Source organism: Coffea eugenioides, chromosome 9 (genome assembly GCF_003713205.1).
Source record: "Coffea eugenioides isolate CCC68of chromosome 9, Ceug_1.0, whole genome shotgun sequence".
In the NCBI taxonomy this organism is placed as follows: domain Eukaryota; kingdom Viridiplantae; phylum Streptophyta; class Magnoliopsida; order Gentianales; family Rubiaceae; genus Coffea; species Coffea eugenioides.
In genome coordinates, this window is record NC_040043.1 from 14993257 (window position 1) to 15137435 (window position 144179).

General features: G+C 36.6%; 8 protein-coding genes, 1 long non-coding RNA gene and 2 pseudogenes across 11 annotated transcripts; 5 read left to right on the forward strand and 6 right to left on the reverse strand.

Annotated features, from left to right (window-relative positions):
* Positions 1-18580: 18580 nt before the first annotated feature.
* LOC113783019 (berberine bridge enzyme-like 15) lies at positions 18581-20589 on the reverse strand. Its single transcript, XM_027329025.1, has one exon. It carries the CDS (start codon positions 20511-20513, stop codon positions 18861-18863), a length of 1653 nt encoding a protein of 550 aa, XP_027184826.1. The 5' UTR covers positions 20514-20589; the 3' UTR covers positions 18581-18860.
* Positions 20590-30343: 9754 nt separating this feature from the next.
* Positions 30344-32255, reverse strand: LOC113783448 (berberine bridge enzyme-like 15). The gene has a single exon (XM_027329588.1). The coding sequence runs from the start codon at positions 32241-32243 to the stop codon at positions 30594-30596; it is 1650 nt and encodes a 549-aa protein (XP_027185389.1). The 5' UTR covers positions 32244-32255; the 3' UTR covers positions 30344-30593.
* Positions 32256-37881: 5626 nt separating this feature from the next.
* LOC113782287 (CASP-like protein 1B2) lies at positions 37882-39326 on the forward strand. The gene is made up of 3 exons (XM_027328180.1): positions 37882-38126; positions 38743-38866; positions 39084-39326. The coding sequence occupies exons 1-3, from the start codon at positions 37882-37884 to the stop codon at positions 39324-39326; spliced, it is 612 nt and encodes a 203-aa protein (XP_027183981.1).
* Positions 39327-40596: 1270 nt separating this feature from the next.
* Positions 40597-49858, reverse strand: LOC113783072 (subtilisin-like protease SBT2.2). Its single transcript, XM_027329096.1, has 10 exons — positions 49162-49858; positions 48371-48524; positions 47765-48162; positions 46893-46988; positions 45153-45225; positions 44490-44772; positions 42930-43255; positions 42504-42774; positions 42082-42363; positions 40597-41135 (listed from the first exon to the last, which is right to left on the reverse strand). The coding sequence occupies exons 1-10, from the start codon at positions 49395-49397 to the stop codon at positions 40699-40701; spliced, it is 2556 nt and encodes an 851-aa protein (XP_027184897.1). The 5' UTR covers positions 49398-49858; the 3' UTR covers positions 40597-40698.
* Positions 49859-57335: 7477 nt separating this feature from the next.
* On the forward strand, positions 57336-64295 carry LOC113781923 (probable ribose-5-phosphate isomerase 4, chloroplastic). 3 transcript variants are annotated; one of them, XM_027327793.1, is made up of 9 exons: positions 57336-57619; positions 58436-58563; positions 59593-59662; positions 60045-60149; positions 60437-60532; positions 60629-60685; positions 61586-61703; positions 61798-61864; positions 63939-64295. In XM_027327793.1, the coding sequence occupies exons 1-9, from the start codon at positions 57455-57457 to the stop codon at positions 64015-64017; spliced, it is 885 nt and encodes a 294-aa protein (XP_027183594.1). In that variant the 5' UTR covers positions 57336-57454; the 3' UTR covers positions 64018-64295. The 3 variants fall into 3 exon arrangements, with proteins under 3 accessions (XP_027183594.1, XP_027183595.1, XP_027183596.1); XM_027327794.1 differs by having other exon boundaries at positions 59593-59623; XM_027327795.1 differs by lacking the exon at positions 60045-60149.
* Positions 64296-71929: 7634 nt separating this feature from the next.
* LOC113782288 lies at positions 71930-74325 on the forward strand (annotated as a pseudogene).
* A 1641-nt stretch (positions 74326-75966) lies between these two features.
* On the reverse strand, positions 75967-77305 carry LOC113782289 (cytochrome b561 and DOMON domain-containing protein At4g17280-like). The gene is made up of 2 exons (XM_027328181.1): positions 76688-77305; positions 75967-76509 (listed from the first exon to the last, which is right to left on the reverse strand). Exons 1-2 carry the CDS (start codon positions 77303-77305, stop codon positions 75967-75969), a joined length of 1161 nt encoding a protein of 386 aa, XP_027183982.1.
* Positions 77306-91423: 14118 nt separating this feature from the next.
* On the reverse strand, positions 91424-92763 carry LOC113782290 (annotated as a pseudogene).
* A 26184-nt stretch (positions 92764-118947) lies between these two features.
* LOC113781974 lies at positions 118948-119963 on the forward strand. Its single transcript, XR_003469790.1, has 4 exons — positions 118948-118980; positions 119113-119205; positions 119289-119368; positions 119947-119963. It is a non-coding gene; the product is annotated as an uncharacterized LOC113781974 (long non-coding RNA).
* A 2201-nt stretch (positions 119964-122164) lies between these two features.
* On the reverse strand, positions 122165-123613 carry LOC113782292. The gene is made up of 3 exons (XM_027328182.1): positions 122942-123613; positions 122758-122853; positions 122165-122668 (listed from the first exon to the last, which is right to left on the reverse strand). Exons 1-3 carry the CDS (start codon positions 123611-123613, stop codon positions 122165-122167), a joined length of 1272 nt encoding a protein of 423 aa, XP_027183983.1.
* A 13979-nt stretch (positions 123614-137592) lies between these two features.
* LOC113783760 (dammarenediol II synthase-like) lies at positions 137593-142148 on the forward strand. Its single transcript, XM_027329975.1, has 13 exons — positions 137593-137793; positions 138041-138229; positions 138915-139004; positions 139093-139287; positions 139665-139916; positions 140027-140215; positions 140296-140652; positions 140742-140947; positions 141045-141188; positions 141307-141484; positions 141617-141697; positions 141823-141906; positions 142029-142148. The coding sequence occupies exons 1-13, from the start codon at positions 137593-137595 to the stop codon at positions 142146-142148; spliced, it is 2286 nt and encodes a 761-aa protein (XP_027185776.1).
* The last annotated feature ends 2031 nt before the right edge of the window (positions 142149-144179 follow it).

Genomic DNA, 144179 nt, shown 5'->3' on the forward strand with positions numbered 1-144179 from the left:
AATTTTAATTACTTGGTGGGTACATTGTTTGTGGATGCTTATGGGTAAATTTTAGTTGTGATTACATTGGTTGACAATATGAATAACATGTAATGAGATGGTAAAGATATCTTTACAATAATAAAGTCTGTGTAGATAGTTTTAACTTTGTGTTAACTTTATGCGTTTCCAAATTTACCCTTATTTTTATTATCCATTAATCCTTATTTCTGTTTCAACTGATACATAAATGCGACCCAATTAAAACTGTCTCCCTCCAATTCTCATGTTCTTCCTAATCAACGGTTTTTTACTTTCCAAACCATCTTCTAAAAGTCTCCATTCAATTAACCTTTTCTCCCAAATTTTAATGCAGCTTCATATGGTACATTGTACATATTTCTGTATGATACGCTTTTGATTATATATTATATAAAATAATTATATTCACTTGCACAATTTATGTGATGCTTTTAATTAAAAATATTTTTCGACAAGTTACGCACGCATCGAGTATGTCTCGATAGCTAGTAATTAAATAATTGCGAGGATAAAGTTAAAAAGTTTACATCAGAAGTTGTAGACTTACAATGTACCATTTGAAGCTTTGTCCATTTCAAATTGTGCATCGTGTCTTGAAAATTTTCTTTGTTTGTTGGCATATTTTTTTTCCAAAGATAGACAGATAATTAGATTAGAAACACTCAGGGAGTTAACGGAAAGACTGGCCTAAGCAATCTAAGGGGACCCGCCAAACTTTCATGCCCAACCAATTGGTAACTGGTCAAGAAGCTTGGAGACCTTAAATCCAGATAAATACCCCACAATCTTCGATGTGAGATGGTAACCCAACCCTCCCCCGGCGAGCACACCCTCAGCCAATTGGTTTTTTTTTTTTTTTTCAATAAAGTGGGTATCCGGGATTCACCCCGACTAATCCCCTGCACCCGAGACCCCGCCCCCCCAAGAGCCTCAAAGCGGTAGTGAGCAAGATTCGACCACACGACCCAGGCCCCAACTGGGGTTATCCCGAAGCCAGCCGATCTGTGCCCACTGCCCAGGGTAACAGGCAATTTGTTTGTTGGCATGTCGTGGTTCGAAATCTTCACTGTCTATCGCGTGCGATGATGACCACAACTCATGCGACCCCCCACCCCCCAGCACACCCTCAGCCAATTGGTAACAGGCAATTTGTTTGTTGGCATGTCGTGGTTCGAAATCTTCACTATCTATCGCGTGCGATGTTGACCACAACTCATGCGAAAGAATGGAGTTAAACAATCTTTTGTCGACAGATCATGTGGAGGCAACTGTGTCAAATCACCGACTAAAATCCCCATAAATATGTAGAAATGAAAGGTTTGCCCTCATTACACGTCAATGGAATCTTATGGGCATTTTACACTTGTCTATTTGTACCTGTATCCACATAAATCAACAATACTTAAAAATAAAGAAACAACATCTTGTATCAACAAAGAGACTTAATTTATATTTATTCTTCCTCTCCATCTATTCTCATGTGCTCCCATACATAAACCCATTTGAAAAGTTTCTTTAATTTCTTTCACTACACATTGAAATTCATAAAAATTGCTCATTCTTTAATTCATCTCAACAAATAAATCTATAGAAAATTGATTAGGGTCGTAAGGGGAGCAGAAGAAAAATCTTTTATTAGAAATTTGACATATAGATGCTCAATTATAGATTGATTATGTGCACACATATTTTTCAGCACCTTGGAATGAAGTAAAATTTCCTTCTCAAAAAATTTTCCTATATATATGTATACATATATATATATATATATAAGGAACATGTGGATTTATTTTTTATTTGCTTTTCAGTCCACAAATGCAAAATACCCTGGATTTATTTTTTATTTGCTTTTCAGTCCACAAATGCAAAATACCCTCCTCTTGGGATATATATATATATATATATATTGATTTTTGATCATGTTCACAACTGTTTTTATATCTTATCTTACAACAATATTGCGCGAATGTGCCACACAAATTTTTTAGCATGACCATTATAATTCTTTATAGTTTCATGTAAAGTAAAAAACTAACCAACATTACCAAATTAGCTTAAATGCCTGTTATCTTACATATTAGATACTTTTCAACAATGCTTGAAAATCAACCAACTTAAGGGGGGACTCACTAAACTCCACTGCCCAGGCAATTGCTGACTGGAAGGGGAGCTCAGTGGACCTTAAGAGGGGGATCTCTCACACTCTCAAATTGATGTGGGAAAGGGGAGAGGGAAACACTCAGACTGACGCTAGCTATTAACCCTCGCCATAATTCTTGTTTCTTTTCAATAATGCTTGAAAATCAACCAACTTAAGGGGGGGACCCACTAAACTCCACTGTCCAGGTAATTGCTGACTGGAAGGGGAGCTCAGTGGACCTTATTACATATTAGATACTTGTACATGCATTTTGTGGTTTAATAGTGGCACCTTCGGACATATATTTGTAGAACATTTTAATTCATAGTTGTTAACTTTATCCATTTCAAAATTGACAGGTTATCAGCCTGTGCAATAATAAAAACCTGCTCAACTAAAGTTAATTTTTGTAAATAGTGGCAAGTAGGGTCGAATCCACAGGGATTGGGTGTAACTGTTTCTTTTCAAATTCACAGTAACAAAGGGGGTATTTTTGTACAGAAGGTGACAATCAAAGAAATTCAAATAAAAATATAAAAATAAATAACTAACTAGAAATTAAATGACAATTCACTAAATTTAGAGTAACAATAATTGAAGGTCTAAAACAATTAAAACAAGAAAATAATTAAAAATAAAATAAAATAGGCAACTAAAAATCAAATGGCAATTCGCTAAAATCAAGGTAATAATAATTAAAGATCTAGCCAAGGAATAACATCAGCAATGGTTCACCTAATTGATCATCGATGCACAAGCAATTCCAATTATTTATTAATAAATAGGTTATAACTGTCAAACAATCGATGACAGTCAACCCCTCCTTACTGTGTCGGTGATTAAGGTACGCCTGTTAATCACTGCTCTAATTGAGAAATAATCCTAGGTACGCCCATAAGATTTAATTCTCCAATTGCCTTATGTATTAGAGGAGCCCTATTCTAACCAAATAACGCACTACCAGGGTTATTTCAGATTAGCCCGCGTATCCCCCTGACACAAACCCACTCGTGACAGTTGTCACTAATTCGAGGCAATTAAACAATTACGGATTTAAATGCCCTAATTGACAGTAGATCACCTAATTAACTAATTATCTAGATCTAAGACAATCAATTAATTAAATAACTATAAGCATAGCAATCAAGGAATATGCGAATACCAATAAATAAAAGAAAAAGATTAAATTAAATCGATCTCATAATTTTAGACGACTCAAAGCATCCGTTGTTTCTTGACTAGAGTGAGGAAATTAGTTCATATTCGGTGAACAAAATCCACAGAAAATTGAAGCAAGAGTCGCGGCCATTGTCACAAAAATTGGGAAAATGGGCGAATTCAATTCGTTCGAAGGCATAAAGAAAAGCAAAGTTACTAAGGTTGATTTAATGTCTTCCCTTCATCATCTCATCCTACGAAGGAAGGAAAAGATGCTGAAAGACAAAACGGGAAAAAGTCAAAAGCTAAAAGAATCCCTTAATTCCTCCTCACATACGAGGGAAAATTCTCACTACTCCAGCTAAGAAGGAAAAGTCAAAACAACGTAGCAACCCCCAAAGTAATCCTTCTCTCTACCCAGCTTCCTGACAGGTGCCGCACCTGTGCAATAATAAATACCTGTTTAAATAAAATATAATTTCTATAGATAGTGATAAGCATGGTCGAATCCACAGGGACTGGGGATAATTTATTTCTTTTAGAGTCCGAAGTATGGGGGGATTTTTGGAGAATATAAAATAACTAATTAACTAACTAATAGAAATAAATAGAAATTAATCAATAACCAATATGACTCTAGCCAAAGGTACAACTTTTCAGACACGGTCCATGCAACTGATCATCGACGCAAAGATAACTCAATTACTCATTAATAGATTGGTTATAGTTGCCTTACACGCAATGAACAACCAGCATTTCCTTAATTTCTCGATAGTTAAGGTACGACCGTTAACTATTTCTCTAACCAAGAAATAACCCTAGGTACGACCATAGGATTTAATTACTTGACTGCATTAATAATTAGAAAAGCCCAACCCTAACCAACAAACACGCTACGAGGGTTTGTTTAAGTTAGATCATACGTTTCCCTAACATGAAACCAATCACGCTAGTCGCCACTGGTATTAATCGATAGAACAATTACGGATTCAATCAATTAATATGACAGTAGATTATTAGGTTAATTCGAATATCGGGCCCTTGACATTCAAATAACAAAACAATCATAAGCAATTAAATCAGGAAACGTACAAATACCAATAAATAAATAAAATAATTAGATCTCACAGATGTTCGGAACCGAGTTCTCAAATTGACCTTCGACTAGAAAAAATGAATTAGTTCATCTTCATGGAGGAAATACCATGCAAAACTGCAGAAGTAATTATTCTAAAACAAAGCTATGTTTTCGTCCTCCCCCTAGAAGAAAACGGCAAAGTTATATATAAAGTAATGAATACGAAGGAACTAGTTAGAAGCAAAAACAAAACGAAACTCTCCTATTCTAAAATAAAAACTACTTCTTGTCTCGTGCTCCCCACGAATAAAGAACAAGCCACAAAGACTAATGCCTTTCTTCTCCTCTGTACGTTTGTTTCCTTAAAGCCAAAAGAAATGACTCAATGCTATCTATCTAGTGGTCCCCACCGAATTGAGAGTCCAAAGGCCAAAGAATTGGAGCTCTGCGAAGTCCTTGATTTTAGTTTCCTCTTCATAAGAAAACTTCTAATCAGCAAAAGAGATGCAATCCGTCTGTGGCACCTTGTGGGCCCGGGTTTGTGAAGCTCTTTGGAGTCTCCCACGTGTGGAGCAATTTTCCTCAACAGGTCCTCCTTTTTAGTATATTTCAGTTCAACTTCCCTGTAGATAGGTCCAAATACCAAATATAAGTATATATTAACAATTTAAACAATATTTGGCAAGGACAAAGGGGAAAATTAACAATAAAATTACTAATAATTAACACCCTATCAATTCCCCCCACACCTAAATCATGCTTGCCCTCAAGCATGAGAACAACAATTGAACACCAAAATTTGACCATGGCTGTTACTCCAACTACCGTATTGCCAAGACACCAAGAAAATCATATATCAAGCGACACAGGTCAAGATCTACGAAAAATCACCCTGGTTAGCATCTAAACTACCAACTCCTCCAATTTAAAGCAAACTAATCTAAGAAAAAGGAATGGTTGCTCACATTTATCAGCAAACGGTCCAATTATTAATCAAAATCTCGACATTAAGATCCCAAATAGGCAAGCTGACTTTCTTTTTTTTTTTCTCTTTTTTTTCAAATACTAACACAAACTTTACTTGTTTTTTTTTCTCTTTCTTTTTTTTTTTTGGGAATAGCAAAAGACTTAGTCTCTAGCATTTAGAGCCTTTTGACGCGAACTCCAACATTTGTCAGATAAAGGAGCCCGGTTACTCAGCTCCTATCGCTATATGACCACGTACTCATAGAAATCACTACCTTTTGACGCGAGAAACGACACTTTAGGTGAAAATCTCCGATTACTCGGTAGTAGCAACTAGCGGAGCACAGTCAATTCTTATTTATAACCATATAGCACAATAACTAAAAATAACACAAAAATAACAGCAGTCAACCCCAAATTTCCAAACATGGAGAACTAAAATTAATAATTGAACCAATTCACATGAAAAATGCCAACAATCATTCCCTATGCCTAGAAGAGTTAACTAAAAATTAGAAAAATTAAGCAATTATTGATATTCACCAAAGAGATGTTCCTGAACTCAACTACATTAACTTGATACCCTTTTATTACTAAAACTTGGCAATATCAGAATCAGAGATAAAAATCCAACATCAAACTTGGTATTCAAATGGGAACTGACCACTAGAAAAAACAAAAAGAAAAGGAAATAAACGAAAGATGGACAAAAACAAACTAAAAAAAATAAAGAAAAACAAAAAACTCTAGAAACTAAAAACAAAATTACTAGCACCACAATGATTCCCCTCCACACCTAATTCACACATTGCCCTCAATGTGATAATGTAAAAGTAGAAGGAAGGAGAGGGGCAACGGTACTTCCCTGAAGTCATCAAAACAGGGGCAGTTCAGGTGAAAATTGTGGATCAAGACCTGCATGGTGACGTCAATGTGGGTTATCCGAGTCTCTAGTCTCTTAACTCACATCTGGAGCTGATGTCATTCGTGGTTTCACCATGAACTCTAAATATCACTCTAAGTAACAAGAGACTACAATTGCCAATAAATAATGGAAGCCGAAAATTCAAAGCAATAACAATTTTTAAAGCCATCCCAATTAGCAAAATGCACAATTCAATCTCCCACAGATTAAACTAGATCCCAACACTTATAGCAAATGCAATCTATAAGTACTTATGGACCCCATGTAGTCAAATTCAGAATTAAGGCCGTCCAAAGTGCAACAACTGCTCCAAATACCCCAAGCAAGTCAATTAAAGGCAACCGACTTCAACAAGCAAATGCAAACGGCACATTCATATCCCAATTCAACAAATAAACGCAGGAAAGTAGCCACAATACTAGAGCACAGCTCCCAATAATGCAACAGAACAGCAACTCGAACAAACTAGGAACTGTGCTAGTGTCTTAATAAATCAACAACTTTTAGCAATTAGACACAATCGGACCCAATATCGTAACAACTGTCTCCAATTGGACAGTCAATTACCCACTTCAACCTGCTAAAATTAGCAATTGACCCAAGAAAATGGCAACTCCAGCAACAACAGTTCAGAAGTTAGACAGAAACAACTCAACCACAAATGCCCAGTAGTCGATTAGGCAACCAATAACACAGGAGTAACAAATATTATGTAAACTACCCTCACCAGTACCACTGTTGCATGCACAAGGAAAATTGAAATCAAATGGCCAACCCACGACATGTGATAAAGCCAAACACACCAATCAGTACCACTGAATGGCAGAGAGTAACACGGGACCCAATTGACAAGTAACTCCCAAATTACCCCCAACAATTTCCAAACAAATAAACTGGCACAAAAGTCATCAAATTTTATCCCCCAGATGCAGTAGAAATCTCAAGTAGTCAAAACTCAAATAATATTCAACAATATAATCAATACCAGAGAGCACCCCCAAATGGGGTAGCAAATAAATTGAATTCCACCCAAAATTAACCCCATAAAATGCCCAAATCACCTCCTGCTTGTATCCATCAAGACACCCAAGAAACAAAAACGCAAATTCCAGCAATTTAAGGACCAGAGAAATACTAATTAAGGTGGAAATTGGAATACCTCCATCTGCTAATTTTGGGCAGGTGGTGACGCGTGGCAAGGAGGTGGCGGCGATGGAGCTGCTGGAGGTTGGCGTGAGGTGAGGCGGAGCTGATGATGGCCGCGGGAGAGAGAGGGAAGTGAGGTGGGGGTGGCGCGTCTGTGGGCAGCGACGCGCGCAAAAGGAGAGAGAGCTGGTGGTAGCTGCGTGCGGTGGTCAGCTGCTGGTGGAGCTGGCGTGCTCTGGAGCGGAGCTCGCGGCAGGGAGAGAGTGAGAGTGAGCTGGTGGCAGGCTGATAGAGAGACGCAGCGGTCACCGCTGGCGGCGCGCGACTTGAGGAGCGGCGCAGACCAGTGACGGAGAGAGAGTGAGATGGAGGGAGACGCGACTTGGCGGCGGTGGAAGGAGGTTCGGTCGAAAGGAGAAGGGGAAATGGGAAAGCAAGGTAGGGGAGAAGAAGAAGAAGAAAAAAGAAAGGAAGAAACAAAAAAATAGTTTTTGGGGTTTTTTTTTCAATGTTTTTTCTTCAAAAAAAATTTTTCGAATTTAAATTTTCAAAATTTGACTATTTGAAGAGAAAGAAAAAAAAATTTTTTAATTCATTTTTGGGTCGTCAAACACCGCGTGGGCACGTCAAGATTGTAAAACGTCCACTGCCCTTGAGTCACTTTCCGCACTTTAACGCGTGCTCTGCTCGCGTGGGCACGCCAATATTGCATTTTCTGCCAATGTCGCGAGATGTTGAGATTTGATCAACATGGAGTGGGCACGCCATGTTTAACAAACGTCCACTGACCATAAGACTTGAATTTAGACGCTTAACACGTGCCCTGCTCGCGTGGGCACGCCAAGATTACCTATTCTGGTCATAGTGAGGAAACATCAAGAGTGATTAGTACCCAAGTGAGAAACGACATATTTAAGAAATTGAACACAAAAATAACAAAATCAACAATTGGGTTGCCTCCCAAAAAGCGCATTTCTTTAATGTCTTTGACTAGACATTGTCATGTTTGTTCAGGGAGGATAAAATCTTGTGGCGCGTTTCAGTGCTTCATCCTCTATGTAATCCTGATAGCTCTCGTAAATAGAATAATTCTTGAGCACACGAGGTATGGTCTTCCATGGACTAGTAGATGGCGTCAAATAATCAAGCAGTGATCTCAATTCTTCATCCACTCCTCCATCAAGAGCACTCAACGGTTCAAGATATTTGACCATAGCCACTCTTAACTTATTTCTGCCATGAGACTCGAAAACTTCCGGTATAACAAAATCAATCTCAATAACAGAAATCATAGAGTAAGAGTTAAGAAAATGCGGGTTAGGGAATGGAGGTGGTGTCACCACATTTGATGATTCTTCACTGGATTCTTTCACTTGAATGGGTTGCGGTTGGGGTTTCATTTCTTCCTTTTCGGCTTCTTTTTCAACTGCATCTGTAGATCTCTCATTTTGACACTCTTGCATCTCCTCATCACTAGTCAAGCAAATTGCACTCTCATTTTCTTCAAAATCAACAATGGTTTTCGAGGGCAATTCTTCAATTTGAGAAGCCAATCGATTTATTCTGGATGTCAATAGACATATTTAATCTGCCAGATTACTCATTGCATCCTTCATCATCCCATTTCTCATTTGTGTCTCCTGTTGGAATTGATATGTATTAGTAGCTATTGATTCAACTATTTCTTCAAGAGACATACCTGACATAGATGATGATTCTTGAGACTCATACTGCTGAAAATGATCATTCTTTCTCTAATAGAGTTTAGTGCCTCTGAATATGCAAACTTATCAAAAATGCAAGTCTCATTGCCTTCCCTGGAAACAAAATCCAGTCTATCACCAAAATACGGGATGTTAGCAGTCATAAACTATAAAAGAAAAAAAAAGCAGAAAAATAGATTAGAAAAAAAAATAAAAACAGGATGAACTCAAAAAGAAACAAATAACTTGCGCCAGTCCCCGACAACGGCGCCAAAAATTGACAGGTGTCGAACCTGTGCAATAATAAATATCTGCTTAAATAAAATATAATTTCTGTAGATAGTGATAAGTAGGGTCGAATCCACAGGGATTGGAGATAATTTATTTCTTTTAGAGTCCGAAGTATGGGGGGGTTTTTGGAGAATATAAAATAACTTATTAACTAACTAATAAAACAACTAATAGAAATAAATAGAAATTAACCAATATGACTCTAACCAAAGGTACAACTTTTCAGACACGGTCCATGCAACTGATCATCGACGCAAAGATAACTCAATTACTCATTAATAGATTGGTTATAGTTGCCTTACACGCAATGAACAACCAGCATTTCCTTAATTTCTCGATAGTTAAGGTACGACCGTTAACTATTTCTCTAACCAAGAAATAACCCTAGGTACGACCATAGGATTTAATTACTTGACTGCATTAATAATTAGAAAAGCCCAACCCTAACCAACAAACACGCTACGAGGGTTTGTTTAAGTTAGATCATACGTTTCCCTAACATGAAACCAATCACGCTAGTCGCCACTGGTATTAATCGATAGAACAATTACGGATTCAATCAATTAATATGACAGTAGATTATTAGGTTAATTCGAATATCGGGCCCTTGACATTCAAATAACAAAACAATCATAAGCAATTAAATCAGGAAACGTACAAATACCAATAAATAAATAAAATAATTAGATCTCACAGATGTTCGGAACCGAGTTCTCAAATTGACCTTCGACTAGAAAAAATGAATTAGTTCATCTTCATGGAGGAAATACCATGCAAAACTGCAGAAGTAATTATTCTAAAACAAAGCTATGTTTTCGTCCTCCCCCTAGAAGAAAACGGCAAAGTTATATATAAAGTAATGAATACGAAGGAACTAGTTAGAAGCAAAAACAAAACGAAACTCTCCTATTCTAAAATAAAAACTACTTCTTGTCTCGTGCTCCCCACGAATAAAGAACAAGCCACAAAGACTAATGCCTTTCTTCTCCTCTGTACGTTTGTTTCCTTAAAGCCAAAAGAAATGACTCAATGCTATCTATCTAGTGGTCCCCACCGAATTGAGAGTCCAAAGGCCAAAGAATTGGAGTTCTGCGAAGTCCTTGATTTTAGTTTCCTCTTCATAAGAAAACTTCTAATCAGCAAAAGAGATGCAATCCGTCTGTGGCACCTTGTGGGCCCGGGTTTGTGAAGCTCTTTGGAGTCTCCCACGTGTGGAGCAATTTTCCTCAACAGGTCCTCCTTTTTAGTATATTTCAGTTCAACTTCCCTGTAGATAGGTCCAAATACCAAATATAAGTATATATTAACAATTTAAACAATATTTGGCAAGGACAAAGGGGAAAATTAACAATAAAATTACTAATAATTAACACCCTATCAATTCCCCCCACACCTAAATCATGCTTGCCCTCAAGCATGAGAACAACAATTGAACACCAAAATTTGACCATGGCTGTTACTCCAACTACCGTATTGCCAAGACACCAAGAAAATCATATATCAAGCGACACAGGTCAAGATCTACGAAAAATCACCCTGGTTAGCATCTAAACTACCAACTCCTCCAATTTAAAGCAAACTAATCTAAGAAAAAGGAATGGTTGCTCACATTTATCAGCAAACGGTCCAATTATTAATCAAAATCTCGACATTAAGATCCCAAATAGGCAAGCTGACTTTCTTTTTTTTTTCTCTTTTTTTCAAATACTAACACAAACTTTACTTGTTTTTTTTTCTCTTTCTTTTTTTTTTTTGGGAATAGCAAAAGACTTAGTCTCTAGCATTTAGAGCCTTTTGACGCGAACTCCAACATTTGTCAGATAAAGGAGCCCGGTTACTCAGCTCCTATCGCTATATGACCACTTACTCATAGAAATCACTACCTTTTGACGCGAGAATCGACACTTTAGGTGAAAATCCCCGATTACTCGGTAGTAGCAACTAGCGGAGCACAGTCAATTCTTATTTATAACCATATAGCACAATAACTAAAAATAACACAAAAATAACAGCAGTCAACCCCAAATTTCCAAACATGGAGAACTAAAATTAATAATTGAACCAATTCACATGAAAAATGCCAACAATCATTCCCTATGCCTAGAAGAGTTAACTAAAAATTAGAAAAATTAAGCAATTATTGATATTCACCAAAGAGATGTTCCTGAACTCAACTACATTAACTTGATACCCTTTTATTACTAAAACTTGGCAATATCAGAATCAGAGATAAAAATCCAACATCAAACTTGGTATTCAAATGGGAACTGACCACTAGAAAAAACAAAAAGAAAAGGAAATAAACGAAAGATGGACAAAAACAAACTAAAAAAAATAAAGAAAAACAAAAAACTCTAGAAACTAAAAACAAAATTACTAGCACCACAATGATTCCCCTCCACACCTAATTCACACATTGCCCTCAATGTGATAATGTAAAAGTAGAAGGAAGGAGAGGGGCAACGGTACTTCCCTGAAGTCATCAAAACAGGGGCAGTTCAGGTGAAAATTGTGGATCAAGACCTGCATGGTGACGTCAATGTGGGTTATCCGAGTCTCTAGTCTCTTAACTCACATCTGGAGCTGATGTCATTCGTGGTTTCACCATGAACTCTAAATATCACTCTAAGTAACAAGAGACTACAATTGCCAATAAATAATGGAAGCCGAAAATTCAAAGCAATAACAATTTTTAAAGCCATCCCAATTAGCAAAATGCACAATTCAATCTCCCACAGATTAAACTAGATCCCAACACTTATAGCAAATGCAATCTATAAGTACTTATGGACCCCATGTAGTCAAATTCAGAATTAAGGCCGTCCAAAGTGCAACAACTGCTCCAAATACCCCAAGCAAGTCAATTAAAGGCAACCGACTTCAACAAGCAAATGCAAACGGCACATTCATATCCCAATTCAACAAATAAACGCAGGAAAGTAGCCACAATACTAGAGCACAGCTCCCAATAATGCAACAGAACAGCAACTCGAACAAACTAGGAACTGTGCTAGTGTCTTAATAAATCAACAACTTTTAGCAATTAGACACAATCGGACCCAATATCGTAACAACTGTCTCCAATTGGACAGTCAATTACCCACTTCAACCTGCTAAAATTAGCAATTGACCCAAGAAAATGGCAACTCCAGCAACAACAGTTCAGAAGTTAGACAGAAACAACTCAACCACAAATGCCCAGTAGTCGATTAGGCAACCAATAACACAGGAGTAACAAATATTATGTAAACTACCCTCACCAGTACCACTGGTGCATGCACAAGGAAAATTGAAATCAAATGGCCAACCCACGACATGTGATAAAGCCAAACACACCAATCAGTACCACTGAATGGCAGAGAGTAACACGGGACCCAATTGACAAGTAACTCCCAAATTACCCCCAACAATTTCCAAACAAATAAACTGGCACAAAAGTCATCAAATTTTATCCCCCAGATGCAGTAGAAATCTCAAGTAGTCAAAACTCAAATAATATTCAACAATATAATCAATACCAGAGAGCACCCCCAAATGGGGTAGCAAATAAATTGAATTCCACCCAAAATTAACCCCATAAAATGCCCAAATCACCTCCTGCTTGCATCCATCAAGACACCCAAGAAACAAAAACGCAAATTCCAGCAATTTAAGGACCAGAGAAATACTAATTAAGGTGGAAATTGGAATACCTCCATCTGCTAATTTTGGGCAGGTGGTGACGCGTGGCAAGGAGGTGGCGGCGATGGAGCTGCTGGAGGTTGGCGTGAGGTGAGGCGGAGCTGATGATGGCCGCGGGAGAGAGAGGGAAGTGAGGTGGGGGTGGCGCGTCTGTGGGCAGCGACGCGCGCAAAAGGAGAGAGAGCTGGTGGTAGCTGCGTGCGGTGGTCAGCTGCTGGTGGAGCTGGCGTGCTCTGGAGCGGAGCTCGCGGCAGGGAGAGAGTGAGAGTGAGCTGGTGGCAGGCTGATAGAGAGACGCAGCGGTCACCGCTGGCGGCGCGCGACTTGAGGAGCGGCGCAGACCAGTGACGGAGAGAGAGTGAGATGGAGGGAGACGCGACTTGGCGGCGGTGGAAGGAGGTTCGGTCGAAAGGAGAAGGGGAAATGGGAAAGCAAGGTAGGGGAGAAGAAGAAGAAGAAAAAAGAAAGGAAGAAACAAAAAAATAGTTTTTGGGGTTTTTTTTTCAATGTTTTTTCTTCAAAAAATTTTTTTCGAATTTAAATTTTCAAAATTTGACTATTTGAAGAGAAAGAAAAAAAAAATTTTAATTCATTTTTGGGTCGTCAAACACCGCGTGGGCACGTCAAGATTGTAAAACGTCCACTGCCCTTGAGTCACTTTCCGCACTTTAACGCGTGCTCTGCTCGCGTGGGCACGCCAATATTGCATTTTCTGCCAATGTCGCGAGATGTTGAGATTTGATCAACATGGAGTGGGCACGCCATGTTTAACAAACGTCCACTGACCATAAGACTTGAATTTAGACGCTTAACACGTGCCCTGCTCGCGTGGGCACGCCAAGATTACCTATTCTGGTCATAGTGAGGAAACATCAAGAGTGATTAGTACCCAAGTGAGAAACGACATATTTAAGAAATTGAACACAAAAATAACAAAATCAACAATTGGGTTGCCTCCCAAAAAGCGCATTTCTTTAATGTCTTTGACTAGACATTGTCATGTTTGTTCAGGGAGGATAAAATCTTGTGGCGCGTTTCAGTGCTTCATCCTCTATGTAATCCTGATAGCTCTCGTAAATAGAATAATTCTTGAGCACACGAGGTATGGTCTTCCATGGACTAGTAGATGGCGTCAAATAATCAAGCAGTGATCTCAATTCTTCATCCACTCCTCCATCAAGAGCACTCAACGGTTCAAGATATTTGACCATAGCCACTCTTAACTTATTTCTGCCATGAGACTCGAAAACTTCCGGTATAACAAAATCAATCTCAATAACAGAAATCATAGAGTAAGAGTTAAGAAAATGCGGGTTAGGGAATGGAGGTGGTGTCACCACATTTGATGATTCTTCACTGGATTCTTTCACTTGAATGGGTTGCGGTTGGGGTTTCATTTCTTCCTTTTCGGCTTCTTTTTCAACTGCATCTGTAGATCTCTCATTTTGACACTCTTGCATCTTCTCATCACTAGTCAAGCAAATTGCACTCTCATTTTCTTCAAAATCAACAATGGTTTTCGAGGGCAATTCTTCAATTTGAGAAGCCAATCGATTTATTCTGGATGTCAATAGACATATTTAATCTGCCAGATTACTCATTGCATCCTTCATCATCCCATTTCTCATTTGTGTCTCCTGTTGGAATTGATATGTATTAGTAGCTATTGATTCAACTATTTCTTCAAGAGACATACCTGACATAGATGATGATTCTTGAGACTCATACTGCTGAAAATGATCATTCTTTCTCTAATAGAGTTTAGTGCCTCTGAATATGCAAACTTATCAAAAATGCAAGTCTCATTGCCTTCCCTGGAAACAAAATCCAGTCTATCACCAAAATACGGGATGTTAGCAGTCATAAACTATAAAAGAAAAAAAAAGCAGAAAAATAGATTAGAAAAAAAAATAAAAACAGGATGAACTCAAAAAGAAACAAATAACTTGCGCCAGTCCCCGACAACGGCGCCAAAAATTGACAGGTGTCGAACCTGTGCAATAATAAATACCTGCTTAAATAAAATATAATTTCTGTAGATAGTGATAAGTAGGGTCGAATCCACAGGGATTGGAGATAATTTATTTCTTTTAGAGTCCGAAGTATGGGGGGGTTTTTGGAGAATATAAAATAACTTATTAACTAACTAATAAAACAACTAATAGAAATAAATAGAAATTAATCAATAACCAATATGACTCTAACCAAAGGTACAACTTTTCAGACACGGTCCATGCAACTGATCATCGACGCAAAGATAACTCAATTACTCATTAATAGATTGGTTATAGTTGCCTTACACGCAATGAACAACCAGCATTTCCTTAATTTCTCGATAGTTAAGGTACGACCGTTAACTATTTCTCTAACCAAGAAATAACCCTAGGTACGACCATAGGATTTAATTACTTGACTGCATTAATAATTAGAAAAGCCCAACCCTAACCAACAAACACGCTACGAGGGTTTGTTTAAGTTAGATCATACGTTTCCCTAACATGAAACCAATCACGCTAGTCGCCACTGGTATTAATCGATAGAACAATTACGGATTCAATCAATTAATATGACAGTAGATTATTAGGTTAATTCGAATATCGGGCCCTTGACATTCAAATAACAAAACAATCATAAGCAATTAAATCAGGAAACGTACAAATACCAATAAATAAATAAAATAATTAGATCTCACAGATGTTCGGAACCGAGTTCTCAAATTGACCTTCGACTAGAAAAAATGAATTAGTTCATCTTCATGGAGGAAATACCATGCAAAACTGCAGAAGTAATTATTCTAAAACAAAGCTATGTTTTCGTCCTCCCCCTAGAAGAAAACGGCAAAGTTATATATAAAGTAATGAATACGAAGGAACTAGTTAGAAGCAAAAACAAAACGAAACTCTCCTATTCTAAAATAAAAACTACTTCTTGTCTCGTGCTCCCCACGAATAAAGAACAAGCCACAAAGACTAATGCCTTTCTTCTCCTCTGTACGTTTGTTTCCTTAAAGCCAAAAGAAATGACTCAATGCTATCTATCTAGTGGTCCCCACCGAATTGAGAGTCCAAAGGCCAAAGAATTGGAGCTCTGCGAAGTCCTTGATTTTAGTTTCCTCTTCATAAGAAAACTTCTAATCAGCAAAAGAGATGCAATCCGTCTGTGGCACCTTGTGGGCCCGGGTTTGTGAAGCTCTTTGGAGTCTCCCACGTGTGGAGCAATTTTCCTCAACAGGTCCTCCTTTTTAGTATATTTCAGTTCAACTTCCCTGTAGATAGGTCCAAATACCAAATATAAGTATATATTAACAATTTAAACAATATTTGGCAAGGACAAAGGGGAAAATTAACAATAAAATTACTAACAATTAACACCCTATCACTTCCGTTCTTTTTTCTTTCTTCGGCCAAATTACCCAAAAAGGGCTTGCATCTCCTTGTTCCAAAAATGCCCCTGCATGCCTTCTATTTGAATTCTTTCCCGATGACTGTCAAATTGGCATTGGTTGTGGTATTTTCGATCTACTCCCTAAAATAAATGCAAATTACGAAAAATGAGTAGAATCTAATAATTAATCCACATCAGATCAGGTAATAGGGGAAATTAATAATAAAATAAATAATAAAATTGCAACCTATCAAAAATGTGCATTGCGTTTTGAAAATTCGTAGTTCACCTATTGAAGGTCGTTCACCTTGTTTAACCAATCGATTTAAAATCCCAGGACTAGCAATCTCATGTTGATTTGTGATCTGTAAGAACTATTGTAAGTCATTAGAAAATAAGACAGTAGCATACCTTGACCTTGTAATGAAGTAACATTTCCTTGTGAATTTTTTCCTATCACAAAAAAAGGGTGTATTTATTTTAATTTGTTTCTTTGGTATGTGTTGAGAAAATCTTTTGTGGTGTGCTCCTTTTTTTTAGCTAATAAAACATCATAGTTTCATTAAAATTCGTACTAATGATAGAAATTACATCATTAACCATACATAAATATCAAAGAATCGATTTGAGAAGAATGGATACTACATATCCGAATAACAAATAAAAATTAAGATAAAATAATTGTTGTCCCAAGAACATCTGTGCATGTTTCTAATCGCTAGATCTACTAATTAATTATTTCAAGTTCAGATATTATCGTGAAATGTGTCCAATAGACCCAAGAAATTCTATATCTAATAATTGAAACCTAAAAAAACTTGGATCTAATAGTAAAAAGGTGAAAGAAAAACTACCTATAACTCTCACTAAGAAACCTAGTAGACAAGAAAAGTCTAAGAACTATGAAATCCTAAAAGAGAAGAAACTCTCACTAAAAAAAATTATAAGAGAGACTCATTCACACAAAAAAGAAAAAAATACGGAAGACAAGCTCCCACCATGGAGAAAGATTAAGAAAAAAATCTGATATCTCTCCCATGGGAGGGTTGGAGGATGTTTTAGTTAGAGAGTTTTTTAAGAGAGAAGAAAGACAGTTTTTCATAGGGAGATTATACAGTAACAAGTGAAACTACTTGGAGCCATTTTTTATTTGCCTAGAAAAATAGGTGTTTCACATTCAAGCATAAATAGTTGTCTAGAAAAGGAGTGCCAAATTCTCTAGAAGGCATAACCTACTGTTCTTATTCTATCACCTAGTATAATTTGGATTGAATAAATAAAATACAGTTTACTAAAAAGGTAAAACCTTATTGCAAGCTCAAAAGATACGAGGTTAATCGTGTGCAATTTTGACCATAATACGCACAAAGGAATGGTGGAACGGGTGGATTTATTTTAATTAATTTTGGTTAAATTATATAAAATCCCCTTGTAATTTTATCTATTACCACATAACTCCCTTAATGTTTCAAAATATTCACTTCACCCCCCATAGTTTTATGTAAAGTGAAAACTTGACGAAAAATTGTCTAAGTAATGTCATTAATTGAATTACCAATAGTACTCTTACTTAAATGTTAAATCAATCGACGGTTTAATTATCTTGTATAAAAGCATAGGGGATTACATGGATAAAAGAAAAAATTATTGAGGGTAAAATGGATATTTATACAAATTATAAGGGGATTACATGGAGATTAAAATTTTATCATACGTGTTTTTAGAGCATTTTTTATATAAATGCGTGACTGATTGTGCATTCCATCTGTTTTCCACTTTACATAAAAGCATAAAGGAGTTATGTGGCTATTTTGAAAATTTAGGGGGCTCATATGACATTATGTAAAATCATAGGGGGTTATAAGTTATTTATCCTTAATTTTTTGGTACGTGCTGAAAAATGTTTTTTGGTGTGCTCCTGAAACTATGGCAAATTGCATATGACAATGTTGATGCATAAGCTATCAATTGGAAGAAATTTGATCAAAATGATGAACAGTACCAAGATAATCAACATTTATACACTATTGAACAATGATGTGGAACGACACGCTTCCGCTGCCGCATCAAACTAGGAGGAAAAACCATTGAAGCCATCCAGCAGAATAGGAAGATGAATTGCAATTTGATTTTAGATATTCTTAAAGAGAAAAACAGGAAAGCATTCAATACTCCTATGCCCTGAGAAAGTAAATGAGAATACTCAAGATGCAATGCATCGTGTTGTCTGTCGGGTACTGGAACTCGGAAGTTTTGAAACAATGAAAAACAGAAAACAAGGAAACAGAATAAAAAAGAAAAGTTCATCAGATCTTCGTTGTCAAAGTCATCTCCTTTCTTGTTCTAGTAATCAAATGTAGCCATGGTTCAGTTTATCATCTTCTTCTCATCTCCTTCAGAGAAGGAATGAAGCGTTGGAATGCTCTGTTCGTGACTGAAGAAATTATCAGGATCAACTTTTGTCTTCACCTGTACGAGTCTTTTGAAGTTGTCTTTAAAGTATTGACTGCCCCAAACACTTGCTTTCAGATAACTTGTCTTACCATTGAACTTATCCACTCCCAAATCAAGATCCCTGTAATTCACATAAGCTTCTCTGGGGCACTTAGAAACATAAGGAGCTACGAAGTCATATAATTTTCTGATCCAACCAATGTGTTTATTTGTAGTTTTCTTGTCTCCACTTTGCCATGATGTCAGCCACTGGATCATAAATTTTCTCCCTTTTCTGTGAGGAAAAGGAGTTGCAGATTCTGGAATTTTTCCCATCATTCCACCATAAGCATTCCAAATTGAGAACGGAGAATCTTCTTGCAGAAACATTTTCCATATTCCTTCCATTGCATATTCTGGGATGGGCTCTTTCACAAAGTCTGACTTGGCTTTGAAGTAAGTCTTGTCAGAGAGTGGCTTCCCCTGAAGCAAAAATTCTGGCTTTATAGTTCCTGGGTAGCCGGCAACGTAAAGAACTGATTCAATCCAGCTCATTTCAAGACAATCTTTTTGTGTTAATCCCAACTCAGGAAAGCCTTTCTTCATGACTTTTAGCAGTCTGTCTGCCCTTCCAAGAAACAAAGCCTGGTAGGCAGTTTGTATTGTCTTCTTTCCTTTCTGACCAGTTGAATTCGCAGCACTTATGAGAACTCTGATGAAGAGATCTTCATCAAGAGTGTCAGCAACTTGTTGCCACCTGTATAGAAGTTTAGTTGCTCCTTGTTCCAAAGTTCTTGGAACAGTAAAAACTGTCACAGTTGCCGGTACCGGAACCAACTTTAGTTTCCAAGCAAGGAGGATTCCGAAGCTTCCTCCTCCGCCTCCTCGAATTGCCCAGAAAAGATCCTCTCCCATGGATGCACGATCAAGAATCCTCCCTGTTGCATCAACTATTCGAGCATCCACCACATTATCTGCTCCAAGCCCGTATTTTCGCATCATCGGACCATATGCCCCTCCTGTTATGTGACCGCCAATTCCCAAGCTTGTACAAAGACCAGCTGGGAAACCACGGGTTCTGCTTTTCTGCGAAATTCTATAATAAACTTCGCCAATTGTCGCGCCTACTTGGACCCAGGCGCTGTTTTCCTCCATACTAATGTTGATGGATCGAAGTTTGGCAAGGTCAATCATCATAAACGGGGACTTTGTCGCAGAAGTATAAGAAACGCCTTCATAATCATGGCCTCCACTGCGGACTCTGAGCAGAATGTTGAGCTCTTTCGCGCAAATAACTGCTGCTTGAACATGGGATTCTGTCAATGGTGTGAAAATAAGCTCAGGCTTAGGCCTAGATGGCGCCAAACACCTCAGGTTCATCGCAGTAGATTCCAGAACAGAGGCAAAGGAAGCATTATCTGGGGTATGAAATGCACCAGAAGAAGGTATGGAAAGATCAGTATGAAGATTTACACACTGGTAGAATTCATCCTCAATCGAATGATATAAAGCAGCAGCCGATAATGAAGCTGATGATAACAGAACTGTGAATAATGGGAGGAGCATGAGTGAGATTGAAGATGGCATTTCCTTGGTTGAGTTCTTGTTTTTGCCTTAATTTCTGTGCAGGCTAGCAAGTCATAGGTTGATTGAATATATATACACTAACAAGTAATGTGGTTTTGGCGAAGTTTGAAAAAAACTTCAACTCGGAAGTTAGTGCTATAAATCATTTCAAACTGAAGAATAATTCAATAAAAGCTGCTTCCACCTAGAATTAAAGCACTATACGGTCAAGCTGCACGTTCTTTAGAATTCATTTGCTTTTGTAAGTTCTGCAATTCTTTTCCGTCTAAAGTTTTGGCGGCAGGGGCGGAGGGGCAGTTGCTCCTAAAGTTTTAAGCATTTTATTTACGAATTAATTTTGTATATACTAACCAATAGTGATGCATATTGCATACTATATATTCAAGAATTGAAATTTAAATTTATGCCTCAAGCATGTTCAAGTGTCCATGAAATACCCCTAGACATTCTTTGGAAGCGTTGGTGTATTGACTTATTGAGCGCATGCTTGCTTCTTAGACGAAGTTATATAGGTCTCAGGACGGAAAACTTTCATAGATATTTGTTGTTTGAAAAATCTTATATTAATCGGCAATACGATTTAAGCGACAGAAATAAGCTAAGAGATCATTCATATAAAAAAATATCATGTTTATATTTATATCGTTTTTCAAAGTGAACTCTAGTTGTTGAGTTTCGAAGGGTAGTAAGTCGGGATGGTTACTTTCATACCTATTTGTAGTTCCGATTGGTTGTTGCGTTTCCAAGGGGCAATGAGTGGGGATTGAATCTTTTGTATCTATTTGTTGTTTTGATGGGTTGTTGAGTTTCCAATGGGTAATAAGTCAAGTTCCGTTTCCAACTTTCACAACTCCCGAGCCAGAGGCCTCTTGACCTCCTTTTCTCCCGAATTCCTAACCAAAATCTTCTTCTAGACAAAAGTTCCACTCCACTTTGTAGCATGTCACTCTCGTTCCGTCTTTCGCTTTAGTTCTTTTCAGACATGTTTTCCCCGCTGTGTCATTTTGCTGGATTCTTTTGTAATTACCTTTGAGGTGTGAATTTGTGTGTTATGCATGGTTCTAGACTATTTTCCAATTTTTCCCTAATTTTGTTGCATTTATTTGTATTATTATTATTAAAGTCTTTATAGTTTCTAGTATATTTTGAATATTAAAAAAATGAAAATTCGCAGGGCTTATACCCCATGCCTGAAGGCTTTCACCTCGTCGGAGCACGTGTATATATAGTTAGTGTATACAAAATTAATTGATATCTCTATTTTAGTTTATTAAATTTTGTTGTTATAAAAAATTTGCCCCAAATTTTATATCAAATCCTTAGCCTCCCAAAATTTGGAGTTAGCAACTTTGCTAATTTAGTGCTTTGATTTCTCATAATCATTTTGTGCATTAAAATTTTGGATTAATATTATATACACTGTCTATGTATCTGCTATCACCATTAGATAGATATATGACACATGTGCAAAATTTGAATTTAAAATTTAAAATTTACTCATCTGTCATCCATCCAACCGTGATAGTGTATATAAAATTTACTCTAAAATTTTTAGAAGTCTTTAATAGCTGTCATTTCAGGTATGTTATATATTACGGTACTAATTTAATGCATGTATGACCTTCATGTTTGCATGACAATAAATTTCTACTTAGTACTTGTTCAAGTACAAAATTAACTTTGCTCGTTGTTAACTTTAGGAAATCTAAACGGTACAGATGAATTCAACAAAAATGAAAAATGGGTACCAAATAAAAGAGTTGATGGGAGTAGAGTTAATGGCACAAAAGATGGATGGCTTCATTGACATCCCTAGATGTCAATTAGAAGGGAGACAAATAACTTTACACAGCATTTCTTTTTAGTGAGGCCATATTTTTATTTTTAGTCATACAGGAATCTGAGAGTTCTAACTTTTACTTTTTGGATTCTCAAATATCTTGTAAATTAGCAGGGATATCACAAGTATCTGAGAGTTAGTGCATTTTTTTCAGGGATAATTACACAAACCTCCCTTGATATTTTTAACAATTTCACTGAGCTTTCTCAAGGTTTAAAAAATTATAATTACCTGCCTTGTACACATAAAATGACAATACTAACCTTAACATTTTAATAAAACTCCCTTGTTGGGAGTGCATATACAAAAAAATGGGATGTATACTTATTTTTTCTTTTCCTTTTCTCTTCTTACTCCTTTTTATATTTTTGCTGGTGAAACCATAGAAAACTATAAACACCGACCCTAAATGTTAAATTAGTGACTTTTTTTAACAACTTTGAATGCAATCCAATTTTTATTTGTCGATTTTTTAATCGAAAGGAACACTAACCCAAAAAGAAATGGTCAAAACTACTACCAAATTACGGTAAATCTAGCAATCTAAAAATTCACAAACTCTAAAAGCAATATGACCATACTTTCTTCTCCAATTTAGAAAAATATGCATCCCCTGTAAAATACCATTAAAAGCATTCTATCATAATACAGAACTATTGTCATACTTATTCATCAAAAAATAAATATGTTATTAAAAACTTGATATTCTTTCCTTATATTTGTGTTGATAATTGTTTTGAAAAGTAATTAAACTTTATAAGCTGAGGGTATTTTGGGGTATCATTTAAATTTTTGACAATCAAGGGGGGTAGGAGTAATTTTTGAAAATTTTGAAAGAGCTCAGTGAAATTATTAAAAGTATCAGGGGAGATTTAAGAAATTATCCCTTTTTCTTGTGGCCCTCCTCTAAAGTTGCAAGCCGGGTTCTGCCAGTTGTGACATTGCCGCACTGCTACTGCTCCATACATGACCGTTACAATTAAAGGGAAAATGCTTCTTTAAGGTAATCCAATACTATAAGGGTGGGCCTTTAAGGTAAATCAAAGCTACTTAGAAAGCTATGGATTAGTTACATAGCCGATGAGACTTCAGTTTAATAACTAAAGTTGGGATTGTAAAATTTAAAGGTTTTGATTTCAAATTCTCTTTTCCCCTCTCCGCTTTTCAAATTTCATTATTCCCTTGTTAGAGATAAAAAATTTAAAACTTATGTTTACCTTCCATAAAGTTTGGCCAAACTACAAATCTACCCTATAGTTTGACTGAATTGCAATCAAACCCTTTGAGCGGTAGAACGTTTATCACGTGCCCCTTTCACGTTAATTGCCATTAGAAATGATGTTTGCATCAGCAAAATAGGTTTTCTAAAAGCCCCAAATTACCATTTTTCAAATTGAGTTAATTTCATTTATCTCTCTTGAGGTTTGTCCAAACTCCAAATTATAAAATGAACCCTATAACTTGTCCAAAGATGTCCAATATCTTAAATAGCCAAACATCTATCAAATTTCCACTAGTTAGTTGAACTAATTGCAACAAAACATTTTCAATAGAATTCTGAAAAAACCATTAATTGCCAATCCTTTTTTTTTTTCTGACCAATCTTTAGTTCCCCTATACTCTACAGCTTACAATTAGTGTAATAAACAACTAGTTATATGTTATCAACTTTTTTAGCCATCATTGTCATATACTTGATCTTATAAACTCTTTTTCATGTCAAAATGCAAACAATCAAAGTCCATATTTTAAAAAATATAAAACTAATTTTCAAGCCACATCCAAGCATTAAATCTTATGAGTTTTGTATAAAGATGCCTACTTGGGGATCAAAATTCTTCACGAATGAGAGTCAAAATTCAATGCCATGGGTAAAAGATCATATAATCTAGCTAAATTTTGTTATCCTACAACAAATTATATAACTAAATAATGATGGATGATTGCTGATTTTTTTTTAATAGTAGTGATGAAATAAGTCGTAGGGAAAAAAAAAAAAAGTGGAGAGAAGAAGAAGTTTTCTTTTCTTTAGTAGCTAGCAATTGGTCATTTTCTTTTAATTTTGGTTTCATTGTTTTTAAAGTCAAATTCAGGGATTTCATATAGATAGTTGGCTGTTCACAGGGCTAAATTTGTATTTTGGTCAAAGCCCATGGTTCCTTCTGTACTTTGAACAACTCTCAAAGAGAGGTAAACGCAGTTTTTCTAGATGAAATTTTTGTCATTTCATTTCTTCCATTAGTTTGGTTTGGAAGTCTTGACACAAAAGTGGGCAATTGTGATTTAGTCAAATTATAGGATTCATTTGGCAATTTAGTCAAACCTCAAGGAAGGTACACGTAATTAGTCCAAAAACTCAACCATAACCACAAACAAGAAGCCTAATCCTCCTCAGTCCTCGCCCTTTTTCCACAATCAATTGAGTCCCCTCATCTCTCTTTGAATTTCACTACATAAGAAAACAGGCTTTTACCACAAATTTTTTTTCCACACTATTCCAAATTTGTACCTAAAAGGGAATTTTTGACAGGTGCAGCATAAAAAATCTTTTACCGCTTTTTTTTCCCCAAAGCAAATCACCATGAAAATGATGAAGATATTCACCACAATTTGCTAATTAATGTGATAAATTGTTAACTTTTATTATAATTTGTCCAATATGTGACGAAAAGAAAATTCTTTTGCTGCAGATTTCATAGTTTTACGTAGTTTTCCTTTGGAGTAATAACATGTATGACCATTACCCTATTAATCAACTTTTGTTTTGGTCAAATTTTATCCAATGATCAGTTATCATCCCAAAAAAAGGAAAAAAAAAACTGTACTTGGTCTCGAAAGTAGTTTATAAACTAATATGGAACCAAATCCATGACGTACTTGGACAATGCGGTAACTTTCTCATTGTAATTTGTAACATTAGGTTTTATTATAATGCAAAAACACACTTTTAGTGCTCAAAGTTTAGGGTTGGACCTATATATTATTTGACCAAAATTGCTCCCTAATGTTTAGTAAAATCTAAGAAAATTTGTTTATATGGCACACAAAATACACAAAAGTTCCATAAAAGTCATAGAGAAATAACCAACAAAAAATCATACACAGCTAAGAACGCTAAAAAGGCAGTATAAAAAATCCAATTTATTACCCGAGGTAAAGCGTATATTTTGCATGTGCTCTATTTATTTATTTTTATGTATTCCTAGATAAAATAAATTAAACATTATAATTCATACAAGCACTTTCATATAGATCTATGTAAAAATTATCAACCGGCATATTTATTAATTTTCTTTAATTGGTCAAATGTGATTACGTTGCACTTAATCTGTATTTGTTAGAGTTTTCAATTTGTTTAATTTTCCTAGAGTTTTCCCATAATTTTTATAGCATTTTGTACTTTTATACTATATTAATAAGTTTTCTTATATTTTACAAAGAAGTGGGAACCAATTTGGTCAATCAGTATACTTTAAAGACTACATTTGTTGATATCAGAAAAACAGGGACTAATTTAGTCGGCATCAAATATTTAAAGGACTAATTGTAAATAAATTCTTGTGCTGGGTGACTTATAACCTTAGAGGCACATCCCAAGCATCCTTTTTTATTATTGTAAGGGTTGCCTAATAATTTCGACCCAAATTTTGTTATGGCGTGTGGTGCACAAACAGCTATTTGACGTGCATTTTGATACTTCTCAATTTAATTTTACTTTTCTTTGCCCATACACGAATCATTTTGGTGAGGTTTTATTAACAAAAGAATGGTAGAACTTTTACCATCAATATACATTGAGAATAACCTCCTATCATCTCCTACAAGGTGAACAAGTCAATCACTATACAAAACAAGTCAGCTTCGTTAAATTCACGAAACATTTATGGTTCTAATTTTGGCAAAACTAGGCCTACATAGACATAGTGGCTAGGTCTAACTTGGGTAGACCTAGTAGTTCAAGTTTTATAACATTTTTTATATTTAAATTGATAAGATGGCGTGACAAATTTTGAACCATTAAATTACTAGATCTATCCAAATGTTTGCTTTTAATTTTAACCTGCTCTTTGTTTTTTTTTTTTTTTTCCCTTTCTTTTTTCCCCCTTACCCACTTCTTGGGACATCTACGTTCATCCTTGATCATTTTGATACCTGTTTTAGTATCTAATCTTACATCAATATTGTGCCAACGGAAAATCATCATTTTAGTCCGTAAAGTTTTTTACTAATGTCAATTTTATCCCTCAAAATTTTTTTACATGGAATTAGTCCTTCAAATAAAATTCTTATAGCAATTAAGGCCTTTATGGTGGCTCCGCCTCAAGCATCTTTCTCTCCAGCGGGATGAGCAACCAGTTGGGGGTATTTCAAGAAGTTCATGCGATGCTCATTTCCTTCTGATTTTATTTCCCTAAAACACCATTGAAACCACAAATCACGGCTAAAACAGGATTTGCAATCATCCTTTCTTTATCATCATCGCTGCCCGTTTGTACGAGAACTTGCTGCTCCTCTTCTTCATCTATTAGATTCTCTCCACTGCCTGAGGCGCCTTCTCTTCTTTTTTTTTTTCTACTAATTTAATTCTAGGCATCTCTTTTTTTTTTTTTTGCTAATTTAATTACAGGTATTTCGTTTAATTATTGCTCTTGATTATTTTTTTCAATCAAACAAAGCAATGGCTTTTTATCTTTTCCCATAACATTCATTATAATACATAACCAAATTATCAAGCAATCATACTAGTAATAATCACAATTGGCGGCTGTGTTGGACAATTTATGTCAATCAATGTGAAACATAATGGACAACTACAATGACTTCACTAAATTTGTTGGAATTTTGGTTACTTTTTCAAGTATCAATAACTTCGTTTTCACTGTATTTTTTTTATTGAAACCTAAGACAACGGGATTTCATCTGCTAATCTGTTCATCCTTATCATGTATATCTAATTCATTGCCATCAATTAGCTTCAAAATTGACTAAACAGCACAAGCAACCAGTGTGTCAATTATCAAATCTTGTCTTTACATTTCACCTAGACCAAATATTGCATAAGGGCTGCCAAGAGAGGAAGGCATATCGCACTGCCAAAGGGAAGGCATATCACAGTCCGAGACGGTGGATGACAAGGCGATGCTAAACCTATAGGCTTAGAAACCGAGTCATTGTAATTTTTGTTTACCATATAAAATATTTCATAAAAATATCAGATAGGCATCAAACTTGAAACCCAATTCAATACAAGCCTTGAGTTCTTCAAGGTATTTGTTAGTGGCACATTCTTGCTCCAGCAGTTGCGGTGAAGACCATGGTTTCCCTTCCGCCATTGCAAAGCCTCATCATGGTAGATGTTTGGAGATCAATATCTTTGTTTGTATGAAGACGAAGTGGGTGGCAGCACTGGCTGAAACTGTGGAGACTCTACTATGGAGTTCGATGGAAGACGGAGGTGGTGAGACATGATGGAGGAAGAATTTGTCTCTCCTCTTGCCAAACCCCAAAGGCAGGGTTGGGAGAAAGAGAATTTGGCGACGAACTCGATGCCTCCGGCTCTTGGTTGGTCTCTTGATATGGACAAATTGTTTCCATTTCTTTCCCGATGGAGGAAGATACCAATTTTTTAATATTTAATTTGGTTTAGCTAATCAATACTAGCATCTCACTATGCTTTATTTTTTTTGCTCATTTTGTTACATAAAATGTTTAGGTGGTACCACTGTAAAGGTGCTTAATTGGTATAAGCATTTTATTTTAAGGACTAATTCCATGTTAAAAAACTTGAAGGACTAAATTGACATTAGTAAAAAAGTTTAAGGAGTAAAATGATAATTTTTCCATCCGCCAAATATGCTGTACAAAACAAAATGTTTGGTAGAACACCATTCATGACTAATTGGAGACTTGAAGTAGAGCTCTTGTTTTCATCTTAAGAAGCCTTTCTTAAGATTGCTGCCCAGCCCAACTAAGATTTGTCAGATGTATTTCATCTCAGTTTGGGTGGAGGATTATAGGCAGCAGCTTGCATAAATCAAAAAGCCCAAATGTTTAGAAATTTCTTAACACACATATAGACAACATCAACATGGCATACTCACAGGCTGATTCTCAACGGTTTTACTTTAACCACTAGAGCAAAAAATTTTTGAAAAATAAAGAGACAGTTTTTAGTTTTGGCAGATTCAGCTTTTCTTTAATAGGGAGTGAAATGTTGCAAGATATCTAGGGTTTAGTTTTGACACACCTACTTGATCTCCGTCCTTTTTCTCTTTTTTATGAACCAACCAGGGTCATTTAGCTATTTTAGTAAATGAAGAAGCATAACTAGTATTATATGTATAGAAGAGAGGTGGCAAGTTCTATTCATTTAGATTAAGGGATTTGATGAAGGATTTGAAATCTTCTCAAATTCGTTGAATTGTTTAGAATATTTAAGAGGTATTTAAATTTGTAAATCATAAATTATTATAGTGTTTAAAACTAGAGTAATTTGGTTGAATGTCAAATCTTTCATCAAATCCTTCAATCCAATGAAGGTATAACCTATACTATTTTATTTTATCACCTAGTGTAATATGGAGTGAATAAAAAAGATATTTATTGACAAGGTATAAAACCTTATTGCAAGCTCAAAAACTATGAGATTAACCCAATTTAAGACCCTGTTTGATAACCCAATTCATCACTTAAACTTAATGGAATTAGATGTTAACATATTCAAACCATTTAATAACCAAAAATTAAACATTTGAATTAATTAAGTTGCAATGAATTTTCTAGGCAAAACTGATCTCAACATTAAGTGATAAGCTATTCACTTATCACTGAATGTGATATATACTCAAATGTATTAGATTTAATATTTAACAATTCAATAATTTAATGGATTCAGACTTCAAATTTCAGATTTCAAATTTCAAATTTCAAATATTAGTTTTCAGATTTTAGTTTTATCAAGCGCACCCTAAGTCATAGTTGTAAACTTTATCCATTTCAAAGTGAGCATCGTGTTTTGAAAATTTTCTTTATTAGCTGATGATTTGTGATGATTCAAAATCTTAACTATTTATACCACCTGCAATGTTGAATATAACACATAAAAAGAAATGGTACTCAAGCGTTAGTTCAACTGGTAAGTCTCATTCATCTAACTTAACTAATCGAGTTAGAATCCTGCTACTAGTGATCTTCTATTAATTAGTAGGTGATCTGCAACCACATGGGATCCTTAGTGTCACTTTTCGAGTGACAATGCAGTGCTATTTCTATATTTATGCCAAGTATACTATTTAATTTATCATGTGCCGTTTATTTAAGTTTCTTCTACTCTCACATGAAAAATGGGATTGACACTGGGTTTGGCACTGGATAATGGTACAAAGGACCCCTAGTAATGTGCAACAATAATTGTAAGTCATTAGAAAAAAAGCCTGGAGCCTAATACCTTGAAATGAAGTATATATTTCCTTTAAAATTTTTTAATAGAAACAAAAGGAACTAGTGCATTTATTTTAATTTGTTTTTCAATAGGTGCTGAATAATGTTTTGTGATGTGCTCCTGAAACTCTGGCAAATTGCATATAAAATTCTTGATACTTAAGGTATCAATTTTTTTCTTGTACGCTTCATACTTTTATTGATAAGCTGTTGAGTTTACACAAAAACTGGGGGCTCCCCATACCAATTTACATCACAGATTGAACGGTAATCCAACTCTGTTGCTAAACTATATTATTTACAGATGAATGGGATCAAATGCAGCAGGAAACTCCTAATTCCAAGCATAGATCCAGATTCGCTGAAGCCTAGGTATAGGTCTCCATCCTAGCACAATGCTGCGAATCTCTCTAATTACTTATTGCTGACAGCAGAGGTATCAATTGGTAATTCTTTGTATGATTTCACATGATAAAGAGTACCAAGATAGTCAACATGTATTTATTATTAAACGAGGAGAAAAAAAATTCATTGAAGCGATGCATCAGAATAACAAGATTAACTGCGACTTAGCTCCAGAAATTAACAAATAGAAGCACCTGAAACATTCAATCCTCCTATGCACTGAGAAAATACACAAGTACTCAAGATGCAATGCATCGTGTCAGTCGTGTACAGGAACTCGAAATTTAGAAACGATGAAAAACGGAAAACAAGAAAACAGAACAGTAAAAATTCATCAGATCTTCGTTGTCAAAGTCATCTCCTTTCTTGTTCTAGTAATCAAATGTAGCTATGGTTCAGTTTATCATCTTCTTCTCATCTTCTTCAGACAAGGAATGAAGCGTTGGAATGCTCTGCTCATGCCTGAAGAAATTATCAGGATCAACTTTTGTCTTCACCTGCACGAGTCTTTTGAAGTTGTCTTTGAAGTAGTTAGAGCCCCAGAAACATGCTTTCAGATAATTTACGTTTCCGCTAAGCTTATCCACTCCCAAATCAAGATCCCTGTAATTCACATAAGCTTCTCTGGGGAATTTAGAAACATAAGGAGCTACGGAGTCATATAATTTTCTGATCCAATCAATGTGCTTATCTGTAGTTTTCTTGTCTCCACTTTGCCATGCCGTCAGCCACTGGATCATGAATTTTCTTCCTTTTCTGTGAGGAAAAGGAATTTCAGATTCTGGAATTTTTCCCATCATTCCACCATAAGCATTCCAAATTGTGAACGGAGAATCTTCTTGTAGAAACCTTTTCCATATTCCTTCCAACGCAAATTTTGGGATGGGCTCTTTTACAAAATCTGACTTAGCTTTGAAATAAGTCTTGTTGAAGAATGACTTCCTCTGAAGCAAAAATTCAGGCTTTAAAGTTCGCGGGTAGCCAGCAATGTAAAGAACTGATTCAATCCAGCTCATTTCAACGCAATCTTTTTGTGTTAATCCTAATTCAGGAAAGCCTTTCTTCATTACTTTCAGGAGTCTGTTAGCCCTTCCAAGAAATAAGGCCTGATAGGCAGTTTGTATCGTTCTCTTTCCTTTCTGATCAGTAGAATTCACAGCACTTATGAGAACTCTGATGAAGAGGTCTTCATCAAGAGTGTCAGCAACTTGTTGCCACCTGTACAGAAGTTTAGTTGCTCCTTGTTCCAATGTCCATGGAACAGTGAAAACTGTGACAGTTAACGGTACTGGAACCAAACTTAGCTTCCAGGCTAGGAGGATTCCAAAGCTCCCTCCGCCGCCTCCCCTAATTGCCCAAAAGAAATCCTCTCCCATTGATGCACGATCAAGAATCCTCCCTGTTGCATCAACTATTCGAGCATCCACCACATTATCAGCTCCAAGCCCGTATTTTCGCATCATGGGACCATATGCCCCTCCTGTTATGTGCCCACCAATCCCCAAGCTTGTACAGAGGCCAGCAGGGAAACCATGAATTCTGCTTTTCTGCGAAATTCTGTAATAAACTTCGCCAATTGTAGCTCCTACTTGGGCCCAGGCGCTGTTTTCCTCTATACTAACATTGATGAATCGAAGTTTGGCAAGGTCAATCATTATGAAAGGGAATGGTGTGGCAGAAGTATACGATATGCCCTCATAATCATGGCCTCCACTGCGGACTCTGAGCTGAATATTAAGCTCTTTTGCACAGATAACTGCTGCTTGAACTTGGGATTCTGTCAATGGTGTGAAAATAAGCTCAGGTTTAGGCCTAGATGGCCCCAAGCACCTCAGATTCATCGCAGTAGATTGCAGAACAGAAGTAAATGAAGCATTTTCTGGGGTGAAAAATGCACTATGAAAAGGTATGGAAAGATCAGTATGGAGATTTACACACTGGTAGAATTTATCTTCAATTGAATGGTCTGAAGCAGCAGCCCATGAAGCTGATGATAACAGAAAAAGTAATAATGGGAGGAACATGAGTGAGATTGAAGACGGCATTTGGTTGATTTACTCCTTATTTTCTGCTCAAGTTAGCAAGTCCTAGGATGTGTATATACCTATATATGATTGAGTGAAGATGGTTTGCAAAGTTTGAAGAATACTTCAACTTGAAAGTTGGTGCTTAATTATTTAAGTTTGAAGAATAGTTTAACCCACAAAAAGGACGGCAGGTTCCATCCACAACCAAGGTATTATCGGATAAAATTGCACATTCTTTAGCCGTTTACTTTACAAAGCACTGCCTCAGTGGCACTGCACCCTCTATTAACCTTACAACTGTCACTGCCACTTCTGCTAGAAGATATATATATTCCATATTCCACTTTTACATTGCAAGAGAATGAGACAAGAGGAGGAGACAAATGAATGATTTCCCAATATCTGTTAATTCGAATTATGGCAAAACAAGATAGCACAATCATTTGAGGAGAAGGCAAGAAGGTTTTCATTTAGTGACTAAAGTTGAGATCCAAGAAATTAGAGATCTACCGTTCAAATCTCCTGCTCTCTTATCGTTTTTTAAGTTTCATCCTTCTCCTGCTAAAATTTTTTTTTTTTTTTTTTAAAAAAAAAACAAGCCAGTTGCATGTTTGCCTATTTCTCTTCTCCTCTTCACACGAAATGTGTAGAATTGTCAAATAAGGAAAGTAAATTTGTCAGTTGATAGAAAGGTGATGCATCATCTGTGAAGGGTGAATACCAAAAAAAAAAAGCTAAGCTTTCTTCTAGTATTTGTTAGTCTTGGCATTGTGAACACTGGAAAATTTTGACAGTTCTGTGCTGCACACGTATGATATCTTAAGAGTAGGAAAGTCGGTTTTTCTTGCCTTAAAAATGACTAAATTGAGGGTTCGTTTTCCGGGCATCCCAAGTGGAATAACCGTGTGAAGAAAGAGTCTTGTTTTAGGAAAGAGTACTCATTGAAACCTCTTTTGTTTTACACATATCCATAGGCATGATGAATTATAGGCAAAATTGTAAGAATTAAAGATACTTGATTGTTTTGGGCATCTTCTGTTCCTGGTTCTAACAAATTCTGAAGCCCATTTGGATGTTCTTTTTAGGTGCTTTCCAGTTAGTGGTGGAAAATTACTTAAAGAGGGGGCAAGATTAGTAAAGTAGTAAAAATGTTTACTTGAGGGGCACCCTTTGATTTATGCAAAAGGCTCTTTTGTCTCCCCATTTATTGGTGGGGGAGGGAAGTCGTTGAGTCAAGTCTAGTTTTTAGTTTAGAGATATATATAGTATGAGTGAAAGTTCAGTATTTTTGAGAGAATATAAAGAAATTTCTAAAACTCACTTGTCTTGCAATGATATTATTGTCACATAATTAAGCTGATCCATGTTACTTCATTCTTGAATTCCTAGCTAAGATGTAAAGTTTAAGTGATCAAATTGAACATCGATCCTGATCTTGATCAAATTCTACATTAATCTTGATTATCACCAAATCTAGAGATCACTTGTGCAACTAAAGAATTGGAGTAGGATTAGCATATATAGGGAAAAAAAAAAATCGAATCACTTTTTCAAATTATTATTCTTGTTCAATATTCATACTTTGCATGTCACTTTTTGCAGTTTTTTTTTTTTTTTGGTCTTTCTTCTCACAAACTAAGGAACAACAAATTGGAAAAGACCCAAGCAGAATTTTAATTTTAAAAAAAAAAAAAAAACCTCAACAGTAGATTAAGTGCAGCTCTTTTTTCAAATATTTCTCGTCAAATGTAACATCAAAAGTTGTTGGAATACAATAACAAATTGCCGAAGAATTTATAAAAATTCCCAAATCAAAAAAGTAAAAATAAAAATAAAAATAAAAGAAGAAGACAATGAAGAATTTGTTTGTTCATCAAACAATCTTAAAAGTGAAAGGAAGTGGTTCAGTTGCATATGAGGCCAAGATAAACCCCGCCAAAAATAATTTTCTATTTCTCTTTAATATGTCAAGATTATAAACTAATCATAGGAAACAAAAAATGTCAAAAAGAATGTAGTTTGGCCATTTATGTCTGCCTTTTTTTTTTTTGTTCCTTCAATTATGTCTGCTTTTAGTTTGGCTTTCCTATTCTTTTCTGCCGTAAAGGCAGTTTGGTCAGCGGTAGGTTCAACCACCAAATAAGTAAAATACAAAGAAAGAAAGTAAATTCTATGTATTTTCGTTGCTTTTTGTCTAAACAACTATTTAGTGGAAGAAATGTGGAATTTTCTTTTTGCTCCACAAGGTTGTTTAAAATATTCTTGATCGAACTACGAATCTTTTTATTTTTCTCTACCAGAAAGAGTTGATTTCCATTATTGCCAGAGAAATTTTGATCTTGTCGAGAATCTCTAACAAATTTGATTTGCTTACGAACCATGAAAACTACAACCACAAACAATACAAATCAAAATGATAACAATTTACTTGATTACAAAATTTTTTTGACAGAAACCATTTGGGGATTAATTTATTTTAGCACTTCTTTGCTGTGGTTAATTCTTTAGTACGTAGTTTGACCTGGATATATATTTACCTCATCGATATTCATATTTTATCATGTAGATAATTTCTTGAAGTGATGGATCCATTGAATCCTGAGTAGTAATATATTTCTGTGATTCACTTTATTTTGTTTGGTCGTTTTAATTTTTCTGCCTAAGCATAATCATCAAAATTACCTTATCCAGCAGTAGATTTTTATACTGTGCCTATTGTTTAAGTAAACTCCAAACAACCATTCTAACGAAACAATATTAGATACAACCTATTCATTTTCAAAATTTAATTAACTGCCAAAATACCCATTGACTTATTTTTGCCAAGCTTTACCATATATAAATGGTTTATTAATTAGATTTCAAAGTGGCCATTGGGGTGAAAAACTCTATATATAGGGTTAAGAATTAATGAAAACTGTCATTACTTATGAGATCTTATTTATCTTTGTGTAGACAACATGAATATATATAAATCTATCTGATGATTTATTTTATTCTTTATTTTTTCTTTTGGCTGCCATGGCTACCCTATTGTCTTTGGCAGTTGCAGAATTTGTTGTCTGTCTTGCTTTCTTTTACAGAGTTTATTGCCAAAATAACACCCTTGTTAAAAAATATTTCCAATGTGATTTACTTTCAAAATTTATTCCCATAATGATATTATTGTTGCCATCTAATTATCCTGATTACCATGCACGATAACAAGAAAAGAAAGTTCAAATCTAATTTATGGTATCCAACATGAACTAAAAATTTAAATTTTTTTTATTACAGAGGCACAAGAAGATTGCATAACTTTTATAATTTCTTTATAATTATTTAAAATAAATTCTACCATTATTGACCTTGCTATTATTGGGCTCTAATTTTTTTAAAATGTATCAAACATATTGCATATATATTTTTCAAAAAATAAATTTTAAAAATACAAAAGTTGCAACAAAAATTTCAACAAAAATTGTAAGCAATTAAAAAACTTCAAAACTATCATATTTATTTATGTTATCATTCCTACTCCTTAAAAAGACACAAGAATAATTTTCATTTGCCTTGAGATTATCAACTCGAGAAGCATATTTTTTAGATGCTGTTAATATAAATATTGATTTCTTAGAATTACAAGTGTGTTTGGATTGAAGATTATTTCACTTTATTTACACCTTATTTACATACACTGACTTGTTTGTATCATCAACACATTTTCCAATCACCTTTTTATCTCACATACATCATATCAAAAAAAGTGCTACAGTAAAAATATCTCAAATATATGTTTGACAAGGGAAAGATAATGAAGCAAAAAAATGCGGGAAGATTTAGAAAGAAAATTGGAGAAGATATTAGATGGAAAAAAGAAATGGAATGTGTTTTTATCTCCATGTTGACACATATGCTGCCTAAGTGGCAAAAGAAGGATTATAAAGGTAATAAATTATAAAAATAGGTTACTTTGGGTATATGTTGTGGAAGAAGAGTTATTTTGACAATAAACTCTTCTTTTACAAGTTGTTTTATACCTAAAAACCAGTTGTCTAAAAAGTACAGGAAATGAATTTGTGATTTCTATGGCTGAGAAATAGATAATAGAAATCCATATTCTATTCTATAAATTTTGTTTGTAAAACAAATTCTATTTTCACGCTTCCACATCACAATTTCACTTTGGAATCTATGAATTTTGTTCATGAAACAAATCTATGCTATCACATCACAATTTCACTTTGGAATCTATCTCTAAGATTGTCTCCCTATACCCACAAGTAGCTTTAAGATAATTGACTGTCTCACTTTCTCTGTGACATGATCAGCAAACTTGTGACAATTGTCAGCACTCCTAGGTCCCAAATCCTCTTTCATAAACAATATAACAATCATTAAACATGAAAGCTTCAAGATCAACTGTCATATTCTCCAATGAGAAGAGTCTACAAGTTTCAAACTACCAACAAGTATAGAATTTTAAATCTGGAATTCGACTTCCAAATCAGAAAACCCTTTCCTTTCCAAAGAAGAAAAGAAAGAAAAATCATTATATTAATGAAGGGAGATGCATTCAATTTGCCTTCCTTTTTCAACCAATAGAAATGATTCTTGCTATGAAAAGTATTAACATGTGATTTATTACTTCATTTGTATCATCACCACCACCCCTCACTTAATCAAATCAAAGTCTTCTTTCATATTTGTGGCTTGAATTTTCAAAGAATATCTCTAATAGACAATTGTACGTAATGAAAGGGGAGGAAGCCTTTGGGAAGCTTTGAGGACTTTAATTTAACTACAAAAATATATAATTATGCTTTTTTTTTTTTGGGTATCTCCAAGTTTAGACATCCTAGATCTATAGTTTATGTCCCATAAATAAATGTTTTTCCCTACATGAAACTATTGAATCGAAACATTTTTTTATCCTCTTGGGCTAGTGCATTTGACAGGTGAAGAACTGAAGATCAAACCAATTTCAGACATTAGCTTATAGATAGTGTGGCTTCTTACGAAATGTTGCAAGAGGACAATTTTTTGCCCCCTCACGATATCTGGCAATTGGACAATTTTGTCAAGAACGAGAATGAATAAGAATGAGCTTCCACTATACATAATTAAGGTGAAAACACATACACAGTTTAATTTTTTAAAATAAATAAAAAAAGGGAAACATGCATAATCAAATCAAATTGTTACTTAACCAATTTCCCATGCACAACCGTATAATCATGCATAATCAAAAACCTAAAAGATTTCTACCAGAACAATTAGAAAGAATAAGAGCACCGAAAACACTAATGCTGCTATGAAACTTAGTCGTGGGAAAATGTGTCCCTTTCTTCTGTTTATTTAGGTGAACTAGGCAGGATTGTTTGCAAATTAGCATAAAGTTGTTTGACCTTTCTAAATTAGCCTGAACTTACAGCCTACTTCATCCCTCCTGGTACTTTCTGTTTCAGCTATCTTCCTAACAACTGCCACAGATTTCCTCAAAAGTACCAAATTAGTTAGTCTAACCAGAACTATATGGACACACAACTCTTTGCTTATTAGACTAAACAAAGCCCTTTTCCCCAGTGTCTCCCTTTATATGGTTTTAGATGAATTCATTGTCCTCCACAATCAAACATCATTATACACATATTTACTCCTTTCTTGATTGTTTGCCATGGCTGATGAGAAAGTTGGGGAAGGGGCAGAGAATGGAGCTTGCCAAACACCAGTAGTTAGTGCTAATAAGGCAAATGATTGGCTAATCTTTTTGCTGAGGCTGTTTGCCTTTTTTGCAACTGTATCAGCCACAGTGGTGATGGCCATAAACAAGCAAACCTTAACAGTTGTTGTTGCCACTATTGGAAGAACTCCAATTCAGGCCAGTGTCACAGCCAAGTTTCAGCACACCCCAGCATTTATGTGAGTTCTTTTAATAAGTCATATTAATGGAACTTTCTTTTTTTTAGGCCATATGTATTGCTTTTTATTATTTGTTGATGGCAATGTAGTTTGCAAAACTAGATTAGCTAAATTTGTACTGGTATCAAGTAAATATTAACTTTAGCTTGATTTTACCTATTTTAGTTCTGTTTATTGTTATTTCCCATGTTGATAAACACTTAACAGGCCTAACCAACTTATGTTCAGCACCTTAATTTGCTTTGATGATGCATGCAATTCTTATTAGGAGAAAAACTGGAAGATTCAATCATTTTATGTTCCAATTTTTGGCCCATAAGCTTTATTAAAAGTGTAACTAAAGTAACATGTTTATAGGCTAAATGATATGGCAAAACTAGATTAGCTAAAACATGCAGCGTTTGGTACCAAATCTATGTTCACAGGCACCATAACATTGCAACACTTAATCCCTCTCGATCCACCTGAAGTTTATGAATTTTCTTCAGTAGTTGAATTTAATAAGTTTAACCCAAAGAAAAAAATTTAATGTTCTCAACTGGGCAAAGAATTTTCACAAGATTTAGCAAATTTTCAGTGCTATCAAATTGAATCATTTTTTTTAATGGTAATGCAGATTCTTTGTGATAGCTAATGGTTTGGCAAGCATTCATAACTTGCTAATGCTAATAGTGGAGCTCATAGGCCACAAGTTTGATTTCAAGGGTCTCCGGTATTTGCTGATTCCGATCCTAGACATGGTAATTTTTGCTCCTTTCACCATTGTATTTGATTATTGATTAAATTGGGCAAATCATCAAACTCCTGCTCAATTTTCCAATAATTTTTATTAACCTTTTTCTTTTTTCTTTTTTTCCCTCTTTTTTGGCTATACTAGTATATATATATACCCCTCTAAAAGATCAACATAAAGAACGTACATGTCATGACTTTTTTTTCTTGTGATTTTCGATCCAGCTGAACGTTGCTCTGGTGTCTGGTGGTACAAGTGCAGCAGTTTTCATTGGTGAGCTTGCTCGAAATGGAAATTCTCATGCAAAATGGAACAAAATCTGTGACAAGTTCAGCACTTATTGTAAGCATGGAGGTGGAGCCATGATTGCATCTTCCATAGGGCTAGTCCTCATGATCATTGTCAATGTTATTTCTATCACCAAACTTCGGATTCAGAAGTGTCAGAACTACTCTAGACTTCCTTAACATATATACATATATATCATGCACTCTTCTTCCTGTTTTTGTGTGTGCTCGATCTACTGCTCTTTTACAGCCAAAGAAGAGCATTTGTACATAGTGTGGATTGTATGTTAGTTGAGTTCAATGATTGTAATTGAGTTTTCAATGAAAAAACATGCAAAAGTTTGTTCTTTAAAGTTTTTTGTTGTTTTACACTTGTTATATGGATGTGTACATATGCATGTTTCTATCACCAAAAATGTAGCTGAAGCTTTTGAAGTTATTTACATTGAGATTTATCTTAAACCAAAGTAATTCAAGTGATTTGACAAGTTAAGAAGCAACTATAAACTAAGTGCAAGAGGAACTGCCTTTCAAGGCTAAATTCAATAAACATTACATATCATAAGAGAAGATTTTTATTCAAGTCCAATGCCTCTAAGGATTATTACAAACTGTCATGGAAAAGTACAATCTCCTAAGCTACATTGAATTTGTAGTGCTCCAATTTCTTCTATCCCCTTTATAAGTCTCACAAGTCTCATCTGAAATGAAAAAAAAAAGTAATAAAATAAAAAAAAGGCAAGTTTTAAATGGATTTAAGATTTGAACGAACAATATAAAAAAAAAAAAAAACTTTGCACCAGATATTTGGATTAATAAAATATCATGATACTCTTTTTACTTTAAAAGGTAAAATAGGTAGGACTTTAATCGATTTGAATGAAAAGCAAGGTAAAAGTACTTAATATCACGTCTTCAGTAGTTGGGCAATCAGAGACGTGGTCGAACGGGTCTCCGACGTTTCACGCCTTTAAAGTATGGAGATGCAATGGTAGGATACGCATGAACCTGCATTGCTAATGTAGGTTTCTGTTAAATATGCTGATTTGATGGGGACAAAGCTCACAACTAACACTTTTGCCATGTGACGGAACACTTCTACGAGATGAATTATCGATCAGCTAACTTCCAGCTAATTTTGATCAAGACTAGAGTAACATGTAATGTTGTTCAACGTAGCAGAAAAGATGTTTTCAAATGCGTAGCAAACCTAGTCTTCCATCTTCTTGGACGACTCTACCTCTTCCAGTGTTCTAGTGTCGATTCAGTAGCTAAAAGTTTGTTGCATTTGATTTGGAAAGTTAAAACCAAGTTAAAAATAGCACGCAGCACCAATAGCTAATGGTTGTTAAGGATGAACAAAGATTTGATTGTATCCAGATAGTAACATTTAGAGTAGGTAAGATTGTTGGACTAATTTGCATCCATAAACTATTTGCATTTTGTGAGATAAGAGGCAAAAAGAGGGAATCACATTGCTGTTATTTATCATCAATTATCTACACAAGGATGTACAGAGCAAAAAATTGATAATTTGGACACCTTGACAAAACTACTGCAAGAAATTAGTGTCACTTGTAGTGTTGTATGAAATCTTAACAATGACTGACACAGGTATGTTGATAACATGACCCAGATGTCCAAAGATTCCTATTCTTCCAAAGCTTGCAGAAGTGCTGTTTATCTGGGCTGTGAAGGATACATTCAAGACCTGTCTCTCACCACTTGCGAGTGAGAAGTGAGTTGGTGATACTTTCAAAGTGACACCATAAGGAGCAAACCAACCAACACTGTAGGTCTCATTTGCACCGACATTGGTTGCTAGTCTTTGGACTGTTTGAGACTGGTTGAGTCTAGACATTGTGATGGAAGGCAAGTTCAAGTCAGTTGCATTTATAGCACAGACACCGCAGCTCTGACCAGTGTAGTTTAGAAATATAGGAGCTGATCCATTTATGCCACAAAGAAAGGATGCATATTCATCATAACCTACAAAAACACCAGAGCCACGTGTGAGATTACAAGCAACACGAGTTGCCGTAAAAAGATGTGATGGTTTCTTTTTGCAGGTACTAGAATTACTTGAAATAAAAAGGCAGATGTCCTACCAAAATGATTTTCGCTTGACTGAAATTCAAGTCCTAATGTGTTAGATGTCACCCCAACAACCCCTTCTCCCATCTTCCTCCCTTTCCCTTTTCCTTACCCCTCACAGCGAAGGCTAGCAAGTAAAACAGTTTTTTAGATGTTCATGATACTCGAAAATGTGCAATCCTTATGCAAACAGATTAAACACAAAAATGGGTAAAATAATTCCACACCATTGGTCCTTTACAGCAATCCTGCTTCAGATGATGAAAAACTACCTTCAGATTCATTTGTGTGCTTCTAAGTTTCCAGGATTGTTAGTATGATCGTGTTTTACTGCAACAAGTAATTGGAATAAAAGCCAAAGGGAGATTAATCCGAGGCCACCTATTCCCCCATCACATTCCCCTGCTTCAAAATGATTTTATCTTCCACAGTTGATAATAGTTTTTTGTAATATTAAAAAAAATTCCGTCAGATCCTAGTTTACTATGGGGAGAGGGACCTAGAATTCTAGGATGGCAGACAGCATAGGTATTACAGGTGTATCAAAGAGAAATGAAGTCCTTTGCGCTTGCTTCGTTTTTGGATGTCAGACATTCAGCAGCCATGCCTGGTTTCATGTACTTTCTAAGCTAGCATTGTGTTGTCATCAAGCTCTAGTTATGTTAGATGGTGTTCCTTCTAATATATGGCCTGTCATTCTAAATGATGTCCCTTCTTATGGGAATCACATAGTAGTCGTGTACCATCCTTTAGACCTACATATTCCTGCATAAATTATGCACAGCACCACTACGAAACCCTCACCTTATATCCATATAAGAGTAAGAGCAATAAAACTTACTGATATCAAAAATAAGACCCGGATCTAGTGCTGCCGTTGCATTTACAAAACCACTTCCCATGTCAAAAGGTGTCGCTGGGGACTGATTCAGTTCTGGATTTGCATAAGCACGCTGTGCCATTATGGGTGCCTGATTTTTGTCAAGTTGAGAAGCTGTTGTTGAAAGTGCAGATCCAAGGGCTGAAGGACTGAATGTAGGATACTTCTGTTTAATCAAGGCTGCAAGTCCAGCAATATGAGGAGCAGCCATGCTCGTTCCAGACATCATTGCAAAGTTCTCACCTGCGAGTTTTTCACAATCAGATACCCCTTTTTGTTTTGCTTAATTAATGAGACATCAGAAAAGACATTTATTAGATTGAAAGACAAGTATTGTGAACACGATCATGTGATAATGGAGGCTCATGATTGCAAAAGTATACCTTGAAATTCAATTGAGTCAGTGCCACGGGAACTCCAAGCTGCCCATATAAAATTTCCAGGAGCAACAAGGTTTGGTTTCAAAATGTCAGCATCATCAAGGAAAGTGTCCTCTGGATCTGGTCCTCTAGCAGAGTAAAACATAATCTTTGGGGCTAAGTAGCTGAAATTAGCTTTTATTCCACCTGAAATACATGCAACTGCCCCGAACTTAACAATCTTCTTTGTAGTTCCATCTCTCTCCGAAGAAGAATTGTAATACCGCAGTAAGACCTGTCAAATAAACCTTAAATCAGCCAGATTTTATGTACATAAGCACACAGCTGTATCGCTTCACACCAGAAGCAGTTGAAACATGCCTTGCTACCCATTTCACCCGTAAAGAACTGAATAACAAATAATGAGCACTTGTAAACCCACGAACTCACCTTAGAATCCTCTGGAGTTGGAATTATAATCCCAGGCATACTTAGTGGAATAGGGTTAAGTTGAAAACCAATGACAAAAGGATCCATGTAAAACACAACGCCAGCTGCACTAAGATTTTTAGCTGTTTCCATAGCCTGTTTGATTGTTGACAGGCCAAGCACAAACCGAATTGAATAGCTGCAAATTAATAGGTTTCCTTGAACAAGATCCTGATTAAAATTGGTTGAATCTTGGCATTCACCAACATACATATCATTCCCAGCACTTGAATCACTCAGAGCATCAAGTGCAGAAACAAGCGTATACATCGTATTATTTGTTCCAGCTGGTGAAAGGAAAGAAATATCATCAGCATTAATGTAAGATTATATAATTAGACAGACAAGCAGTACAAAATATTTGATGGCAGCAAGCACAGTTTGGCTTGGTTGGGGGGGTGGGGGGGAATACAGGATTCTGCAACTTAAGCCTCTACTTGCATAGGAACCATGAGATTAACAGGTTGACAAAGTATTGACTGCATCTAACAAATCCCATGACATTCAAGTTTGAACGTAAGACATGCATATTAAAAAATTAAAAGGCTAGGATGTGATTATTGTAAATTCAAATGGGATAAAACAAGAAAATCCCACACCAATGGACAAGCGCAGAGCCGATTTTAATGAATCAATGCATGCCTTCATAAATCAGTAGAAACACTCCTCCCAACCATATCTCATTTTCTTATCAGGTTGACAAGGTAGATCATGTACCCCTATCTTCAAATTGTACCTGTCGAATCAACTTTGACTTCCTGTAAGAGCTGATTTTAATGAATCTATTCATGCCTTCATAAACCAGTAGAAACACTCCTCCCAACCATATCTCATATTCTTATCAGGTTGACAAGGCAGATCATGTGTCCCTATTGCCTTCAAACTGTACTTGTCCAATCAACTTTGACTTCCAAATTTGTACCCTCACCAATCAAATGTAATGCACATTACTGGAATTCTACCTTGTTTGTCCAATTCCAGATATAGTATGGGTTTATTGTATCTGTTTGCTCACCACCTTTGTGTTTTGACACAAGAATGATTAAATAAAAAAAAACCAGAAAAGTCAAACTCAATAGTAAATTGCATCAGACAATCTCAGGGTTCTAACAATAAGCAACAGCATAGTTAAGACTGCGAAAAGGTAGGGCAAGCATTGAGCTGACAAGTGAAGATTAGTCCCATCCATGGTAATCTACTATGCACCATAATATTTTGAGTGTACAGTATGCCTAGAGTACCTCGTGACACTTAGAGATCACTGCATCAGACTTTTATGTGGAGCAGAATCTATTATGCTTAAGAAAAATGTATAGAGGTTTCAATCCTAAAGTAAATAGATAAATCAATATAAACAGTAATACCATCTATTAAACCTGTCTCAGTAAAGCAAATTATTTTGTTCTTTTCTTTTCTTTTTTTTTCGAAAAACCAAAACTAAAGAAAAGTAACTTAATGTTGATTATATGTTGCACCTTATGCAAATACAGAAGAACATACTGCTCCTAAAAGCCAACTTACATGCGAGCCCAACTCCAGATATTGTGACATTGTTTCCTAGAAGTATAGAGTTAGAATATATCCTATCATGGGCAGCAGCACCAACAGTGAATATCCATGGACTGAAGGAAGATATGCTTTTAGGTGATGGCCCAGTATTGCCTGCTGCTTGTATAACAAAAATTCCAGCCTTAAATGCAGATAGTAAGGCCATGTCTATGGGATTGAAGAATGTTGCGATGCCAGGAGGACGCCTGTTTGGAGTGATGGACAAGCTTATTATATCCACCCCATCTTGTGCAGCCTGAAAATTTAATGATAGTTGTATGGTAAATTCACTGTTCAATTTGAGCAATCATACATGGTTATAACTGTATGCTAAATGAAATGTGCAGTGCAACTACTTGGAAGCAAAAGATCTTATTTAGCCATGCATATGCATGCATTTTAGAAAACCGGTTGGCCTAAAAGTACTATCGTGCTAGGACCCAAAACAAAAATGACCTGCATCATAGTACCCTGCAATCAAATGAGAAATATTTAGTTATTTCATGCTTGAAGTTAATTAAGTCATCTGTGAATGCATGCCCATCAGATATAAGATACTCCTGTAGTTCCTTAAGTTTGGTATTGTAAGCAACAGCAGGAATATATATTTCAAAATTAGTTATTTTATAATCATACCTGGTCAATTGCAGCTACCACATCAGCAGCAAAACCTCCAAAACTTTTGTACAATGCTTTGTAAACAGCAATGCTGGAAATATTGGCATGTCATTAAGAAGTGAGCAAGTAAGTGCAAATGTTATCAAGGTAATTGGAACAAATGTATTTAAAGTAAATTGAGGACAAAAGAGTCTCAGAGAGTGCACAAATTTTCTGATGTTCTTAAAGAATTTCAAGGTGGAAGAGAGAAGCAAAAAATGGATGACATCAGCACAGTTGTCTGAAGCCAAAATGCTTGCTCATGCCAGTAGTCAGATAGGTACTTCTATACACTTCTTCATTGGAACAAGTTACTCCTAATGAGATCGTAGTAGCTTTTCCAATCCCATTTAACGTATGTGCTTCTATAGGTTCCGTAACTTGAGATACAGGAACTAGCTCAGATGTGCTGGTTCATTTTAAGTTCATCTCTTGGATTTATTCTAACTTGAAAATGAGAATTTCCAGCTGCCTCCCTAGTGACCATCCTATGAATGGTTAGATCATCTGAGCCTACACACTTTATGTTTCAGCAGAAGAAGCACTAGGAACCTAAGGATGTACTCCAACTGCATTACTGATCTCGTTATTATCCTCTACTGCAGATAATCATCATTAGACAGACCAGATAATGAAATTGTCGTCCAAAGAATGTTCAAAAGCACGGGATCTGAGTCTTGCTAATCAACACTCAATTGCCTCACCATCCATTACAAGGACACAAACTTATTAGTAACTCTCGCTTCTACTGCTCAGGATGACCAACATGACGTAATTCAAATGGAGTAACTCCCAATGCTGCCTAACATAAACACAGGATGATCATGTATATGTTTTCAGTTTAAACATATAGTGTCTTCCTCCTCAAGTATCTCCTAAATCCATCAAATTTTGCACTTCCCAGGAGTATTAGAGGAATATACGATAACTCCAGAAAAGAAAACCTATGGGTGCACATGCAGAATTCTTTTTTTTTTTTAGTAATTGTGTTTTTTCCTTCCAAGAAAACATATTGAAGTCGGCCTCTCTTCAAATTTGAGCTCAAAGCTCTTCAAGTATATGCCTTCTCGCAAACAGTCCTCTGGTATAGGTGCTTCTTGCTTTTACTATCAGATAGTATAGCCAACCAGTTATCAGTTCACTATAAAACAATGCAGACCCCTGTTATATTTAAGGAAGCAAAAATGTTCATTCACTACCACAACACCATCACTCAGAGTTCTTTTTCAGATCTAGTATCCTGAAGCTCAGTAGACTGCTTATAATCACCTTAACACATAAAACTCCAGATTTAAATGCTAACAGGCTCTAGTCTGAATGTACTACTAGCATCAAGAAACATAGCATGTAAGAAAGAGAAGTTGGCAAAGGATACATATATGAATGTAATACATTCAAGATAACAGCATTTAAGCTATTAACACCATCCTTCTGAACCTCCTGCTGCACTTATCCTTAAATTCTCCTAGGAAATATGAATGACCTAAATTGCATTCTTCCAGCAACCAAAAGGACAAAGAAAAACCAGAATAGAACTGCACATAAAAGTGGATGTACAGACATCAAACCTCCAGATTTATAAGGTCCCATTATCATAAAAGCACCTTCACATAAGATTGTGCCTTAATGAGAAGTTATCCACCATGACAAGCAAGCATTTTAATTGCCATATAAACACATACAAAAGGATAGTCAATAAATGTAAATTTGATGGCTTACTGTGCACGAGGGGCCATTCCACTGGCATTTCCGAAGTGATGACCAGCTACTACCACAGGAACCCCGTGGTTCCCTGCTGCAACAGAAGCTGTGTGCCTGTGTAATTGTGAAATTTGAATCATTAACTACCTCTACCTATATATGCTCATGTAATCATGCAAAAGAATACAAAAATTACCTACTTGTGCACGTTCTCGTTAAATTACGATTTTGTTGTTCTTGATGTGTATTGCGTTGACAAGTTGATGCAAATTTAATGCTTAAAAAGGGAAGAAGGATCTGTCAACCTAACTAATGAATAAAGATCATATGATGATTATACTAGTAGCTGCAAGCCCACTCTCATGTCATACTCAGTATAGACTACCACTACTGAAAGACAAGCTTTATTTATGTTTCTGTTTCCTATACTTTCATATAATAACAAGGTCAGTCCATTAACTAGATACTTCTAACAGCTGTTCTGGCCAAAGTAGGGTACAGTGGATACTGTGGAGTGTGGAGAGGCTTGGAAACCATGGTATCATCGACTATCACCCCCCTTGACATAAGTCTATATTTGTAATTCTGATAATGGACACAACACAAGCATAATAATCCCTGTAAAACATTAATTATTTAGCATGAACTTTAGGAAAATTTAACTGAAACAAAAGCTGACATGGTTCATTTTGCATGCAAATAGCGAATGTGAAGCGCATACAGTAAACAAAGGTATAAAAACTTCCCCCTGAGAAAATACAGTCAACTCCTACATATTTTGTGCCATAAAACATAATTGACTTAGATGCTATGCTCTGACAAAGAACCAACAGGACAAAAATCACATACTGCTTTTCCGGGAAACTGTCTATTTGAAAGGAAACACTTACGTCCCATGACCATCACCATCAAAAGGTGAAGCATAATCCTGGGAAGCATTAAATATCCCTCGAGTAATGGCAGAAGCAGCAAAATGGCGTGCACCTACAAGTTTTCTGTTGCATGACCCAGATGGAAAATCTGGAGTTACTTCACAAATGCCAGTAAAGTGCTGCGGTACTGGATATGAATTTTCAGATGTAGTATCTGAAAAACTGGGATGGGTTGGATCAATTCCTGTGTCGATGAATCCAATAACAATCCCTTCACCAGCAGTTTCAGATCCACCTTCTTTTGCCCATGCCCCTTGGGGTAGTCCAAGAAATTGTGGTGTATGAGTTGTTGCAGTTCTCACCGAGAAATCTAAAACCACATTTGACACTTCTTGCCTCCCTGAGAGCATCCCAGCCTTTAAATTTGATCAATACAAAAAAGCATTACTACTCGGGAACAATCATAAAGAACCAAAGCATCTATTGGTACGACCAACTTATCAACAAGCTCAATTATTAGAAAGAAAAGTGCTAATTAATAACAAATACACGAATAATACCCATAATACAACGAGAAACTCACGTAACATTTAGGTGAAAGAATATCGATACGAAAACAGATACCTGCTGCGGAGTGACGAGCACAGCAAATCCATTGATCAAATAGTGGTAGCTGTATAGCTTTAGGTACTTTTCCCCATGCAGTGCCTTCCTCAGCAGAGTATCATGGACACGAGAGATATAAGAACCATAGCCTCTATCACTTCTTGAAACATTACTGCTTCAAAAAGAGAAGATTCAAGAATATCATCCCAAACATTTTTTTGATTATTTACTCAAGACATGATAAAAGCATGAATTGATTAACTAAAAAATTATTTGAAATTTAACAATTAACCAGAGATCACATATTGAATTAACGATTTTGGGAAAAGTATATTTCAGTCATTCCACACACAAGAAGGGGCGTGCGAAGGAGTATACCAAAAGTCAAACTCTCAGCTCTCGGCTGCAAGCTTTTCAAACATATTAATACCAGACAATCCACAATCTAAACTCAATAGGCAAAGAGAACAACTAAAGAAAGAAAGAACTCTTCTTTGTTACTCAATTACTCAAAAGAGAGAACTAAATGAACTTTAACAAACACAATAGACCTTAGTTATACATATCTATCCTCACATTCCCCTATTATTCTCCAAACGAAACTTCACCAGAGGAAAACATGAAGCAAATGAACAGAGGACAATACTAACAAAAACCATCAAAAACCATCAACACATATAATGAGCTTCTTGTCTTTCTTTTTCTTTTTAATTAAAAGAAAATTCCTAAGTTCCCTAACCATCACTGCAGAATTGAGGAAAAGGCTAATGTGCAAGATAAACATCACTGTAGAATTGGAAAAAACTTACCTTGTTCTGTTCAGTCTATTCATTCTGCTAGGACCGGCACTACCAAAATGCTGGTCTTTTACTTTGACTTCTGCATTGGAACGAGTAGCTGGGGCTTGTCTGAGAGTCACAATATACACCGCAGCCTCTGCATTTCCATTATCCTGACACCAACTGCACCCAATAAACATCCCCAAAAACACCATTACTACGATTAACACTTTATTAACTCCGCCAGCAGGTCCAGCAGCCCCCATTATAACTAGCTACCTTCAACCCAATACACCTAGAATAGTTCCAAGAAAAGAAACTATGGAACTCGAATCAAGAGGCACTCCTCCATTAATGCCTCCAATGTAAGCTCAAGCCACAATTGATGCTGCCTTTTTCCAGCCGGTGCACCAAAACAAGTTCTAGCAACAAAAAACGGAAATATGGAGGAGAACCCACAAAGCAAAAGAGACCCTTTTGCTTATTCCAACCAAAAATGGCTAGCTGTAAAGATAAACTAGCATATCACTAAAGCCCATTAAGGCATTAAGCCTCCATTGTTAGGAAAAGCAAAATGTGGGCAGCAGCATTAAGGCTTTTCCTTTCTTTGTTTTGTTTAGGCAATTTAATTGTAGTATATAATAAGGTTGGAGAAAGAAAGAATGAGTGGAATCTGTAACTTTCTTGGGTGGTGTGCAGATGAACGTTTTGTTTATACAAAGTAATAATAGTAGTGTATTAGTGAAAAATAAAGAAATGGAGTAGTAAATTACTCTAGCACTGGTAGGACTAGATCAAGAATTGAACGTTGTCTTTTGTTGTTATTCATTTCTGACTAATGTTCGGTTCGCTAGTTTTATGTGGTGTCTTTTTGCTTTTGTAATATGCACTCTGCAGTGGTCCGTGCTTTGCCCATGACGAATTGGAAAATGGATTTATGACTTCTGACCATTTTCGTAGTTTTACTTTCAGATAGAGATTAAGATTAACTCTTGAAAACACTTGTGTTTTGGGATAAGAAACATATAGATGATGATATTGTGACATTTTCCTAACCTTTGAGTTTCAATAAATTGTCATGTGAAGCATATGAAGTGCAAGGTCCCCATCAACTCTGAATATGGCTGTAATTGTAAAGTTGCTCATAAGCATCATTGGCCCTCTTCGATTAATAATGATTTTAATTTTTGAATTGGGCATAGTCTATGGTAATTAAGTATATTCTTTCAGTCATATAAATCACTCTACAAAACTCGTATACTAAATTAGTTTGTTGATAGTATGGGATTGCACACTGTCGAAATCCAGTGACAAGACTCGGAAATTTTCTTGTGGAAATAAATACTATTGAATTATAGGGAACAATTATCACCGCTTTTAAGTATCATACTCATGATTGTAATTCAATGAATTCTTACCACATCATTTAATAATTTAAATTTCTAAGTTCATTTAAGGGTTGATATACCTTTTTATACATCCAACGATGAATTGATATTTAACGGTATAATAACTAAAAGATACTAGGTACTGTGAAACTCTCCTAAATTATAATGTGGTAATAGATACTATTAAATTGTGAGTTGAATTCCACGCATATTTGATGGATAAGAAATAAAAGAAAAATCCCATGCGTTAGTTTTGCGCCAAACCTAAGGTTTGCATTAAGAAATGCATGGGGCAATAAATATAGAAAAATGTGAGTTAGATGCAATTTAGGTGTATTATAATTGCCGCTGATCACCCTTTAGAAAAATCTTAGCAACGCACCAGACAAAATAACTTCTACATTGAATCCCATTAAAATTTTGGATTAATCTTCTAAACACTGACAGTTTATACACTTTCACCATTGGATACATGACACATAATTCGAATTTAAATTTGAAATTCAAATTTTACAAATGTATCGTGCATTCGATCGTGATAGTGTATACACTATCAGTATATATAATATTTACTCTAAAGTTTTTGGCTCAATTTTTAGTTCCATTTCTGAAGTACTTGATTCTTTATTCACCGTGACCCGAAAATAAGGTATCGACTGAATTGATGGGAGGATAGTGGGAGTACAATAGTTAATCTAGCAAATACGAGGCTAGAATTTGGAATTTTTAATAGGTTAGGCCTTAGGATTGATAGATTATATAAATCTATGTTAAGGACCTTAGGATCAAAAATCTAGTAGTAGTACTAAAGTTTGACAAATACGTCAAATTCTGACTCCTGGTCAAAAGCCATACGCTGCTATCAAGGTACGCCCAAGCCACATGGCACAACTTCTATACCTAATGAGGCCACCCTAATCTTCAAGACTCTCGGATCTAAATACAGATTTTTTGGGTAAAAAGAGGGAAATGGTTGTGTTAAGTTGATCACCAGCCACAAAAAGTTTTATAAGGTTTAGTGCTTTCCATCCTTCCAAAATTTGAGCAGAAAAAGGGGAAAACAATGTGTTTTTAGTTTACGAGAAAATATTTTTTTTATATATAAGTGTATATAAAATTTACTCTTATAATTAATCCAGAATTGTGACTGAAATAAATGCGAATTGACTTGAGCATTACAACTAATAACCCTTAATTAGTGGAATGAAAACTAAACTCTAGTTAAAACATATTTACATTTATTGAAACTTAACTTGAGACTGCTAATTTATAGGCGTCAACTTTGACTACTAGACCAACTAGTTAATTTATGTGAATTTTTCTTGATAATATAACTCAAGATTGAAACTTTAAGTCCCATAGGATTAAAATATAAGTAAATCTTATATATACATTGCCAGTGCATACATTATCACGATTGGATGCACGATACATATACAAAATTTGGATTTCATATTCAAATTTGGATTATGTGTCATGTACTCAATGGTAAACGTGTATACACTATCAGTGTACATAAGTTTAATCCTTAAAATATATAGCAATTGAGAATAGGTTACATTAGTTGATCCAACAAATATACTACTCTGTGGCTGAAACTATCATGGCCAATCAAAACGGTAAAACTGTACTGTTGTTTTTAATAGTTTCATCTAATTGCGTGTATGTCAAAATCCATTCTTTTGTGCAAACCCCATTTTTTGCTGTACATGATTAATGTAGCTAGGATTAATTTGAAACGTATTTGTAGATATTTTGAATTACGTTATGATTGACCACAAAATTTAAAAGGGACTTCTTAGGATCACGAAAAATGTCACTGCCTATGTGATTAATTCTTTCCTATAAAAACATACAAAAAAAAAAAACATGCATATTGTGATTAGGGACATAATACAATAAACATTGTTGAGAAGGTTTTGATTCAGTAACTAAAGTTGAAATTTCAGAAATTAGAATTACTGTATTCAAATCTCCCTAACCGCTCCTTGCTTCTTAATTCTCGCTCCTCCCCTACTTCAAAAAAAATAATAATAAAAGGTTTGTCAAAATCACATATTTTGGCACAAATTACCTGGTGAGAAATGACATTAATTGGTAGTTAAAATTTCTCACATTGTGTATATGAATCTATCACTATATAGATATTCATACCCCGATATAAATATTTCATAAATTTACCGCAGGCATGTCATATCAAATAATGATGTAAAATCATTTAGGCAAACACTTTCATTTTTACTTGCCGGTAACTTTTAGTTATACCTAAAGTAGCTTTAAGTAGACATGTTGAAAGTTCATTCTTCACTTGTCACTTCCACCGTTCCACGTATAAAATTGGGCACAAAAAAAAAAAAAAAAAAAACCAATCATCTTATTTAAATGTGACAAAGTAAAGAAAATAATGCAGACAATAAAGACGTTGGGTTACAGTCAAAGCGGGCCATATCCAGAAATAATGATATAGGCCTTTTTGTCTAGATTTATGGTAGGCCCATTTGTTTCCAACGTTCCACTTCTTTATCCCCGTGGCGACCCAGTCCGGACAAAGGCTTCTAGACCTTAATCATACACTAGTAATTTATTTCTCTTTTTTTAAAATTTTTTTTTCAGCATTAGGATTTAAAAAGCAGGGATAGGGAAGAAAAATATGAATTTGAACCAAAAAAGGTAGGATTTAAAAAGAAGGGAAAGGGAAGTAAAATGTGGATTTGAACCCAGAAAGGTAGGATTTAAAAAACAGGGTAAGGGAAGCAAAATGGCGATTTGAATCAGAACTTTTACGTGCTAAGACATCAACCTAATAATTTATTTCTCATATTTTATTATTTTTGTATCAAAAAATAGTCAAAAAAGGGAAAAGTTATTGGAGCAGGTTTTTCTTTTCGGATACATGTGCAAGAAAGGTGGTTTACATAAGTGCTTGTAATATTTGCTATTTTGACTACAAGCAAATTCTTTATGACCTTATGACTAAAATGGCTAAACGGTCATAATCTTTTATTTTTTCTTTAAAAAAATTAGGCGCTTATATAAATGTGACAAACTTTAGGAATAAATATTTAACTTATAATCAAAGGCGCTTATATGTAAAGTATTTAAGATTCTTTGTTTCCATTCGACATTCCAATAAACGATTTTTTCGCAACACTTCAGACAATAGGTTCTTGTAATGGTGTTCCTTTTTTTCTTTTTCTTTTTTTTTAATGTCCGGGCATCTTTTGAGACTAATATTAAATACAATAAATCAACTCAAAACTCCCAGTGGCCAAAAAAAGACTATAGAGTCTTTCTTGCTGCGAAAAAATCAACTCAAAACTTAACTTAATACTTTATTTTATATACAGCTTAAAAAAAGTAACATAAACATTGAGTTCATATGTTAAAAGCAAATTTTTCAACTTTTTTTTTGTTACTATTTTTAGGGATTTTTTGGTAAAAGAGAAATGTACTGTAACGATTTGATGTATGTAAAATAAAAAAAATTGAAAAATATATTTACGAAAAACGTAAAATTTTTTTTTTTGCAAAAACCACCGTCCAAACAAGGAAGTTTTTCCCAATGTGGATTTAGATGCCAATCTTCATACTTGTGGTCCATGAAGCTCAAGAGTTGGCATTCCTCCTTTGTCATCCGGGAATCGTTTTCCATGATTGAATTCTTGTCACGAATTAATTAAAAAGTTTTTTCAGACATTGGAAAAGGGTGGAGGGCCAGTGAACATAATTCAAATGCACTTGCATGAGACTAAATGATGTATGAAAAAAGAGAACCATTATCATGACAAATGCACATGGCCCTATCCTGGGAAAATGCTCATGTTCTTTAGAAAAAGATAAAGGATCAACCGATCCTAGTGTAATCATGAGAATCAGTTGAGATTAGATTCTTAATACGATAGTACTTAATTATCATTTTGGATTCCTATATATACCAAAAATTTATTGGGATTTGATTTTTAGACATTAAATCTTATTAAGGATAAAACGCATTATTTTGTCGCGAATTTCTTTTCTCATTCTCTGCTTTTTCCTTTCCATTCCTCTTCCGAATAACTATTAAAAAGATTCATTTAAAATAAATTCATCGAGTTATAGATTTTTTTCTTTTTTCTTTTACCCTTCTTACTCCTAACTGTCAGGCACACAGGATTCAAATTCTAAATTTAACAGCAATAATGACTTTAAGAGTTCTCCTCTGACCGCTAAACTGACTCCAATGATTCATTGAGTTATAATCTCATATCGATTGTTGTGGTAATTTATTGGCCAAGTAAAAATTTGACTACACCATCCATGAAGATTACATCACAAAAACCTAAAAAAGAACAAGTTTAATTCCCTTGACAAACTCATTGACCCTAATCTGATTTTAGAGACTGTTCTCAGTTTCTGTAGATTGTGTAAATAGCTAATTAATCAAAATCAAAAAATGTGTCAAAATGGGGAATCTAAATACTAAAAATGTAAAGGACATGTACAATTGCCAATACAAATGTGTCAAAATAGTGATGTTCAAAACGTCCTTTATTTATTTATTTAATCATGTATATCACTTTAAATGCAAGGTAAGTTTACAATGTGGAAAGATGATTTACTAGGAAAAATTTTCTGTTGGGATTCTTTTAGCTCGAAGGCTTAGGAGCAAATATAGTAAAGCCCAGCATGGGACCAAACCAAATCCATGGGTCTAACTTTGGGGTATAATCCAGTCCCAAGCCCACTTTAAGGGATGGCAAGAGTCGTCTTTGCATTTGCTCCATTGTCCTTTTTGTCCTTCACACATTGTCCTTTTGGGACGTCAAAAGGCTGTCATTTGAAGAAGGGCTCAAATTTGCAGGACACTTGGCAGTATTTTCTGATTAATCAATTAATAATGGATAATTAGAAGTAATCTACCCATCCAAGATAACAGTTGGTACAAATTAAACTTTGGAGAACTAACCCTTCGAAAAGTTTAATTTTGTCTAAACATGGTCTACTTACAATAATTACGTTACTATAGTGACACATGATTACAAGACCAAAATCACAAATTTCTTACAATAATTATGTTGCTACACTGACACGTGATTATTCAAAAAGTCTGCACAATTACATGAGTTTTGATTTTTCTTGCTCATATGCGACTTGAATACCTTGTCAAGTAGCTCATCTTGATCAAATTTGAGTCGAACTTTTGACTAAACTACTCATGCGTTTAAGTCGAATAATTTGTTTCAAATACATCACTATTTGAAAACCTTTACAAATTTTATTGAGTGTATGAGCTTACCAAAATATAATTAAACTTAGGGGAAAAAAATGACTACTAACATGTAAATTAAGGAGCGAAAAAAAGATCAATATATCAACATTTATATTGATTGAGGGCGCAATTAATAAAAAAAACTTTACACTTTTTAGGAAGATAAGTGACAGGTAAGAAGTTGCCAACGAAACTTTGGTTAAATAGCTAGGCTTGAGACCTCAAAAATCATAAATCTTGAGTTTAAATTGTCATTTCCTCTACTGCCTTTCTTAAATCTCACCCTTTTGCTAATGTTTTTGGATAGTTAAGTTATACCAAATAATATTTCGCTTGTATCATAAACATATTTTTCAATTCACCATTTTATATTTCTAATTGCCTTTTTATCTCACATACATTGTATCGCAAAAAGTGTTACAATAATTATTTCAAATAATATTCTATCCAAACATTTTTTTTTATTTATTGACCACAAATAGTAGATCTGAATTTAGTCCAACCCTTTTTTGGGATAATTGCAAAAACCTCCCTTGAGGTTTCTAATAGTTGCACTCACCTCCCAGAGGTTTTGAAAATAGCACTAACCTTCTCTAAACTTAAGATTTTGATGCAGATTCAGCACATGTTATAGAAAATGCCATTAAAAAAAATATTTTGAGAAGTGAGATAATAATTTTGTTCCATTTGTACCTTTTTTGTCACTTGTGAGGTTATATTAGTAAAAGAATGAAAAGCATTAAAATGTGGAAACAATTAGTAAAATGGAAGAGGATATAAGGGCAAAGAAAATAAGTGCAGTAACTACAACTAGAAGAAGCAATGAACGCACGTTTAGAAATCTAAGGTTTTAAAACATAAAAAGTGTACAGCTAACTCCAGAAACTCTTCTTTACTAAAGAAACTTTTTATATTAAGTTGAGATGAACGATTGCTTACTTATTGTCTCTTGATTGCTGCAAATTTTTAACAAAAAAAAATTGCTAGATTTTGCCTTGATTTCTACTTTCTTTCTCATTTCATTTCATGAATGTTTAAAATAAAGTGAATTCAACCAAAAACACCAAAACTTATTCTCTTATGGAGCCTTGCGTGGAGGTTTCTTTCCCTTACATTTTTCTTACTTCTGCTTCTCTTCTATGCAAATAATATATAATTTGGATTGTCCTCTCAAGTGCTATGAATCACAAAATAATGTCATATTAGAGCATCAATTGGTGCGATTTTGTAAGAGTACTTACAATGTCTAATCAGGTAAAAAATAACCATTAATCTCGTTTAATTAGTTATCCTGAACTTGTTTATTGTCCTAATTTTTTTTGCTCCAAATTTGTTTACTAACGACCTTAAACTCTAAGGGTATATAAGTAAATTTACCCTATCTTACATCAGTTATAGGGCCCAAATTCATGCTAGAGGAGATTAGTGCTATTTTAAAAACCTTAGGGGAGGTTTCTGTAACTATTCCTTTTTTTTTTTTTTTTTAATGGTGAAATCAGTTCAAAATTGCAAAAAGAAGGAAGAAGAGTAAAAAGGAAACGTGGGCGGTGACATGAGATGAAGAGAGCGCCATTTTCTTATCCTTTCAAATCTATCCCAGGGAGTCAAATGACCCATCAAGAACAGCACTGTATATCAGAAAAACAAGCAGTAGCAAGAGAGGAAGATTTTTATTGACAGCCCAAGAATGGCATCATCCTCAGTTCTTCCATTTTCGTCATCATTCCGAAGTTGGTTCCATCCTTGTTTGGCATCAAAAATTACCTTCACCAGAAGAACAAATTCCTTATCCATTGTCACTCGCTCTAGTCTCTCCGACAACTCTGCTCTCCTCCAAGCAGCCAAGCACACCGTAACTCACTCTCGCACCCTACTATATTCTACTACCTTTTGAGCATATCATATCGCTAATTTTGTACTTTCTTGCATTTTCACTTTGTTTTTGTTTCTTGGTTATCTTCAAAGATTGTTGTTAATTGCAGGTTGTTTTGAAAAAATCTTTAATTAATTGGTTGAAAACCTTTCAAACACCGAACGTTCAGGTGTTTAAGACTAATTCTTTTGATATATTAAGGTGGTCTATAGAATTTTCAGCTGAACTAGTAGTCAGATTGCAACTTTGGTTGATCAATTTTGCTATTGGTTCTATAGGAATATTTTGTAAAGGAAGAATTGATGTTTTTACAGGCTATAAGGTTTTTCAATGCATTGAATGTTATGCATGAAGCTCATTCCGGTTGCAATTGCCGAGTGCAATGTTGCTGTATCGAAACTTCAAATGTATACATGAATGCAACAAATGTATGCACAAGCACAATAAGTGTAATTCAACAACAATTGTTGTGGGACGTTTTTCGAAGTTGTATTCACTGCCTTTAATTCAGAAAAGAAAACAAGAAAGGGTGTGTGTGTGAATACAATTTGGACTTATACTGATGAAATTATAACTCAGGCTGTAATTTTTGATGGTGTTGAAGAAGTAGACTAGCTCAGGAAGGATGTGGTATGGTCTTTGATGCAATTCAGTCCAATTTCTTCTGTCAAGCAACATGGAAAAGACTCAAATAAAGTGGACACATAGGAGGAAATGGTTTACGAGAACTGATGACAAATTCTCTCAATTACACTTGATTTGTGTAGTTAATACCAAGTTCTGTTTTATCTTCAGGTGGATTCTTATGTCAAAAGTGGTATGGTGGTTGGATTTGGAGCTGGTCATGCTTCTGATTTGGCCATACATTACTTGGGTCAGCAACTTAAGGCTGGTGCACTAAAAGATATAGTTGGCACACCCACGTAAATCAAATTCTTTAATTCTTTTAGCATCATCTTGGTGGTTAGTCATATGCATGAGCCTCTGTTTTGAATTTTGTGCGATTGGGGGATCAGGGGGAGTTTTTTTTTTTTTTGGTTGTGGGGGGGGGGGGGGGGAGGTTGTCGGCAGCCGCCTCTACCAATATACATTTGAAAATTTTTGCTGTCAGAAAGTTTTACATTTTCCCTGCTTTAAGAATACCTTTGCATTTATTTTTCAATTAGCTTATCTTCATGGGTAGATCATATAGGTTTAACTATGTTTCCATTTGTTAAATAGGAGTGACTTTTGTACTCATTTCACTCCAATAAATTCAGTTATACTTCCTTTTAAATTCCAATTGCTCGCCTAATACAATAGACAAACAGTCAAACTACACAATTCTGATTAATTCCAGCAAACAAGTAAAAGAGCAAAATAAGCTTAGGACCCAAAAAAAAACAAAGAAACTTCTGAAATGGAAAATGTATCTTTTGCTCCCAATTAGGTTGCTAATCTTCAAATTCTGCCCAGTTGAAGCTTGAGCAGAGATATGATCTTTAATCTTATTTTTCCTTTTTTGCTAACTGTATTAGGCACTTGCTCAATATCTTTTTGTTCTTTACACAAGTCCGCCCTGCCCCTCGTCTCAAATCTTGGATTTGCCACTGGCTGATAGCATCTTTTCTTTGCAAAATTGCTTTAGAATTATCTAAAAAATTAATTGACAAGAACAATTGGTCCCCTTAAATTAAGTTGGTTTTGGAAACTCTTGCTTCTTCTAGCTGATTGTGTCTTGGAGCAAATAAGATCATATATATCCTGCAAATGTTGTATAAATGTTTTTAAACATGTTACTGTTATCAAAAGATGAGTTGTCATGGTAATTACAGTCTCTGTTTCCTTTCTTTTCAGTTCTAAGTTAACAACTTCAATTTCTTTAAAGTCACTCTGTCCACTGTAAAAGTGGGAACCTTTGATTGAGCAGATTTACTCTTCCCTTAGAATTAATCAGCAGCTTTGTGACGCAGATGTGTTGGTAGTGCAAGTGTGGCAGCCAAGGTAGGCATTCCCTTGGAACAATATGAGGGAAGCTCAAAAGTATGAACCATTTTCTTATCATTGATTCTGCATTTGTATTCTTTCTGGGGCTTGTGGATTTGTTACCGAGCTCTCTACTAATTGCATGGAAAAAAAAAAGCACCCTTAGATCTTTTTTAGTGGTTTTGTGAATCTGTTAAATCTTTTACCTTTTGAATTGATGAAATTATAGGATAGATAGGAAATTTTATGATTACTTTTGGACTGTGGAATAGAAAGGGAACAGCATGTTAGGTTGCGCTTTACAGTAATAATGAACTGTAGGCCCAAATTCTGCTTGTTTGCTGTTCCATACTATTTTGCGTTTTAATATATTAAATGTCGTGGGAAAAAAAAAATCTTAAATGATGTATAACAAAATTTTTGGCTCTCTGTATAGTAGATTGATGTAGCATTTAGTGATGCTGATGTTATAGAGGAGGTGACACTTTCTGCCATTATAGGGCGTCGGAAAATGATGGGAGAGGAGTCAATTATTCAAGAAAAGGTCAGTCAGTTTAAGTAAGTTTACTCATGTAAATATATAATACTAGTCTCAGTTTGAAAAGCATAGAAAAGAAAGAATGAAGCACAAATGCTGCGGTAAACCACGCATCAAATTTTGTTCTGGAAGTTTATCATTTCAACTCTATAGATCTCTCTTTGAGATTTCCTTCTTGCTAGATACTATCTTTGGCTTTCCAAGGCATCCAAGTTGGCTTGATTTTTCATTTCATGTGGTCTTTGTACAGCTTAATTTCTTGTGTCAGATGCAGTGGTTACCTTTCCTTGCAGACTATTCTTGGAGCTGCCGAAAAGCTTGTCTTCATTGTCACTGAGAAGCAGTATAGAAGTGATCTGGATGGATCAATCCCCGTTTTAATACAATCTGTAAGCTTAAATAGTGTGTATTTGATATTTTTAGGATGGAGATAAAGTCTAGAACCAGAAAGACAAGCAGCTTGACATTATAAATTTATGTTTTAGTTTAACTGGATGGAAACTGCTGAAGAGATTGATGATCTATTCCTTGGTGATGCTGAGGTATGCCTAGAAACAATAGTAATCCATCCTGTACTGCCTAAGTGTTTTAGGTAGTCTTTTTTTTTTTAAATCTTCGTGTGTTCTTTCAATATGGTATGTTTTCTTTCATGGGATGGGAGGAAAGAAAATGATATCAAATAGCCAAGTATCTAGGCATCATTGAGACATCACGGTGCGAAAATTTTCCTGCCCCTTTTAGTCTTCATGCCAGCAAAAGAAGAAGGGAAAACAGTGAAAAGCTTCCTGGGGGTAAACAATCCCCTAAAATAGGAAAAAGATGTATTGGTCCAGTATGTTTGGTAGAAAGGAATGACAACTATCACCAACATGCTTTTTCCCCTGCAAAACCTTGTTTAAACTGAGTCAAGTTACTCTTGGGCTAGATAATTCACTGGTTGAAGATTATGTTTATGTCTCTTCCTACTATTGTCCAAATTTATACAAGTGGTGTTGTTGTAAGTGACTACCAATGTTTTTCCCTTTCTGATAGGAAGTCCCTAGCTAGGACTCTTTCCGAACAGCTGATTTTAAAAGGTTTTAATGTAAACAGTCTGGAAAAACTGCTGTCTGATACCTCCCAGTACCTTTTCTTCAGAGACCACAGGGACCTACTGACTTCAGAACTAAAATAATATACTGTATGGACCTACCGACTTCAGAACTAAAATAATCTACTTTTCCTGGTCTGAGCTCATTTCAACCGTATTCCAGAAAGCTGTGATTGTTCCTTTCGTTTTATGTAGTACGCATATCTGCTGTTATTGTTTTTTCTCCCTGTTTCCTTGTTTCTGTTTTGATTTAGTACCTCGCAATAATGGCTCTTCCTTCAGTTACATCTTTGTTTTTACATGGTTAGAAATGTTCTCAAATCTTCGGCACTGATCTTTTTATTTCGTGTAGGTCTGGAGGAGACCATCTGTAGGGTATGCTGGCCCCCTTGGTGGTGACTTCCCAATGGTGACAAAAGAAGGGCATAATGTGCTAGATTTAATATTTACATCCCCAATCATAAGCCTTGGTATCATCTAGACCATCATAATTAATTGTTTCCTTTCTCTTAAACCTATCTGCATTACTTTTGCTAGACAATCATCATTATTTTTTTTTGGCAGCTGATGTAGCCAATTGTCTTGAACAAGTTGATGGTGTTGTAGAGCATGGAATTATATGCAGGATTCCGTGAGTTTTCTTTTGCATATTGTCTGTAATATATGTGATTATCCTTTTTGCTTGCTGCATTGAGATTCAGTCTGCATGGTAAGCATTACACTTTCGCCTGTTTTTGTACTTCTGGTAATTAATCAATAGTCAATCTACTTCTAGTCATTATTGAGTATATAGGATTTGAACTGTTATCTAATTGATATGAAACTTATTGAACCTATTTGAGTTTGATTCATCAGTAGGTAAAACATGATTATTCCCTTTAGTTAATTTCTCTTGAGAGTTCAATCTGTTTAATAGTTCTACAGCTTTGGTATACCCTGGATCAATTTTTTGATTTCCCCAGCTGTTTCCAATAGTTCAAAATTCAGCATATCTCAATTAAAAACAAAGGAAAAAACAAAAAAATATTCAAGTAATTTGAACTTAGAAGAACAGTCAACAGTTTTTGCTATATAATGTTATTAAACCACACCTCGAAAAGGAGTTATGCTTAACATCAATCTTCCACTGAGTTGATGAATTGAAGGTCAAAGGAGTTGTTCTGGGTGCCTGAACTGTAGAGGGAAAGAATAAAGCTGTCCAATTTAATGGAATTGGTGCTTACACGTTCTCCTTTTCACTGCCTGAATTTCCTTGTAAGTGGAATGAAAGTTTAGAATTAATGAGCTTTTGATGGATGGTTGCTCCACTGACCAAGGATAAATAGGACCAATGCATGTATATTAGAAGAGTATCTGATTAGCAGCTGTCTATGTTATCCAAACAAGATGCGCCATTGCCTAAGTCTGCCAAAAAATTTGATCATTAGTCTTTCATCGAAGAATAGTTTATGTTTGGTAGAAGGGGCTCCTCTGTGCACCATACACGCATCTCCAAGACTTGGTAATTCCACTTTGAGGTAATAGTCATTAATGATGATTAGGCTGATTAATTTCAATCTGTAGATTGGTTCAGTTTGTGGAATGTAAGACCAGCCAGTTGCATGGATATCCACCATACTGAGGAGAAAGAGATGAACTGAAGCTCTGAAAGTAGCTGATGGGATTTGGCTGGAAAGTGTTGGGTTACTCAACATGGTGGTTAGAGAGTTCTATAGCTCATTATGCGGAGATATGGACCAGGCCAGGAACCAGGATTTCTCACCAAGTGTACATTCTTCTCCTCTGAGGTCTAATATAGTTACTTCTCTTGGTGCTGCCATCTTGATTGATGAAGTTAAGGGAGCAATTTTCCGTTTCTGTTCATTCTCAAATTCGCCCACTGGATGGTGTTCACGCTATCTTCTACCCAAGTTACCGGGAGGTTCTACGTATGATGAGAGATTAAAAATTTGTTAGAGATGCATTTGATGGTCAACAGGTGGGAGCTTCAATTAATAGACTCCCCTCTTGTTAATATCTCAAAGTGATAATTATACAAGTTCCATGCATTCATTGGTCTCTTACAGAGTCATTACCATGATTAGTGCTAACTGGTTGAAAATCACATGGCTGATTCTCCTTTGACTCTTAAAGCTTCTTCAGTGAGAGAAGAGAGACTGACTGGTCAGCCAATTTTATGGGCGAGTAAGCTTCGGTATGCCCCCATTTCTAGTCCTAATGCAAGGACAAGAAAGAGAAGCGCCAAGTAAGCCACTCCAAAAGAATAAAGAAGAAAGACAAGGGGAACAAAGATCCTGTCGACAAAAAGGCATCCACTAGTTTAAGACACAAAAAACAATAAGCGAAATGCTTGGTCAAGTAGCTTAACTCTGACTAGCTTTCTTCATCAACTCAAGTGACTTTGCATAAGCCTCTTTAGTGATAGGACTGGCATCATGAATCACTAAAGGCACCATTTTTCACATAGTAATGATGAAATCAATACATGCTTATAGAATATCTACTGTATTTGTTTAAATTGATTATAGAAGAAAATGCCATCTGCTGTGATCATGCAGCTACTGACTACTGATCGCTTGTGCTTGTCAATTCTAGGACTTGTTACCCAGACATTGGCTTGTGCTTTAATCATATGTGGCTATCTTCCTTTAATATCTCCACTGCTGACAATTTTGGTTGATCTTGAAACATTCCATAAATTTCAGGTGTACTGCAGTCATTGCTTCTGAGAACGGGCAGCGCATTATCGACAACAATTTGATTCTTGAAGCAGGGAGAGCTTAACTGATATAGTAGCTTGCTCCACACTCTCTGGAACTACAGCTGCAAACCCTTTAATGAGAAATCTAATCAGAGTAATCTTGCATTAGAAATGAACAACATTGGAATTGCTGATGAAACCTTAAAAACTCTACTAGAAGTTCTTCAAACCGTTGTCTGAATGGTAGATATTGTTGATGTAGTATCTCTGATTTTGTGGAATTCTGGTATAAAATCTTGGGACATTTTTGGCAGTTGCTAAGTTGCCGCTCTGACCACATCAGTCAGCTGCGTCATTGTCATGTAGTATATTCTTCTTCTCCATTGATGCTTTTTTTTGAACCTTAACAAAACCTCGTACCAAACAGCTGGTCGCCAAACACTTGCACTTTTGCTGCAAATATTTTATTGATTCTAGCCGAAATAGCAGGCACCATTTTGAATTGGGACACCGGCGTTAACGTAGACATAGCTTCTCGATAATCAAGCATTAGAATAAAACTTTCTCGATAATCAAGCATTAGAATAAAACTTTGGGTTTAGTGGTTATCCTACATTTACGGGACACAGTTTGTTAGCTGTTGGACCATAACAGGCATGTCAATAGGTAGGGTTTAGTTTGGATCATTTGATCCAAATTCAGATCCATTTAATTTAATTAGACTCAGATCCAAATCCAAACCCTTTTGGATCTGAAAAAGTAAGTTCATACCCAGACTCTTATGAATCTGTGTATCCAATGGACATTCATGGGTATTTTCTGAACATACTAATGTAAAAATGTATTTAAAATATATAGAGTTCATATATGATATAAATACCATCCAATTTTTGTTTTCAAATAATAAAATTAACATTCGACAAGTTGAATGTAATATTGTGAACTCAAAGAAAGAATTATTGTTGACTACTTGTATATATTTTCAAAGATTCAACTGCATCTATATCCAATATTTCATTTGTTTGCCTTTACCTTTTTTTCCTTTTCTTGAAAAGTTTGTACCAATTACAATGACAATTAGGATTAGTTTTCAAAAAGAAAACAACCATAACATATATAAATATTTAATCTTATTAAAAAAATGTAATTTTGTACCTCTTTTTCATATTTAAACCTCAATATTGGTAGATGTCTCGTAATTCAACACTTAAATAGTGAATGAGATAAAAGTCATTTGACTAAGGACCGATAACAAAAAAATAATAGAATAAGAAGATTTACAAACACTTATTCATTTTTTCTTTGATTCAATCCAATCATCATTAGTCACTAATGGAGAGTTCAATTATCTAATTGATATGAAACTTATTGAACCCATTTGAGTTTGATTCATCAGTAGGTAAAACATGATTATTCCCTTTAGTCAATTTCTCTGGAGAGTTCAATCTGTTTAATAGTTCTACAGCTTTGCTATACCCTGGGTCAAATTTTTTATTTCCCCACCTGTTTTCAATGTTGGTAGTTCAAAATTCAGCATATCTCAATTAAAAACAAAGAAAAAAAAATATTCAAGTAATTTGAATTTTGAAGAGCAGTCAACAGTTTTTGCTATATAATGTTATTAAACCACATCTCGAAAAGGAGTTATGCTTAACATCAATCTTCCACTGAGTTGATGAATTGAAGGTCAAAGAAGTTGTTCTGGGAAAGATGAAATGTCCAACGTACCAAATAAAGCTGTCCAATTTAATGGAATTGGAACTTACACGTTCTCCTTTTCACTGCCCGAATTTCCTTGTAAGTGGAATGAAAGTTTAGAATTGATGAGCTTTTGATGGATGGTTGCTTCACTGATCAAGGAATTGCTGGAAAATCGGACCAATTCTTGTATATTAGAGGAGTATCCAAACAAGATGCGCCATTGCCTAAGTCTGCCAAAAAAATTTGATCATTAGTCTTCCATCGAAGAATAGTTTATGTTTAGTAGAAGGGGCTCCTCTGTGCACCATACACGCATCTCAAAGACTTGGTACGTAATTCCACTTTGAGGTAATAGTCATTAATTCCACTTTGGTTGGTAATTGCACTCTGAGGTACTAGTCATTAATTAAATATATATGGGTCTGAATAAAGTTTGGTATGAATTTGGATTTGAACATGGATTATAGAAAATCAAACCCTATCTAGACCCACGCCACAGGGTCTGGATCTGGGTTGAGTCTGGATTTAATTTCGGGTCGGGTCTGGATTTGAGAAATTAAATCCAAACCCTATCCAAATATAGTGGATCTAGGTTGGATTTGGGTAAGATCCGACCCATTGACATGCCTAGACTATAAGTAAATTTTATATATACTAACAGTGTATACCTAAAATTCACTGAACTTATATGTGTCCTATTAGATTTTATTTGCTCTAATTTCTTCCACTGAGGGTTGCCGGCTAGCACCTTTTCCGTCTAAGAACCCTACTTCTTCATCAATATAGGCACAACCTCAATCTTTTATACATGATTTCTTGATTAGAGTAGAGATTCGAAGCATTGAGGCAAAAAAAGATAAAAATTTTGTTGCTGATTGAGCATTGTTTAGTAATTAAGGTTGAGACGTTAGGAATTAAAAGTTTGGATTCGATTCTTATTACACGTTCATCCTGGATAGGGTTAGTCCGACCTCAATACATGTGGACTACTTGCATTTTGCGAGTAAATTACATAATAGGCTTTTTGGTATTATATCTCTCCAATAATACTTCCTTGAGAATAGTAATTTTAGAGTGTATTCGGATAAAGACGTCATTTGAGTTGTTAGCAAGATTACAAACACACATGTATTTTTATACAGACAAACTAACAATGGGATCAAGTTTCTAATCAAACTAATTTTCATACACGAGAATAAAAATCCAAATGATATTCGTGTAACCTTAAAAAAATTATTTTTGTAACATCGTATTAATTTGAAAGCCATTGCAAATCAACCCGTACTTTTTTTCTTTTGATAACTAGGAGGTCTTGACTATTTAAAATTCCTCTTACCTTACCATTCAACCCAACCCGACCCGCTCCCAACCTGTTGCATGTTATAGTTCCATAACTTCCAAATAAATGATTCTTGTATGAATCTACATACGTAATTTTGCCGAACTCTTACTGCCCATTATTGTACATTTGAGTGCACGTATGATACTCCATTTTGTTATTGTCTTGATATATTTAGATCCTTCTCCCGTCTAAAAATCTAGCTGCCATGATAGTCTCTCAACTTCGACCATTTCGTCTTCAGCAAAGGAAAAGATGATTTAAACAGAAATTTCATCAGGGCAGGGATCATAATGCTGGTAAACAAATTCGTTCTAACCTTTCCAAATACACAACAAGAGGGACAAGAAAAGAATATGATTGTTATATATGGCATTGATTAAGAGGAGTTCTACTGTACCTCTCTCTCGGGTACCATATCGATGAGCATCAATTCAACATTAATTGGATCTGCAAATAGAAACATCAATTCTTAGACGATTTTGTGAATTCAAATTATTAAATGATGCGGTAAGGGTTTATTGAATTACAATCATTTGTAGGTATGGTGCCTAATAGAGACGGTAGAGTTTCCTTATATTAAACCATACCCCCTTTATTTTGCTGATGTCTCTATTAAGAGTATGAATGAAATTCTTACCGTGCATCCACATGTTTCACAATCATGAATCGTATGAATGGCGTTTTAAATAGCTTCACGACTATGAGAATTAGTCATGTCCCATGAGTACCCTTCCTAAGAGACTTGTGAGAAATTTATCATGTAAAACAACCAAACAAAAAATAATCAGCCTTGAAGAATTAAAAAAAAAAAAATTATGTATTCGAGTTAGAGGTGGCAATTTGTCCCAAGTCCCAACAGGCTACCCATGCCCAAAAGGACTTTGGGCGGGATATGTATTATAATTTGATATTGGGTTTAAAATGGGATGCATTCCAATTGTACCCATTATTTGATGAGAAATGTTAGGAAATACTTGGGTACCCATTGGGCCCAAATATCTTCCCAAAAAATTTCATTTATCAAAAAATTTAACTTTGATTTTTTTTTTCAAAAATCTGATTTTTTTTCACTTCCATTTTCTTTCTTTTCCTGTCTTCACATTCCTACAAAAGAAAACCAGTTAAGTAAAAATGATTTCATTTAAACAACTTTAAAAAAATAAAGATAACAATAAAAATAAAATGAATTGGTAAAATTTTGGTGTCTACAAGAATCAATGCTTTACTAACAACTGTTGACACCCTTTATGTTGATTTTATGCTAATTGTTGAACTATCTACATAGATTTCTATATGCAACCCTGTTATCAATTTTTAATCAACTTCTTCGTTTCGGTGCTAGCTTTATTCAACATTTAATGTGAATTTCTTTTTTATCAAATTTTGAAAATTTTAAGAATGCCAGTAAGAATGAATTTGGTGTTAAAAAATCTTGTTTCTAGTCCTTGTGTCAGACAACATTATGGGTAAGGTTGGAATATGGTTGTATATCTATCTTTTCCTTTATTTGTTAATCCAATTTTTGGTTTAATTCAGGGAGAAAATATGTTCATTCTTACCAAAATGTTATGTCTTTTAAAAGTAACTGTTGATCGTTCTAGAGTGTAAATGAATTCAGGAAAATATAAATTCACAATAAGATCAAAAGAAATTTAATAAATAAAAATATTAAAGTTATATAAAAAATAAAAAGAATTAAAGGAAAAAAATATAAAAAATAGATTTGAGTATTGGGCAGGATCAATCTAAATCCATCCCAAAGTGATCCCATCCAAATTAGTCCCAAAACACATATGAGTAAGGTTAGACCCAAACCCATATGATTCGGTTTCATTTCGAACCCAAACAAATTCCGCCCATCCCGCCTATTTTGCCACCTCTAATTCGAGTCCTGCAACCAAAGTTAGGACTATGTTGGACGGCAATGGATAAATATCTTTATAATTGACTTTTGGTCCTAGAAATCGACAGTGATAACTGTACTCAAACATTATATTACTCCAGAATTTTTTTTCAAGAATCCAAATCTTTTTTTTTCACTTTTTTTTTTTTTGTAAAGAAAAGGTTTGGTGATATCAGCTCTGATCAATACTACAGGTCCAAACCCTTTTTTTTTAAAATCTTTTTTTACCATTTGATGCTGAATGGGCTGTAAAATGTGTCAGCACAACATTTGTAAGCATGCCACCATTTTCACTTTTCAGGCGATGTTTGCTGACCAAAACACAACACAATGGGCTAGCTCCTCAGTTCTGACCCCGGGCGGGTCATTTAGGTTGACCAAATTTTGTCCTTGTGGTATATAATTCATACTTTTTTTTTTTGGGATATAATACACACACGCATACATACATAAATACATGTATATACACACATACATATACATATGTCTATACATACATATATATATATACAAACACACACACACACATATATATATATATATATATACATACATGTGTGTGTGCTACATACATATGTGTGTGTGTACACAGTTATGTATGTATATCCACAGACACATGTGAATCGAATAATATATACATCATCATTGGATTCATAACACATATGAAAAAGTTAGATTTCAAATTTAATTTTTTTATAGTTGGCATTCATTTAAGATTGATAGTATATATATTATCCGTGTAAGAAGGATTAATCCAAATAAAAAAAAACATATAGAGTCGGTATAAGAAAAAGTGAATTGCCAATATCACATCGTTAGAATACTACAATGTTAGAAAAAATTTAATCCTTATCGAAGTATGACAATCAATCAAGCTGCTACATACTACTTGATTCAAATCTGGTTAAGTGAAAACTCGTTTAACATCATTTCAACAATCATTTAAACCAACTGAAAATAATTATAGGGAAAAAATTCAACAGTTGTAAAAGAAAAAGATCAAGCTATTCAAGATTCATTAAAGAATAAAATAAATAAATAAAAAGAAGACCTATCTGAGCTAGGCTTGATAAACAAGCCAAACTCAAGCATTATAAATATTTAAGTTCATCAAGAAATCAAAACAATGTAGTTCAATACATTCTTGGCTCGGTTCCAATGTTTAGTTATTTTAGACCCCTAAACTTGTAACGTCAATATTGAATTTCATATAACCAATATTATATACTTAGGGGGACCTTAACATTAATAAGTAGATAAATAAAGGGTTAATTTCACTTTGTCCCCCCAAACTTTGGACGATTACCTACTTCAGTCCCTAAACTTCAAAATGGGACACTTAAGTCCCTAAAACTTATAAATTAGGACACTTAAATCCCTAAACTTATAAAATGGGACATTTTGACCACCAACGGCATTCGGGATTTTGTCAACAATTTTTCTTAATTGGGAGGTATTTATAAGTTTAGAGACTTAAGTGTCCCATTTTGAAGTTTAGGGATTGAAGTGGGTAATCGTGCAAAGTTTGGGGGGACAAAGTGGAATTAACCCATAAATAAATGCCATTAAGGGCATCTAATTTCTCAATAACTTTATAGCTTTGATACCACAAATCAAATATGTAAACAATTAGCAAATAAAACACATTAGGGCCCAAATTTGTTGATCATTCTAAAAAAGTGGGATTCTGTAATCTTCATTTACCTATTTTCGAAAGCTTAAGGACAAGGCATAGTATGTATGCTTGGACTAAACTTTTAGATGCCACGGATCTTTTGCTTTACTTTCTGTTTTACTTTTTATCCTACTTTTTATTACGTTACAACGTCTTCTTTATAAGCACTATATTTTAATTCCTTTTTGTTTCCTTAAGTTCAAATAACTCCTAAAAAGATAAAAAAAAAATAAAATACAATAGGATAAAAGATAATATATAATAGAAAATTCACAAATTTTTTTTATGAATTTTGATTTTTAGTTTGTTGAATTTCATGTATTACTCTATTAATAGTTATTGGGAATTAAAGGAAACAAAAAAGAAAGAATTAAAATATGATGTTTATATAAAAATCGTAATATAATAAAAAATAGAATAGAAAGTGGAACAGAAAGTGAGATAGAAAATTTGTTTCGGCTTTTAGACTACTTCCCAATTCTGCAAACTACTCCTGGCAACAGTAGTAATATGTTTAGAGTAAATCTTATATGTACTGACAGTGTATACACTATTACCGTTAGATTCATGACATATGTGCAAAAGTTGGGTTTCAAATTCAAAATTGGTTTGTTAAATATAAAGAAGTATAGTCTAGTCAATTTTGATGGGCCTATTGCCTTAGCACCTCGACTGGTACTACCTAGCAACTAGGGGTGCAAACGAGTCGAGCTCGAATCGAGTTTTGGCTAATCGAGCCGAGCTCGAGCTCGAGCTCGACGAGTTCAAAATATCAAGCTCGAGCTCGAGCTTAACAAATAAAAAAAAAATAATAATTATTTTATTTTTAAAAAATAAAAAATAATATTTATTTTTAAAAATGAATAAAACAATAATTTTTTTAATAAATAATAAAATATTAGGGATATATATGTAATTTTACTATTAAAATAAAAAATAAAAAATAAAAAAAATATATAATTGAGCTCGCGAGAGACGAGTTTAATGTTTTTGAACTTGAGTTCGAGCTCGAGATCGACTTAATTAGCTCGAGCTCGACTCGAGCTCGTATTCGAGCCGAGCGGCTCGATTCGCGAAACACCCCTACTAGCAACTGTCAGTACCATGTTTTTTGGTTTCTTAAAGATAAAGAAATATTGTCTAATCAATTTTGGTAGGCCTATTGCGTTAGCACCTCTAATACGACCTGCTAGAAAATTTATCCACGAGCTAAAAATAGTTTGATCCCACCAGCCCTAATCAATCAAACCATTAGTACTTAAGATCCTCATCTATATAAATCTCCATTTCCAGTTCTACCTGACTCATCAGTTCAATTACTTGTGTCGAAAATCACAGTGATATTATCTAAAGAAAGAAAAATCATCATTGGCCATGGATATCCTTGTTCTATCGCTGTCCTTGGTAATTGTATTTTTTTCCAGCTTTGTTGCTGTTGTCTTCAGATGGAAATATGATGATGATGGCAAGAGAAAACTCCCACCTGGAAGCTTTGGTTGGCCGATTATCGGCGAATCGATTGAGTTCTTGTTTTGTAAACCTGAGAAGTTTGTTGGAGATAGGATGAAGAAATACTCTCCTGACATCTTCAAGACTAAAATTCTTGGAGAGAAAACTGCAGTCATTTGCGGCCCTAATGGCCACAAATTCCTCTTTGCTAATGAGCAAAAACTCTTCACTGAATTTAGACCACATCCCATGCAAAGGCTCTTCCGCTCATACGAATCCAAAGCTCCTCCTCCTCCTCCAGCAGCTGATCATATGCTGCGGGATGAAGTCAAGGCCATTAGACAGCCAGGTTTTCTAAAGCCAGAAGCATTGGCTAGATTCTTGTGAAAAATGGATTCCATTTCTCACCAACTTTTGGTGGATCATTGGGAAGGGAAGGAAGAAGTGGAGGCTTATCCTCTCGTGAAAATTATTACTCTGACGCTTTCTTGCAAGTTCATTTTGGGAACCGATAATCCTGAGAGAATTGCAAGGCTGGTGAGCGATTTTGATGATGCTACTCTAGGGATGCATTCAATTATGTTGAATGTTCCCGGGACGATCTTTTACAAGGCGAATAAAGCTGCAGCAGCTATCAGGAAGTAGCTGCTTCTTGTGATCAAGGAGAAGGAAGCTGCATTGGCTACTGGAGAACCATTGCATGATATCTTGTCTCACATGATTGTTATCACTGATCCTAGTGGAAAACATATGCCCGAAGCTGAGATTGCTGATAAGATGATGGGGTTGATTGTTGCAGGATATAGTACAGTTGCCACTGCTATTACTTTCATGATGAAATATGTTGGAGAAAGACCAGATATCTATGACAAAATTAGGGCAGGTAAATATTCTTCTTAATTTAAATCTTTCTCAACTTATAATTTAAGTTATGTTGTTTTTTATTGGAAATTAATGGAGAAGGAAATCAAATGTCCTTCTAATATAAGGGCTAATTATTTCAAGAATTTTGATCATGTCCAATACGAGGCGAGCTTAATTTACTGAACCTTTCACCCTTTCCTAGCGAAATAGAAAAGATTTAAGGGCTTTTGACACTGTCATACGGCTAATAAGGGAAATTTGGTTGATCTTAACTATATTTTTCTAATTTTGACTAATACATTGATACCCAATTACCACTCGAAAATCAAGAAATCCTTCTTAAACAGGGAGTGATGGAATAGGATTGGGTGTTTGTTTTTTTAAATTATGTTTCTAATTTTTATCTGTGCATAGGTGCCAATACAAAATATATGGCCTTCTACATATTATGGAAAGAGAATTGGTGTTGTAGATAAGCTTCTCAATTTAAGGTTTTGGAATGGAAAAAATTACACGATAGAACTAATCTTTTCATTTTCCACTTAGAAACTTTTAGTAGTACCTAGAACTCATCTTTCTGTTCTTTAGAACTTTTTACGATGGTTCTTTTACTTGAGGTTTACCAATTTTTTCAATTCCTTGTAGAGCATATGGAAATAGCAGCGTCCAAGAAGGAAGGAGAATTGCTGGAATGGGAAGACATGCACAAAATGAAGTACTCTTGGAATGTGATTTGTGAGACAATGAGACTTAATCCACCTTTTCAAGGAACTTTTAGAGAAGTCTTGACTGATTTCACCTATGCTGGTTACACTATTCCAAAGGGGTGGAAGGTATAAGCAATTTTCCTATTAACATACAAATACATTGTCCTTTATATTTATAGATTCATTTAGAATCTTAGGATAACAAAATTGTTAAAGTACATACGAAGGGGTGGAAGGTATAAGCAATTTTCCTGTCAACACACAAATACATAGTCATTTATATTTATAGATTCACTTAGAATATTAGGATAACAAAATTGTTGAAGTACCTACATAAATCCAAAATAACATTGCAAATTGTAATTCTTCAATTATAGATCATCTATGTTCTCATTTCTTTTATTGGTCTCTCTCTCTCTCTATCTCTTTTTTTTTTTTTTATATTTTTTATTGCTCTATAGTTATATTGGACAGTGAGACACAAACATGAATCCTGCATATTTCAAGAACCCTAGGGAATTTGATCCCCCAAGGTATGAAGAAGGGCCTGCTCCATACACAAATGTTCCATTTGGTGGTGGACCTAGAACGTGCCCTGGAAAAGAATATGCTCGTTTAGCAGTACTTGCTTTCCTCCACAATATGGTGAAGAAATATAAATGGGAAGTTTTATTCCCTGATGAGAGGGTTATTGGTGATATGATTCCTACCCCAGAAAGAGGACTCCCTCAGCGACAGTATCAACTCTAAAAATTTATTTCAAAAGTCCTCCATTTTGTCTAAGGAGATGATTTTTTTTCCTTGCTATCAGTTCAATAAGAATTTAATTAGATCTTACTCAGTCAATGTTCGATAATCATTTTTCTTGGATGCCATATGCCACAGAGGCAATGGAACATACTTGGTTGTAATTATTTGTAATTGAAGATCTTAATTAATACCTCTTTTTAAAGCATTCAAGATCCTGATTCATTTACTTTTTAATGGTAGTAGTAAAACATCTTTGGGAAATAACATGTAGAGCATGCAACATAATGTTGATAGATATTTATATTAGAAATTGTGATTTAGGGCTGACCAAATTGGAGTAAACCTTATTTAGTGAAGAGTGACCCTCTTTTATTTTTTTTAATAGCAAATCTGCTATACAGGGCTGGAATGCCAGTTCAAATTTTATTAATTGAATTAAAAATTATATATGGAGGAGGATATGAAGCCTTATCTCAAAGATTACAAAGAGTGATTGTCAATAACAACTGTTTTGTTAATATATATACCTTAGTTTTTGCAAAACTTCTCTTAGGGTTTGATATAGTTAATTAGTTCTTTTTTTCCTAGTTTAGTAGATGATATAAATCTTCCACAACTTTAATGTAATGCGACATCTAGTACTCTAAAACATTGATTATTAATAGCTAGAATGTATTAATATAATACTCTATGTTAAGACTCGATAATGGGCAGAAACCCTATATAAAAGCAGGTGAAAGAAGGGCTGCTTAATTTCACTGTTTCGTGTGAAGCAATTACACTGATATTTCAGAATCCATTTTTTATCATCTGTTTTTCAAGCTAAGTTCATCCTATATTTACTTCCTGCATGTCTTCTTGGTTTTCTCTATTTCCATTTCCCTGAGAATAAAATCTTAGTTTGTTTCTTGGAAACTCGTGGGTTTCTTTTCTTTTTAAGAGAACATAAGATTCTTGATTTTAGGATTGGTTGCATGGAAAATTAGGGCCTAATATTGTGGTTCGCATTAGAAGGGGATTGGCAACATCCAATTGCATGTGATGACCCTCGTTTTATTGGGAGAGTTGACAATCGTTGTAATTTTCCTTGTCAGGACATAGAATTTGGTGGTTTTCGAGGCTAATAATAAGCAAACCGTGAGCAAATTTCTGTCATCAGTTCCTCCCTTGTTCTAATGCATCGATAAAAGCATCCCTTTTTTAGATGAGGATTCGAAGCTACTGTATTTTTTAAAGAAATTGCATGTCGTTTAGAATTTGCTGTCTGTCAATATTTCTAGGTTTCTGCAAATAACGAAGTGTGTCATCATACACCATGGCTTTTCTCCAAACGCGTATTGATCAGAAATAAGACTATCGAAAGAAGACACAGAGATAAGAGATTTGAACCACGAAAAAAAAAAAACATAAATCCGCAGATGCCATTCAAGAAACAATAATACCTAGATGTGGGCACTGCCTTAGCGTGGAGTTCTAAAATTCTAGTCCTATTAAATCATAGACTCATCTTAATTAAAACCTCTGCTGTCGAGTTAGAAAATATACTTGCAGTGCATAAATAGGTACCGACCAAGAACGACCGAAAAGCAAAACACTAAATGAAAGAGTTGTATAGGGAGGAATAAATCTAAAGTTGGTAAACTAGACTGTCTCATTGGTGCCGTGGGACGACCTGTCAGCACCTGCAGATCTCTTTCTCCTCTTCAGGAACCATACAATTACTTCCAAGAGAAGGGCAAGGGATGCCAGGGTAACCAAGATGCCAATGTATGCTCTTTTCCATATCTTCGCCGGGCTCAGGATATCCAATCCTTTGAAAATGTTGGCAATGCTGATGCCGAGAATTCCGTATCCGACCAAGTAGTGGAAGTAATTCCAGTAGCTTCTCCACTTGTGATCCTTCTTCGGCCTTATAAACAAAGCACTCACCTGAACCAATGCCAGGGTAAAGACAGCAATGCCAAGGCCCCTGTGGACTGCGTACGCGACTCCTGGAGACTGGCTCCCCAGGTGGAGGCCAGTGCCAAATCCGGCCACGCCAAGGATAAAGGCCGATAATTGGCACGTAACATGAAGGTAAAACCAAGCAGGGTCCGCCAAAGGAAATTCCTTAACGTATCTTGCGATTATAGCCCCCAGAGGCATCAGAATTCCCCAACTAACCGCGTTTAGCACCCCATGAATCTGAACATATCAAAAAGTGGATTGGGTAAGCAATATCATGATTAACTTTTTCTTCACAAATAACATGCTAAATAGATTCAAGGAACATCTATCTATCTATGAGCCTTTTTTTTAGGGGAAAGAAAAGATATACAATCACAAACTCAAGAAAGAAAGGGAAAAAGATTAAAGGACTTACATTCTTAGACTTGAGTTTTGAACTTGAGGCTCCTGCTGTGGTCTTAGATTCTCCAGAAAGTAGGTTGAGAGTTCCCATGGATTGGACATTAGGACCAGTGGTGGGATGCATTCCAGGGCTGTCGTTTGAGAGTGGACCTTCTTGCCACACCTGGTTCAGGGTAGAGCTCGAATTCTGCAGCTTCAAGGTAGCAAAAATAATCATCTCATTATTCGAATAAATAGCAGATAAATCCGAAACTGGGAAGCTCAAATCTCCTTCTTGTAATCTCGTCTGGTAACCCTTTATAGGCGAAGTGTAGGCTCTCATGGTTCCATCAGATTTTTGGAAAGCCACGAGTGATTGTGATCCCACCATGCCTTGAGAAGTTGGATTGATAGCCCAAGAAACCCATCTTGATGATGATGTCCCCATGCACCTAAATGCAATCTCAAGACTCTGGGAAGATGGGCTGTACGTCCAATGAAGATAGGAGTTCAAATATGGAAGATCGCTGCAGGTACTGAAAACTTTATTGCCAGCAAATTTGTACTTAGAACATGATTGTGCAGAAGTTGACGACATAAAGAGAGCAAACAGGACGCCAACAATCACCATGCATCTTCTTGTTGCACCCATCTTTGTCAATTAGCCTGTTGATCAGAAAGATAATTAGCGGAAGAAATATAACTAGCGCTTGTGTTGGAGGGAAGGGAAGATTGAAGAGAAAGACTTCGAAGAGGGAGTCTTAATATCGGAGACTAGTGGGGCAAGAGTAATTAGTCAGTTTGGTTATAGGGGTTTGCAATTGAAAAGTAAAAAGGGTTCCAAGTTTTGTTGGAGATGAAGCACCTGTCAAAGATCATCAAAGTCATTCGTATTATATGCACTTCAACTAGTATACTTTGATTTATGTTTCAACAAACTACCCCTCTCAACCCTAAATATCCCTAACTTCAACTACAATCGTACTACAAATATATTAGTATAACTTAATGCTACAATATACTAATGATAAAATCCAAACTGAGAAGCAAGGCGGAAGAAGATTGAAGATTTGAAGAATAGAGAGATTACCTGAATGAATTTGTGGGTTAGAACTCTTCAAAAGTGCAGAGGCTCCCGTAGCTATAATCTTAGATGTCGAAGAGGGCCTCTTATATAGAGTGCCAAGTTCCTTGACCGTGTTGGAAAAGGAAATACCAATGTTTAGGAGTTTTATTATAAGTCTATAACGTTCTTAATTCGGATTATGGTTACATTTATTTTTTTTCCTCACCGAATCAGTCTAAGATTGGGAAATCGATCTAATGGTTTCCTTTTCCAAATGCAATTGATACACCTTTTGGTTAGAGATTTAGGTAACTACTTGTTATTGCAATAAAATTCTTGCAAGACCGTGCAATAAAATTCTTGTAGGACTAGGAAAAAACTAGGCAAAACACTAAACTTTCTTCTTTCCTAACCACTGGGATTATTTTCCTACACGTGGAAGAAAATTTACGTGCTTAATATTATTGAATAATAACAATAATAATGATTCACCTGCGGAAGCTAGAGTTGAGTTCAATTCCTGCATTTGGGGCATTGATTTCTCGACTGACTCACTAATTAAATTAATTCACTAGCAGAACGTGAAAGGCTTCATGGAATCCACCTCAAGTCTGATGCACTTCATCACAGCTTAATTGGACGTACACACAATATTATGCTTCTTTCTGCATAATGAGATTTGCATGAGGAAACCTCCCCCCCCCCCAACCATACAGTTCCGTGTATTTGCACCCCTCTTTTTTTTTTTTTTGGAGGGGGGGGGGACATGGAAGATTTACACATTTCCGGCCATGCTCTTGGACAAAAAGACTTTTTTTCCCTAAAATTTAAACCAAAGTCTTTAAAAACGGCTTGAGAAAAATACCAACAAAAAAGGAAAAAAAAAGGTTTTTTTTTTGTCGAGAAATATAAGTATTTTATTAATTTTTAGAAAATTTTGACAGAGTATCCCCTTATAAATGGACTAAACTCCCTGCCAACAAACCCAAATTGAAGAAAAATATCACAAGGCAGGCAGGTTACATAATGATCCAGAATTATCCAATGAATTGATCTATGTTTTGAAACTTGGATCGGGCAATGACTCGGACAAAGTCAAGGGTCAGGGGTCAGTGAATTCGATCGGTGTGGGACCCATTTAAGAACTGGATGATGTCATAAATATATTTTATTTTAAAAATTAATATACTATGTAAAATTTTGAAAAGCACATTTGATGTTTCTAAAATATTTTATAAGAAAATATAAATAAAGCAATATAATATAGTAGCAATCTATACAATTTAATATATATTCAACAAGTTTGGAATTAAATTGGAGGGCCTATTTGAAAAATAATAGTAGAATTTAGGACAAAGTTATAAATTATAAAATGTTTCTAGGTGTATTAATAGTTTTCTAACACTAGAGGTCACATCATAAAATCAATAAAACTTTGAAACCCCAAAAGTGATTTGAATTCAATGGTGTGACCTGCGGGCCCTTAGAGTTGGACTACATATCAATATGGAAAAAAAGTTCCAGTAGCCCTCAAACTATTAATCGGGAGAATTTTTGGCTCCCAAAGAATTAAAAATGAACTTTTGGCTCCCGATCTATTCAAAGTACAAAAATTAGACCTTCTGTCAAATTTAGCAGTTAATACTGACGGAAACTACGACAACGTGAGACACACGCCGAAATACAAAGGGCATTTTTGTCCATGATGAACTGTGTTCCACTCGGTAAAATGGGACTTCTTCCTCAACAAAGAGTTGAACGAAGAAAAACTCCATTGCAGCCAAAGAGGTTGCCCAACTGGAAGCATGCGAGAAAGCAACACTCCGTCTTTCCCATTATGTAGGTGTGAGAAAGTGACGAGGGTCATAACTTCATGGACCTCAAGGAATCCTGGGCAGAGATTTGCGGTGTGCGCGGATGGTGACTGCAGATTTTGGCAGTGGATCGGCAAAGACATGTGCAGTCGGTCAACGAAGATCATACCTGGCCTTTTGAAAAGAATTAATGTAGCTGAACAACAAAGAGATAGGTACGAAGAAGATGTAAGAAGACAAGAAAGGAAAGTCGCAAAGTTGAAGGTCAAAGTGAAAGAACTAGAAAAAGAAATCCGTAGCAAGATATGGGTGAACAAGTGTCTAGTGAGATTGCTTTTGTTAACATGGATGCTTACAACTGTAATCTTAGTTAGTTGGGGAAAAAAATGGAAATCCCATAGTTTTTAGGCAAATAGAAGGAGCAGTATGAAGATGAATCAAGTGGATCCATGTTATGATTTTTCTACTCTGTAATGATTGTATCCGTAGAAAGGCAATGAAATCTAAGTTTTTATTTGTTGAATCAAAAAATCAGGCATGCTTTGGTGGAAAAAATCAACCTATATTTGCAAAGGGCTTTATTGTTTGGTTGAGACTGTTGTAGTTTATTTCGTGTACATTTATTGTTGAAGTACAATTCCATTAACTAAATATTCTAACTAGACAAAGACATGGAAAAGTGCAAAAATGGGGTAAGCAAACATAAAGACCATTATATTCTACTGACCCTGTATACATAATACTGCTGTCAATGGTCTACAAAAAATAGCCAAAATACAAAACATAATCACCACTGACAAACAGTTGATTGGAATTCATCCACTAACATCCAACAAGATTGGAGATTGTAAGACAAAAAACAGTTGGCAAAAAATATGCTGTGGTCCCTCTTCCATCAGCTTTTGACTGTTGCCTCTCTTCCATCAGCTCTTTCCCATCCCATTTCTTTTTTAGTTTGTCTTTCTCTCCCTCTACCTCTTCCACTTCACTTCCCTCTCCAAGAACCAACTGTGAGAACGGTGGCTTCTTACCTAAACATGCATAGTTAGCATTTATGGCTCTCTTTTCTGCATCAGTGAGTGGCTTCCTAGTTGAAGTTTTCCTACTATGGGTTGTTAGACATGTTCACTCACTCGGGTGTAGAGTAGATGTTTGTTGCTGTTGTTGGGGTAGTTAAATGTCTCGCTGTGGTTGCTGGTGCCTGGATGAGCATGGACTTGATATGGCTGTTGCAGGCCTTGTTGTGGCTGCTGATGCACAGCTTCATGAACCTGCTGTTGGTGTATCCTTGTTGACTGTTCTACCTGCAAAGTTTCATAAACTATGTTAGCTGCTAATCAGGAAAAAGTAAAAGTCAACCTTGTTTGGTTGTACTTACTATTTGTCTCCTCTTTCTTGCACTTGATTGCTGCTTCACAGGTTCAGTTGAAGCTTTTTGCTGGCAATGTTCATTTGTTGGCTGCTTGCGTGTTGCTGCATTATGACCAACCTCCCCACATTTTCGACAATGAATGATGATCCTTCTTCTTAGTCTTCTATCGTGACTTTTGCCTTTAGTTGTGTCCCTTCTCCTAGCTTTTCTCGGCCTTCCAGGTTGAGCTTCTAATACCGGGGGCTCCAATTTAGGCATTGTTGATGGGGGCCAATGATCCTCACTACTAATTGGTTGCAACACATTTTGATAAAGCTTCAGGAATAGCCCCCTACTATAACAAACATTCAAGTACTCTCGTGGGTCTTCATTCCTCAAAAGAATGGCAGCAATGGCGTGACAACATGGAATGCCACTAACCTCTTATAACCTGCAAGTGCAATTCCTTTTCTCCATATCTACAGCAAATTGGGCCCTTCTTGATCCTTTTACCTAGTAGCCATGTAGTGCATTCCAGATAGACATCCACTGACTTGTAATTTTGACCCTATTTTCAATAATTTCGTTGATTAGAGGTCCAGTTGGGCTATTATATCTTTCCATTGCTGATTTTCTCTTCTGGATCCTGTCCATAACGTACTCCCTAATCATTTCCAGCATTGTTATAATAGGCTGGTCTCTAGCCTCAAGAATATGTGCATTAAAAGACTCACACAAGTTGTTGACCAGCATGTCACTCTTTGTATGACTTGGAAAGAAGGCCTTGCACCAATGCCGAGGAGCTGGAGTATTTTTCACCCACTGATATGCCTCATTATCAAAATCCTTGAGTTCAACCATTGCTTTATTGTAGAGTTCCTCTGTTGTATAATTGGTAATGTTCCATAGCCTATCCTTAAGTGCCAATCCTGGATGCTTCTTCTTGAAGTTTCGATACATGTGCTGGACACAATACCTATGCTCACAATTTGGAAAAACTTCAACTAATGCTCTATCCAACCGCTGTAAAGGAAGAAACAAAGTATCAGTGGTTGTTACTATGTATATATATACACATATATGCATATGCATATATTATTTCAAGTGTATATGTATACACCTTTTGTTGGTCAAAAATAAAGGTATAATGAAATTAATTTTCAATTTCCAAATCATCACTAAGGTATTTCAAGAACCACGCCCATTGCTCTGTAACTTTCCTCTCTACAACTGCTTAGGCAATAGGCCACCATCCATTATTAGGGTCAGCAGCAATGGCAGTCAATAACTGCCCTTTATAAGTCCCCTTCAAATGGCACCTATCTAATCCTATTATTGGCCTACAATTATCCTTAAATCCTTTCTTCAATGGTCCTAAACAGCAGTATATTCTCATAAATTTTGGATTGTCCCCAGACCCTCTAAATAGAGTAAGCATCACCTCCATTGTGCTCCCATCATGAGTTTTTTTTTTTTTTTAATCTTAGTACAGTACTCCCAAATTCTCTTATACGGATGCTCAACTGGTCCCTTTATCATTTCAAGTGCCAGTTTTCTTGCTTTGGCTGCTATCCATTTAGAAATTTGAGGTTGGTACTCCTCATTCACAGTTTGCTTGATCTCTCTAACTGGGATTCGAGAGTTCGACCGGATCCTCTCCATGTACCTGTCAGACAACCACTTAGCCTTTAGGTTTTTATTTTTCTAGGCGTGATTGCAATTTTCATGCTTGTCATGCATGCTCTTGACTACTAAATCATTCGTGCCAAGTGCTTTTTCAATTGAGGCAAACACAAACCATTGGCATGGGGCTTTGCACTTGGCTCTCACGCTTTTACTCTCATTCCTCTTGGTGTATACTGGCCTCCTTATTTTAATACCATATTCTTGAATAGCTGCCTTAAACTGGGCACTTGAGCCAAATTTCATACCCAACTCAAATATGGTATCAATCTTGAACTTCTCCATCGAAAAATCTTTGTATCTCCTTTGAAATTGGTCACCATATTCTTGTTCTTCTGATGAGCCACCATCACTACTAAGGTGGGCTAGGATTATGTCTTCACCCAATAGATCCGATTCTGGTTGACTTTTAGTTGTTTGCTGCTGTGCTTGTACATTTTTCCTTCTCCTAACATGTTTTTTTTTTCTGTCCAAGTTGTTGTGCGTCATGATGTTGTGAAGAATATGTGCCTGTTGGTTCATCATTGGCTTGTGAATCAGGCTGCTGTGAAGCATTGATTATTGTTTCATGGTTGGAATGTATTTGTGTCTCATTAAACTACTGCTTTGAAGTTCCACCATCTGTTGTGTCTCATTAAATTAATTCACTAGCAGAACGTGAAAGGCTTCATGGAATCCACCTCAAGTCTGATGCACTTCATCACAGCTTAATTGGACGTACACACAATATTATGCTTCTTTCTGCATAATGAGATTTGCATGAGGAAACCTCCCCTCCCTCCCCCACCATGCATTTCCCGGTGTATTTGCACCCCTCTTTTTTTTTTTTTGGGGGGGGGAGACATGGAAGAGTTACACATTTCCGGCCATGCTCTTGGACAAAAAGACTTTTTTTTTTTTCTGAAATTTAAACCAAAGTCTTTAAAAACAGCTTGAGAAAAAGACCAACAAAAAAGGAAAAAAAAGGTTGAATCATATATTGATCTATGTTTTGAAACTCAGATCGGGCAATGACTCAGACAAAGTCAGGGTTCAGGGATCAATGAATTCGACCAGTGCGAGACTCATTTAAGAACCGAATGATGTCATAAATATATTTTATTTTAAAAATTAATATACTATGTAAAATTTTGAAAAGCACATTTGATGTTTCTAAAATATTTTATAAGAAAATAAAAATAAAGCAATATAATCAAGTAGCAATCTATACAATTTAATATATATTCAACAAGTTTGGAATTAAATTGGAGGGCTTATTTGAAAAATAATAGTAGAATTTAGGACAAAAGTTATAAATTATAAAATGTTTCTAGGTGTATTAATAGTTTTCTAACACTAGAGGTCACATCATAAAATCAATAAAACTTTGAAACCCCAAAAGTGATTTGAATTCAATGGTGTGACCTGCGGGCCCTTAGAGTTGGACTACATATCAATATGGAAAAAAAGTTCCAGTGACCCTCAAACTATTAATCGGGAGAACTTTTGGCTCCCAAAGAATTAAAAATGAACTTTTGACCCCCGATCTATTTAAAGTACAAAATATTAGACCTTCTATCAAATTTAGCAGTTAATACTGACGGAAACTACGACAACGTGAGACACACGCCGAAATACAAAGGGCATTTTTGTCCATGATGAACTGTGTTCCACTCGGTAAAATGGGACTTCTTCCTCAACAAAGAGTTGAACGAAGAAAAACTCCATTGCAGCCAAAGAGGTTGCCCAACTGGAAGCATGCGAGAAAGCAACAATCCGTCTTTCCCATTGTGTAGGTGTGAGAAAGTGACGAGGGTCATAACTTCATGGACCTCAAGGAATCCTGGGCAGAGATTTGCGGTGTGCGCGGATGGTAACTGCAGATTTTGGTAGTGGATCGACAAGGACATGTGCAGTCGGTCAACGGAGATCATACCTGGCCTTTTGAAAAGAATTAATGTAGCTGAACAACAAAGAGATAGGTACGAAGAAGATGTAAGAAGACAAGAAAGGAAAGTCGCAAAGTTGAAGGTCAAAGTGAAAGAACTAGAAAAAGAAATCCGTAGCAAGATGTGGGTGAACAAGTGTCTAGTGAGATTGCTTTTGTTAACATGGATGCTTACAACTGTAATCTTAGTTAGTTGGGGCAAAAAAAAAATGGAAATCCCATAGTTTTTAGGCAAATAGAAGGAGCAGTATGAAGATGAATCAAGTGGATCCATGTTATGATTTTTCTACTCTGTAATGATTGTATCCGTAGAAAGGCAATGAAATCTAAGTTTTTATTTGTTGAATCAAAAAATCAGGCATGCTTTGGTGGAAAAAATCAGCCTATATTTGCAAAGGGCTTTATTGTTTGGTTGAGACTGTTGTAGTTTATTTCGTGTACATTTATTATTGATGTACAATTCCATTAACTAAATATTCTAACTAGACAAAGACATGGAAAAGTGCAAAAATGGGGTAAGCAAACATAAAGACCATTATACTCTACTGACCCTGTATACATAATACTGCTGTCAATGGTCTACAAAAAATAGCCAAAATACAAAACATAATCACCACTGACAAACAGTTGATTGGAATTCATCCACTAACATCCAACAAGATTGGAGATTGTAAGACAAAAAACAGTTGGCAAAAAATGTGCTGTGGTTCCTCTTCCATCAGCTTTTGACTGTTGCCCCTCCTCCATCAGCTCTTGACTACTAAATCATTCGTGCCAAGTGCTTTTTCAATTGAGGCAAACACAAACCATTGGCATGGGGCTTTGCACTTGGCTCTCACCCTTTTACTCTCATTCCTCTTGATGTATACTGGCCTTCTTATTTTAATACCATATTCTTGAATAGCTGCCTTAAACTGGGCACTTGAGCCAAATTTCATACCCAACTCAAATATGGTATCAATCTTGAACTTCTCCATCGAAAAATCTTTGTATCTCCTTTGAAATTGGTCACCATCTTCTTGTTCTTCTGATGAGCCACCATCACTGCTAAGGTGGTCTAGGATTATGTCTTCATCTAATATATCCGATTCTGGTTGACTTTTGGTTGTTTGCTGCTGTGCTTGTACATTTCACCTTCTCCTAACATGTTTTTTTTTTCTGTCCAAGTTGCTGTGCGTCATGATGTTGTGAAGAATATGTGCTTGTTGCTTCATCATTGGCTTGTGAATCAGGCTGCTGTGAAGCATTGATTATTGTTTCATGGTTGGAATGTATTTGTGTCTCATCAAACTACTGCTCTGAAGTTCCACCCTCTGTTGTCTCAAACATAAGACCATCCAGTAATGCCTCATCTCCATAGTAGTCACTAGTGCTAAACCTCTCAGAGTCATGGTCTAATTCTGATTCTTTAGCATCTTCCATATCTCCTTCCTCTTGAATAGGTTGTTGAGTGCTATGATGGCCAATAGGTTGCTGGATAGTAGAAGCTTCTACATTACTACGATGCTGGTCTGTTGGAGCAGAGGTAGTGGCCTGTTCTGGATCTAGTTCACCAGCAGGATGCTGGATGCTCTGCCCTTGTACACCACTATGAGGCTGTTTAGTTGAGACACTTTGATTCTGTTGCATATGCGGATTCTATTCATTGTGCTGAGTGTCTTTTGTACCACTACTTTCCTCAACAAACAGCCTCCTTTTGGAAACTTTGTCAGAATATGGTTCCCCTATTTCTCTTTAGGTTTAACGATCAACGGAGACCTAAAATGTTCAATTTCTTCAGGTGTCAGGTGGTTACAAAAGACCTCCATAACCTTAAACTTGTAAGCCCATTCCGAAAATTTATTAACATCCTCATCAGTGCATAACTCTCTTAAATTGTTGGATAGATCTTTGTTTGGTTCAAGATAGTAATACAGTATGGCAGCTCTACGATGTCCCAATTTTGCCACCATTTTATTCAGTTCAAGAATAGACATTCTCTTGGCGTCGCAAAGATCTATATGATCTACATCTCCATCAACATACCATACATATTGTCCCCAATTAATTCTCCCCCATGATGCAAATGAATAGTAAACCATTCAGAATCAGCCTCTGCAACAATAATTTTAGCCTCAGGTAAACACAATGCTTAAAATAGGAAGAATAAATTATCACACAAATTATGAGTCACGTAAATTATCACACAAATTAGGCCAAATAAATACTCCAAACCCATATACTTATCAAAGTTTCAACCATCAATAAACTACTATTTCAGCAGCCTCTTTTTGTTGGACATAGTCAATAGATAGAAAACAATGTAGGACCACACCTGCTTATATAAATTTCTACGGAAGATATCAACATATAGGACCACCAATCTTCCCGACAACACCATTTTTCAAATACCCTCTTTTTAAACATTATTGTCAGTGTTTTGACGCTTTCATATGCAAAGACATATTTTTAAAACGGAAATTGATCAAAAATAGGGCTGGACAACTTACCGAAAACAAGAAATGGATCGAAGTACACGTCTGGCTTTCTTATTTGCCACTCCATTTCGCATCAACGTCTACTTCCACGGTGTTGATAGTCGGGAAGTTACAACAGTCGCCGATAATGGTAGAGAGAGGGAGAGATAGTGGTAAAAGTAAACGATTTGGTCAAAATCATTTTTTACTCTATTTTACCGAGTGGAACACAGCTCCTCGTGGACAAAAATGCCCTTCGTATTTTGGCGTGCATCTCATGTGGTCGTAGTTTCCGTTGGTAGTAACTGTTGAATTTGACAGAAGGTCTAACATTTTGTACTTTGGATAGATTGGGGGCCAAAAGTTCACTTTTAATTGTTTGGGGACTAAAAGTTCACCTGACTAATAGTTTTAGGGCCACTGAGACTTTTTTCCCTATCAATATCATATGTACTGCAATCTTGCTCTGGTGAATAGTGATTGAATTCCTACATTTTCTCCTCGTTTCTCTCTTTATCTATCTACCTCCTTTCTGCCCTTATTTTTTTGTTTCTTTTGTTTTTTCCCCCTTTTTTACTTCTAAATCTTTGCATCTTGTTCTTGTTCATTATAAGAAATCATCAACTTTTATTCTTCATCTTATCCTTTCTTCTCAAGCCACAATTTTCTTCTTCTGTTTCTTTCGTTTTCCCCTTTTTTTTACTCTAAATCTTTGCATCTTTTTCTCTATTCACTACAAGAAATCGTCAACTTTTATTCTTCATGTTCATTTTCCCTGTACTTCTCTTCTTTTTTTCCTCAATTCATTTAATCTTAATTTTAGATCATTCAATATTGTGTTGGAAGAGCCATATGTGGCAGTAGGAGTGGATCTGCACTCAAGCATTGAAGTCTATGCTAAAAATTTTGGGAGTAAAAATGTTTGAAATTGAATTTTGGAGAAAAAATCAAGTTTTCTCGATTGATCAGGGTTTTCAGTCAAACCCAATTTTTGATCGGGTCCTTGTCACCTGGGTTTTTGAACAAACTCAGACTGGACATGTATCCAGTTCCCGGTTCAATCGGTTGAACCAGCCAGTCTTGTCCGAGTTTAAAAACATGGATATTGATCATTGCCTGATGATTGGGGAGTAGATCAAACAATTCAACTGAAAGCTTAGAGAAGGTTAAACCAAGTAATGGGGGTTTAAACAGTTAAAAGGCACCATCATCTTCAAAGTCAATTCAGTAAACAAATAAATTTTTAAAAAATGTTAGTTTCTTCACTTTTCGTGTATTGCAAAGAAGAATTGGAACTGTAAAAGAACTTGGGAGAATACACGGATTACTTATTCCCAACAGTCCGAACCACCACACTTTGAAGATTGACTCAGGTGAATCTTTACACAATAACTGATGAACTGGTAACAACTCTTTCTTAAGATTACCTGGACAACTATAGGATTGTAGTGGTAGTAAATTGGATTAGGTTTCTTATGATAGAGTTCTGCTATAACACCCATGACCCACCCTGCCTAGTCAAACCAAACCCATCTCTTACCACGATGGCTCAAACGAGTCCCCCTCCTCCCTGCGTATTTTCAAAATCATATGGAGTACAAGAAAGACTATCCTAGCCCTGTTTGAATTTGATCAAATACCTCAGTTTTTTTGGCGGATCATAGCAATTTCTCTTAGGATTTGATATAGTTAATTAGTTCTTTTTTTTCCTAGTTTAGTGACAAATGTGTATTTTACCTAATAGTTTGTGTATATTTTAGTTCATTTGTAATTAATTTTGAACTCCTAAGACGATGTGAGTGACTATTTGGATAATATTTGATGTCCTTGAATAACTTTGAAAAGACTTATGAATTCGTCCCTTTTACTTGTTAATATTTATCATATTTTGGTAGGGATGAAGAAACAAGAACAATCCGGGGCCGTTTACAAAAATTCATCGCTGGATTGGATGAGAATATCTGGGGTTGGATGCTGAATTTCGATCTGGATACCAAACCAGATACTCGTCACAAGGTTTTGCAAGAGTAAGAGTATTGAATAGTATACGATGCTGGATAGATGGAGTAAAGCTGGATAAGTGCTAGATATTCGTCAGAGAGTTTTCAAAAATGGGCATTCAGAAGTATATGGTATCAGATAGTGAAATTTGTTTCAGATACTGCATTGGATATTTGAGTAGGAAAATTTTACAACATTTCAACTCTCTCTCCCATGACAGCTATGATGTTTTGGCAGCTACTTTTTGGGTCCAAAACATCCACTTTGTCATCTTTTTATCAACTTTATGTCATTCACTTGTAACTTTTTGTCTCTTCAAGACCAAAGGAAGATTTTTGTGAAAGATTCAAGAGATTTTAAGATTCTACATAGATGAGCTTTTAGTTTTAACAGGAAGCTTTTTAGTTTCTAGTTAGTTTAGAGAGAGAGCTTTGGAGAAAAAAAGAAAGACACAAACCCTCAATTAATATACCTTTCTCCATTTTTTTCTTGTTTTAGTGTAGGATATTCTAGTTTGTGTTCATCCATTCTTGTATTAGCTCAACATGGAGGCTGAAGGAAATGAAGATGGAGAGGTTTAAGAAACTCTAGTGATAAGGGTTTTTCTTATCTCCACCTTTTCATCTTTGTATTGGATGCTAAGTTTTGTTAATGTAAATTTTGGATATTATGTTTGTGATGTTGTTTTAAAGTTTTTGCCTTGGGTATTTGATTAAACTATCTATATTTGCCATGTGTTGATTTCTTGGCTATTTTGGACTATTATCTTGATTAAGTTATTTAGTAGTTTTGCTCTCATAATCATGATTAACTGGCCATTAATTGTGATAATCTCAAGGTGTTGGATTTGCAAGGAAAGTTGAAATTTGACACTAGTTCTTAGAAGTGATAAATCTTGAAAGTACACTCACAAAAATAGAGTTACACCTTTGTGACTTGTTTTCTAGTAATTTTATAGAAATAAATGAGTTTATAGTTAATTTTATAACCACGAAAGTAGGTATATAGATTAGCTATATATATAGTTGGTACACCAGCAAAAGCGGCTATCACGTACATAAAGAAATTACACCGTAACTTAGTCGAGATTTTAGTATTGATTTAGTCAAAAAATTGCGCTAGCATGAGTATATTGGGTTTCCATTACTCTGGGAGCTTTCATTTGTATTTTTCTGCCAATTATAGTTTAGATTTATTAATTCTAATTTGTTGATAGTTTAAATAATAGAGAAGTTTTAGCTGTGCCAGTATTTGATCCCAATTATTTTATACTCACTCACGACCCGTATACTTGCGAAAATCGTGTGTGGGGTAATTTAGAAATTATAAACTTAAAATTTGATTGTGAATTTAGATTTATAATATTATATGCATACCCCGTCCACGTCAAGTAGATAACATTGATGTAATAGCTAGAATGTATTAATATAATACTCTATGTAATGCGACATTTAGTACTCTAAAACATTGATTATTAATAGCTAGAATGTATTAATATAATACTCTATGTTAAGACTCGATAATGGGCAGACTATTGAAAGTAAAACCCTATATACAAGCAGGTGAAAGAAGGGCTGCTTAATTTCATTGTTTCGTGTGAAGCAATTACACTGATATTTCAGAATCCATTTTTTATCATCTATTTTTGAAGCTAAGTTCATCCTATATTTACTTCCTGCATGTCTTCTTGGTTTTCTCTATTTTCATTTCCCTGAGAATAAAATCTTAGTTTGTTCCTTGGAAACTCTTGTGGGTTTCTTATCTTTTTAAGAGAACATAAGATTCTTGATTTTAGCATTGGCTGCATGGAAAATTAGGGCCTAATATTGTGGTTCGCATTAGAAGGTGATTGGCAACATCCAATTGCATGTGATGACCCTCGTTTTATTGGGAGAGTTGACAATCGTTGTTATTTTCCTTGTCCGGACATAGAATTTGGTGGTTTTCGAGGCTAATAATAAGCAAACCGTGAGCAAATTTCTGTCATCAGTTCCTCCCTTGTTCTAATGCATCGATAAAAGCATCCTTTTTTTAGATAAGGATTCGAAGCTACTGTACTTTTTAAGGAAATTGCATATCGATTAGAATTTGCTGTCTGTCAATATTTCTAGGTCTCTGCAAATAATGAAGTGTCATCATACACCATGGCTTTCGTCCAAACACCTATTGATCGGAAATAAGACTGACCATGGAAAGAAAACACAAAGATCAAAGATTTTAACCATGGGAAAAAAAAACATAAATCCCCATATGCCATTCAAGAAACAATAGTACCTACATATGGGCACAGCATTAGCGTGGAGTTCTAAAATTTTAGTACTATTAAATCATAGACTCAGCTTAATTAAATCCTCTGCTGCTGAGTTGGAAAATATACTTGCAGTGCATAAATAGGTACGACCAAGAACGACCGAAAAGCAAAACACTACATGAAAGAGTTGTATAGGGAGGAATAAATCTAAAGTTGGTAAACTAGACTGTCTCATTGGTGCCGTGGGACGACCTGTCAGCACCTGCAGATCTCTTTCTCCTCTTCAGGAACCATACAATTACTTCCAAGAGAAGGGCAAGGGATGCCAGGGTAACCAAGATGCCAATGTATGCTCTTTTCCATATCTTCGCCGGGCTCAGGATATCCAATCCTTTGAAAATGTTGGCAATGCTGATGCCGAGAATTCCGTATCCGACCAAGTAGTGTTAGTAATTCCAGTAGCTTCTCCACTTGTGATCCTTCTTCGGCCTTATAAACAAAGCACTCACCTGAACCAATGCCAGGGTAAAGACAGCAATGCCAAGGCCCCTGTGGACTGCGTACGTGACTCCTGGAGACTGGCTCCCCAGGTGGAGGCCAGTGCCAAATCCGGCCACGCCAAGGATGAAGGCCGATAATTGGCACGTAACATGAAGGTAAAACCAAGCAGGGTCCGCCAAAGGAAATTCCTTAACGTATCTTGCGATTATAGCCCCCAGAGGCATCAGAATTCCCCAACTAACCGCGTTTAGCACCCCATGAATCTGAACATATCAAAAAGCGAATTGGGTAAGCAATATCATGATTAACTTTTTCTTTACAAATAACATGCTAAATAGATTCAAGGAACTTCTATCTATCTATGAGCCTTTTTTTTTAGGGGAAAGAAAAGATATACAATCACAAACTCAAGAAAGAAAGGGAAAAAGATTAAAGGACTTGCATTCTTAGACTTGAGTTTTGAACTTGAGGCTCCTGCTGTGGTCTTAGATTCTCCAGAAAGTAGGTTGAGAGTTCCCATGGATTGGACATTATGACCAGTGGTGGGATGCATTCCAGGGCTGTCGTTTGAGAGTGGACCTTCTTGCCACACCTGGTTCAGAGTAGAGCTCGAATTCTGCAGCTTCAAGGTAGCAAAAATAATCATCTCATTATTCAAATAAATAGCAGATAAATCCGAAACTGGGAAGCTCAAATCTCCTTCTTGTAATCTCGTCTGGTAACCCTTTATAGGCGAAGTGTAGGCTCTCATGGTTCCATCAGATTTTTGGAAAGCCACGAGTGCTTGTGATCCCACCATGCCTTGAGAAGTTGGATTGATAGCCCAAGAAACCCATCTTGATGATGATGTCCCCATGCACCTAAATGCAATCTCAAGACTCTGGGAAGATGGGCTGTACATCCAATGAAGATTGGAGTTCAAATATGGAAGATCGCTGCAGGTACTGAAAACTTTATTGCCAGCAAATTTGTACTTAGAACATGATTGTGCAGAAGTTGACGACAAAAAGAGAGCAAACAGGACGCCAACAATCACCATGCATCTTCTTGTTGCACCCATCTTTGTCAATTAGCCTGTTGATCAGAAAGATAATTAGTGCAAGAAATATAACTAGTGCTTGTGTTGGAGAGAAGGGAAGATTGAAGAGAAAGACTTCGAAGAGGGAGTCTTGATATCGGAGACTAGTGGGGCAAGAGTAGTTAGTCAGTTTGGTTAGGGGTTTGCAATTGAAAAGTAAAAAGGGTTCCAAGTTTTGTTGGAGATGGAGCACCTGTCAAAGATCATCAAAGTCATTCGTATTATATGCACTTCAACTAGTATACTTTGATTTATGTTCAACAAACTGCCCCTTTCAACCCTAATTAACCTTAACTTCAGCTACAATCGTACTACAAATATATTAGTATAACTTAATGCTACATTATACTAATGATAAAATCCAAACTGAGAAGCTAGGCGGAAGAAGGTTGAAGATTTGAAGAATAGAGAGATTACCTGAATGAATTTGTGGGTTAGAACTCTTCTAAAGTGCAGAGGGCTCCCGTAGCTATAATCTTAGATGTCGAAGAGGGCCTCTTATATAGAGTGCCAAGTTCTTTGACCGTGTTGGAAAAGGTAATACCAATTTTTAGGAGTTTTACTATAAGTCTATAACTTTATTAATTCGGATTATGGTTACATTTATTTTTTTTCCTCACCGAATCAGTCTAAGATTGGGAAATCAATCTAATGGTTTCCTTTTCCCTTGCGTTAATATTGGAAATGCAATTAATACACCTTTTGGTTAGAGATTTAGGTAACTACTTGTTATTGCAATAAAATTCTTGTAAGACCGTGCAATAAAATTCTTGTAGGACTGGGAAAAATACTAGGCAAAGCACTAAACTTTATTCTTTCCTAACCACTGGGATTATTTTCCTACACGTGGAAGAAAATTTACGTGCTTAATATTATTGAATAATAACAATAATAATGATCCACCTGCGGAAGCTAGAGTTGAGTTCAATTCCTGCATTTGGGGCATTGATTTCTCGACTGACTCACTAATTAAATTAATTCACTAGCAGAACGTGAAAGGCTTCATGGAATCCACCTCAAGTCTGATGCACTTCATCACAGCTTAATTGGACGTACGCACAATATTATGCTTCTTTCTGCAGAATGAGATTTGCATGAGGAAACCTTCGCCCCCTCCTTTTTATACATTTCCCTTTGTATTTACACTCCTCTTTTTTTTTTTTTTTTTGGTGGGGGGGCGGGGGGCATGGAAAGCTTACACATTTCTGTCCATGCTCTTGGACAAAAAGACATATTTCTTTTTCTAAAATTTAAGCCGAAGTGTATAAAAAAAGCTTGAGGAAAAGATCAACAAAAAAGGAAAAAAAAAAAGGGTTGAATCATATATTGATCATTGCCTGTTGATTGGGGAGTAGATCAAACAATTCAACTAAAAGCTTAGAGAAGGTCAAACCAAGTAATGGGGGTTTAAACAGTTTAAAGCCACCGTCATCTTCAAAGTCAATTTAGTAAATAAATAAATTAAAAAAAGTGTTAGCTCCTTTATTTTTCGTCCATTGCGAAGAAGAACTGGAACTGTAAAAGAACTTGGGAGAATACACAGATTACCTTATTCCCAACAGTTCGAACCACCACACTTTGAAGTTTGACTCAGGTGAATCTTTACACAATAACCGATGAACTAGTAACAACTCTTTCTTAAGATTACCTAGACAACTATAGGATTGTAGTGGCAGTAAATTGGATTAGGTTTCTTATGATAGAGTTCTGCTGTAACACCCATGACCTACCCTGCCTGGTCAAACCAAACCCATCTTTTACCACCCTGGCTCCATCGAGTCCCCCTAAGTGTATTTTCAAAATCATATGGAGCACAACAAAGACTATCGCAGCCCTATCCAAATTTGATCAAATACCTTAGTTTTTTTTTGGCGAATCATAGCAATTTGTCTTAGGGTTTGATATAGTTAATTAGTTCTTTTTTTCCCCTAGTTTAGTAGTGACAAGTGTCTATTTGACCTAATAGTTTGTTTATATTTTAGTTCATTTTGTTATTAATTTTGAATTCCTAAAACAACATGAGTGACTATTTTGACAATATTTGATGTCCTTGAATAACTTTGAAAAGACTTATGAATTCTTCCCTTTTTATTTGTTAATGTTTATCATATTTTGGTAGAGATGAAGGAGTAAGAACAATCCAAAGCTGTTTACAAAAAGTCATCACTGGATTGGATGAGAATATCCGGGGCTAGATGGTGAATTTCGAACCAGATATCAAACCAAATACTCGTCAAAAGATTTTGCAAGAATAAGAGTGTTAAACAGTATACAATGCCGGATTGATGGAGTCAAGCCAGATAAGCGCCAAATACTAGTTAGAGAGTTTTCAGAAATGGGCGTTTAGCAGTATATGGTACCAGATAGTGAAATTCGCTTCAAATACCGTGTTGGATACTTGAGCGGAAAAATTTTACATGTTACGCAACTTGCACAATTTGCAGCTAACTTTCAACTATCTCTCCCATGACAGCTATGACGTTTTGGCAATTACTTTTTGGGCCCAAAACATCAACTTTTATTATCTTTTTATCAATTTTATGTCATTCACTTGTAAATTTTTGTCTCTTCAAGACCAAATGAAGATTTTTGTGGAAGATTCAAGAGATTTTAAGCTAATAAATAGAGGAGCATTTAGTTTTAGCAGGAAGATTTTTAGTTTCTAGTTAGTTTAGAGAGAGAGAGAGCTTTAAAGAAAAGAAGGAAGACCAAGGGGATTGACAAACCATCAATTAATATAGCTTTCTTCAGTTTTTTCTTGTTTTAGTGTAGGATATTCTAGTTTGTATTCATCCACTCTTGTATTAGTTCAACAAGGAGGCCGAGAGAGATGAAAATGGAGAGGTTTAAGAAACTCTAGTGATAAGGGTTTTTCTTCTCTCTATGTTTTTATCTTTGTATTGGATTCTAAATTTTGTTAATATAAATTTTGGATATTATGGCTGTGATGTTGTTTTAAAATTTATGCTTTGGGTATTTGATTAAACTATCTATACTTGCTATGTGTTGATTTCTTAGTTATTTTGGACTGTTATCTTGATTAAGTTATTTAACAGTTTTGCTCTTATAATCATGATTAACTGGCCATTAATTGTGATAATCTCAAGGTGTTGGATTGAAATTTGACACTAGTTCTTAGAAGTGCTAAACCTAGGGAGTACACTCATAAAAGTAGAGGTGTACATTTGTGACTTGTTTTCTAATAATTTCATAGAAGTAAATGAGATTATAGTTGATTTTATAACCATGAAAGTATGTATAGATTAGTTATAGATATAGTTGGTAGACCAGCGAAAGTGGGTATCACGTACATAAAAAAATTACACCATAATTTAGTCGAGATTTTAATATTGATTTAGTCAGAAAGTTGTGCTAGCATGAGTACATAGGGTTTCCATTACTCGTGGAGCTTTCATTTGTATTTTTCTGCCCATTAGTAGTTTACTTTTATTAATTCTAATTTGTTGATAGTCCAAATAATAGAGAAGTTTTAGTAGTGTCGTTAGCTTTCTGTCTTCCCCATGGGTTTGACCCTAATTACCCTATATTTGCTCACAACCTGTATATTTGCGAAAAATCATGTGTGGTATAGTTTAGGAAATTATAAATTTAAAACTTGATTGTGTATTTTGATAAGTGAATATTTCATATATGTTTCATATGGTTACATGCAAGTTTTTGGCATGTTTTTAGAGGTTCATAGCCATGTTTAAGCCCTTTTTGGTGAAAATTTCTTCAAGTAGTACTTAGTGAATTAAATGTGCAAAATGAGTGGATTAATGCATAAATATGTGATATTTTGTAGGTTATTGGTGCATGAAACACTCGCTTAAGTTGAAGAAGATGCAATGCATTTCTTGGAGAATAACGTATAAGTGAAACAAGAAGAGAAAGTTGCACGAAACGGAAGAGAATTAAGGGTGGCAATGGGGTGGGTTGGGCCGGGGGACCCCTCCTCCACCCCCCGCCCAGTTGCCTATTAATTCCTCCCGCCCCGCCCTGTCCCCCGCTTCCCCCGCAGGGGCACTCGTGAGGTTAAAAAAATTTGTTATATAATTTCATTATGAGTAAATTTTGGTAAATAATCAAGTATTAAAATATCAACACATCACCAAATTATTATTTATTGTAACTTCACAATTGAAACTCATAAAAATAATTAAATAAAAGTTATTTGAATACAATCTAATATGATAAAACAAATATAACTAAAATAATCAAGTTTTCACTTTTGATACAAATACAATCTGTGACGCCCCGAAAAGTATGAGTGTGAGAACCCGAAAAGTTTCTAATTTTCTAGGGTTTATTTTATTTAAACGCCCGCCTTTTCTACATTTTCTTGATTAGAAAAATTCCCCAGATAAAGTTTATGAGCAAAAATAGTTTTAAAATGATTTTTCTAGTATTGGAGAGTTTTTGAGAAATTAAGAATAGATAATGGACGTGGGACCTACGAGTGCGAAAGTTCGGAAAAATTCGGCCAATAAGGTTAAGTTCCGGATATTGAGTGAAATTTATCGGGTGTTAAGAGATAAGTAGAGGAGGTGATTTGATTGATGTGAGAGAGACTTAAAGGATAGAAATGCATTTAATAGAGTGCCAAGTGGCACTTTCTCATTGGTTGGACTTTTTTTTTGACTTTTTACCCTTAAGTTAAATATCTCAAAATTGACTAAAAATCACCATTTTTCACTCCTTGGTGGCCGACTCTCTTAAGCTCAAGAAGGAAGAAGATTTCTCCAATTTTCAAGCTTCCATTTAGCTCAATCTTCCAAACCAATTGCATCAACTAGTTTCTACTCCATAAAATTCTTCCATTTGGTGCTAGTGAGTGTTTTGGTGAAGTTTTTTGGAGAAGCTAAGGTGTTCTACAACTCTCCCTCTCTTGTTTATTAGGTGAGTGGTCTATGAACCTTCCCCTACACTTAATGAAGCTTGAGTTGTGCTTAGTGGAAGCTAAAGTGTTGAATTTTGTGACTTAATTCTTGTTTTTGGATGAAATGGTGAAGTTTACAATTTATTGGTGATTTTTCTGGTTTCATATGATCATGTTGTTGTGGTTATTTATGATGGTTGGTATTGAGGGGTAATGACTCTAGTGGATGTAAATGATTGGTAATTGCAACCAATTTTGGGTTTGGAAGAAATCTGGAAAATTAGGGTTCTTGGTTCTTCATTCTGTCCGAAATTTTTGGTCCTAGATAGAGGCCGAATTGGCCTTGGCTCAAAACATGAAAGTTGTAGGTATTGATGTTTTAAAGGTGACTGTAAAATTTGAGGTCATTTGGAGTAGTGTAGAGTGAGATATGTCGTTTTTACTGTTGCTGTTCTGGGTCATCAGAATGTGCGAACTGCGATTGTAATCGTCTGTTTTGACTGGAATTGCTTTGGATTTGGGTGTTGAGGTCTTCTGATGAAATGTATCTTGATGTCCTAGCTACCATATGCCTTTGGAATTTCTGCATTTGGACCTGTTTAGACTGAGTTGTACTGATTACAGCCTAGTGTGATTTGTAAACCTGCAATTACGGTTCTGGTTTGGTATTCTGCATTTTTGACTTAGTTGTGCTGGGATTTGGACTGAGTGACCTTCTACATTGTTATAGCCCTGGTTCTTAGCTTCGAAATGGTGGGTCTTACACCCTAATCCGATAATCGTAGTGCAAGTTGTGCCATTACCGCAAAGTGACGTCCAAAACTGTTTTTCTGGTTTGTGCTAAACCTTCATTTTCGGACTTTTCCCTAGCTTGACTTGTACTAGTACTACTTGGAGCTTGCTGAATGGCTATGGGATGAACTTGTTGTTGTTGTGTGTGTACCTTTGCGACTGGCTGAGGATATAATGAAGCCATAATGGCTGGAAAAGTAAGGAAATTCAGGGGAAGTGCTGTCCGAACTTTTGAAGGAAGTTATTTGCATTGAGTTTGTGATCTAAGACTTGGGTTTGAGCAAGGCAATATAATTTGATGGATGAGTTCTGAGCCATTGAGGTGAGTGACCTCAAACTGTTTCCAAATTTACTTTTGAACCGCTTTCCTGCATTATCTACTTTTGAACTGTTTTCAAAGTTACTTTTGGAACTGTTTTCTTACATATCATGCGTGCTTGCATCTTAGTGTCTTGTTATTATTGATTTTGCTTTCAATGATTGTTAAAACGAGTTTTCTAGGCGAGTGTGTACTTTATCGCACTCGATCTAAATAAATATGAAATTTTCAATGATTCATGATTAAATGCTACTTGCGCATGAATGTAAGCCTTTTGGGCTGAACTGGTCATTGCCCCTTGTTACCGGTCGTCTCGAGCCAGAAGCGGACTCGGTCGGGCGACTAGGAACTTGGGTGAACGTTTCGGTATACTCGAGTATTACCTTGTAGGTTGGTGGAGCCTGGCCAAAAGCCAGGGACGGGGTGAATGAATGCACGAATGAAAATAATGAAATGCAATGAAATGACAGGAGAACGAATGTATCCTTTGCACGAATGTTACTATCGCTTTCCATTGTACATGTTCCTTGAATTATTGATACTCCATATTTAATGTTTTGTAAATGTTGAAATTGTTTCTGGACTTATCATTTGATTTGAATTGAACATCATTGAAATGAACTATGGTTAAACCGATTTGATTACTGATTTTACTGGTTACTCGCTGAGCTTCTAGCTCACCCCAAAAATATTTTATTCCCCTCCACAGGGCTCGTGGCGAAGGAAGGACTTGTAGTACTTATTCAAGTGAATGGATGGCCTATATCTTGTACAGTTTGGATTTGAAATCATTTTATGTATAGTTGGGAATTGTTTTCGCTGCATTTGTGACATGTAATTATTGGAGACTTGGATGTATATTTGTGGACCATATGATGTATATTTGAGATTTATCTCGTAATTCATTTGAGAACTGTAGTGAACGACTGAGTCCCGGCGAGAGTTGGGCAGGCGGCCCGTTGACCCCTCTGGTTCGCCTTAGGGGAAAATGGGGCCGTGACACAATCACTAAATTATTATTGTATTTTTTTAGAAAAAAGTGTTATTGTATTAAGTGTAGTTAGGAATTTAATATAAATTTAGTATAAATGATTAATAATTTTTATTAATGGACATGTATAATTAGTAGTATAATTGATAATATCAATTATATTATATATACTAATATACATTAAATGATACATATAACTAATAATATCATTATTATAAATTTATAACTAATTAAATTAAATATTATATATATAATTATGTACATATATATCTTTATTTTCTTAAAACGGGTGGCGGGGCAGGGGAGTATACATCCTTAAAGAGAATTGAAGTTGGAAATAGGGGAGATGCATCCGAGCTTGGATCCATTTCCAAACCCACAGATCCGAGATCTCGTCTGAGAATCTGAAAGAGTGAATCCGAGAGCAAACGATTCGAGCTCAGATCTACATGAATAGGCCTTGGATCTTGTTGCAAGACAAGTGAAGGAAAATGGAAGAAAGCTAGATCCAAGCTCGGATCTGTGTGATACCCCTCGGATCCAAGGGCTCGAATCTTTCTCTCTCCTCTGCAATTTGTAGAACAACTTGTGTATATTTTACACTTTCTTTTTGACTCTTGTTTCATAACAAATTTTGGTTAGAAAGCTGGCAAAGCATCTTGTACACTTGAAGAAGGAATATTGGAGATTCCAATTAAGGGCACTTTTGGGAAGAAAAAGAAAAGAAGCAACAAGTAACACATTATTGAAGAGAGAGAATAATCATAGAAGAGGAGTAGTAGAACTTTTCTTTCTCTCTCTCTAGCTTAGCTTAGTGATAGTTTTAGATCTATTTTTCATTTCTATTGAAGAACTTGAAAAACTCTTGATGTACCAATATATTATTGATGGCAATGAAGATGATGGAGCTCGAAAATCTTGTTTCTTCACTTTAATGAGCATTTCTTCCTCTTTATTCTCTTTATTGTTTCACTAATACTTAGTTACATTAAAGACATGAGCTTTATTGTTAAATCTACTATGTCTAGCTAAATCTTCTTGTTTTAGAGATAGATGAAACTATTTGTGCCTTGACTATGGTTGAATAAAGTTGATTATTACTATATTTTGTACTTGCTAGTTTATTTGTTCATGCTTTAACACTTGCAAATGCTTGATCAACATTTACAAGCCACTTTATTTGTAGTTAATATATGAAAATAGTTGAAAATAATGAAAAATGAATTATTGGAACCTAAGGAGTAGACACATGAAAGTAGTGGTGCACTTAGGTAGATGTGTATGACATTTGTTGTGCTTGATGTAGTTTATATTTGAGATTTCACCACGAAAGTAGGGAAACTCTAGTGTAGGCTAAGTTTGGTTCATTGACAAAAGCGAGTTTTGATGGTTTGAATGAAATGCATCCTTAGCAAGATAAGAGTATGAGTGATATTAGCTAACTCATCCATGATTTGGTACATTTAGTGGATTATATACCCTAGGATATTTGTATTTAGTTGACTTAGTTCAAGTTGTTAAATTGCATTGCATTACTTTAGCATTTTGGTTGTTTAAATTAGATAAAATTCTTGATAAGTTTAGATAATTGAGTAAGCTAGAAATCTTAGTAATTGATAGTGAATTCTCGTAGGTGACGGGATGTTTATATCAATACAAGTTTAAATCCGATTTTATACCCGTTAAACTGCAAGTATACAGGCCAAAATTGTAATATAGGGTATGTATCGAGTCGATCCCACAATGAGCAAATTAACCAATTACTAGGTCCTTGTTTTCTCTATTATTTAGACTTATGAATAAATTTGAGCAGAGAAAGTATATTGCTATTGTCTACAAATCTGATCTACAAATTTAATTTAACAAATGCTAAATGCAATTGGAGAAATTTTACTCAAGGATGAATCTAGGGATGTAGATTCCACTTATGGCATAAACAACACAAATGAACAGATTTACCTCTTTTTATTATTTTTGTTTTACCAAGGATTCATTTCCAATTTTACCAAGTCTCATTTTCATGATAAATGGCCTAAAGCAGTCCAGTTTTCCCTATTTTCATGGTGAAATACTAGTTCTACTCTGTTTTCCTTCATGAAATGCTAGATAATCCACTTAAGTATATCTCTATTTTCATGAACATACAACTCAAGCTCTACTCATGTTTTTCCATTGTTACTACCAATTCTCATTGAATAATAACAATTATAAACATGCTATTGGTGATCAAACAATAACAAGCAATTACAACAACACAAATAGACAAGTCAATACAAGATACAACAAGTGTAAATCACATTCAATTCATATCATTTAGCCATAAGTTTCATCTACTCCCTAGATAAAGAAGTTTAGCTACTCATGAATGATATAACAATCAAACTCATAAGTTTATTCATGCAAAATATCATAAAGTACAAGTATAAGAAAGATAAAAGAAAGCTTAGCCAATTGATGGTGAAGCCCTCAAATTTCTGCTATGTTCTTGTACAAAATGATTACAAGTGAAAACTCTAAATGCTTCCCCAAGAACTCTTAACTAGAGAGCAACTCGTTGCAAGAAGAAAAACTAGCTACATATGCTCTGCCCTGGCTTCTCCCTTGAGTTTCTGTATAAAAGGTGGTAGAAAGGCACTTTTTTTCTTCTTCATGATTTTAATCACTCAGATTTTGTAAAGGAAGTCAAAAGATATGTTGTTTTGACTTGTCAATAACTCATTTTGTCTTCCCTTTTGTTGAAGAAGCATGTGCCACCGAATTCTCTCTCCCAAGATAGCTGGAAAGTTGTGTAAAAGGTGAGAAAAAACGGTTGTGCCACTTACAGAAGAGAGAGGCAGATCCGAGCCTCGAATCCGAGGGGTGGAGAACGATCCGAGCTCGGATCAAGGCTGATCCGAGGTCTTTCTCTTATGGATCCGAGGTCGGATCTTTTGACCTCGGATGCATTGCTCCAGAAATACAGACGAGGGCTCGGATCTCCATCTGTTCACACGGATCCAAGCTCGGATCCGTGCTGGTTAATTTCCAGTTTTTTTACTTCTCTTCCTTTTTCTTCATTTTTGCTCCTAGTATCCTTGTACTTTATCCTCCAGATGATCCTTACATTTTTTTTCATCATCTCGTGCATGACTTCCATATATTAATATCCTTCACATTTTCACAAAATTAACAGTTAATCCACTTATTTATCAAATTTTGAACACTTAAACAATATTTAAGCAATTATCACCAAAAGAGTTCAAATATGGCTTTAATCTTCTCAAAATATACCAAAAGTTCATGCCAAACTTGTACAAAATATATGTTAAATATTCACTTATCAGTAGGATCGATCCTAATTTCCGAGTACTACGAACTACGACATGTATACTTCCAGTAAACAAGCAATTTAAGTTAAAATTTAGAGTGTAGGTTTGGACCTCGTCATATTTAGCTTTATTATTGTATGTGTATCTGTCCACGTCAAGTAGATGACATAAATGTTACACAACTTTTATGTAATGAGACATTTAGTACTCTAAAACATTGATTATTAATAGCTAGAATCTATGAATATAATACTCTATGTTATGACTCGATAATGGGCAGACTATTGAAAGTAAAACCCTATATAAAAGTAGGTGAAAGAAGGGCTGCTTTCATTTGACTGTTTCGTGTGAAGCAATCGCACTGATATTTCAGACTCCAATTTTTTATCATCTGTTTTTCTGGCTAAGTTCATCCTATATTTACTTCCGGCATGTGTTCTTGGTTTCTCTATTTTCATTTGAGAATAAAATCCTAGTTCTTGAAAAGGGATTGATGCCAAAGCTTAATGGATAAGTAGGTAAATTAACTATCATGGGAAGACAAAGCAACTTTTTTCAAAATTTTCTTAAAGTTTGTTTTTCCCTTGTCACTTTTCACACTTAGCTTCTTTGAATCAAGCGGTTTCTTGAGTTTATATTTCAAGGAAAATAAAATACAACTTTTTAAGATAGGTGATGTAGTCCTGAAATACGTACGAGTTATCATATAATAACCAGACTGGCGGTGAAAATATTAAAATAACTCTGCAATTATAATTGCCCACAAGTGCACTTCAATTATGTTGGAAGTAATTTCTTTCTTTGTGTTTCAGTCGCAAACTCCTCTTAATTTTTCGTTTAGTAGAGAATTGGAATTTTTATTTAGGGTAAATCATTCATTTGCGCAGTCCATGATCCCAAATAATTTTAGGCGCCATTTGGACTGCAAGTTTTTTGAATTTTTTACAGATACACACACACACACTATACCAACGTGATATATGTAACATAAAAAGGTGATTGAGAAATATGTCAAGAGAATTTTTCTATGAAAATTCACAATCCAAACAAGGGTTTAAGTTTTTTTTTTCCTTCTAAAAAGTGTCTGAAGTCTCTTTAACAAATTAAATTGGCAATTGTTCAAAAATTGAGTAGCATTTTCGTCTTTAAATCTTAAAATCACCATTATTGTAAATTATTGTAGTTACATTTTGTTTTCTTTGACAAACCAAAATATACCTCCTTTGCTGGCAGTCAAATAAGAATCCCAGTTATATTTATATATATATATATATATATATATGTGTGTGTGTGTGTGTGTATGTGTGTGTGTGTGTTGTATGTATGTATTTATGTATGTACTGATTTTTTTACATCATTAGTCCTTTTTTTATACTAAATTCTTTTTAGTATAAATTTTAAATTCTTTTACATTGTCAATATAAATTTTAAATTCTTTTTTTCACATATATAAATGCATCGCGCCTGTTAGTATAAAAAAAATACGTATAGGATGTACAATACTTAGTTCACATATACATTGTATGGCCCAAAAGCAACAGAATTTATTGATTTTGCATGACCCCTTTCTCAAATGGTTGTACCACGAACTGTGATTAATAAAACAGAATTGAATAATAATTTTTTTTCCCTACTTTTTTGTGATTGCCAGATCATACAATTGTTCATGAACCACCTGGAAGACCAATTACTTTGTCTAGCCAGTTTAATACAATACAAAGAGATAGTTTCCAGATAAGACATTTGTACTTTAGAGATGACCCAAATTGGACCACAACTAGTTTGGAAAAAGATATATTTGCTTAATTCATTACTTCAGCATAATCTACGTTTGTTTTCTAGCACTGTTGTGAGACCAATTAGATACCTACTCGGATTAGGGCATCACAAGTTGAATATTGTCTAATTCAAATCGACTCGTATAATTCTTACAATTTTTTAAATATAAATTTATACAATTCGAGTGTAAATTTAAATTTATCAATCATACAAGTTGGGTGATTATACCAAATCTGCAGGAGTTTTCACTAAATATAGTAATATTATATGAATTGATTTGAATAGGACAGAACTCAACTTGTGAGCCCTTGATCCATACTTGCTAAAGTTCATGATGCAGCCACAAGACCACCACCGGTGATGTCGAGTTCATGACGCAGCCGCAAGACCAATTAATTAAGGTAGCCACCGGTTTCGTCGATGGCCCAAAAAAATTTGCTTCAGATTGTGATAGATATATGTGTGTGTGTGGGAAATTATTTTAAGAATTTGATAATGATTAGAATTACTTTTCTAGTTCATCAAATTAGAAAAATTTTGCTTCGGATTGAGATAGATTTTGGACATGTTACAATTTGTCCGTTTGGTCATGCTATGCTAATTCTAGAGAGTCTCAATCCTTTGCTTGTGCGGGAATAGAGTGAATATATATATATATATGTTTGTGTGTGAAATTATTTTAAGAACTTGATAATAATTAGAATTACTTTTCTGGTTCATCAAATTACATTAGTTTTCTATCCTTGTTTCTTGATTGTTTCTTAAATTCTATCCTTTTCTTATTACAAAAATAAATTTAAAAACTACATTAGCTTTCTTTTCAAATTTTGTACAATAAGAGGTGTGGTCATTCATTTCTTATTGACAAAAAAATTAAATTTTTATGCCGAAATACATGATAAAATTTTATGATAAATCCGCTCCCATTTTTGGTGTATTCATCCTACGCCTTTTGGGTGCTAATCGTTAAGAAACCAATATAAAATAGACCCCCATAAGTGGTGATTCTACAATAAAAAAAATAAAAATAAAATAAAATTCAATTCAACGTCACGACGCCTCTAGCAATAAAATTACCTTATTCTTTTTCACAAACTCGGGTCCATGAGGTCTAGTGAGGTCTACTTGATTTTTTTTTTTTAAAAGAAACATTATATAACTGTTAACCACAGATAATTAGGTAGCACTTTCCTAACACATTTTTCTACTTTTTGCTTTAAATCATTCATCAAGTCTATGCAATGACTTAAGCATCGGAACCTCTAAGGGGATCAAAACCCTGCCATTTTTTGAATTTAATCGTGGTTGGACAACATCCTTGATGATCTTCTTTGGCTGCAAGGTAAATTCAAACCAACCCACCCCCTCCCTCCCCAAACAAAAAACCAAAAACTGCAAAAGATCTCCTATCCCATTTCCTATATCATTTACTGTCCTAACATCTATTAAATTGCCATATATCCTTCATAAGCATCATTTTTTAATTCTTTTTCTCGTCCCTTTAAGTTCCAACAATTACCTATAGGATCAAATACAAAAGCTAATAGACTAAATAATAATATCTAATAGAAAAATAAAAAAAATAGAAAATTATGTCATCTTTTATATTCTACTCTGTTAGTAGTATTAGAGATTAAATGGACATGAAAACAATTAAAAAAACTGTGCTTATGAAGGATATATGGCAATTTAATGGATGTTAGGATAAGAAATGATATAGAAAGTGAGACAGAAGATCTATTGTTTCTCACTAGGGGTACAATCAAGTCAAGCTGCTCGCGAGTAGCTTGCGAGCGGCTTGGTAAAAAGCTTGGCTCGAGCTCGGTCAAATCGAGTTCGAACTCGAGCTCGAGCTACTCGTTACATTCAACGAGTCGAGTTCGAGCTCCAAAAATAAATACTTGAGTGCTCGACGAGTTTAATTGAGTTTTCATATTATATTTATATTATATATTTTGAGAAAAAATTTATAGGTTTATTTCAAAACTCGAGCTCGAGCTTGAGTAGATCGGACTTGATATTTACTCGAGCTTAATCGAGTTCAAACGAGTTGAGCTCGAGTTTAATTTTATTTTATCGAGTCAAAATCAAGTCCAAATTTATTTACTCATTCGAGCTCGAGTAGCACTGATTCTGATCGAGTTCGAGCTCGAGTATGGTGCTACTCGAGCTCGACTCGGCTCGATAGTACCTTTATTTCTCGGGTTAATTACATTTACCTCCCCTGAGGTTTGACCAAATAACGAATCGATCCCTGAGATTTGACCAAATAACAGATTCCTCCCTCACACTAACTTCTGTCACTTATAAGTAACGGAAATAGCCAAAAGTCTGAATAACCCTTATTAATTTCCATCAAACTTTTAAGACATAAAAATAAAAATATGTACTTACAATTTTACCCTTTAGGCGGGAAACAAGACAGATAGCGACTTTATCACTTCAACCCCTACAATCCCAACATCAGATTATCATACTACACTCTCACTTTTCTTGAACTCTCTTTCCATGAAACCCTATGTTTCTATCGTTGCTTAATCCTTAAATCACTAAGATAAAACTCAAAAACTACAGTGCGTTGTCTACATATCAACATATTGTGGCTGGAGAAATTTTTCACAACAAAGGTTGTAGGTTCGGAAAGCTATTGGAGGCCTAAGCATGGTACTATCTTTAACTGATCATTTCTTGCATGGGTATTATATACTATTTGAACCAAAAAAATGAGTTCTGCATGCACGGATCTAATATTTATATACATTAGATCCTTCTTAGTTTGATTTCTAGGACAGAAATATGCTTCAAATTTAGGGGTTTTTGATTGTGATGCATCAATACAACATTGCCAGCATTTTTGGTTGCTACTGCATGTATAATAGTTATATGGGTGGTGAACGTAGTCATAAATAACAAGAAATCCAGATTTAATAATGTAAATCTGGAGTTTTTGTGAAATTTTTTAATATATCACTTTTTTCTACATTGGCAACATACATATGTAATTTTTAGTTGTTTGAACCACAATAAGGTTGTATTAGTCGTTTATCAAAATAGTTTTACAATTTAGGGTTTAATAGGAAATCTTTATTTATTTCCTGTTATGTCAGATTCCACGTTGATTCATATCTTCAAACTTAGTTGCATGCAAATCAGTTTTTTCTCATCATATTAATGCTATTTGTTAATGAAGCGCATGATAAACTTTGTTGTTTTTGTGGTTTTAGGCTGGACTTGCAAGTGTCTACGACATTACTCTTCATTGTGAAAGCATGAAGTTTGAACTAAGGAATATTGATCCCGATCGCTATTCTTACATTGACTTGTTATCTGATGTTTGTGAGAATGTTTTGAATCGTATTTCTAGTCGACAAAATATCATGATTGCTTTATGTTGTGATATCCCTGGTACTGTGGAAACAATGAACATTGAAACTGATTCGGATGTGCTGGAAATGTTTGGTTTACATAGGAGGAATGGACGTATCAATGTTTATCTTAGGCAGGTTTGTGATGATGTTCAAGAGAACTTGAATGAAAATGCTGGTAATGGGAACAATATTGATGGAAATGGAAATATTATGGGGCTGAATTTTAATAATATTAGTGCCAATGTTAATAATGATAATGAAAACAACACGGGAATAGATGGTAACACTGTTGATATTGCTATGAACTTTGAAGTGGTGGGTATTAACTTCCATGGGGCAGAGAGTAGCAATACCAAAAGGGCTGGTAAGAAGAATTCAAAAGGTTGGGCAAAAGGAAATGCTAGACAAAATACTATAACTAGCAAAAGGTTGGGTAAAAGAAAGGAATTCGAAAATGTTTTGAATGGTGTTGATGCAGGGATCCAGGATGAAGTGGAAACTGATGATGAGCTATATGTTTATAGTGACAATGATGAGATGAGTGTTGACTTAGATGATGAACTATTTAGTACATTTGTACAAGAGGGATTGGAAAATGAGTTAGATTCTGGTGGAGACTTGTCTGATTATGAGTCCAATGATGAAGTTGAAGCTGAAAATGAGTCCGACAGTGACTTGGAGGATGATTTAATGGGTGCATGCCTAAATATTGCTGAGTTTTCCATGCCTGAGGGAGAGAAATTTAGGCTCTTAAAGGGAATGATATTTGCAAATGTTGATACTTTTAGAAGGGTGCTATATGAATATAAAATTCAGTGGGGTTTTCCTCTAATTTTTGATAAAAATGAAAAGTCTAGAGTTACGGCGCATTGTGGCAATCAAGGTTGTGATTGGAGAGTACATGCTTCTCCAGCACCTGATAAGATGACATATATGGTAAAAACATGCACACCTGATCATACTTGTGTCATGAGTGAAAAAATTGTTGCTTCTGCCAAGTGGATTGCAAGAAAAATAATTGACCTATTGAGGGCAGATTCCACTGTTAAACCTGAGCTATTAAGGCATGAATTGGCTAAGTATGGTGTTTTTCCTACTGATATGCAGCTTTATAGAGCAAAGCAAAAGGCACAGGACATTATTGATGGTAGCCATGGTGATAGCTATAGCTTGCTGCCAAAGTATTGTGTCATGATTATGAATACAAATCCTGGTAGTATAGCTAAGATTCAATTTGAAATGGCTTTGGGATCGGCTGTTCCTTCAGTTAAAAGAATGTTTGTGGGGTTAGATGCACTAAAGAAAGGATTTCTTGGTGGCTACCTTCCTTTCATAGGATTTGATGGATGTCACTTGAAAGGGCCGTATGGAGGGGTTTTACTTTCTGCAATTGGTCTAGATGGAAATAATGGATTGTATCCTATTGCTTATGCCATTGTTGAGAGTGAGAATAAAGAAAGCTGGATGTTTTTCTTTGAATGGTTAGCTGCAATGCTTGATGACTTTCCAAGGGATAGGCCTTGGACTTTCATGATTGATAGGCAAAAGGTAAGATCTTAACAACTCATTCAATTAATCAATCACTGATTTTGGGATTTTAACACATGTATTTTTTGACGTTTGTAGGGACTGATTGAAGCCATTAACTCTAAGGTACCATGGGCAGTGAACAGAAAGTGTTGCAGGCATATATATAGCAATTTTAGAGGCCGTTTTCCAGGAGTTATGCTTAGGCAATTATTTTGGCAAGCTTCCAGGGCTTACACTGAAGTAAACTTTAAGGAGGCTATGGCCAAAATTAAGGATTTAAAACCTGCAGCCCACGAGTGGCTGGAGAAAATTCCTTATCACCAGTGGTCTAGGCATGCTTTCCCCACAGATTTGAAGAATGATCACATCACAAACAACATTGCTGAATCTTTCAATCATTGGATAGGAGATCTAAGGGGTAAGAATGTGTTAACATTGCTGGACAATATTCGATCTAAGTTGATGAGTAGGCTGCTAAAAAGATTTGAAAAAGGCTGTCTTTATAAGAATAATGTGGTTTCAAATGTGAAAAACAGACTTAATGTACTTGCTAATGAATGTAGAAAGTGCACTATACTGCTTGCAAGTGGTAACGAATTCCAAGTGAAGGATTGTAATGTTTCTTACATTGTGAACATCAATGAGAGAACATGTGATTGCAAGGTATGGAACTTGTCTGGAATACCATGCAAGCATGCAACAGCTGTTCTTATTAACAAGAGAGCAGATTTGGAAAGTTATTGTGATTTTAGCAAGACAAAAGAATTTTACATCAGAGCATACAATGAAGTCATTCATCCAATCCCAGATGTAAAGTTTTGGCCACCTATTGAAGTGAATCCTTCAAAAGTACTACCACCAGTACTTAGAAGAAAAGCTGGCAGGCCAAGAAAGGCCCGGAGAAGGGAGCAAGGAGAAGCACCAGCTGTAGGCCAAGGAAAAAGATCATCCACGCTGAAGTGTAGTTTGTGTCAACAATTTGGGCACAATAAAAGAGCTTGTGAAGGTGGTCCAAAGAGGGATAGAAAAGGCAATTTCAAGAGAAGAAAGGTGGAGTGCACTATTCAAACTCTTACATTCTTACGTACCATGGACTGTAATCTTAAGCATTTTCTAACCTTGTTTTCATTCTTACTGAAGTTACTTGGTCAGACCAGTGGAATGGAACCTCGTGTATCTACTGGAACTAGCATACCAACATCTACTTATTGTCCCACACAAGAATCAGTTACTCTACCTGCTGGAAGTACACAACCTCCCATTGAAGTCTCTCAGGTGACTTCTAATGTCATGTACTCAAATTCTCATATTTGTAGATTTTGCTAACTATAAACATGCATGAAATTGTAGGGAGAAAGCAATACTAGACATGTTGCTTTATCTCAAACACCTGAAGAAATGTTTGGGAGTTCAAGAGCTTCAAATCTACTGGGCAAAAATCTTGCTGCTATGGTCATTGGAAGAAGATCAGTTGCTGGCAACAACAATGGAGGGTCAATATCAGGATCTATTCCTACTTCAGCACAACCAGGGCCTATATCAACATTGCCAGCAACTTCTGAAAAAAATTCTCAATCTAAATATGCAATGTTCTAGCCTTCAGGCTTTGTTTACATATGCTTTTTGTTGACATGGTTGCAAATGAAGATAATTAGGATTCTCAGTCTATTGTGCTTGTACTTATTAGACTTTATGGCCATGTTATGGTCTTGTTGTTCTGTTGACGGTTCATAGCACATATGTGGTGCTGATACTGATAAAACTCTGTGACCAGTGTATGGTCTTTTTGTTCTTTTGATGATTCATAGCACAATGGAACTAAGGTTTGCTTGTTTCTCTGTTTGTTTTCACTAGCTCTTTTCAAGTGCTTGGTATGAGATATTTTAGATTTTATGCAAACTGTTGAGTGCAGCTGAGTGGTCACATATTGCATGATTTTCCAGCCGGATTAGATACAATTTGGGTTACCATTGAAATAGGAGAAATATTTTAGGAGAAAGCCAGAGTGAGTCGAGAGGCAGCAGCCAGGGTTATGCGGAAGAGACTCAGGGGGTGCTTGTTTCACATATTGGAATCGGAAATGGAAATGGAATCATTGACTCTGGTTTTGGAATTAAACTTTTCATTCCAATTTCTGATGCTTGGTTTGACGAGTGTTTCAGAATTAAATGCGATTAAATTCCAAATTTACCCCTGATATAACAATTCTTATAAAACAAAGGGATAATTCCAAAAACTGGTAGGTTTTGTATTTAACAAAAATATGAGATTTTGTAGATTTTGAAGTTTAAGGAAGGAATATTTGAAGTTTAACGACCGTTATACAACTTTCAAAACAAACAAATTCATTCTGCTATTTTTTTGGAATAATTTCATAAACCAAATCGCGGTCACTTTCACAATAGTCATATTTTTTCATAAAAGACCAGCTCTTTATGACTTTTCTCCTTTATAAGAACAGAGTACCTATTTTTCCATAAAACACCAGCTCTTTATGGCTTTAGAATGAAGGGTTAAAATGTCGCTGTCTCTATTTTCCCAATTTCCTTTTCATAGGTGCTCTTTTTTTTTTTATTACTTTTTCCAAGTAGTATTATTTGTACAACAACTGAGCTATTGATATTTGCTCTGCTCTCTATTTTGTTTCACGTTCCTGTAAACTACCGAGGAGATGGGCTGCCGTTGAAGAATAACTGAACAGGCAATATCATCGCTAGCAATTAAATGTAGTGAGAGACTCCATAATTATGGTGACACGTGGATTTTTCTACCGAATGAAGAATATGCCATTGTAGTATTGCGAGAATTCAACTTGAACTGGGGAACTCAAATGTTGTTCTCTTGAAGTTTTTGCTCGTTAAACTTGGGGAAAATGAGCTCTCTTTTTGTCCAGATAAAGGTAGGCAATAGGGATGTGTTTTTCTTCTCAAGTCAAACGTGATTGGGATGTAAATTATATATTTTTAATGAAAAGGGTATTTTCGGAACTATAAGTAATCTTCATGACAGCTGGATACAATAAATGGCAATTTCGTCATTCCAAGTTTTCTTTTTCCTGATGTCAAGTACAATGACTAACGTCTCTTAACAGTAGGGGGGTGATTGTTAAATGTCTGGTTATTCAAAGGGGTGAACTGTTATTTGGTCAAATCTCAGGGATCGATTCGTTATTTGGTCAAATCTCAAGGGAGGTAAATGTAATTAACCCTTATTTCTCACCACCTCTTACAATTAAGGTTGTGTTTTCGTTTTGGGATTTGAACATTTTTGCATCAAAATTAACGGAAAATCTTAAGTGTTTTTTGGAATTACAGATCATTAAAGAAACTTTTTTTTCCCCATTTTGAAGGGGTCATTAAAGAAACTTCTAAGTTTAGCTTTGGACCGAGAAAGTGGACTTATTTGAACTATCACTACAAGTCAACGCTCAAGTAACAAAGTCAAAATTGGATGCTCGATTCTTGGACGAATTCTTCTTAATATTTCTGCATGTGTTTTCGGTTTTTCTCCATTTTCATCCTTTTCACCATAACTTTTTGTTCCTCGAACATAATAGGTTGGTTCCGTCCGACAATTTTAGTCCACGGAGCTTTACCGTGACCGCCTAACTTCCACACTTTTGAAACAAAGAATCATGAGCAATGTGTTGTTAAAGTTCAGCACCCAAAAAAAATTTTTTTTTAGTGTAAGTGGAAAGTTTCGAATCTAATATCTATTATTTATATTTCTTTTCTCCATATCAGTCAACTCATCTCTTTCCTCAGGTTTAGTATCCATAAATTAGGTGTTAATTGAAATATCTATCAACCCTTGAACTATACTATCAATTTAAACTTTTTACACTAAACTATCAATTGTAAAAATGTACTATGTACCTTATACTATCAACTTCTAGGTATTACTCAAATTAATTGAAAGTCGATCAACGGCATTGAATTTTCAGAAAAGTATCTGCTCCTGTACTTTTAACTAGTCTCTAAATTTAAACTGGATAGAGCTGCGTCAGAAATAAGGATAAATAAAAAAACTTTCGACTTAATGGTAATTTGTAACTTGCTAATGTAAAAAGAAAGCCCCAAACCAAGCTACTTATATGCACTTCAATTTTTTTTCAGCAAATTAGACTAAAAGCTCATGAGAACACAATATTTAGCTTGAGTTTGGCTCGAGATGAATGCATTTGAGTTTACTAACTTAACTAATTGAATCAAATCTTAAGAAATTCGGGACTCATTAGTTCGTTAACCCGGCACAATAACACAAAAGTTACAGAATTATGTAAAAATAAGGTTAGTTTGCTCGATTTAGTTGTCAAAAGCTTTTGCACCATTCAGCCAAGAAGTAACCATACTCGAATACAATTTTGCATTGCTTGTACCTTCCACCATATTTCAAAAAGGGTTAAAAAAACAGAACTTATCGTAGATTTTTTTTAAAACTTTTTTTTACGTTTTAAATGATTTGAAAAAAAAACTAGTAAAGGAATGAAAGGTGTAACAATTTTTTGTGACAAAAAAAATTCATTTATCAAGCAATAAGAATAGGTCAAAAATGTTGAAGGATATATTGCACTGGCCTGCATCAGCGTCTATTACCATCAAAAGAGCTTCCCTTCTGATTTTGATTGTGTCCTTGTCTTAAAAGGCTTATTTTATGTTAGCTAAGTATGTCACAATTAATCCCAAAATCATGCAGGTCAAAATCCTACAATGTCAAAAGACTCAAAACTTGTGGAATTGACTAGACCAAGTATAACCCATCTCGAGTGACCTAGTCCAAGTATAAAGGCTAGATTTGCATTGCAGTCTTTTATTTAAAGAACATGGTGGGCAATCGCTAAGATCGTAACATGTTTTATAGGGTTAAAAACAAAAAAATCCCATGTGGTATACTTAATACACAGAAAAACTTCCCGTGGATTTAAAACATACAAAATGATATCTCATGTTTTGAACTAAATTGTAAAATAACAGAATTCATTAAACTTAACGGAATCCGATAAGTTTAACAGTCAAGACCGTCATTTTCATTAAGTTCAACGAATTCTGTTAGTTTACAATTTAGTTCAAAATATGAAGTGTCATTTTGTATGTTTTGAAACCACGAGGGGTTTTTCAGTGTATTGAGTATACTATATGGGGTTTTTTTTTGTTTTTAACCCATAATATATCTTTGGAAGAAAAACCTCTCATTAGAATCCTTAGATATATTAATTCATATATATGATTGAATAACCTAAACAAAAAAAAAATTCTATATTAGACCGAAATATTCAAACAAATTCTCATTTTTTTCTACTAAAGCAAATAAGACATGTAATAAGGTTGTCCTGGAATATACTTCTAAATAGTACTTCGTGACAAAAATGACAAATTGGTAAGATGTTAAAGATGTATGTAGTTGGTTGTATAATAAAGTAATAACAATTCATTTCAAACGTTATACATATTTTTCTACTAGGTCTTCTATTGATTTACATAACTTTTACTGCATGGCTTTTTTTTTAAAGTCAATTTCATGTTTTTGAACTTATTGTGATGATTCATATGGCCAATTTCAGATTCTACGGTGGGAGATTATTATATATTTTGTTCTAATTGTGACTATAACATTTTCTCATATAGGTTGAAGAAGTTGCTTCACTAAGCTGGCAGTGATGAGAGATTTGTCAAAAAGTTATGTGTCATTGGAACTCAATTTGTTGCATTAAGCTGTTATTGGTTACTTGTTAAGTGATTATACTGAACGCAATTTGTTTTCTTACTTACTATAGATGTAATTATTGGCAACGAATTTATCAGTTCTTAGTTTTATGTCTGCTTCTTGTTGATTCTTAGTGTGAACATTTTGATGTGAGTTTTATTTAGGGATAATTTCAGAAACTTCCTTTGAGGTTTTTAACAATTTCATTTAGCTCTCTCGAGATTTTTAAAATTACACATACCTCTCTTGTCATTTGAAATAACAATACTACCCTTAAATATATTAATGAAATTCCCTTGTTTGGTATACTTATACTTAGAATGATTTTTAAAATTATTTTTCATTGTTTTTCCTTCTTATTCCTTTTTATTTTAATTTTTTGCCAATAAAACTGTAGAATTACCACTATTACCTCTAGTTTCTATTGTAATAAAATGTCAAACTAGTGATTTTTTTTTATTAGTTAACTTTATATGTAATCCAATGTTTTTTGCTAATATTTGTTTCTATTTTTTGTTATTAAAATTAATAATAAATCAAAACAATGGCCCAAAACCGCTACTAAATTATGATAATCCCACTACTCGAAAAATTCATTCTGTAAATCAATTATTTGAACATTTTCTCTTCTATCTTATAAATCTAAATCCATAAGAAAATACTATCAAAAGTATACTGTCATAGTGATAAAATTATTATTATAGTTGTTTATCAAATAGTATATATGGACATGAAAAATTTGGCACTTTTTCCTTATAATTACACTAGATAATCTTATAATTGTGCAGGAAAATAAATTAAAACTCAATACACAAGGGCATTTTTGGATATTCATTTAAAATTTGACCAAGTCAATATAGTTTTAAGGTTTTGTTACTAAAACTATTAAATCAAGGGAGTAGGTGTAATTTTTCAAACCTCAAGGGAGCTCAATGAAATTGTCAGAAACCTCAGGGGAGGTTTCTGAAATTATCCCTTTTATTTAGTAAACTTTCTATACATTTTGATGATTTTTTTTTTCTGTTTTTGCAACCTAGTACTGTACTTTATTGTTTTCTATTTGCTATAACTCATTGCCAGGTGTATCCCTACTTCTATTTGAAAATTTAACTATTTATAGTTGTATTTGTACTTATCAAGCTATTTACATAGCTTGGTGTATAATGTACATTTGGAAATAGTAAACTATCCTTTAACATATAATGCGGCCCGTGCATATTTGGTATATAATCCAATTGTGGCTCTTTTTGTGTTTTCGGATCCAGTGTCAACTGTGCTGGTTGATATCAAGTTTATGGCTTAAGCTTATCTATGATTTAACTAACATAATTAAAATGAACTAACAAAGTTGTTTTTTTTTTAAATCCACACCCTTTTTTTTTTTTGCTTCTTTTATTGAAAATCAACAGAGGAGAAAAGAGTACAGCATGCGCATTCAGCCAGGCAGCTATTAAGAGTACTGCCCTGAAGGCACTATTGCAAGCTGGCACCGTACAGATGAGAACTCCCTAGCGTCGAGGAGTACAGACGCTCATACCGCACTCGGCAGTTGCTGATGAGATGTGCAAAAGAAATCGGTCCCCCAACGCGAATTAGCCATCATGTCAGAGGAAGTATTAGCCTCCCGAAAGATGTGCGACACTGAAGAGGATAGCGAGGCTAAGAGATGGCGTATCTGACGCAGCGTGTTGCATAAAGGCCACTTCGACACCTTCCTTGATTGGATCAGCTGGACCAAAACCCGCAAATCAACTTCCACCACTACTACAAAAAGCACCTTTAGTCACACACTTAATATGACATTTTCCTAAAAGTGTCACAACAGCAAGTTAATGTAACATGCAGTAAGGAACGTCATTAAAGTGACAAAGAAAATGACCAGTACGATATCGTATCACTCTAACTTATCCAGATAGAAGTAAAAAATGAAAAACAAAAGCGGGAAAGATAATGGCGCTACACTTCAGCGCCATTTTTTTGGGGGAAATATTCTAACTACTCCAATGAATCCAATGTACTTTACTCTTTTTTCATCCCAGTGCTCTCTCCTAAAACCCTCAATCAAATAAACTCTCTGTAAAAAACCTAAATCCTTCACCCCTCTCACCACCGAATCCCTTGTTTCTTTCTCTTTCTTCCACCCGATTTTTAACTCTCTCCAATTTGAAGACAAACAGGTAAACCTTTAAGAAGGTAGCATAATCAACAACAGCATGGAGTTTTTAGCATGGAGTTTGAACGGGAATTGGTATCTGGGCTTTTAGCAACAGTGGAGCTACGGTGTTCATTGAAAATTGCCATCTGAAGGAAGATTACTACCAGGTAACCTATACATTTTCAACAAAATTGATAGCTTTTTTTTATTACTTTATTTCTTCTCCGGGAACGCATGGGAAATGGGGTAGGAGCAAGTTGGGTGACGGAGGGTTAAGGATTTGGGGAAGACGAAATGGCAGGAAGAGTAGATGTGGATGGGAATCCGATAAAGCCGATGACAATTTGCATGATTGGCCTTTCGGCTTGAAGAATTCTTTCGCCTTTCGTCTGATAACCAGCAAAACAGAGACCACCTAATGGGGTTCTCCATTTCGTTACCTCCCTTTTGTTTCGAAATTTTTTGATCCTTCAACTCACTGAAATTAGAAAAAAAAAGCAATTAATTGAGAGATTGATCTATGCTGAAGGGGCTCAAAGTAAACTATACATACTCTTCGTGCTCTCCGCCACTTCGTTCCTTTCCCAATTTTCCTTCCTTCTCTTCCTCTCTTCAGATCCATTTTTCTCTCTTGATCCAGCCATGGCCTCAATTACAGGATCCTTCACCTCCCTCTCTTGCTCACTCATGCCTAACCAGGCAGTCAACAAGGTCTCTAAATTGGGCTCGAGTATGTGGAGGACGCAATATGGCAGAATTAACAGAGTTTTTCAGTGTGTCTTGTTTTGCCCACATAATATTTGTTGTGGGGAAAACCCCACTTACCTAGTACCAGAATCATCCAGTTGGAATGGTATCACTGTTTTGAAAAAAAAAAATCATGAAATGTATCATTTTGAATTTACTCATTTCCAATCTCATAGGCTACCTTTTGAGAACTAATAACTCGTTAAACTCAATTATAAGATTGTACTAATAGCAGTGAGGATTCTAAGGAGTCACTTTTTAATTTTTATTTCTAATTATTAACAGTTTCACTTTAGCATGGAGTGTGAGGTGGTGAAAGGGTAAAATTTTTAGGCCATATGATAGGTATATATAAGACACTTTTACTGCACGTATACAAATGTTCGTTTACCCTTTATTGATTAATATGCCTGGGTGAAGATTCAGTAGGAGCATGTTATAGCATGGCAAGTGCGCAAATGAATTGTAGTTGTTCACTCTATTCATTCCAAGTTTCATTTTTTTCAGTTTCTGAATTGGAAGATTAGCTTTCCTTTTTTGTAACTTCAGGCCTGTCACCGAGTATAATGAGATTGCAAACCACTTTGTTGATTGAATATACGTGCACTGCTACAATACCAGGTTACGGGTATTAATCCAACTTTTTATGAGATAGGCTTCAAATGTTTGCATATCTCACATGCCATTAGGCATGATTATGAAACATTTTTTTGGTTTCTGATGGTTCCTTCAATTGATCATTTTCATTTTCTTCCTATAGAAGTTGCAAGAAAATACCAGTACTTCAGTTAATGTGCCAAACTCAGGTTTCAACACTCCTGTGAAGGGTTACCAGCCTTCCCTATCAAATCAGGTAAGCTAGTTTATGTCAGAGTATTGTTATTTGGTTCTTTGATATATGTATTTACTGCCCAATATAATTTTTTTGGTTTGCAGTTCTCTGGGCAATACATTGTTGATAGATTGGAGGGAGTTGAGAAATTGATTTTGGACTATTTGCAGCAGCCAGCATTGCTGTAAGAGATATTTAAATGCTGATCCTAGTAGAATGTCCCCCCCCCCAAACAACACACAAAAAAGCTTGCATTGAATGAGTAGGCATGGATAAAAAGGACAAAAAAGTTTACTCAAAATGTCTACGTTGCTATTGGTGTTATCAAAGTAATTGCTATTGTAGACTGGCCTGAGTTTATGGTACCTAACCACATAAAAGTGAAAGAGTTATATTTTTTTTTTCATTAGGAAAAAGTAGTTATGTAGAAGATGTGAACTTCTGATTTGATGCCTAATTAAACCATAGAAATTCAAATTATTTCATGCGTGCTGAACTTTAGAAATGATTAGAATTGCAATGTCGATCTGCTTTTGGCAAAGTCATTGTTTACGGTACGTGAGTGATAACAAAATCTTAACTAAGTCATTGAAAAAAAAAGTACTATGATATTATATTGTATGCTTCTTGGGTGAGTAGGGTATATTATATGTGTTTTCTTTCAGAAACAGACTTTTGGCTCCAAGATTGATTTTTTTTTCCTTCTATCTGTGTTTTACTTTGGAGTTGACTTCTTGTAACTCAAGATCTCTAATGTCTCAGTGAAAGTGTGAAGGGGGCCTCACGCGATGAAGCATAGGTCATGTGTGATGCCAAGATTTGCATATGATGGCCAAAATGAAGTCTAGTTTGACCATTCTTACATTTTATAGAGTTCAATTTCCTTCCCCTTTCATGCGTAATAGTAATATTGAAAAATTGAAAAAGTTGGTATGCGTACTAGACATTAGAAACTTCTTTTTACTCAATAAGCTTCATATGTGATGATAAATTACTCATAACTGCTCAATAATTTTTTGACGTAAATGTTTTTTTTCTTTTTTTGAGTACTGACATCTCTTCTGCTTAATGCATACCACAACTATACGGGATCATGTTGTATCATTTTGTTCTGCCTCTTCAGGCTTCATTTTCATAATATAATATTCTTTTTGTGACTAAAAAAAAGTGGTTCTAAGTCAAGCTTATTCCATCAATGCGGTTTCAAGTTTGTAGCGGCCATCATCTTCGATTCCATCTAGTGAGCACGGATCGTTGATTCCCTTTCCACTTGAAGCAAATTGGAGTTGTTGGTAACCAAAATTATACATTAAGTTTCTGCTACTCTTAGGTTACCAATACATTAAAGTTTGTGGCAGTTATTTTCAGTTGGGTAGAACTTCTATTGCTGATTAGTTTGGTTGCTAATATTTTGTCAAAGTTCTCTATCTCAAATTGATATTGGCTGCATTATTGGACTAATTTTGAATTCCATAGACTGTTATTCTTTTGTGCCTACCATCTGTTTTATAGTTTGTGTGTTACAATCTGGAATTGAACTTTTGCTGTCTTTCCTTTTGATATTATTCTGTTTTGATACTTTTGGATTAGTTCTTATTACTCAAATGTCTAGAACACCTGGATATGTGAACATTCTGTTCTGATATGTCTAGAACACTTGGATTGGTGCTAACATTCTGTTTTGATACTTTTGGTATCTTTACTTTAGAAGATATTCCGTGAGTGATTTGTGGTTAGAAATTTGGATACTTGGATTCATGTGGTTAGAAATTTGGATCCAACTGTTGAAGTTGGTGACATACCTTTGGGATCACATTGGTGTGAAATTCATGTAAATGTGCCTGTGGAGAATGATGAAGAGCTAATGAGGCCATACCATAATTTTCTCAAGATTGGAGATGCAATTGGAGTAGCTATTGCTTGGCCAATAAACCTGGTAATCTTTTTATCTTATCTTTATCATTTGGTTAACTTAGTTTTTATTTATTTTCTAACATTAAAACTGTAAAAGAAGAGCTATAGATGTGATTGTAACTTCTATTTCTTGGTTTATGACACTTGTAGGTGATTCTTGAAGAAAACTAAAGGATTGTCCTTGGGTCAAATGCCTATTTTTTGAAGACATTGTCAATGCGTTTTTTGTTGAGTTCTTGTTGAACTATTGCTTCTTTGATATGTATTGGCAATGCTACTGTAATACTCATAACTTTTGAAAAATCTCTGAATTGGTATGTAATTTGTTGACATAGCAGCAATGTCAGTTGCTTGGATCGATGCAGTACTTTTGCACCATTTTGGCTACTTGTATTGCAGTGATTACTATGAAAATGTAAATCGCCTTGGTTTTCCTTTATAAGGTGGTAGTAATAACTTTATTATTCCAAAAATTAGAATCTATATTGTGTAGGCAGGATGAAATGTGATTCTGCTTTTGGGTATAAAACCTCGGATGGGATACAGGGCTAATGCAATATGATGTATTGACACTTAAAAGTGTCACCACTTCGAGTTTTGCGGTTCATAATATTCACAAAATTTCATGTTAACAAGTGTCAGAACAATCTAATCTAGTTACACCATGAAAGTGTCATAATATTTCATTCTACTTATACGGCAAATGTGTCATAATATTTTATTGTACTTACATAATAGAAGCGTCATGATAGATCCAATATATGACAGGCATCGAGTATCACTTTAGATTCATATAACCTTAACTGTTCTCTAGCATTTCTTGTCATTTAAAAGTGTCATTAAAACGATAAATAATAACGTTTATAAATGCCAATAGAACTACAAATTAGGACTCATATAACTGTCATTAACTTATAGTGACGCTGGAATGGACGACGTTTCTAGCAGAGCATCATTATAGATCAAACGTCATTACATCGAGCTATAATGACGCTTGGACGACGTTTCTAGCAGATCATTATAGATCAAACGTCATTACATCGAGCTATAATGACGCTTTTAAATGTCATAAAACGACATTTTTGTAGTAGTGCACCAGGAGACCTTGAACATGCTGTTCCTGGCAAAGCTGAAGACCCTGTAGTAATGCCAAGCTCTCTGCGGTGAGGACCTCCGTGTCACCAAACTCCTTGTAGAATGCAAACACAACCCGCCCACTTGAATCTCTAAGGATGCCATCCCCCGCCGCCCGCCCTTGGGATACACTGGCATCCGTATTCAATTTGAAGAAAAGAGGGGGTGGGCGTTTCCACGACACTGCAACACAATACTGTTGACGATTGGGCCGGGCTGCCAGCTGCGCCAATGGGTCCTCTGCGTCGCCCCTAAAGTGTGTGGCCGAGAGAACACCCGTTGTGCCCAATTGCCCAATCATTTGGTCCACCATCTTAATCACACCGGAGGCGTTGAAGCGCATGCCCTCAAACCTCGCATTATTTCTAGCTTTCCATAGACACCATAGCACAATCAGCGGGGCCACTGTCTGGATGTGTCGCACCTTCCCCCCGGGCTAGAGGAAGACCATGACAGTAATATTGACGAGACAGACGAAAATGTGGAGTCGATAATACCGAATCTCCTCCTAAAATAGCTCCATACCTGGACTGCAATCGTGCCCGTGATGAACAAGTGCCTCCACGACTCTTCATGCCGCCCATAGTAGAGGCAACGAGATACGATCGGGATTCCGACTCGCTTGAGCATCATCTCCAGAGGGAGAACATCCCGAACAAGTCGCCAAACAAAAAAAGGAAATTTTCAGTGGAACCACACCATTCCACACCACTCGATCGACGTGTGATGAATCCCGGCGTCGGTGTATCGAGTTCCATGCCCCTTTAAGTGAAAACTCGCCTGTTGACGTCCCCAACCAAACCATGCGGTCCTCCTGCTCCGGATAGATGTGGGCCTCGTGAAATAGCGCGATCACCCAATCAGGGACCCATTCCCTCAACCTATCTAGTTTCCAACCGTCATCGCCAAAGTACTCCGCCACCAACATATGAGGGGAGTCGACCATAAAAACAACGTCTGCCAGCGGTGAGTCCACGAGCCACCGATCGTACCAGAAATCAATAAACCCTTTCCCAATGCACCAGTGAATCTGTTGCTCGGCTCTCTCCTGCACCTGCTCTACCCGCCAAGACCAAGGGGGCCTCGGTACTTGCACTAAAGAGGGATGCCTGCCCCGTATATACTTAGCATGCATGAATTGTGCCCAAATAGACTCCCGTTGCTGCAACCTCCACCATAACTTACAAGCAAAAACTGAGCACATATCTTTGAAGGACCTTAGGCCTATTCCTTCCTCCTCCACCGGGTAACATAGCTTCTCCCATGCCACCCAATGAATACCTCTGGCCTCCCTCCACTTATTCCACAAGAAAGCATTACAGATCCTCCCCAACTTAGCGAAAATCGCCTTCGGAGGCTGCAAAACCTGTAGTAAGTACATAGGGACCGAGCTAAGAACATGTCTCAAGAATTAGAGGTTCTGAATTCAAATTTCCTTACCATGTCCTCTACATTTCCTTGCTTCTTAAGTTTCATCCCTTTTCTACTGAAAGAAATGAAAAAAAATTACAAGAATGTTAGATTAACGATAATTTGGAATAATTATCAATTCTAGTAGGCATAAGCCCATAACAACATTTACTTTCATAATTGCACTTGTGACTTAATTCACCCAAGAAAGCTTAGCCATCACGTAACAAGTTTCTGAATATCCTTCCACAGTGAAATAGATTGAAAACAACTCAATTCATATTAATTGACCCTGAAAATTTGTTCATATTTGGTTGTGGGGAGTTGTAGTTGAAGTACACTGTTAACGACAAAACCAAATAGAAATTTACATTCATCCTGTGAGTCATAATTCATTCGGTTTCCTGAAATGAATAGCTACATATACTAGTTCAATTTTAATTGTCTTAGGTTTACAAAAGTAGCAAAATATCACAAAATTCATATAACAAATTACCTTAAAATCCAACAATTACACACTGTAGTGGGGCAAATCCACGCATGACACGTGCCAGATCGGCAAACCACGGCAGGTCGGCGATGGATATCTCTGGGCTGGCACGGGCCAGCTCGGCATAAGGGAGCCAGCTCGGCCGCGTCAGTGGCCTCCTATGGTGGGCTTGATGGGCCGCCGCCTCCGAACATGTAGGGGCCGCCGCATAAAATCCTAGGAAGACTCCGAACCCTAAGGGGACTTTGACTCCCATAAGGAAACTACAACTCATCCGGTCCTATATATACTACGCTACCAAGACTATACAAGGTACGCTGACACAAGCATTCTCTACTACTACTATACTCTCCGGCCAAACTGACTTGATCGTCGGAGCTATTCCAGGGACTTTCGTCCCGCCTCCGGTTTTCTCTTTTCAGGACCCCCAGCTCGACTCGCCCTTGCAGGTCGGCAGCACCTGAACAGCCCGGCCGTCTTAACTTAGCTCGGATACGGTCTTTGGCAGTCGCATCAATTGGCGCCGTCTGTGGGAACTCGTATTCTCTTTTTTCGCGAAAAACATGCCAAAGACTAGGTCGCAGAGGAATGCTGGCGGATCCAAGGGGACCGAGCGAGGTGACCCTCAAAACCCCTCTCGGGGTCCCACACCCGGAGAAGTAGGGGCAGGGCCCTCACGAATCCCGCCTGAACAACTGGTTCAAAGGGTGGCAGAAAACCTGCCCACCTTCGAGGCAATCATGGACTACCTCAAAGGGCAGTCGGAAGGTCATCAGGACAAGGAGACAAAGGTTCAGGGAGCAGATCAGTCAGAGTCCCGAACTGGAAGTCCCACCAAAACTGGGGCCAAGCGGGCACGCCGGGAGGTCACGCGTGAGCAAGTCGAGGTCATGGAGCCTTCCCACAAGAACTCCCGAACTGAACACTCGGAGCCCCTCCGGAGGCTCCCCAGGGGAGACCTCTCCCCCCGGAAAGAACGACAGCAGGTGCAGGACGAACTGGACCTACTTCTGGACCCGGAAGCGGACAGGTACATTGCTTCCCCCTTTGTGCTCGATATCGAGGAATACCAACTGCCTGCGAAGTTCAAAATTCCAAACATGAAACCTTACGACGCAACCACGGATCCGGAGGACCACCTGTTCGTGTTCATGACGCAGATGCGTTTACAAACCGCCGCGGATGCGGTCAGGTGCAAAACCTTCCCAATGTTCCTAGAAGGAAGGGCCCGACAGTGGTTCCAGGGACTCCCCCCTAGGTCGATCAGTTCTTTCACTCAGCTCGCACGGCAGTTCTCAGCACAGTTCGTTTCTTCGCGAGCCTACTCTAAAAGCACCGCTCACCTCATGACTATCCAACAGAAGCCCGAGGAGTCCTTGCGCGAGTACATGGTGCGCTTAAATAATGAGTCCCTCCAAGTTCGAGATCGCGACGACAAGGTGGTCATGGCCGCCTTCATCAATGGGCTGCGCAAGCAAAAGCTGTACACCGAGCTTGTGGAGAGACCTCCCAAGTCAGTTCGGGAGATGCTGGACCGAGCCCATGAGAAGGCCAACGCGGAGGAGGCCAATCGCCTTAAGAGTGCACAGGAAAAATTGAGGGATGACAAGCGCAGGAGGGGCGCCGACCAGGTGAGGGCGCGGCCTGACCAGGGAAGGAAGATTGCTTATGACCGTCTCCCCAGGAGCCGCCCAATGGGAGAGGACAAGTCTTGGACTGGCCTCACGGCACCTAGAGCTCGAGTACTCGCAGTGATGGAGCAGGAGGGGCTATCCCGACCTCCTCGGCCCTTGGCCGGGGACAGAAGCAGACGGGATCAAGGTCTGTATTGCGCCTATCACCGGGATGTGGGGCACGATACGGAGGATTGCTGTCACTTCAAGAAAGATATCGAAAAGCTGATCAAACGAGGCCATCTGGGGCAATTCGTACGAGAGGAACGAGCTGACCAACAACGGGGAAGGCCCAGGTCGGAACGTCCGAGTTACTTCCGGGACCGACCTCAGTTGCCCCGTGGCCGAACTCCCGAGCAAGAAATACAGAACCTGGCAGGGGTGATTAATACTATTGCCGGGGGACCTGCTGGCGGAGATAGCCATGCAGCTCGGCGGCACAATCGCCCACCTCCCACGGGGGAGAGCTCGGCCAAGCGATTGAAGATGTATGAGGAAATAATCTATGGACCTGAGGACGCAGTCCCTTTGGCCTCTAATAATCATGAAGCCATTGTAATAGAAGTCATCACCTGTAACTTCAAGGTGAGGAAGGTGTATATAGACAACGGGAGTGCCATAGACGTGCTTTATTATAAGACCTTCAGGGAGCTGCAGCTGGAGGATAGACAGCTCGTACCGGTTCGAACTCCGTTGATCGGCTTTGCTGGTCCTCCTGTGAGGCCGGAAGGGATGATCACTCTCCAGGTCACGGTGGGGGTGGCCCCGAGGTGCCGGACGATCCCGGTAAACTTCGCGGTGGTTAAGGAGCCGTCATCCTACAACATGATCCTGGGACGTCCCACGTTGAATGCCCTCCGAGCTGTTTGCTCTACCTTGCACCTCAGCATGAAATTTCCTACTTCTGCGGGGGTGGCTGAGGTGCTGGGAGATCCAGAGGTGGCAAGGGCGTGTTATATTGCCACCCTCAAGGGTAAAGAAAAACTGGTAGCTCAGACAATTTGTCTGGAATCCTGGGAACCCCTGGAGAAGGGAGAGAGATTGGAGACAGACGAGGGATTGGCCGAGCTGCCCGTCCAGCCCGACCGACCTGAGCGCACAGTAAAGGTCGGCGCCGGCCTGGGTGAGCTGATCAGAAGTTCTTTGGAATCTCTTTTGGAGGAGTACGCTGAGATTTTTGCTTGGAGTGCTGATGACATGCCAGGAATCCCCACCGAGCTGGCAGTCCACAGGCTACATGTGGATCCTAACGTCCGACCAGTAAAGCAGAAGAAGAGGAACTTCGCTTCTGAGCGAAAGGAGGTCGTCAAGAGCGAGGTGGGAAAGTTGTTGGAGGCTAAGATCGTTAAGGAAGTCTACTTTCCGACCTGGCTGGCCAATCCGGTGCTGGTCAAGAAAGAGGAGAAAGCTTGGCGGATGTGTGTGGATTTCACTGACTTGAATAAGGCTTGCCCAAAGGACTGTTACCCACTCCCACGGATTGATCAGCTCGTGGACTCGACAGCGGGTTATGAGATCTTCTGTTTCTTGGACGCCTTTAAGGGGTACCATCAGATAGCCCTAGACGAGGAGGATCAAGAGAAGACTTCGTTCATCACCGAGGACGGAACATATTGTTACGTTACCATGCCGTTTGGGCTAAAGAACGCAGGTGCGACCTATCAGAGGTTGGTGAACAAGCTGTTTAGAAATCAGATCGGTCGGAACCTGGAAGTCTACGTGGATGATATGTTGGTAAAAAGTCGGACCCAGGAGCAGTTCATCTCCGACCTGAGGGAAATTTTCGAGGTCCTTCGGAGCTCACGAATGCGGCTAAATCCCAAAAAATGTACTTTTGGGGTCAGGTCGGGAAAGTTCCTGGGCTACATGATTTCTAAGGAAGGGGTGAGAGCTAACCCAGATAAGATCAAGGCTATCATGGACATGGCTCCACCCCGGAATATTAAGGATGTGCAACGCCTAACGGGGAGGATGGCAACCTTGAACAGGTTCCTCTCCAAGTCGGCAGTTCGGGGGTCACCTTTCTTCAAGGCCCTGAAAGGAGGTCGGCAGTTCGAGTGGAATCTGGAATGCCAGAGGGCGTTCGAGGAGCTGAAAATCCACCTCGCTCGGTTGCCAGCCCTAACATCTCCCGAGTTGGGAGAGACCCTGTTCATCTACTTGGCTGCGGGTGAGGGAGCTGTTAGCGCGGTGCTGGTGCGAGAGGAGAACAAGATACAGAAGCCCGTATATTATGTTAGCCGTGCCCTGCAGGGGGCCGATGCCAGGTACTCGGCGGTGGAGCGATATGTTTTGGCATTAGTACACGCAGCTCGGAAACTCAGGACGTACTTTCAAGCTCATCCCGTAGTAGTCATGACGGACCAGCCCCTGAAGCAGATCCTTTCCAAACCCGAGTCCTCGGGTCGAATGGTGAAATGGGCTGTGGAGTTGTCCGAATACGACCTGGGATATCAGCCCAGGACGGCCATCAAAGCCCAAGCCCTGGCGGACTTCATAGCGGATGGTGTTTCCTTTGGATTGCCCGAAACGGAGGTCGGTCAGGTCAGGAATGTACAGGCCGGGAAAGATGGAGAAGATGCTAAAAAGGCACATAACGGACAAGCAGCAAAGCCCTTACAGACCCCAAAGACTACCAAGGCCACTCAGGCCCGAGAAGCAGTAGAGGTCTTACAGGCCGGAGATGCTGCTGAGGTCATCCAGGCCATATGGGTAGCGGAGGATGGACCGTCCGAAGAAGCAGCTGAGGCCCAGCAGGCCGAAGAAGCTGCCAAGGACAGGCAGGCCGGAGAAGCGGCTGAGGTCGAACGGACCCAAGGAACTGCCCAGGTCGGAAAGACCAAAGGGGCAGCTAAGGTCGGGCTGGCCGAAGATGCCGTTGAGGCCACGCATCCAGAAAAAGCGGTCAAGGCAGACCTGTCTGGGGAGGCTGCCCAGGCTGGAAAGGACACAGAAGCTGCAGATCCCACCTGGACATTGTACGTGGATGGCGCATCAAGTAAGGAAGGATGTGGTGCAGGGCTCTTCTTAATTAGTCCCACTGGGGAGGAGCTGCCCTACGCCCTGAGGTTCGATTTTAGAGCCTCTAACAACGAGTCAGAGCACGAGGCTCTGATTGCGAGGATGGAGATGGCCCGAAGGTTGGGGGCCAGATCGATAAAAGTCTACAGTGATTCACAGCTGATAGTGAACCAAGTAGGGGGGAGCTATGAGGTCAAAGAAGGCTCACTAAGAAAGTACGTGGCTAAGACATGTGAACTGAAGGGTCAGTTTGAGCAGTTCACGCTCGAGCAGATTCCGCGGAGCCAGAACAAGCGAGCCGACGCCCTGTCTAAACTAGCCTCCACCTCGACTGGCTTCTCAGGTCAGGAAATACTGGTAGAGGTCGTCAGAAGTCGGGCCTATGAACAGGTAAGCGCTGCAGTCATTCAGGTAGTGAGCTCTTGGATGGATCCTATCATTCAGTATCTGGTTCGTGGGGAGCTTCCACCAAGCAGGACGGAGGCTCGCAAAATCCTCATCAAGTCACAGAAGTACGCACTCACACATGGAATTCTGTACAGGAAATCTTACTTGCAGCCCTGGTTGAGGTGCATAACGCCTGAGGAGGGCAACTACGTCTTACGCGAGCTGCATGAAGGCATCTGCGGCAACCACGTCGGCCCGAGAGTATTAGCCAAAAAGGGAATGTTGGCTGGATACTATTGGCCAACCATCTTTAGGGATTCAGCTGAGCTGGTATCCAGGTGTAGGTCTTGCCAGCTGCACGCCCCCGTACATCACACCCCCACTCAGGAAATGATTCCTCTCAGCAGCCCGTGGCCATTCTTCCAATGGGGAATTGACCTGTTAGGACCGTTTCCCCGAGCCCTCGGGGGCTGTGAGCACTTGGTAATAGCCATTGATTACTTCACCAAGTGGGTAGAGGCCGAACCCCTCAACACGATCAGCAGCAGATCGATCCAGAAGTTCCTTTGGAAGAGCATAGTCTGCCGATTTGGCATACCAAAGGTTCTTGTCTCGGACAATGGCAGACAATTCGCTGACCAATCTCTTCAAGAGTGGTGCACGGAGCTCGGCATCCAGCAGCACTTCTCCTCAGTAGGGCATCCCCAGGCCAATGGGCAGGTCGAAAATGTCAACAGAACCATCCTGCATGGCCTGAGGACGAGGTTAGAGTCCGCCCGAACTAGTTGGCTAGAGGAGCTACCTACCATACTATGGGCTTACCGGACAACACCTCGAACAGCCACCCAGGAGACTCCATTCGTCTTGACGTATGGGGTCGAGGCGGTAATACCCGCAGAGGTCGGAATACCCTCAGGTAGGGTGCAACACTTTGTGGCTCAAGATAATGAGGAGGAGATGCGGCTTAACTTGGACCTGATCGAACACCGAAGGGAAGAGGCGGCTATACGGATGGCTAAGTACAAGGGCCAGGTCGCACGCTACTACAATGCTAGGGTAAGACACCTTTCTTTCAAGCCAGGAGACTTGGTGTTACGCAAGAACTCCGTCAGCCGAGCTGTGGGCACGGGAAAACTAGACCCAAATTGGGAAGGTCCCTACGTGGTGAAAGAAGACGGCCGGGCAGGTTATTCCAAGCTGGCTCGCCTGGATAGAAGCGAAGTCCCGCGTACCTGGCACAACTCAAACCTGAGACTTTTTCTTTAGTACCCTGCCCGAGCTGAGGTGACCAGCTGGACAGGTCTGCTCTTTGCTTATCTAGCTCACTTTACTAGTCCACTTTATTAGTTAGCTCGGCCTGGACGGGCGTCCCTCAATCTAGAAGTTTTTCCTTTAGTAGTTTGCCTGAAGCTGAGGTAGTCGGCTGGACAGACTTATTCTTCATTAGTTCAGTACTAAGAATCATAAATGTACTCGAAAACATGGAATAAAAGAAAATTTTTACAAGTGTTGGGTAAGAAAAGAGGCTGTTCATTCCATTTCAAAAGGACATACATAAGGGGGGCCATACAAAAGCGAGCTAGCCGAGCTCGGATCTAAGCCTAGCCTAATAGACCTGCCTAAGGCACTACCTCTCTAGTTCTCCCCTTGTTGTTCTTGCTCCGGCTCGGGGGAGGTCGCGGGCAGAGCAGGGTCGGCGACCAAGGCGGCCAGGTCGCGCCCGTTGGAATAGCCCGTGACAAGTCTGTCAATCTGATCGGCGGCCTGGGGATTATAGTCAGGCCATTTGCTCAGGTCAAAGCCCGGCAAGTTCAAGGACTGAACATCCACCATGGCTTTGGTGTAGCCAAGCTGCAAGACGGGGCCATTCAAGATGGCCAGATCATTCATGAAGACATCGGACTTTTTGAAGTCCTGAACGCCTAGCTGACGCCCTTCCGCTCTCGCCGTCTCAAACAGTTCGGCTGCTTTCTTCTGCTCAGCCTCGAGCTGGGTAGTTAGCTCGGCGGTCTTTTTCTTTTCCAGCTCGCAGGCAGCCTGGGAGTCAGCGAGCTGCTTCTTCGTAGCCTCCAGCTCTGCCTCTGCCGCCTCAAGCTGACTGGACAGCCTGTTCCTGGCTGCATCAGCCTGGGAGAGGTTCTCTCCCATGTTTTCATATCGCTGAGCCAGCTCGGCACCGGCGACGTTGAGCTGCAGGTCCAACTATGAGAAGTCTACGGATTAAAAATACTAATAAAGTACCAAATGAAGAAGCTACCTGGGCTGCGCTCAGGTAGTAGTGCGACAGTAGCTCGGAGTTGGAGGCGAGCTGAATAAAGTGATGGTCGCGTGAGAGCACCGAACCTTTGACGAGCTCTCGAGCAGCCTCTGGAAACTGAGCTCGGTCATTCATCGACAGCCCCCACCTCGGGCAGAAATGGAGGGGGTGGGGGTGTGTGCTCAGCTCGGTGGGGGGCTTGAGAGGAATGATGTTCCTCGTCCGCCACATCGAGGGGGGCGACTCAGATGAGGCCTGCAGCTCGGCAGTGTTGACCCCATAGTGCTCCGTGGAAGCGCCAGTAGGAGATGGTTGGGGCGTAGGTGTAGCCGAGGTGGTCACCTCGGTCCTGGCTTTCTTGGCGGTGGTCTTCCTCCTCTTCTTTTTGGGTTCCTCCAAGGGGGTAGACTGAGCTGCGGGAATAGGCTCTGGTGGGGGAGGAGCCACGTCACCAGGAGCTGAGGAGGGTACCGAGGTAGCCGCGCGCGAGCTGCCTGTCCCTCCTATGTTCAGAAGCTGGGAGAACCTCTTCACTGAGAGCAAAGAAAGGGGTCAGTTCGTGCGGCAAAGGAAAAGAAAGGAAAGCAAGGAAAAGAAGATCAAAGGGATTACAGGCTGTAAGCTCCTCGGGTGTGAGAGGTCGGAGGTCAGGCGCAGGGTCGTTCACCTCTGCTCGAATCAGCCCCGCCGACCGGAGCTGGGCGTTGCTAAATTCCTTCACCGATAATCGAGCATCCGAGCTAACCAGGAGGTCCAGCTCGGCCGCAGGAAGAGGTGAAGGAATGGGGTCGGACACCTGGGTCTCCTCCCTCCAGGTCAAGGGAGGAAAGCCCGTGTTCTTCACATAGAAGAACTGAGCTTTCCAGCCCTTAATAGAAGAGGGGGTGTGCGTGAACAGTTCGCGGGTGGGGAGTTCTCCCCCGCTCCTGCGAGCAAAATAAAACCAGCCATGAACTGGCCCGCTCACCTTCATTTGGAAGAATGACCTGAAAAGGTCTAGGGAATAGGGAATTTCGAGGACTCGGCACATCATAAAGAAGCCGAGGATCGATCTGATGGCGTTTGGAACGAGCTGGGTTATTCGAATTCCCCAAAAGGTTAGAATTTGGTAAAGGAATTGGGGAATGGGAAGACGGAGACCAGCTATGAGCTGATCCCTGTAGATGGCCACAAACTCAGAAGGAGGTCGGCAAGCATACTCCCCTGGTCGGGCAGCCTTAGCCTCGAACTGGAGGGGGATATCATACCTCCCCACCAGCTCGTCCACACTTCCCTGGTCTAGGATAGGGGGGATAAGCTCGACTTCCCCGAAGTCGATATCCGGCCCCCTGGAAGGTCCCGCCCTAGTCCGAGCTGGAGTTACCTCTAGGGGAATCCCTAGGTCGGCAGCCCCAGCGTCAGGTCGGGCAGGCTGGTTGGGTTGGTCCATCTCTAAAGTGGGAGAGTGTATGGGGGAAGGTAGGTATTCCGACGAGCTGGAAGAAGAAGAGCTAGAGGAGGAGGAGATTATCTCTATAGGTGCAGGTCGGGCTACTCTACGCCTAGGTACCGAGCTAGTGATATCTGAGTGCGTGGACGAAGAAGACATAAAAGGGAAAAGAAGACTTACTAGTGGATGAGGAGCTGTTGTGTGCTTAGGGGGAAGCGCTACTCTGGTGTTCTCTAGGCAGGAGGCGAGCTGATGGGATTTGTGAAAGAAGAGAAATGAGAAGGGAGGCGTGAAAGTGACGTCTTGTAGGGCCTATTTATAAGCCCCCTGGGCGGGAAGCCGAAAGGTCCCGAGTTGGAAATTTGAATTTATTGCTAAAAGACGGTTTACTGGAGAAACGCTTGAGCTGACAACCGTCATCATGGGGGACGTGACTCTTGAAGTGACGGTTATGACAGCAAACGTGGCGGTTACCCGGACAAGGCGCGCGTCGTGGGATTGTGGGCCCTACTGCAGGCTGACCTGACGCTTCGAAATTTGGTCCAGACTCACATGACCTATCAGTGACTCTAGACTCAAGGGGGGCTAGTGTAGTGGGGATAATCCACGCATGACACGTGTTAGCCCGGCACATTGCACGCATCAGGTCGGCGCAGGGGATATCAAATCCTGCACGGGCCAGCTCGGCATAAGGGGGCCAGCTCGGCCGTGTCAAGGGCCTCCTATGATGGGCTTGATGGGCCGCCGCCTCCGAACATGTAGGGGCCGCCGCATAAAACCCTAGGAAGACTCCGAACCCTAAGGGGACTTTGACTCCCATAAGGAAACTACAACTCATCCGGTCCTATATATACTACGCTACCAAGACTACACAAGGTACGCTCACAAGTATTCTCTACTACTACTATCCTTCTCGGCCAAACTGACTTGACCGTCGGAGCTATTCCAGGGACATCAGTCCCGCCTCCGTTCTTTCTTCTCAGGTCACCTAGCACGATCCCAGCTCGGCTTTTCCAATCAGGTCGGCCGCATCAGCTCGGACACGGTTTTTGGCAGTCGCATCACACACGTATCAGCTCCCGCGCGCCACGCGCAGGCCTAATCCCCCGGCATAATCTATAGGAAGATTTGTGCATTTGTCCGGTTATTGCTCCTTTCACCAATAGTCAACTAAGATATGATAGAGGCCAGTAAAGTGAATAAAAAAAATTAACCTGGCAATAAGAACAACAAAAGCAATACATGCACCGAAATATCAGAACAGACAAACGAATATATGCTGACGGGAAGATATGGTCTTTGTATTTTGGCCAATTCTGTGCAATTGTTGTACTTATTATATTACTTGGTGTATAATTACATTACATTATTATCGTGAAAAATGAACTACATAAATAAAATATTTTACACAAATTACAATGACAATAATGTGATTGTACACTAAACATTACAACACGTACGACAATTAAATGGAGTTGGACATAACACGACAATTTTTTTTTTACCCCAAAACAAAAATAAAGATATCCACTTCAAGTATGTGAATTAGTGATTATTAATATTTTCCTTTTAGCAAGAAAAAAATGAAATTTAAGAAACGAAAAAGAAAGATCGAAAATTTGAACTCGAGAACTCTAAGCTCTGGATCAATTATTAATATCTTTGTACTTCCTTTGTCAAAAGAACTAGGACGTGTTACTCTCTTTCTTGTTTGGGTGACTAGAGACTTAATTGTAGTAGTAGTAGTACTTAATGTATATTAAATACTAAGTGGGTGCGCCATAGTGAATGAAGAATGCAGAAGAGGTCAACCCTTTGTCGGTACACCATGCGAACTAACTGAATTCAGTCAGTCAAAAGAGGACAACACTTCAACAGGCTGCTTGTATAATGTATAATCTACTCCAAAAGCGGAAAAAAGGCTCGTTTGAATCTGATCAAATCTAGAAGTGGAAAACAACCTGGATATCGTCCTAATTTCCTAACTGTACAAGGTTTTAGGCCGCCTGTCATATGCAGCATTTGTTAGGTGTTCAAGAAATTTTATGTGACGACAAATCAAATAGTAAATAGTAACGAAAAATAGATGTATGTTACACGATATTTATGTATTCAAGAAAAAGGGATTTTCTTGGAGAAGCCATAGAAAATTTATCGACGTTTAAATGACTCTACAACATCAGTAGTTAAACCAAAATACCCGGCTTTATTACATTTACAAATACCTTAAAATAATTAACAAATGATTAATATCTGGAATTCATTGCCTAGTTCTGTAATTAACAAGTAATTTTTTGGTCGTATGTCAAGTATTATTGAGGTTTTCATCTGCAAACGGTCAACAATTACAAGCTTGGCTATTGAGATCCATTATTATTCATTCTGGTTCAGCTTGATTTTGATTGTATAAAGATTTTTGTTACAAATTAATTTTGCGGAGATGTAGAATGCGCCAATAAAAACAAAAATGGACGTCTTGGATTAGACCATGGATTCTGGCGAACAATTCTCATCTTCTCCTCTCTATAAATGACATAACTTAGACATGTCAATTTTTTTTCTTTTCTTTTTGTCAACAAAAAAAAAACTTACCTTTTTTTTCCCAGATACGATAGTACTTATATTTATTCTATTTTATGCTACGAGGGAGGGAAGAACCTAAAGAGACTCAAAGAAAAATCGGAGAGAACTGAATCACCTACTGGCCTGAAGAAAAACTTACCTCACTTTGATCGATAGATTGGACAATTTTGTTCTGGCTCTATATTGACAAATTTGGTCAACAAGTAGTACCTTGGTCAGTTAGCAATTATGTCAAACTTTAAACAGAAGATATATTGCAATAAGTTTTAGATTCTATATTTATTTTAAAAGAAATAAAATTTCAGTGTAAAATTAGCTTATTTTGGCTTTTGTGTAAAAGGTTTATCTTTAGTTTCAAATACCTGTTACACTTGAGACGCTATTAAATACAAAAAAGAAAAAAGAAAAAGAAAAGGCCTCTTAATTTGTTTTCATCAAAATTCACCTTTTAGATAAACCCAAATTAGTTTATATACTAAGTCAAATTAAACTAAATTATTGTATATTTTTCTTATCCAACTTGTCAAACTTTTTGTGCATCAAATAATTAACCACAAAGAGAAGGGGTAAATACAGAATTGGTCCGATTTAAAGGCTAGGCATTATGATAAAATGGAATGACATGACCAAGTCTTGAAAATTGCAAACCATAAATGAGTCAGCTCATGTGTGCGCATTTACCTACATTTTTCCATCCCATCCTTTTCTCTCCATCTCGACTATTTAGTCTCGCACAAACCACCAGTCTATATAAGAGCAGAATTCATCACTAAATTGGACCATCCAACCATCTTCTTCCTTTGTATTCATCTCCAGGCCTAGCTAATTCTATCAAGGATTCTTTACCTCTCCCTTTCTTTCTCAGGTATCTTTCTCAAGTGCATGTTTTATTTAGAACTATCTTTAACCACTCAACTTTTTATCCCTACATAATCTTGCTTGATCTCTATTATCAAGTGCTGAACATTTTCCCCCCCTCAACCGTCTGCCTAGCTAGTCTTGACAAAAATACGCTGTACTAGAACAAATTTTCTTGTTAGTTGCGTACCTAGCTAGCTAACTCATTCTCTATTAATATCCTCTAACCTGAACAAAACGAGGATAAAAGTACGTATGCATGCATGTCTTGCCAATTGAATACAGTGCTTAGTGGATTTTTGGTACTTTTTTCTCCTTTCTGAGCAGCAGTCCTAGATCCCAATAAGTCCGTCCTTCTCAAGTGATTATAGATCTAGTTAGGCCGTCAAGGTAAGTCTAATGTCATTGTATAAATGCCTTGCAGAGAAAAATGTTGTTTCAATCTGCTTTTCCATCGATACATGCAGGCTGGCAAGGAAAATATAGAAGGATTGACCTCCTAACTGTTTCTTAACTGTAAACTTAATAAATGCGAATCTGATTACGTGAATTAAATCAAAGTCCAGTAAGAGATGGCTACTGTCAACACAGTTGGCATGCATCCAAATATTTTAGTTTTAAAACCAAGTATCAAGTTCAGCTCTGTACCCGATTGCAAGTACTTGAAAACCCGATAACTGATTCTACTGGTTTTGCAAGTTGATCACGAATTTGAGTTCTTTTTGTCTTCTTGAATCTTTCTTCTTGACTGCCTCAATGTGTATTCGTTTGTAGCATATTTGTTAGTTTCTTTGTTTTCTTTTTTGTGATAACAGATGATGACTAGACTGATATTTTTCGTGTAAACTAAAACACTTGAATAGAGGAGGAGATTGGATTTCATTATCAGCTTCTGGCTTGCATTTCTTTTCTTCTTAGTTACTTTCTTTCTGGAAAGCTGATTGAAAATCAGTGATGAAGTGGTCAACTTTGGAGTTTGAAGACGAAATATTCATGATTCATTTAATATAGCACAAGTCAACGCTAGGCTAGCTGAAACTAGCCTTGCATAATTTATACTTGAAACATTCTTTGTTGCCGACCATATATAATTCTAAGTGAGATTGGGTCTTTGATTTGACAATATTTATAGTTTTTGGTCAAATGAATTTTTCTGCTTGAGTTAGTTCAACTGTACAAGCTATAACTTGATTTGTGTCACTTGCAGACAGAGAGAGTCATTTTAGTGTTGAATTTCTAAGAAAAGAAGAGAATGTGGAAGCTAAAGATTGCTGAAGGCCACGGACCTTACCTGTACAGCACCAACAATTTTGCCGGCAGGCAAATTTGGGAGTATGATCCCAATGCTGGAACGCCTGAAGAAAGAGAAGCATTTGAAAAAACTCGAGAGGAATTCACAAAAAATAGGAAGAAGGGTGTTCATCCATGTGGTGATTTGTTCATGAGAATGCAGGTAATTCAAGTATAGTCTACAATTTTATTAAAAATTTTAGATTTATGATACATAATCCTAATATTACAACATTTGATTAACTGTTTCATTGATATGACATGCATCTAAACCCTTTTCTGTAACGTGAATTATCAGTGTATAACAGATGAATCCGCTAGCCGTATTTCGTTTCTAGTCTAACATTTTTCTTGATCTTGTTCACAATTCAATGTGATGTAATTTTCTTGTTAATTATGATGTTCTGCAGCTTATAAAAGAAAGTGGAATTGATCTGTTGAGCATCCCACCAATTAGATTGGGAGAAAACGAAGAAGTAACCTATGAAAACACTACTATTGCCGTTAAGAAAGCACTTAGGCTAAACCGTGCAATCCAGGCAAGCGATGGCCATTGGCCGGCTGAGAATGCCGGGCCAATGTTTTTCACGCCGCCACTGGTAAGTTTTTCACGCAAAAGGCCACTCAAGTTTGACATTTCCAACTTTTGGAGCAAAGTTGACTTTCGCCGTTTTTAGAAAAAAAAAAAAGGAAAAAAGTTGACTAATTACACTATTCTAGCCACTAACAAAAATGGTTATTTGTTTAACGTTAATGATGTAGACCTAATTTATGGACTTCACAGGCAGTTGACTATTTTATGTATATTTATAGCAATCATGCACCGTCAAATTATGGTATATTGACCTGATCCACTGAGTGGATGCATTTACAAATCCGTGTTGATTATTTGGTTGACTCTAAAGTAATGGAAGATTAGGTTTTTTTTCATTAGCCAGTCGCCTTTCACTTGTACTTCCATCAAACTTTTCTCACTATGGCAGGCTGATTAGCACTTGCTAATTTCTATAATTTAAAAATTAAAGGTTTGACCGGTCTTTTTATTATTTAGAAAAATTACAGAAAAAAAGGAGTGTTTGAAAATATAACTTGGTTTAGGTAATTGATTATTTCGAAATTATTCTTTTTGTATTCGGGAAATATTTTTTCAACCATTCTATTTTTTTTTTCTAATTTTTTGATCGCTACTTCATTTTACACACGTCACATCGCAAAAAGCGTTGTGATGAATAATAATTCATTCATAATCAGTGAATGCTTGCTGATTATTCTGCAATCTTGCAGCTCATTGCATTGTACATCAGTGGAGCAATTAACACTATCCTGACAAAAGAACACAAAAAAGAGATGATTCGTTACATCTACAACCATCAAGTGAGTAGTAACGGGTCACAATCTAAGTGTATTCCAACCGTTGAATTCCATTTCTGTCTCCTAATCCTGTGGACTGCACCATATGCAGAATGATGATGGTGGTTGGGGATTCTACATTGAGGGTCACAGCACCATGATTGGATCAGCCCTCAGCTATGTAGCTTTACGAATTCTCGGCGAAGGACCCGATGGTGGAAATGGTGCAGTTGCTAGAGCTCGCAAATGGATCCTTGATCATGGCGGTGCAACTGGAATTCCCTCCTGGGGAAAGACTTATCTCTCGGTACGTCTCAACATCTCTAGCAATACATAGAAAAATCTTGGGTGTACTATACGGTCAACTGGTCCATATTAGAGAAATGCGGTTCTTATTAAAACAATGTTAAATTTACGAATGAAGGGTACGAACAGTTGTCAATGACATAGTCTAAATTGTACTAACGAGGCAATAATGAAAGTTGGAAGGACAAGCAAATGTTACGTAATTCTGATGCAACTAACATGTACGGCACACATAAACAGTAATCAAATGTAGCAGTTCTGTTAAGAATATGTACAAGCAGCTGGCAATGAATTACCATCGTTCCTCTCCAGAGTTCTGGATATTGGTGTACAACTAAAATTACTTGCTCATCAGCACATGAATTTGTTCTGTTTCAGGTACTTGGAGTGTACGACTGGGATGGCTGCAACCCAGTGCCTCCAGAGTTTTGGCTTTTCCCTGAATTTTTCCCTTATCATCCAGCAAAGATGTGGTGTTACTGCCGGACAACCTACATGCCCATGTCCTACTTGTATGGCAAAAAATATCACGGGCCGCTTACTGATCTTGTTATGTCTCTCAGACAAGAAATTCATGTAAAACCATATGATCAAATTGACTGGAATAAAGCACGCCATGACTGTTGCAAGGTATTCAAAATCATCCTATCAGATTCTTAATTTAATCACGAAATTGTTTCAATCTTTTGAAGTTAAGTTTTAGTGCCTAATGAGGTATACAAATTGATTCGTCAATCCAGGAGGACTTGTACTACCCTCATTCCCGCATCCAAGATCTACTCTGGGATACACTCAATTATTGCACAGAGCCAATTATGAGACGTTGGCCATTGAACAAAATCAGAGAAAGAGCTCTGGACAAAGCAATTAAATACATGCGGTATGGAGCTGAAGAGAGCAGATACATTACCATTGGATGTGTTGAAAAGGTTAGAATCACAAATTTTTTTGTTCATTAATCTTGTATTGATCATCATTGAAAAATGATCTAACTTTATGTTGATGACAGAGTTTACAAATGATGTGTTGGTGGGCGCACGATCCAAATTGCGATGAGTTCAAGTATCACCTGGCTAGAGTTCCCGATTACCTATGGCTTGCTGAAGATGGGATGAAAATGCAGAGCTTTGGAAGTCAGGTCTGGGATTGTGCACTTGCTACTCAGGCTGTTATGGCAACTGGGATGGTAGATGAATATGGTGACTGTCTGAAGAAAGCACATTTCCACATTAAAGAATCCCAGGTTAAAGAAAATCCCAAAGGTGACTTCAAAAGCATGTACCGTCACTTCACCAAAGGTTCTTGGACTTTCTCTGATCAAGATCAAGGGTGGGTTGTCTCAGATTGTACTGCTGAATCACTCAAGGTAATTAACTTGGATGATTTTGCACATGTTTTCTTTGCGATTTTGAAACTATAGCTTGTTGCCTCAACCAATTGAATTTTTATGTGCAGTGTCTCTTGATGCTTTCGCAAATGCCAACAGAAATTTCTGGCAAAAAAGCCGATGTGGAGCGCCTGTATGATGCAGTGAATGTTCTTCTCTATCTACAGAGTCCTGAGAGTGGTGGCTTTTCTATCTGGGAACCTCCAGTTCCACAACCTTATCTGCAAGTTTTGAATCCTTCAGAGCTTTTTGCAGACATTGTAGTTGAGCAAGAGTAAGAACAATAATGTCCTTTATCGAATTCTAGATGTGTTAAGAAATGCTGTTGATTCTGTGGATGCTCATAATATCTATTGAATTTGGTAATTCAGGCATGTTGAGAACACTGCATCCATTATACAAGCTCTTCTATTATTCAAGAGGCTCCATCCAGGACACAGGGAAAAAGAGATAGAAATAGCTGTGGCAAAAGCTGTTTCATTTCTTGAAGGAAAACAATGGCCTGATGGTTCATGGTAAGTTAAATTATTCTCACAATTTCGTCAGCTTTGATTTAAAAAAATGATTACCAAAAACAAGGAGCAAAAAAAAAAAGTTGAAAGATTTGATCTGATTAGATTCATTCTTTAACAGGTATGGCTACTGGGGTATTTGCTTCCTGTATGGAACAATGTTTGTGTTAGCAGGGCTAGCTGTTGCTGGAAAAACTTACAGCAATTGTGAAGCAGTTCGTAAAGCTGTCCAATTTTATCTATCAACTCAAAATGAAGAGGGTGGTTGGGGAGAATCCCTTGAATCTTGCCCCAGCATGGTAATAATCTATTTCTTTTCCTGCATGTTTCTCATTCACTATATATATATATTTATATATATATATATATAAACATTTATGAATCAAGTGTAAGTTTTGTGTTAAAAATTTTATACTCTGAATATTGAACAGAAATACACACCTTTGGAAGGCAATAGAACAAATTTAGTTCAAACAGCATGGGCTATGCTTGGTCTTATGCATGGTGGACAGGTGTGCAACACTTAGTTTTTCTTTGACTAAATGAAATTAGTGCAGAAAAATACACTAAACTGCATTGTAAAAATTGCAATGTTATAAATATAATCAATTGTATCTTTTGTTTTCTTGAAAACTAGGCTGAGAGAGATCCAACACCTTTGCACAAAGCAGCCAAATTATTGATGAATGCACAGATGGATGATGGAGATTTTCCTCAACAGGTATAAACAACTTTTAGTTGGGATGTGATGGAAATTCTATCTCTCTTTATCTTTCTCTCATTTTGGAGGGATCTTTGGTTATGCAAGCCTAGAAACTGAAATATATCCTACCATGATTGCAGGAAATTACAGGGGTCTATATGAAGAACTGTATGCTTCACTATGCCCAATATAGGAATATCTTCCCATTGTGGGCACTTTCAGAATATCGTAAACGTGTCTGGCCTTCTCAATGTCTGTAGATAGAACAGAAGTAGTATATCTTATAACAAAGATATACAAAGAAAAAGAAAATTCTCTTGTAAAATTTGATGTTATTTTTCTTGATAAGAATGTAGTTTCAACAACAATTTCACAATGTTATGGAATAATCAAATCCAATTTTTTGCAATATATGATGCCAAGTCCAAAAAGTTAAAATAATGTGATTGATTTTCCTTTTATTCATGAGACTACACTCCACCTATGCATCTTTTTCACCTCAAGAACTGAGTACAAGAGACCAATTCTCTATCCATTTTATTTGAAATTCATGGATCCTCAATAGACTTGAATCTACGAGTCAATCATTTTTTGTTCTCTCTTCTTTTTTTTTTTGTTTCTTTTTCCTTTTTTTTTTTTTTATACAATTTTCCCTTGTTGATTAGGAGGAGTAAAACGATTTACAATGACAAAAAGAAAGCTAACTATTAGTAAATCACTCTGCAGTTAACACAATTGCAATTGCGCCATGCCGCCACATGACTATTGTAACCTTATTGTACATAGAATAAAACCAATATTAAGATGAATAAGAAAACAAATAAGGAAAAGAATTTATCAAAGAGAAATGCCAATAGCTACTAGCAATGTCAAAATTCAAATGGAGGCAGGTGTTACAAAGGTCATTTTCTTTACATGTAAGATACCAAAGCCTAACTTGACATATCTTAATTAAGTTTATCGTAATAGTCATTGGATTAATATTTGTCAGTGTATACACTATCAGCGTATGAATGATAATTATATAAAATTTGAATTTGAAATTCAATTTTTGCATATATGCTTAATTGTAATAGTCATTGGACTAATGTTTTCTATATTGACAGTGTTTTCTCTATTGTTAACGTTAGATAAATAATAATTATGTAAAATTTTAATTTGAAATTCAATTTTTGTATATATGTCATTAATCCATCCAATAGTGATAGACAATGCATATACTATTAGTGCATATAAAATTTACTCTTTCTGACTTCATCTTTTAAGGTCGTTTTTCCTTAAATAATAAAAAAATAAAAAGTATGCCATGAATCTATGCAGCGGTGATAGTGTGTACACTGTTGTGTATATAAGTTTTACTCTGCTTGACTTTATCTTTTAATGATGTTTTTTCTTAAAAAAAAAATAAATAAAAAGTATGAAGGCATCAAGCTTCCACACCTTTATAAGCCTTTTTATTCTCTATTTTTTTCCCGCCTGGCACTAATTCCCTCGGCACCCACTCCCCTCGCCCCGTCCCCGCTTCTCTCACGGGGTTAATAATAATTTGTCATATGATTTCATTATAATCAATTTTTAGCAAAGAATCAAGTACTTAAATATCAATATATCACTAAGTCATTATCCATTATAATTTCACAGTTGAAACCCATAAAAATAATCAAACAAAAATCTATTTGAATACAATCCAACATATGAAACAAACACAATTAAAGTACTCAAATTTTCACTTTCGAAACAAATACAATCACTAAGTCATTATTCTATTTTTTTTGAGAAAAAAGTGTTAATGTGTATAGTGTAATTAAGAATTTAGTATAAATGTATTAGTTAATTTAGTATAACTAATTAATAATTTCTATTAGTAGACATGTATAATTATTAGCATAGTTGATAATACCAATTATATTATATATACTAATATATATATATTTATTATTAAATATTATGTATATATATAATTTTTTTAACAGGTAGCGAGGCCCCATTTTTGGGTGGAAAAAATTCCTTCCCCCGCCCGAACTCCCGCCCCATTAGCCCGTGCACCGCTGGTGCCCGCACCCAATCCGCAGACAAACACCATGGAAAATACAAACAAATGGACCAAGAATGTATTTCAATGTGAGGTATCAATTTGCAAAATCTTTATGTCACAAGCTGTAAGATCTATAGTATGTCTTTCTCACTTAACCTATAGTCCTATCTATGCCTTATCTATTATCTTGAATGAAATTGTTCTACTAGCAGTTTTTTTTTTTTTTTTTTGTCTACATAGGGGTGTCCGGATCAAT

Coding starts and splice junctions, on each gene's coding strand:
- LOC113783019 (XM_027329025.1), bottom strand. CDS start 20,513: ATGCCATCTTCAATCTCACTCATGCTCCTCCCATTATTCACAGTTCTG.
- LOC113783448 (XM_027329588.1), bottom strand. CDS start 32,243: ATGCCGTCTTCAATCTCACTCATGTTCCTCCCATTATTACTTTTTCTG.
- LOC113782287 (XM_027328180.1), top strand. CDS start 37,882: ATGGCTGATGAGAAAGTTGGGGAAGGGGCAGAGAATGGAGCTTGCCAA. Junction 38,127..38,742: donor CAGCACACCCCAGCATTTAT/GTGAGTTCTTTT, acceptor ATGGTAATGCAG/ATTCTTTGTGATAGCTAATG. Junction 38,867..39,083: donor TGATTCCGATCCTAGACATG/GTAATTTTTGCT, acceptor TTTTCGATCCAG/CTGAACGTTGCTCTGGTGTC.
- LOC113783072 (XM_027329096.1), bottom strand. CDS start 49,397: ATGGGGGCTGCTGGACCTGCTGGCGGAGTTAATAAAGTGTTAATCGTA. Junction 48,525..49,161: donor AATAGACTGAACAGAACAAG/GTAAGTTTTTTC, acceptor TTTTTGAAGCAG/TAATGTTTCAAGAAGTGATA. Junction 41,136..42,081: donor GGGTCTTATTTTTGATATCA/GTAAGTTTTATT, acceptor GTGTTTTTGTAG/GTTATGATGAATATGCATCC.
- LOC113781923 (XM_027327793.1), top strand. CDS start 57,455: ATGGCATCATCCTCAGTTCTTCCATTTTCGTCATCATTCCGAAGTTGG. Junction 58,564..59,592: donor GATATAGTTGGCACACCCAC/GTAAATCAAATT, acceptor TTTGTGACGCAG/ATGTGTTGGTAGTGCAAGTG. Junction 61,865..63,938: donor GGAATTATATGCAGGATTCC/GTGAGTTTTCTT, acceptor CATAAATTTCAG/GTGTACTGCAGTCATTGCTT.
- LOC113782289 (XM_027328181.1), bottom strand. CDS start 77,305: ATGGGTGCAACAAGAAGATGCATGGTGATTGTTGGCGTCCTGTTTGCT. Junction 76,510..76,687: donor CAAAACTCAAGTCTAAGAAT/GTAAGTCCTTTA, acceptor TGATATGTTCAG/ATTCATGGGGTGCTAAACGC.
- LOC113782292 (XM_027328182.1), bottom strand. CDS start 123,613: ATGTACTTACTACAGGTTTTGCAGCCTCCGAAGGCGATTTTCGCTAAG. Junction 122,854..122,941: donor CATCACACGTCGATCGAGTG/GTGTGGAATGGT, acceptor ATGATGCTCAAG/CGAGTCGGAATCCCGATCGT. Junction 122,669..122,757: donor CGGGCACGATTGCAGTCCAG/GTATGGAGCTAT, acceptor GTCTTCCTCTAG/CCCGGGGGGAAGGTGCGACA.
- LOC113783760 (XM_027329975.1), top strand. CDS start 137,593: ATGTGGAAGCTAAAGATTGCTGAAGGCCACGGACCTTACCTGTACAGC. Junction 140,948..141,044: donor GACATTGTAGTTGAGCAAGA/GTAAGAACAATA, acceptor TTGGTAATTCAG/GCATGTTGAGAACACTGCAT. Junction 141,907..142,028: donor ATGGAGATTTTCCTCAACAG/GTATAAACAACT, acceptor CCATGATTGCAG/GAAATTACAGGGGTCTATAT.